At 49.2% G+C, this 121,896-nt stretch overlaps 1 protein-coding gene and 1 non-coding gene across 2 annotated transcripts; both read right to left on the bottom strand.

Annotated features, from left to right (window-relative positions):
- Window positions 1–7,475: 7,475 nt before the first annotated feature.
- NCAN (neurocan) lies at window positions 7,476–89,279 on the bottom strand. Its single transcript, XM_060233090.1, has 14 exons — window positions 89,204–89,279; window positions 72,854–73,255; window positions 71,781–71,955; window positions 65,579–65,706; window positions 55,730–56,023; window positions 52,903–53,892; window positions 36,793–38,199; window positions 27,939–28,055; window positions 24,066–24,179; window positions 19,755–19,913; window positions 17,945–18,027; window positions 14,130–14,274; window positions 9,164–9,346; window positions 7,476–7,634 (listed from the first exon to the last, which is right to left on the bottom strand). The coding sequence occupies exons 1-14, from the start codon at window positions 89,274–89,276 to the stop codon at window positions 7,489–7,491; spliced, it is 4,416 nt and encodes a 1,471-aa protein (XP_060089073.1). The 5' UTR covers window positions 89,277–89,279; the 3' UTR covers window positions 7,476–7,488.
- An 8,859-nt stretch (window positions 89,280–98,138) lies between these two features.
- TRNAI-GAU (transfer RNA isoleucine (anticodon GAU)) lies at window positions 98,139–98,209 on the bottom strand. The gene has a single exon. It is a non-coding gene; the product is annotated as a tRNA-Ile (tRNA).
- Between the last annotated feature and the right edge of the window lie 23,687 nt (window positions 98,210–121,896).

Genomic DNA, 121,896 nt, shown 5'->3' with positions numbered 1-121,896 from the left:
CTAACAAGCTTTATGGCAGTGGTGTCAAACATGCGGCCCAGGGCTGAATCCGGCCCCTGGAGGGTTCTTATCAGCCCCCCCCCCCCGAGCAACTGGCTGTCATCTGCTTCCTTCTCCCTCTCTCTTGCTTCCTTCTGCATCACAGCTTGCTTTGCAAGACTTGCTCAATCGCTCAGGAGCTACAGAGTAAAACCTCTATTTTCTCCATTTGCTGATGCGCCTCCCTTGGGGAGGAAGGGGGGGGGGGAGGCAGAGCTTGCTTTGCCAGGCTCTCTCAATCACACAGCAGAGCTACTGAGCCAAGCCTCTCTTCCTTCTATTGGCTGAGGCTCCTCCCCCTTCTGGTCCACTGGAGAAGGGAGGGAAAAGTCAGCGCTTCCTTTGCCCAATTCCCTGGATCCCAATGGAGAGATACAAAGAAAGCACCTTTAAGATCAAAGAGTGCTAATGTTTTAAGCATGTTTTATTATAAGCTTTAAAAATATTTAATTGTGCTTGTCTTTGTCCTTTATAAAGCTCATATCTCTGTTACTTAATCTTAAAGAGGCAGACACATGGCCCAGCCTGACAAGGTCTCATTTATGTCAGACCCGGCTCTCATAACAAATGAGTTCAATGCTCCTGGTTTATGGAGTATGAACTTTTAAGATTTGAGAGCCGACAAAGGAAGATTCGACTCTCAAATCAAGGTTTCCAGGGTGTACGCATTCAGGAGTCAAAACTAATGGTGGGAGCTTTAACCCTCAAACTCTTATATCAGGAGTGGCAAACTGCAGCCCGGGAGCCCCATGTGGCTCTTTCACACATATTGTGTGCCTCTCAAAGCCCCCACCATTCCTTTAGGAGAGCCAGCTTGGTGTGGAGAGCCAGTTTGGTGTAGTGGTTAAGTGTGCGGACTCTTATCTGGGAGAACCGGGTTTGATTCCCCACTCCTCCACTTGCACCTGCTGGAATGGCCTTGGGTCAGCCATAGGTATCACAGAGGTTGTCCTTGAAAGGGCAGCTGCTGTGAGGGCCCTCTCCAGCCCCACCCACCTCACAGGGTGTCTGTTATGGGGGAGGAAGGGAAAGGAGCTTGTGAGCCGCTCTGAGACTCTTCGGAGTGGAGGGCGGGATATAAATCCAATATCTTCTTCTTCTTCTTTAGCCGACTTGGAGAAGGCATTTCTCTTTTTAGTCACCCCATCAATGGCTTGGAGAATACATTTAAAGTTAAAGTTGCTTTCCTTCCTTCCTCCCTCCCTCCTCTCAAACATCTGACATTTATTCTGCATGGCTCTTACATTAAGCAAGCTTGGCCAGTCCTGACCCAGAGGGTAGCACTGCATCACAGCACAACCCCCCCTTTTTGTGGGCAGAAAGTGATGCCAGAGGGTGCGGAAAAGGGACTCTCCAGCTCCCTGATTCTCCAACCCCCGAGACCAAAGCAAGGGATGCAGGAGGTAGAGGAGGCGGCAGTGGAGGAAATGTGGGTGGCCAGATCCCTCCAAAACTGTTTGCTGAGCAAGCCTCAAAGGGAAGTGTGGGTCCGATCCAGCCCATTCATTTGCACATAGCAATTGGCTACAGGGCTTTTTTTTGTAGTGGGAACTCCTTTGCATATTAGGCCACATCCCCTGATGTAGCCAGTCCTCTTGGAGCTTACAGTAGGTCCTGTGCTAAGAGCCCTGTAAGCTCTTGGAGGACTGGCTACATCAGAGGTGGGTGGCCTAACATGCAAAGGAGTTCCTGCTACAGAAGAAGCCCCGGGCACAATGTCAGTTTGCACGCAGGATTCAGGCTGGGCAGCTTGACAGCTGAAAAATGACAGACAGTCTCTCTCTCTCTCTCCCCCCCCACCCCTTATTAAAAGGCTCATTTAAATGGAAATTCCCTGGGCGAAGGATTTTAATTGTATGTTGGGGAGACAGGTCTAGTCCAGGGTTTCAAATTAGCTGCGTGAAACAGACCATGGCGCAAAATCCCGCATCCTTCAGATGCCCCGCTGAGAAGCAGCAAAGAAAGAATAACAAGCGGGTGGTCTTAGGAACTGTTAAAAAAATTTTATTAAAATGTCCAGCAGTACAGAAACCGCAAAGGGTTTTTCTCCCTCCCTCCCACCCTCCCCCCTTTTTTGTTTTGGAGACACCACAAGGCTGGGGGGTGGGGGGGCAGGAGACACACAAGGAGGAATTCTGGACACTGCAGTTCTGGCGCAGAGGCATTAACTGTCACATTCCGCATGCGCTCACTCCTGCGCACACGGGTGAGCGCTCTCCCACAAACACACAGAAAAAACACCCAAGTTTCAAACACAATGTCTTGTCTTGTCAGCATAGAATAGCATTTTGTGTAGTAGGGAGAAGGGGCTGCATTTACATAGATGGGCATGGCACTTATGTCTGTTTCGCCAGTGGTGCAAATGTAAAGGTACCATTTGAAGCAGCTGATGCTCTTGTCCAGGGCTTTTTGGGTAGCGGAAATTCCTTTGCATATTAGGCCACGCCCCCCTGATGCAGCCAATCCCCCAAGAGCCTACAGGGCTCTTAGTACAGGGCCTCCTGTAAGCTCCAGAAAGATTGGCTACATCAGGGGGTGTGGCCTAATATGCAAAGGAGTTCCTGCTACAAAAAAAGCCCTAGTCTTGTCTCTCTGCCCATCAAGGGGGTCTTCAGGCTCTCAGAACAAGGGAGGATGTGGAGATCTCCAGTGGTTGCCAGCTCCAGGTTGGAAAATGCCTGGAGATGTGGGGGGAGGGGGAGCCTGTGGAGGGTGGGGTTTGGGGAGGGGAGGGATCTCTGTAGGGCATAATGCCGTACCATCCACCTTCCAAAGTAGGTGTTTTCTCCAGGGGAAATGATCTCTATTGTCTGGAGACTTCTTGCAGTTCCAGGAGCTCTCCAGCCACTACCTGGAGGTTGGCAATCCTCGGATGAATGCGTGGTGTGATGGAGACTCTGGATCCTGCTGGGTTTCTAAAAGCAGCTTCAGCTTCACGTGGCACTGATTTGGACAGTGTCCATGAGGGGGAGGGGAAGAGGATTTCATGAATGGTGGCAGGGGGGCAGTTACCAAAACAAGGCTTTTTTTGTAGCAGGAACTCCTTTGCATATTTGGTCACACACACCACAATGTAGCCAATCCTCCAAGAGCCTACAGGGCTTTTCGTACAGGGCCTACTGTAAACTCAAGGAGGACTGGCTACATCTGTGTGTGTGTGTGTGTGGCCAAATATGCAAAGGAGTTCCTGCTAAATAGTGTCTGAACAGATTGGTTCCACCCCCCCTCCCCCCAGGATCCAGTTTGGGGACATACAGGGCAGAAAATACTATTTAATGCTCACTAGGATGATCCAGTTCTGGATTTGTGAGCCTTTCATCTTGTCTGACTTGAAGTGTGTGTGTGAGGTTAATAGACAGGTCGGGGGTGGGGGGAATGTAGTTGCTCCCTTTCACTTTCTAGAACCAGAGGCCAGCAGCCCACATCTCGCAGCTTAAATTTTACTCCAGGCAAAGGCTTCTGAAGTCAACTTGGGGCTGTTTTAGGAGCCTCATGCCTGCTTTGAAAGCTGCTCTGGGCCCCAGACCTGCCCTCTCAGGAGCTGGCTGTAATATATTTATTGCATATATGTAGTAAATGGAACAGTCTCATCCCCCCTAATATCTGTGTGATCTAGTTTGGTCCTATTGGGTGGGACTCTTGTTTAGGCTTCCCAACCCTCCCGCCCTGGCGGGGGACCCCAGGATTTCCACCCTCTTCCCCTGCTCCCCAAAAAACACGGGGGAGGGGGGAACGGTGCCGGGGAGCATGGCAAGCCGCCCCATCCCGGAGCGGGCGAGGCCGCCGTGCCGCTGCTGCCCCCTCCCCGCCCACCGCAGCTGCTCCTCCGAGATGGGCCCAGGCTGAGCCCATCTCGGAGCAGCAGCCAAGAGGCGGCAGCAGCGCAGGCAAAACCAGGGGAGGGCGAAGGCAGGCCAGGAGCATGGCGAGCCGCGAATCTGGGCCCTTCTAGGACCTGGACTTGTGGCTCGCCATGCCCCCGGCCCGCCTCCACCCCCCCTCCGATTCCACCCCAGAGGCGGAACGGAGCGGGCGAGGCCGCCGCGCCGCTGCTGCCTCTTCTCCGCTCGTCGGGGCTGCTCCTCCGAGATGGGCTCAGGCTGAGCCCATCTCGGAGGAGCAGCCACGGCGAGCAGAGAAGAGGCGGCAGCGGCGCAGCGGTGTCGCCCGCTCCAAGACGGGGTGGTTGGCCATGCTCCCTGGCGCCGTTTCCCTCCTCTCCCCTAGCTCCACCCCAGTGTCTCCTGGCTCCACCCCCAAAGTCCCCAGATATTTCTGGGGTTGGACTTGGCAACCCTGCTCTTGTTTGTTTCCAGTTTTGTATGTTAGCTAAAGTCGTCGGAGTTGTCTTCTTGCAAATCACTGGCTGATTCTATGACCCAGCTTGTCTCTGCTGAATGGACCTGAAAATTGGTGCCTGAGTGAGTACTCCAATCTGGGAGCCCACAGCCAAAGGCGAGCATTACACTGAATTATGGCCTGGGCCCTTTCCTATTCCACCACTCCAAATGCTCCGTGTGGCACAGAGGATTAACCAACTCAAGGGCATTCGTTTGTCCTTCTGTGCGTCTGTATGGAAGGGGAGACGTATTTTCTGACTGTGATTCCTTTGCCAACCTTTGGGTGGTGCCTGTAGATCTCCTGGAACTTCAGCTATTCTCCAGACGGCAGTTCCCCTGGAGAAGAACCATTGCTTTGGAATGCAAAATCCATGGCATTCAACCCCAATGAAGTCCCTCCCCTCCCCAAACCCTGTCCGCTACAGGACCCCCCCCCCCAGTCTCCAGGAATTTCCCAACCCAGAGTTGGTAACCTTGTTCCCTGATGGATATTTTTGGGCCATTTCCAGGATGGACCAGCGGCCTCCAGCTCACCCAGCTTCTAAAAGGAGATAAGGGGAACTCACAGAGGAGGAAGACCATCCATGGATGGTGGGTTTCACCGTAAGGGTGCCAACACTGGATTTGGAAATTCCTGTAGATTTGAGAGTGAAACCACAATGTGTGTGATACTTATTCTAAGCACTGTACAAGAAATGCAATGCGCTTTCTAGCCAGCTGCAACATTTCAAAGGCATTCAACAGATATCTAGAAATTGCTACAGGCGATGTTCCTCTCGTCTACTGTAGAGTGGTGATTCTCCATTCTGAAATTTGGATCAATAGACCTTGAACTTTTGCAAGTATCCTCTTAATGTTATGGCTGATTGCAGTCTGCGGTGACACAGGCACGGATCATACACTGACTCGTTACAAGAACAGAAGACTGGTTTTGAAACAGGACGGGACACCAGGCACGTTTTCTACTTATCAAGTCAATCTTTTTGGACTGTATATGTTTCAGTGACGTTTGGCTAATCCCTTATTCCTGGATATGTCTGTATACCTTTGAAATTTTCCATAGAAAGTGCCTTCCTTTTCTTGTATAGTGCTTAGAACAATTATCACACACATGGATGTTTAAATATATCATTTTTATTCATTTGAAAAATCCTAATGGGTGACAGAATTGCCTTTAAGCTTCACGTTCTAGTTTTTCCCACATGGAGGTTGGCAACCTTAGCTTCAGGACTGTGTGTGGATTTGAACACAGGTCTAAGCGGTTCTAACCCAATACACTAACCCCTTACACCACACTGGTTCTGAGTCATGTTTCCCCTTTAAAGGATTAGGCTTGGAAGCCCTGAAATTCAGCCGCCCTACACAGCTCCCACTGGGTGCAAACTCCTTCCGAAGGTAGCTGTGATAAAGACCAGCCCTGCCACTATGCAATTTAGGCAATTGCCTAAGACGCTGGGCTCCCGGGGTACCAAACTGGTCACCGCCCATGAGACTGTGAACGCAGTCTTGAGGGCGGTGTGCTGCAGCAGTTCCTGGGACAGAGAGGCCAGATCTGGTCACTTTCCCCCTGCCTTTCCACCTGCTGCCAGAGAGGGCAATTTAGCAGCTGGCTCCCAATGATCTCCAGTGAGGGAAGTCAGCCCAGCCCAGCCCAGCCTCCCAGTTTCCTCCTCCATCGGAGCCACTTTCCACCCCCGCGTGAATTATGCAAAGCAAGCACTTTCCCTAATTTATTCCACATCGCTCTTGCACTGTTTTGCATAAAGAAATCTGGTTTTGCTGTCGGGGAGAGGGCAATGGAGATCACCTCTGGGAAGCTCCTTCGGTTATCTGAGGCTTTAGTACCGACTTCTAGACCAATATTAAAGGCCAGCGACTTGCTTTTGTCTGTCTGTAAAAGCTGAGATGTGGAGGGAGTGAAACTAGGGTTGCCAATTCAAGGTTGGTGAATTCCTGGATATTTGGGGGGGGAGCATGAGGAGGGGAGGGACTGCAACAGCGTATAATGCTGTGGAGTCCACCCTTCAAAGCAGTTCCTCCAAGGGAATAGTGGTTCCAGACCTCCAGGTTCCACCTGGAGGGTAAGAAGTACAATAAGAGAGGTCACTCCGGAAGACTAACAACATAAACCCGAAGGGTTCCTATGAGCCAAATTGCAATAATAATAAACATGCACTTATTAACTTATTACAAGAAAGACAGGCAAATACTACAATCCTCAATATATAGCCATTGAAACTCAGTCCCACGATAAAATACTCAGTTCATATGAATCATGTAGATTCTGGTAGTCAATGTATGCGGTCATGTTCCAATGTCATCCAACCCCATGAAAAAAACGTGTGTGCGACAGGGCAGCCGGTATTCCACTTCCTGTTTCATGAATTTCCTCAGGCATGGAATCAAAATTTTATTTCATAATATCAATGAAGACATAATTTCAATACATAATCTTATGAAGGACGAATTGTCTCCTGGCTGCCTTTCTTACAGGCAAATGCGCAGATGGCTTTTTCATGGGATTGAATGACACTGGAAGATGACGGTGTACATTGAATCTACTGGAATCTACATGATTCATAAGAACTGAGTATTTTATCACAGGACCGAGTTTCAACGGCTACATATTGAGGACTGAAGGATTTGCCTGTCTCTCTTGTAATAAATGTATGTTTGTTATTACAGTAATTTGGGCCCTTTGGGTTGATGTTGTTAGTCCACCTGGAGGGAGGTTGGCAGCCATAAGAACTGCACAGCCCATTTCTGGGAGATTGTGGGACATACATGCAGCCACGCTCCCTTAAGGACTGTCTTGTTGAAGGGAAGGTGCTCCTTACAGCAATGCCCTCCCCTCTTTTGCAAATCTGTACTTGTGCAGAAGAGCATTAAATTTTGCACATGTGCATTCCATTCCATACCTTACAGAGTCCTACGGCAGGGGCTAACAAAAAAAGAGAAGGAATGGGAGGGGGGGCAGGAAAGGCATCAACTATTCCATCCATCACACACGCAAGCCCCTTGCATCCTAGGTGGGCCCAAGGGAGGACGGGGGGAGTCAGGGAAAGGGGGGGGGGAGCAGGGATTTGTGCTTTCGTCTGGAGGGGCTGGTTTAAAAGTAGTTCCCGTCTTCCTCTGTCCAGTCCAACTTGGGGTGCTTCGAGTGTTTTCGCCGGTCCTTGCGGGATTTGTGGCGGTGGTGCTGATGATGCTGGTGGTGGTGGCGGTGGTGTCGCCGGGTTCTATGGGACCGTCTGGCTGTAGGGAGACAGAGCAGGAAGAGAGCTTTCGGGAACTGGGCAGCCGCTGTGGGACAAAGCCAACCCCGTCCTACCCCCCAAAGAGACTCCATGCAAAGGAAAGTTCAGGTGGGCAGTAGATTCAGGATGGACAAAAGGAAATAGAAGAGGAGGAGGAGATTAGATTTATACCCCACCCTTCACTCAGAGTCTCAGCGTGGTTTACAATCTCCTTTCCTACAGGGCCCTGGTATCTTCCAGCAAAGCATTCCACCAGGTCGGGGCCAGGACTGAAAAGATCCTGGTCCTCAATGAGCAGCTCATAATCTCCTTTATCTTCCTCCCCCACAACAGATACCCTGTGAGGTGGGTGGGGCTGAGAGGGCTCTCCCAGCAGCTGCCCTTTCAAGGACAACCCCTGCCAGAGCTCTGGCTGACCCAAGGCCATTCCAGCAGGTGCAAGTGGAGGAGTGGGGAATCAAACCCGGTTCTCCCAAATAAGAGTCCGCACACTTAACCACTACACCAAACTGGTTCTTTTTGCAGAAAAATCTCAGCAGGGACTCATTTGCATATTAGGTCACAGCCCTTGACACCAAGCCAGCTGGAACTGCATTCCTGCTAAAAAAAAAAAGCTTTTGTTAGAGGGATGTTGAGACTCACTTTTGAAAGTTGCCGGGTTTGAATCAAACCTGCTCCTCTTGGACTTTTTGTGTGTGTGTGTGGAGAGTATTTGCGTGTGTGTGCACATGTGAATGCCTAGAAGTCATAGCTGACTTCAGGAGACCCCTGGTGAGGCTGGGGCGGTTCAGAGAGGTGGCTTGCTATTGCCTGCCCCTGCCTCCCGACTGCTGGTAATCCTTGGAGGTCTTCATCCAAGTACTTGCCAGGGTCAGCCCTGCTTAGCTTCTGAGATCTGATGAGATTGGGCTTGCCTGGGCTATCCAGGTCAGGGCAACTTCATTTTTGAAGCAGTTTCTCTTCCCTTGTCCTGTTCCCCCCCCTCCAATTAAAACAAGTACATTTTCAATGCTATTTGTGCAACCATCACATGCAAATGGCGACGAAGAAACAAGCAAACAAGTTAGAGCAATAACAATAGCAGCGCAACTGAAATGAACCGAGACCAAACAAGAGGTGCTTTGCTGGATCAAGCCCAAGGGGGACCACTGTAGCGTCCTTTCCCCCAGTGGCTAGTCAGAGGCAGGGCTTTTTTTGTTGCAGGAGCTCCTTTGCATATTAAGCCACACCCCCTAATGTAGTCAATCCTCCTGGAGCTTACAGTAAGCCCTGTACTAAGCCCTGTAAGCTCTTGAAGGATTGGTTGCATCAGGGATACGTGGCCTAATATGCAAAGGAATTCCTGCCACAAAAAAAGCCCTGGTCAGATGCCTCAGGGAAACCCACAAACACAGCCCACTGGCAACAGAAACAGCCACTATTGGTCAGCCGTGGTTTGAAGGCTCGCTCAAGCTCTTCACACAGACCCTCTGGGACAGCCCAGACTTGACTGGGCATCAAAGTCACGTGGTTTCTTGGGACACTCACGTTTTGTGCAGAGGATTCTGGGCCGGTCCCACATCCCGTTGACGTGGCACTTAATGGTGGGCAGGTGCCTCTGGATGAATCCTTCCTTGCACTGGTAGCGTACTGTGGAATGGACACTGTACTTCTCCTTCTTCTTGCCTATGGGGTAGGCATTCTCGACTGAGGGAGGAGCCCCACACAGCACTGGAGAAGAGCACAAGAGAGGGAAGGGGCAGAAAAGACAACGTCTCAGATTATTATTATTACTATTAGTGCAAGTTGTGCCATCCAAATACAATCCCAGGCTGTGTTCTTTGTGTCCCTGGATCTTGTGCTAGTGTTGTGATATACAAATCATTTGTAGCTCTGTGGACAAAACAGTCCTGTTGCAAAGATTACGACAGTGTGTACAGACGCTGCCCGAGTGATTGCTGGAATGCTGAGGAGGGCAAAGGAGGGCCAAGGGGATCCAAAAGGCAGCCAGTGTTCTGCCTTGCCTACAGATGATCGACGAGGACATTCCTGAGTTCTTTTTCTATGCACTGGTAACTTTGCAAAGTGGGAAGGACCTCCACTTTGGCTTTCTCAGTTTCGAAGAAGAAGATTATATTGAATTTATATCCTGCTTTCCACTCCGAATCTCAGAGTGGCTCACAATGTCCTTTGCCTTCCTTCCCCACAACAGACACCCTATGAGGTGGGTGGGGCTGAGAGAGCTCTCTCAGAAGCTGCCCTTTCAAGGACAGAGTCTCAGAGCAGCCTACAATCTCCTTTACCTTCCTCTTCCACAACAGACACCCTGTGAGGTAGGTGGGGCTGAGAGAGCTTTCCCAGAAGCTGCCCTTACAAGGACAACTCTGCAAGAGCTATGGCTGACCCAAGGCCATTCCAGCAGCTGCAAGTGGAGGGGGGAGGGAAATCAAACCCGGTTCTCCCAGATAAGAGTCCACACACTTAACCACTACACCAAACTGGCTGTTTGCAAACTCTGCTGCTCTGCTATATGGCTTTTAGTTGGTACCTGCAGAATCATGGACGTTATTTCTTCCTATAATATTGTTTCAGAGTTAGATGGCCATTGCCAGCCTCTGTGTAGCACTGGCTTGTCAGTCCCCAGCAGAGGAACTCCTGGTTTGGCAGGCTTTTTCCCACCCCCAGTCAGATGGCCAGTGGGGGGAAGCCCCGCCCCAACAGCCTCCAGGTGCCTTCAAACCTTGGAAGACTTAAGAAGACTCTGGGAACAGCTTGCTTCTGGAAAGGTGTGTGTGCCTTTAAATCTTTCAGCCAGGCTGAATGGGGGCAGGGCGAGCCTGCAGAACAACGTGCCCGTTGAAAGGGAAAGAGCCCAGAACCTCAGATTGTTTTCCAGTTCCTTAAGAAGCCATTTGCTCACTTAAATAGTAACCTCTGGTTTCCCTGTGTTAGTCTGATGAACCGGGTTGAGTATAGAGCAGTCAACAACTCCCATGGCAAGTAAATTGCCCCAATGAGATCAGAAAGTGTGTGCTTCCAAACTGTGTTTATTTTGGCTGCTGTGTGCCTCTGTGTGTGTGTGTGAGAGAGAGAGAGAGAGAGAGAAAGAGAGTGGAAGTGGAAGTGCAGCCAGCTGCTTGGGGAACGAGGAAACAGACTGTATTCAGGGGAACTGCACTGCTGCGCTTTTATTTATTTATTTTATGGAATGGGAAAGTCTCCCGGCCCCACCCCCAAAGTTCCCAGGTATTTTCTGAGTTAGAAGAAGAAGAAGATATTGGATTTATATCCCGCCCTCCACTCCGAAGAGTCTCAGAGCGGCTAACAATCTCCTTTCCCTTCCCCCCCACAACAGACTCCCTGTGAGGTAGATGAAGATATTGGATTTATATCCCGCCCTCCACTCCGAAGAGTCTCAGAGCGGCTCACAATCTCCTCTCCCTTCCTCCCCCACAACAGACACCCTGTGAGGTGGGTGGGGCTGAGAGGACTCCCACAGCAGCTGCCCTTTCAAGGACAACCTCTGCCACGGCTATGGCTGACCCAAGGCCATTCCAGCAGGTGCAAGTGGAGGAGTGGGGAATCAAACCCGGTTCTCCCAGATAAGAGTCCGCACACTTCACCACTACACCAAACTGGCTCTCCTAGTGCAACCCTAGTGCAGCAGCCCCAGACTTCCTTGAGGGTCTCCCATCCAAATAATAACCAGGGCTGACCTCTAGCTTTTGAGATCTGATGAGATCAGGCTAGCCTGGGCTATCCAGGTCAGGGCATCCTGTACTATACTATGAAGATCTATCAGTGTAGCGATTATGTTGAAAGATGAGTACAATTTACGGGGGGAGCAGAAAAACGGCACGAAAATAGTGTTGCGGGTTTGACTTTGCACAAAGGTTCAAACCTAATATGAAGGGGTTCACGTTGAAAGAGCAGCTATTCAAGACATACTTTAATTGAGGCCTTGAGGATGCAGGTAGGAATATCCACACTTAAGGAGGCTTGATCCTCAGACATTAACAGAATCCTCTTCCATTAACTGAAGTGATGCCCCATTTGTAGAGTATACTGGTATGGAGAGTTATGGCTTTAGAAATCTAATCTGTTTGGAGTCGCCAGTTCTGGGCTACAGCGTTTTGGGAGGAGGGGGGGAGGAGGAAAGATTTGCATATTTAATTAACGGCTGTTATCAGAACCGATACATCATTAGGCCTTTACCAGCAGGGAATTGGAAGGCATATTTCTTTTTCGTTTGTCGTGAACAGCTGGAGGTTAATGTAACTTTCCAGATAAAGAAAGGACACTTAATAGTTTTTAATGGCCGCTTTTCCAAGCAAATTAAAGTGAAGGAATTGGAGCGGGGAGGAGGGGACCCAGAGTACGAGGTGGATATTTTGCCACTTACAGTGTCGGCATGCCCCGAGGCAGTGAAATTAAGATCCCAGAGTGGGCACAGGCGGGCTTAGCAAATGCTTGATTATGCAAAATCACAGCCTTAATTCATTACTTTCTCCCCCTTCCCCACACCCACACCAGCCACATTCTGGTTTCTGCAGTTACAGAGGAGAATCTCCAACATGGGAACAAGATTTTTTTTTCTCAAACCATCCTGTTTCATGCACCCCCTTTTCCCCCCAGGCACTGAAAACGATCTGGGGAACATCTGCAGGATGAAAGGAAAGTGGCAGCTTGCAAGGTGTGTGGCCAATCAATCTCATTTTCAAAGGCATAAGATGAGTCAATATGGTACACATGCAGAAACGAGCACACAGGCCGGTAATATTAGTCTCAAAGCAATCTCCCCCTACCCTCCCTAATCACCCTTTTTTTATTCTCAGAAGACCTCTCAGCAAATCTCCCAGTGAAACTCAAACTGCTCTGCTAAGCTCTCTGAGTCTCTTTCCTCACCATTACTACTGAGATTAGGACATCCAGTTTCGTGGCCTTCTGCTATGCTGTAATTCAAGTGTGGGCCAAGAAGAGTGTGGTACGGAACTCAAGAATTCTGTAATTTGACTGTGGTTCACGGGGCGGAGAAAGTGGATAGAGAATTTTCCTCCCTCTCCCAAAATACTAGGATTTGGGGGTATCCAATGAACTTGATAAGGAGATTCAGGAGGGACAAAAGAAAATACTTTTTTTTTTTTTTTGCCCAGTGAGAGACTAAAATGTAACATTTTCTGCCGGGGGGATGTAGTAATGACTTTAACAGGGGAATAGAGAGATTCATTGAGAAGAGATCTATCAGTAGGTACTAGCCAAATGACTAAAGGGAAGCTCCACATTCAGAGGCAGTCAGCCTCTGAATCCCTGAGCCAGGAGCAGGGCTTTTTTGGGCAGGAGCGCACAGAAGCAGACTTCCGCTTGCGCTGGCCAGGGCTCCAGCTGGCACACTGAGGAAGGCAACTTTAAATGCCTCCCTGATGGCTTCAGACTTCCCCAGCATGTCCACTGCGGCAGGCGTGCTGGGGAAGGCCCAGGAGGAGCTCCTGCTAGGCTTTTTGTACAAAAAAGGCCCTGGGCAGGAGGCAACATCAGGGGAAGGCCTTGTCCTCTATGACGTTGACGGCCATTCAGGGGAACAGGTTGGCCACAGTGTGAGACAGAATGCTGGACCAGATGGACCACTGGTCTGATCCAGCAGGGCTCTTCTTATGTTCTCATGAATTCTGAAGCTGAATGCAGTTATCCATCATACAGAAGAAGAAGACTGCAGATTTATACCCCACCCTTCTCCCTGAATCAGAGACTCAGAGCAGCTTACAGTCTCCTATATCTTCTCCCCCAACAACAGACACTCTGTGAGGTGGGTGGGGCTGAGACGGTTCTCCCAGCAGCTGCCCTTTCAAGGACAACCTCTGCCAGAGCTATGGCTGACCCAAGGCCATTCCAGCGGCTGCAAGTGGAGGAGCGGGGAATCAAACCCTGTTCTCCCAGATAAGAGTCCGCACGCTTAACCACTACACCAAACTGGCTGTCATTGTCAATGATGCTGGAGCAGCTATGTAGTGTTGCCAGTTTCCAGGCTGAGGATAGTGAAGAATTCCAGATTATGGAGATCAGTCCCACTGGAAGAAATGGCAACTTTGGAAAGGGGACTCTACGGCATCACATGTCTGCTGAGCTCCCTTCCCAAGATCTGCCCTTCCCAAGGTCTGCCTCCAAATCTCCAGAAATTTCCCAGGTCAGCACTGTCTACCTACCACATGGTTAAGAGTGACGTGTTTCTATCAGGGCCGGCAAAGTGCAGGGAGGGAAAGGCAGCTCTGGACGTGCATGCATTCAGACTGAGGGTCCAGCTGTTGTATACACCCCTTTGGAGCTGCTTTGATGAACCATCAGTTGCAATACCACTCTCTGGCCACCTGCTGTGGTGGCACTGTGGTGCAGAAGAGCAGCTTCTTCCTTCAACATAGTGGCACATAGCACAATCAAAACTTTGGTGGAATTGCATTAGGCATACCCTGCTTGGGCATTCTCCCCTTCACTCTGCTCAGAGTTTGTTAGCTTGGTTTACCTGTGTCCTTCTTGCAGACGTACGGGAGGTTGTAGTTGCACGGGACATCATTCCACTTGCCAGTCTCATGGGATACCAGCACCACACAGTCCTCGCCACCCGCAAAGAAGTTGTCTGGCTGGTTTTCTTGCCAGTTCTCATATTGCTGGAGGGAGCAGCAGAACACAGAAATGGAGTTAGGTGAAGGAGAAGAAGAGGAGGAAGAGAAGAAGAAGAGAAAGAGGAGAAGAGGAGAAGAGAAGAAGAGGAGGACATTTGGATTTATACCCTGCCCTTTACTTGGCCTCTCAGAGTGGCTTACAATCTCTTTTACCTTCTTCCCCCAGAACAGACATTCTGTAAGAGAGGTGGGACTGAGAGAGCTTTGAGAGAACTACTCTTCAGAGAACACCTCTATGACTAACCTAAGGTCACCCAGAAGCTGCATGTGGAGGATTGGGGAAACAAGCCCAGTTTTCCAGATTAGGGTCCACTGCTCTTAACCACTACACCAAACGGATTCTCCCTGAACCCTGGACATCTGTCTGTCCAGAGTTACCACCACTACTTGGCTATTCACTTGTTTGCCACAAGGTCAGGCCACAGCGATCCCCATTCTGATCATATCTAGGTTAGATTATTACTATAAATAAACTCTGTGTGGAGCTGCCTTGGAACACTGTTTGGCAGAAACTTCTGTTGGTTCGAAAGCAACTATGAAACGCCCGACTGGTAAAGATAAGTGGGAATGGATCTTATTTGTGTTGTGAGACTGTATCCTTGCACAAATCTAATATCGTTAAAGTTCTGAATAATATGGGACCGAGCAGGGCTTTTTTTTTGGTAGCAGGAACTACTTTGCAACCCCTGAGGTAGCCAATCCTCCAAGAGCTTACAGGGCTCTTAGTACAAGGCCTACTGTAAACTCCAGGAGGACTGGCTACATCTGGGGGTGTGGGCTAATATGCAAAGGAGCTTCTGCTACAAACAAAAGCCCTGGGACCAAGATATCTCACATGACTGCTTACTCCCCTATGAACCCTGCCAGGCAATTTCCAGAGGCCCACCTCTGTCTGCTGCATCCATCTTCTGAAATATGGTGGGCAGATACCTGAGAGAGGGCCTTTTTGGTTGTAGCTCCCTGCCTGTGGAACTCCCTCCCTGCACCTGCTCACTTCTGACCTTTCTGGTGCCAGATGAAGCTATTTTTTGCTTTTCTGGATCCATCAGCTGTGCGTCTTTGTTCCCTGCCTGTATATTTCTAAATCCTGGTTTAGGAAATAAATGGGGGTGGGGGGGACATTTGCTGGGGAGAACCAGTGGAGTGGAGGGAGGGGTATGTCAAACCTTTTCAATCATCCACCCCCCAAAAAACACTTCCATAACCAGGCCTTGAATTCAGCAGGAAGTCACAGGAGCACAGCTCCTGAACCTTTCTGATGCCCCCCTCCTCTCGACCTACCTACCTTGTCCATTGAATAGTAGGTGCAGCTGCATAACAATCTCTGGATTAGGAGAGTGGGCAGCCGGGCAGCCACCAGGAGCTTTGCCACACCCCCTGCAGCCCTCATTGATCCCTGGAGAACCCTTTCTCCACTTCTTATGTAATTTTGGGCAGCAGGTGGCTTGCTGGCCTTTTGACTGGGAGCGGGGGGGGGGGGAGAGCCAAGGAGAGCCCCAGGTGAGGAAGGCCTGCTTGGCCTAGCTGGATCTCTAGTCAGCCCAAGCAGGCCTCGCTCGCCTGGGGCTTTCCATTCTTTTGTCAGGTTGCTTTTGACTGGTGGAGGGGCGGGGGAGCATATGCTAATGAGTTATGCTAATGAGCTCCACCACCTATTTTTTTTACAAAATGACCCCAGCCCATAACTTTAATCCTTGGATTATCTATTGATACTTGACTGTTATCATTTTGTATATATTTTATTTGTGGTTTGGTTAGAATGGGAAGCCATTTAATGATTCTATTGGTAACAGATTTCATGAGACATCCTGAGAAGCAATACTCCCTCTAAGCTGTGGAGCCTTGTGAGCAAAAATTCTACTTCTTGAGCTGCTGGCATTACAGTTGTGAGCTACTGCATAAATTAGCTTGCGCTGGGGCCATTTTTCCTGAGCCAAGACAAAAATATGCGAGCCATAGTCTGAAAAACTGTTAGCTAGCTCGAACTAACTCAGTTTAGAGGGAACACTGCTGAGAACTAGGGTTGCCAAGTCCAATTCAAGAAATATCTGGGGACTTTGGGGGTGGAGCCAGGAGACATTGAGGTGGAGCCAGAAGACCTTAGGGGTGGAGCCAAGATCAAGGCTGTGACAAGCATAAATGAACTCCAAAGGGAGTTCTGGCCCTCACATTTAAAGGGACAACACACCTTTTCAATGCCTTCCTTCCATAGGAAATAATGGATAGGGGCACCTTCTTTTTGGGCTCATAGAATTGGACCCCCGGTCCAATCTTTTTGAAACTTGGGGGGTATTTTGGGGAGAGGCACTAGATGCTATACTGAAAATTTGGTGCCTCTACCCCAAAAAACAGCCCCCCGCAGAGCCCCAGATACCTGCAGATCAATTCTCCATGATTTTCTATGGGAATAAATCTCCATAGGGAATAATAGAGTTCCCAGCAGACATTTCCCTCCCCTCCCCCCGCTTTCTGACGACCCTGAAGCTGGGGGAGAGCCTCTAAACTGGGGGATCCCCTGCCCCCACCTGGGGATTGGCAACCCTACTGAGAACTAAGGGAGTATAGTTCAGACAGCTGGTTGTGCCATTCCTGAAAGGGGCCCAAATCAAGAATACACTGCTTTCAGGCACAACAACACAGCAATAAGAGTAATTTAGTGGTAGCCAGTCATACACAACACAACAAAACACTAATTCCAAATATACATTCCAAATATATGGATACACGAATTCCAGAAATGAGTTCTAAATATATATGGACAATGGTGGTCGATCCAAAGTGCACTGTTTCAAATCTTCATCAGGTCCAAAGATGAACGGATAAATATATAGTCTTCGTATCACTTTGAAATGGGACTTTAACCTGGACTCCAGAGAGCTTGCAATCTTAATAATTGTTATCACTTTGGGAGTGGGGCCAAAGCAGGTTCCAAAGAGCTTGTAAACTTACAAACAAGAACTTGTGGTTGTATGGGAATAACCGCAAACATTCACCCGTAGCCGAAGTCTACACTAATTACACGGAAAGATTCTCCCCCTGAAAAGGGAGCAGGTGAGATCAGAGGTGCTTTCTCCCATGGAAAGTGCCCAGAGAGGTGGTAGTAGACTCCCTTGGCAAATGGAAGATCCCCTGTTCAGTTACTGGCCTCTCGGATTTTGGGCATACTGGTCATGTGCTCTTAGGATGCCAATCCCCAGGTGGGAGCAGGGGATCCCCCGTTCCGGAGGACCTCCCCCCACTTCAGGTCATCAGAAAGCAGGGGGGGGAGGGTAGCATCCAGTGCCCTTCCTCAAAACACCCTCCAGATTTCAAAAAGATTGGACCAGGGGGTTCAATTCTATGAGCCCCCCCAAAAAAGGTGCCCCTATCCTTCATCATTTCCAATGGAGGGAAGACATTTAAAAGGTGTGCGGTTCTTTAAATGTGAGAGCCAGAACTCCCTTTGGAGTTCAATTATGCTTGTCACAACCTTGCTCCTGGCTCCACCCCCAAAGTCTCCTGGCTCCACCCCCAAAGTCTCCTGACTCCACCCCCAAAGTCTCCTGGCCCCACCCCCAAAGTCCTCAGATATTTCTTGAATTGGACTTGGCAACCCTATGTGCTCTGCTACAGAGCTCTGTTGCCACAGCCTAATTTCTCCTGTCTGAATGCCTACCAATCCCGTGTTATCTGTCCACTGAAAATCCTGTTCCACGATGCGGTCGTTGAGTCCAATCCATGTGTTCTCATGTCCGAAACCTGAATAGGAGGGAGGTAGATGCATCATTAGTTCCCATTTCCTGGAGAGTGTGTGCTTCTTGCTGCCCTGCCTATCCCACCCCAAAGTCATTTTACTGGTTCTCGATTACCCTGACACAAGAACTGGAACTTTTCTGTTGGAGTGGTAAAAAAAGGTAAAGATATTCCCCTGTGCAAGCACCAGTCACTCCCGACTCTGGGGTGACGTTGCTTTCACAACATTTTCACGGCAGACTTTTTATGGGGTGGTCTTCCATTGCCTTCCCCAGTCATCTACGCTTCCCCCCAGCAAGCTGGGTACTCCTTTTACCGACCTCAGAAGGATGGAAGGCTGAGTCAACCTGGAGCCGGCTACCTGAAACCAGCTTCTGCTGGGATCGAACTCAGGTCGTGAGCAGAATGTTCAGACTGCAGTACTGCAGCTTTACCATTCTGCGCCACGAGCAGATTCATGTCCGCTGGTAAATCTGGCCCAAGCAAAAATAGCTCTCTGCCAGAAAGTAGTTACTGAGCACTGTGTTAAGTTTTCAGTCTCAAGCAAGTTTCAAATCCTGGTTTTCCATAATGTTGTAATTTAGTTTTGAGACTTAACTGAATGTCATGTTTTGTTTTGTTTTTTTAGTATTTTTGTGTATTTTAATGTACATGTGTGTTTGCATCTGGAAGCCATGGCGACCTCTGGTGACTGATTCCTCCTGGAGGTTATTGAAAGAGATGGCTGAATGAAGCCTGCCCCGTCTCCCGACTGCTGATATTCCACGCAGGTCTCCCATCCAAGTACTTGCCAGAGTTGACCCTGCTTAGCTTCTGAGATCTGATGAGATTGGGCTTGTCTGGGCTATCCAGGTCAGGGCTCCAAATGTTATGTTTACATTGGGAAATTCCAGTATCTGCTATGGATCTTCCCCACTCAGGAAGCAAGGACAGCGGACTTTGTTCCCTGACCAGATGAATGTGATTTAAGGCAACTGGGGGGAGCCTGGGGAGTGGGAACTGTCACGTGAGCCATGATGTCAGTTCTGAGAAAACCTGGAAGTGACGTTGAGTAGATCTAGGAATCACTAGGAACTCTATGGTAAAACAACAGAGTTTCTGGTGATTACTAGGGCTACCCAAGGTTGCCAGCTACCTCCCAGCAACCAGTATTGCCAGGGAAACAGGCCTAGGCTTGCATTGCTGGCAACACGGCAACATCACTTGCAGCAATGCAGGGACACTCTGGTATTTGGGCAAAAACTCTATGGTAGAAGTCATTTTTACCACAGAGGTTTTGCCCAAATACCAGAGCGTCCCCACATTGCCATAAAAAGGATGATGTCACTGTGCCTGAATTGACGTCGCTGGCAACACAGGCTGAAAGTCACCAATTGGTCAGGTGATCAATGTTGGGGGAGGGCCAAAATTACCCAATGTCACTTCCGGGGTTTCCCTGGAAATGACATCACAGCACGTACAATGCCAACAGTTTTCTCCCACTGCTGCTTGGATCCTGGGGTGTCACTGGGTGGCACCCAAGCACCGCTTGGTAGGAATGTTCCTGTTGTTACGATCATCGGACTTTGAGTCAAAATGGTGTGAAAAAACACCAAAAAAGGTTGGTGGAACAAAAATGCTCACTGTGAAGACCAATGAAATGAAAAACAGAGAAACTTTCGGCCTCTCTCTTGGTTCTGAAATTTGGCATCATAACCCTCCCCACCCATCCCACTCCCAGGTCACCAGCCTACTGTTAATGAAGTTATGCTCCTCCCACGAGTGGATGCTGGTTAGGTGACCGGACCGACGACGACAGTCCCTTTCGGCGTCTTCCCAGGAGCGGCGGTGAGCGAAGTAGCGATAGCAGTGGCCCTGGAACTTGTGCCAGTTGTGGTCACAGCCCTCCGTGTCTGGGGAAGGGGGAGAAGAAGGGAAAGAAATTGCCTTTGAAGAAACAGGTCCTTGGTCTGAACTAAAGGGGCAATTCATGGCTAAACATGCTGGTGTCTGCTGATGAGGATGATCAGGGGCCTGGGCTGGCCCTGCCACTGGGCAAACTAAGTGATTACCTAGGGCACTAGCTTTCTGGGGGCACCAAATTGGGTGCCCTCATGTGACGCAGTTGTGTTATCAGTGCAAGGGGGAGGTGCCAGAAGTCAGCTTTGCCTAGGGTGTCAGATAGTCTAGGAATGGCCCTGCAGGGACTTGGAGACCAAGCCCTCTGAGGAAAGAAGAAGAAGAAGAAGATGTTATTGGATTTATATCCCGCCCTCCACTCCGAAGAGTCTCAGAGTGGCTCACAATCTCCTTTACCTTCCTCCCCCACAACAGACACCCTGTGAGGTGGGTGGGGCTGGAGAGGGCTCTCACAGCAGCTGCCCTTTCAAGGACAACCTCTGCCAGAGCTCTGGCTGACCCAAGGCCATTCCAGCAGGTGCAAGTGGAGGAGTGGGGAATCAAACCCGGCTCTCCCAGATAAGAGAGCTCTGGCTGACCCAAGGCCATTCCAGCAGGTGAAAGTGGAGGAGTGGGGAATCAAACCCGGTTCTCCCAGATAAGAGAGCTCTGGCTGACCCAAGGCCATTCCAGCAGGTGAAAGTGGAGGAGTGGGGAATCAAACCCGGTTCTCCCAGATAAGAGAGCTCTGGCTGACCCAAGGCCATTCCAGCAGGTGAAAGTGGAGGAGTGGGGAATCAAACCCGGTTCTCCCAGATAAGAGTCCGCACACTTAACGGCTGAAGAACTTGGGAATCTTGGGAAAGGCTGAGGAACTTGGGAATCTTCTGTCTGGAGAAGAGGAGGTTGAGGAGGGACATGATTGCTCTCTTGAAGTATCTGAAGGGCTGTCACTTGGAGGAGGGCGGGGAGCTGTTCCTGTTGGCAGCAGAGGAGAGGACTCAGAACAATGGGTTTAAATTAAGGGCAGGAAGGTACTAGCTGAATATTAGGAAAAACCTTTTGACAGTAAGATTTGTTCAACAGTGGAATCAACTACCAAGGGAGGTGGTGAGCTCCCCCTGGCTGGCAGTCTTTAAGCAGCAGCTGGACCAACACTTGTCAGGGATACTCTAGGCCAGCAGTCCCCAACCTTTTTGGCACCAGGGACTAGTTTTGTGGAAGACAATTTTTCCACGGACTGAAGGCAGGCGGAGGCATGGTTTTGGGATGATACAATTGTGCACTTTATTTTGGTGTGGTGGTTAAGTGTGCGGACTCTTATCTGGGAGAACTGGGTTTGATTTCCCACTCCTCCATTTGCAGCTGCTGGAATGGCCTTGAGTTAACCATAGCTCTCACAGAGTTGTCCTCGAAAGGGCAGCTTCTGGGAGAGCTCTCTCAGTCACATCCACCAACCGCACAGGGTGTCTGTCGTGGGGGAGAAACATAAAGGAGATCGTGAGCCGCTCTGAGATTTGGAGCGGAGGGCAAGATATAAATCCAATGTCGTCGTCTTCCTCCTCCTCCTCCTCCTACTACCAGTGTTCCCTCTAAGCTGAGTTAGCATGAGCTAGCTCACAGATTTTTAGCCTCCAGCTCACATATTTTTGTCTTAGCTCAGGAAGGATGACCCCAGAACACTCTAATTTATGCAACAGCTCACAACTTTAATGCCAGTAGCTCACAACTTTAATGCCAGTAGCTCACAAAGTACAATTTTTGTTCACGAGACTCTGCAGCTTAGAGGGAACATTGACGACTACTACTGCTGCATTGCAATGTATAATGAAATAATTATACAACTCACGGCCCAGTTGCTAACAGGCCACGGCCTGGGACCGGTCCACGGCCTGGGGGTTGGGGGACCCCTGCTCTAGGCTGAACCTGCACTGAGCAGGGGGTTGAACTAGATGGCCTTTGCGGCCCCTTCCAACTCTGTGATTCTATGAGCCGCACATTCCAGCACACGTGAAGGGCAAGTCTATGCAGCCCTATCCCTGTCATGGATGGGTCTGACCCACTCCGACAGCACCTGCCCTCCCCAGTTCCTCTCGAGCTTAATAAGCTGGTAGTGAGAGTGTAGAATTAATAAAGGATAACTGGACTTTTCTTTGAAGCCCAAAAGGGAGCCTCGGACTGCTTTGATCTCCAAGGAAGGCGGAGATTAAAAACGGTACCTTGGAAGGATAATTCCCTCCCCCTCCATATACACACACACCCCTGGTTATCTATTTCAGAGTGGGCGGAACATCAGCCAGAAATAAGAGAATCCTGTTTTGCGCTGCTTTGTTCTGCATAATGGGATGTGGGTGGAAAGAGCTCCTGTTTCTCCCCCGGCCAGGGAAGATTATCCTGCCCCAAAGTGGCGTCGAGTCCCTGGAAGGACCTTCGGACCTGTAGGAGCCGGATCAGACTAATGCGATTCGTTCTATCGCCCGCTTTTCTGCTTTTGGGAAGTCTCCCGCGCCAGCAGGGAACGAAGACAGCTGCCTATTGAACCCACCAGGGCTTGTCAAGGGGCGGGGGGAGCAGAGGAGGTGGCAGATACACTTTGGCAGGGCTTTTTTTGTAGCAGGAACTCCTTTGCATATTAGGCTATGCCCTCCCGATGTAGCCAATCCTCCAGGAGCTGACATTAGAACCTTCAAGAAGAGCCCTGAAAGCTCTTTGGAGGATTGGCTACATCAGGGGGGTGTAGCCTAATATGCAAAGGAGTTCCTGTTACAAAAAAAAAGCCCTGCTTTGGTGGAGTGGAAAGGGACGTCAAAGGAAGCCTTCAGGAGAGGGCCAGAGGATGGGATGACTACCTACTTGGAGTTTCCCCAGAAGCTTACTGGAAGCAATGTGAATCTAAGGCAATTTTTTCCTTCACACTTGGTAGTTCTGTCCAGCACTGCTGTTTTTTTGGAAACAGGTTGCAGCTCTCATCGGGGTGGGGGGGTGGGTGGAGCCTAATATGCAAAGGAGTTCCTGCTACAAAAAAAGCCCTGCACGTTGATGGAGGGGGGATTGTCGGGGGCTGCAGGTACAGATTGGTGGAGGGGGGCTGCATGTTTGTGCACGCCTCGAATCTTCTACCTAGCATCTTAAATTTGCTGGATAAATAAATAACATACGTTAGCAGGTGTGGGAAAGGTATGCAGTGCTGGTTGAAAAGAAGTTTCACCCCACTGCTTGAGAGAGCCAGTTTAGTATCATGGTTAAGAGCGGAGGACTCTAATCTGGAGAACCGGGTTTGGTTCCCCACTCCTCCTCCACATGAAGCCGGCTGAGTGACCCTGGGTCAGCCCCAGTTCTCTCAGAGCTGTTCTCTCAAGAGCAGTTCTCTCCGAGCTCTCTCAGCTTCAGCTGCCTCACAGGGGGAGGCAGGGGGGGAGAGGAAGGGAAGGAGATTGTAAGTTACTCTGAGACTTCGAGCGAAGGGCAGCGTGTAAATCCAATCTCCTCCTTCTCCTTCTCTAGCCCTATCCAAATGTGTGTTGAAAATCTCCAGGTAGAACTTGGAGTTCCCCTAGAATTACAACTGAGCTCCAGACTGCAGAGGTCAGTTCCCCGGGAGGAAATGACTGTTTGGGAGGGTGGACTCTAGGGCAGGGGTGGCCAAACCGCCACTTGGGAGCCACATTTGGCCCTTTCGCACATATTGTGTGGCTCTCGAAGCTGCCAATGCCCTGTTGGCTGGCTGGGAAAAGGCATTTGTCTCTTTAAGCCAAGCCAGCTGTCAGTTTGGAGTATACATTTAAAGTTAGTTGCTTTCTTTCCACTTCAGAGCCAGTTTGGTGTAGTGGTTAAGTGTGCGGACTCTTATTTAGGAGAACCGGGTTTAATTCCCCGCTCCTCCACTTGCAGCTGCTGGCAGGGCCTTGGGTCAGCCAGAGCTCTGGCAGAGGTTGTCCTTGAAAGGGCAGCTGCTGGGAGAGCCCTCTCCAGCCCCACCCACCTCACAGGGTGTCTGTTGTGGGCGAGGAAGATAAAGGAGATTGTGAGCCGCTCTGAGACTCTTGAGCGGAGGGCGGGATATAAATCCAACGTCGTTGTCGTCTTCTTCTCCATCTCCATCCCTCCCCCCTCCCGCCATCTATTTGCCTGTCCAGTTAGCTTTCTATGGCAGGGCTGGCCCTCACCTCGGTCGCACAAGTTCCCCCCGTAGCTGGGCAAGCAGAGGCAGACGAAGGAGTTGGTTTCGTCAATACAGGTGCCACCGTTCTGGCAGGGGCTAGACAGGCAGTCGTCAATATCTGTCAAAGAAAGAGATGTCAAATAAAACATTCAGGAGAGGGCCAGGGGATGGGATGCCGGGGAGAGCGACTGCTTACTGGGAATTTTCCCAGAAGCTTACTGGAGGCCACTGATTTACCTCTAAGCGGCAATGTCCCTGTTCTCAAAGGTCTTTCCTAGCTAGGGTTGCCAACCTCCAGGTGGATTAGCAACCACAAAGTAACACAGTATAGGGAGCCACATGTGGCTCTTGATGCACCACCCTGTTGGCTGACTTGGAAAAGGCATTTTTTCTCTTTAAATCACTTATCCGAGCCAAGCCAGGTGGCAGCGTGAAGAATGCATTTGAAATTAAAGTTGCTTTCTTTCCACCTCTCCCTCCCTCCTGCTATCTATTTGCCTGCCTGCCTTCCTGTCTTGTGGCTCTCAAACATCTGATGTTCACATCTTATGGCTCTCAAACATCTGATGTTCACATCTTATGGCTCTCAAACATCTGATGTTTATTCTATGTGGTTCTAACATTAAACAAGTTTGGCCACCGCTGTTATAGATTGAGCGACCACACACAATACCGTGCCAGCAATCAAGAGGAGAGAAAGAAACTGTTCCGGTGAATTGTGCAATGAGCAACAGTTCCAACACGAACGATGACCAGAGGAAGAGAGCATTGAGACATGCTGAGATAAGAAACCTAGGCTGCATGTCGTTGAGCCATTAACTCTGTACCGGGAGGAAGCTACTTCATGAGGAGAAGAGACTGAGCCTATATTGTGGACTGAAACTGAGCTGTTCTTTATGATGGTTATATTGCATATTGGTTAAAAAGGAGTAAATATTGCGAGAACTCTACCGATAGAATACTAGGGTTGCCAAGTATGACTCAAGAAATATCTGGGAATTTTGGGGGGTGCAGCCAGGATCAAGGGTGTGACAAGCTCAACTGAATTCCAAAAAGAGTTCTGGCAATTGGAAGAAGAAGAAGATATTGGATTTATATCCCGCCCTCCACTCCGAAGAGTCTCAGAGCGGCTCACAATCTCCTTTCCCTTCCTCCCCCACAACAGACACCCTGTGAGGTAGATGAAGATATTGGATTTATATCCCGCCCTCCACTCCAAAGAGTCTCAGAGCGGCTCACAATCTCCTTTATCTTCCTCCCCCACAACAGACACCCTGTGAGGTGGGTGGGGCTGGAGAGGGCTCTCACAGCAGCTGCCCTTTCAAGGACAACCTCTGCCAGAGCTATGGCTGACCCAAGGCCATGCTAGCAGGTGCAAGTGGAGGAGTGGGGAATCAAACCCGGTTCTCCCAGATAAGAGTCCGCACACTTAACCACTACACCAAACTAGCTCTCCACATTTAAAGGGACCATGCTCCTTTTAAATGCCTTCCTTCCAAAGGAAATAATGGAGGATAGGGGTATCTTCTTTGGGGGCTCATAGAACTGGACCCCTGGTCCAATCTTTTTGAAACTTGGGGGGTTGTTTTGAGGAGAGGCTATGCTGAAATGTTGGTGCCTCTGTCTCAAAAAAACATGCTGGTGCCTCTGTCTCTGGAACCCCAGATATCCACAGATCAATTCTCCATTATACTCTATGGGAATTGATCTCCACAGGGTATAATGAAGTGCCCAGCAGCAATCCCCCCCCCTTCTTTCTGATGACCCTGAAGTGGGAGGGAGGGCCTCCAAATCCTCTGCTCCCACCTGGGATTGACAAACCTATAGAATACTGTACTGTGCAATTATCAAAACTGTTCACACAGTATTGTGTGTAGTTGCTCTACCTCCAGGTGGAGCCCGGAAACCTCCTGGGGCTACACTGATCCCCACTGTACTGATCAGTTCCTCTGGGGAGAAAAATGCTTGCTTCGGAGGGTTACCCTGCCGGGGTCTTTCCGAAAACCTGCCCTCCCCAGGCTCCACCCACAAACCCTCCAGGAATTTCCCAATGCTGAGTTGGTAACCCTCTTTCCAGCCTCCCAACAACACTCTCCCCCCACCCCCAGTTCATTTGGCTGGAGAGGCCAAATAATTCCTGCAAGGCAGATCCGGATCTACCTATTTTATGAGTGGGGGCAAAACCAAAAAAATAGCACCTCCACTCAAACCATGGAGGAGAGCAGTGGGCCATCTGACCCCCCCCCCCCCAATTTAAACACCTCACAGAAGTGTTTAAATGGGGGAGGGGAGGCTCCAGGGCTGCTTTTGCCACCTCTCTGTCTTGCAGGGGATTCCCCCATTTAAACACCCTGCTGGCCAGCGAGGTCTTTAAATGGGGGTGGGGGGAGCCACGGGGCTGCTTTTGCAGCCTCTCCACAAGGCGAAGAGATGGCAAAAGTAGCCAAACTTTCTCCCCCCTCTCCCGCTGGTGGCACCCAGGGCCAGCACCCCTTCTGCTTCCCCTAGATCCGGCCCAGGGTGGTTGTGGGGACTTTCTTATTGCTGCCAGTCTCCAGGTGGGACCTTAAGATCTCCCAGAATGACAGCTCATCTCCAGACTACAGAGATCACTTCCCCTGGAGAAAATGGTTGCTTCGGAGGGTGGACTCTAGGGCACTGTACCCCACTGAGGTCCCTGTCCTCCTCAGCCTCCACTCCCAAATCTCCAGGAGTTTCCGAACCTGAATCTGGCCACCCTACCCTCCATCCCCTGCCAGTGGGCAGGTGAGACCTGGAAACCTTAGTACAATGCCACAGAGTCCATCCTCTAAAGTGGGGGTGACCAAACCGTTGCTCAGGGTTTCATACATACTGTGTGGCTCTCAAAGCTGCCACCTCCACATTGGCTAGCTTGAAGAAGACATTTGTCTCTTTAAATCACTTATCCAAGCCAAGGCACCCAGCGGCTTGGAGAATGCATTTAAATTAACAACAACAACAACAATTTTATTTATATCCCGCCCTCCCCGCCAAGGCAGGCTCAGGGCGGCTCACAGACATGGAAAGTACCATGATTACAACAATACATTATACAGTAAAATGCATTAAAATCCATTAAATAAATAAATAAATTAATTAATTAAAAACCATTACAGTTAAGGTGCTATAATACAAGACTTATCAGATGTATGTCAGATGGCTGGATGTCATTTCAAGATTCAGTCATTGAAGGCCATTTGAAAAAGGATGGTTTCGCAGGCCCTGCGGAACTGATTGTAGTCCTGCATGGCTCGGACCTCCGCTGGTAATTGGTTCCACCAGTGAGGAGCCGTTACTGAGAAGGCCTGCTCTCGGGTTGTTTTCAATTTGGCCTCCCTTGGTCCAGGGATTTTTAAAAGATTTTGGGAGCTAGATCTCAGTGCTCTAAAGTCTATTTGCCTGCCTGCCTGCCTTCCTCCCTCTCTCCCTCCCTTCCTTCTCTCAAACATCTGACATTCATGTCTTGTTGCTCTCAAACATCTGACATTTACTCTGTGTGGCTCATATGTTAAGCAAGTTTGGCCACTTCGACAACATATTGGGCACTTCTGCTATAAAGCATCCATTTCCTCCAGGGGAACTGAGCTCAAAAGTTTTTTTAAAAAAATTCTTTTTAAAGGGAACGGAGTTCTGTCATCTGTTGGAGGAGGTCTCCAGGCCCCACCCTGGACACTGCCAAACCAACACATTTACAATGACATTTTTCACATTTGCAAAATGTCCAGAAAACCTGGGATGGTTTTTTTTTTTTTACAAATCTTACCCCCTTCCCCACCGCCTCTCCCTTCAACCTCTCCACAAAGAGATCTGACTGCAGGTGCCTTTGTGATGAATGTCACCTTTCCTGCTTTCTCACCTATTTCGCAGTTTTCCCCGGTGAATCCCTGGGGGCAGGTGCAACTGGAGATGTTTCCATCCGACTGGCAGGTCCCACCATGCAAGCAGGGATCATGGTCACAAGGGTCGGCCTCAGCTGCAAGACACACACACACAAAACAGAGAAGTGTCAAGAAAACAGTGTGCCGTGCAGATTAGACAAAGGAAACATACGGACATACATTTGCAAAAGCCATTCCCAGCGTCTAGCCGTGGCAATCATGGGCAATCTATTTCAGCCATTCTTTCTGGCTCCTGAGCTTTTGGCCAGGACCTTATCCTAGCCATGAAAACTGGGCACTTGGATTTTAAAAAAAAACAAAACCCCAAATGCAAACGGAGATCAAGTGGGGTTGCAATGCTGAGGCCAACCCAGCAGTTCCCCCCACCAACGGCGAACATGCAGACCGGCACCATTTGTAGTTCATCGCTGGGTTTTAAATGGCGTGTTTTAATTAAATGGGTTTAATGAAAAGTCTCGGAAAAGAAATTTTAATTGCGTGTTTTAATAGAATGGCTTTAGGTTGATTTAATTGTTTCTTATTGTTAGGGTCAGCCTCCTTGCGGAGAGGGGGAGGGGCTGTGGCTCCAGAACACCTGCTTAGCATGCCAAAGGGTCGGTCTCCAGTGAAAGGGAGGGTTGGCAATTTTGAGGCTGGAGGCTGGCAAGGGTGGAGTCTGGAAAGCAGAGGGAGCTCAGTGAGGTATGATACCATAGAGTCCACCCTCCAGAGCAGCCATTTTTCTCCAGGGGAACTGATCTCTCTCATCTGGAGATCAGTTGTAGTTCTGCATATCTCCAGGCCCCATCTGGAAAGTGGCAAGTCTATTTAAACTGAATCTCCAGTCCAAACTCACTTGTGCTGGGAAGATCTTTCTTGGCTAGAGAGCTGCTGCCAGTCTGAGGAGACAATACATAGCCCAGTGAGCCAAGGGACTCTTTGTATAAGGCACAAGGCAGGGGTTGGCATACCCTGAGGTAGGTCAGCTCCAGGGCCCAAGGCTTCTACCAGGGCCTACTGCTGCAGAATCCCTAGGGTTGCCAATCCCTAGTTGGGAATAGGCAATCCCCCAGTTTGGAGGCCCTTCCCCCTGTGGAGAGCCAGTTTGGTGTGGAGAGCCAGTTTGGTGTAGTGGTTAAGTGTGCGGACTCTTATCTGGGAGAATCAGGTTTGATTCCCCACTCCTCCACTTGCACCTGCTAGCATGGCCTTGGGTCAGCCATAGCTCTGGCAGAGGTTGTCCTTGAAAGGGCAGCTGCTGTGGGAGCCCTCTCCAGCCCCACCCACCTCACAGGGTGTCTGTTGTGGGGGAGGAAGGTAAAGGAGATTGTGAGCCGCTCTGTGACTCTTCGGAGTGGAGGGCGGGATATAAATCCAATATCTTCATCTTCTTCTGCTTCAGGGTTAGCAGAAAGCAGGAGGGGGTGGGAGGAAATGTCTGCTGGGCACTCCATTATACCCTGATTCCCATAAGGTCCAATGCAGAATTGATCTGTGGATATCTGGGGCGGCTGGTTTTTTAGCTAGAGGCACCAAATTTTCAGCATAGCATCTGATGCCTCTCCTCAAAACACCCCCCCTCCAAGTTTCAAAAAGATTGACCAGGGGGTCCAATTCTATGAGCCCCTAAAATAAGGTGCCCCTATTCTTCATTATTCCAAATGGAGGGAAGGCATTTAAAAGGTGTGTGGTCCCTTTAAATGTGATGGCTAGAACTCCCTTTGGAGTTCGATCGTGCTTCTTACACCCTTGTTCCTGGCTCCACCCCCAAAGTCCCCGGATATTTCTTGAGTCGGACCTGGCAACCCTAAGAGTCCCCTAATCATTTGCCACCAGGGAAGGACCTGCAGGTGGCAGACAATGGTGGCACAGCGGTGGGGTTCCTATCTGCACCCAGCACCATTGGGGAAATGACATAAGATCAGTAGGAAGCCTCACAAATGGGGTGAGGAAGGAAGGACAAAGGCAGGGTGAAATATGGGCGGGCTGGAAGGAAGAAGGAGAAAGAAGAGGAGGAGATAGTTTTTGTCAGATGGTTTTATCTGGAAAAAGAGTTGCTGGAACTCTAAAGAGGGAAATGAAGGAGAAACCCACAGGTGTCCCCTCAGGAACTTTTAAACAGCTTTTTAAAATTTGTTTCCATAAAGAAGTCCCACTGTGTTCCCTTGGAAAAAAAGCCCTGGTTTTTATAACCCATCTTCACTCAGCGTCTTTGAGTGGCTTACAATCGCCTTCCCTTCCTCTTCCCACAACAGACAACCTGTGAAGCAGGTGGGGCTGAGTGAGCTCTGAGAGAACTGGGACTGACCCAAGGTCACCCAGCTGGCTGCATGAGGAGGAGTAGGGGGGAGCAAACCCCGTTCTCCAGATTAGAGGCCACCGCTCTTAACTACTACACCAAACTGGACAGCACAGGGTTGCCAGCTTTGAGAGACTGGGGGGTAGAGCTTGGGGAGGGTGAGATTTGGGGAGAGACCTCAGCAGGGCCTCATGTCCACCCTCCAAAGCAGCTATTTTCTCTAAGGGAACTGACCCCTGGGATGTGGAGATCTGTAGTCTGATCTTTGTCATCTGAACATCATTTGTGATTCCTGGAGATCTCCAGGTACTACCTGACAGTTGGGAACCCTAGGCGTGAGTGGGGGTGCTGGTGGCAGTCAGAGGAGGAGAAGGGGTATCAGGCAGTCTGCTCCCCAAAACCTGAAACCAGCCCTGATGAGGCTTCTTGCATAATTCAAGCATGAGAGATGATTACAGGCTTTCACAGACAGACAGACAGACAAATAGACAAAGAAGCCAGGAACCCTGGAGGAACATGTCTTGGCTGGCTGACATGCAGCGGAGACTGGTTTGGGACCACAGTGGGATTCTGTCCTCTTGTTAAGAGCCACTGCCTTCCTGTATAGCCTAGGGTTGCCAGGTCCAACTCAAGAAATATCTGGGGACTTTGGGAATGGAGCCAGGAGACATTGGAGGTGGAGCCGGGAGCAAGAGTTTGACAAGCACCATTGAACTCCAAAGGGAGTTCCGGCCATCACATTTAAAGGGACTGCACGCTTTTTAAATGCCTTCCTTCTGTTTGGAATAATGAAGGATAGGGGCACCTTCTTTTGGGGCTCATAGAATTGGACCCCCTGGTCCAATCATTTTGACACTTGGAGGGTGTTTTGAGGATGCTATGCTGAAAATTTGGTGCCTCTACCTCAAAAAGCAGCCCCCCCCCCCAGAGTCTCAGATACCCACAGATCAATTTTTCATTATACCCTATGGGAACTGGTCTCCATCAAGTATAATGCAGTGCCCAGCAGAGATTTCTCTCCCCCTCCCCACTTTCTGATGATCCTGAAGTGAGGGGAGGGCCTCCAAACTGGGGGATCCCCTGACCCCACCTGGGGATTGGCAGCTCTATGTATAGCCTTTGTAACTCCATCTTTGTTACAGGCTGGTGTTTGACCTTTAGTTGCCTTGAGTTTTGTGAGGGGACAGCAGTCAGGTTGCTCCCAAAAGAATATTCTTCTCCCTCACACCTGTCAGCAGCTCTTATCTTCAAAGTCCAATTTGTTTCATCTCCCCACTAGATACCAGGTGCGAGATGGCCTGGCTCATCTTAGAGTTTGGGATCACTTGATTAACAGTTTCTTGATTTGCAGACGGTAATTAGGATATAAAATGTTTAGTTTTAGCTATGTGTCTTGTCTGGCTAAGTTACACTGTGAACGTGTGCGTTCAAGACCCAGCAGAGAGGAGCTGAGCCTGCTATTTCTGTAAACTCGATCATTGCTTGTTAAAAATCTTGTAAGCAAACCTGGATCTTGCATAGTGTTTCCTTGGGATTTTGGCAAACCCTGGAACTCCCGGCCAGAACCCCCAATACCTCCTTTAAGTGGCGTTTGGAGAAACTGAAGCATCTAGGGTTCCAAGCCTCCAGGTGGGGACTGGAGATTTCCCACTTTTTTTTTACAACTGACCTCCAGCTGGCAGAAATCAGCTCCCCTGGAGAAAATGGTTGCTTTAAAGGGGGGACTCCAGGGCATTGTGCCATGCTGAGGCCCCTCCCTTCCCCAAACCCCACTCTCTCTTGTATCCACCCCCAAAGTCTCCAGACATTTTGCAACACCCCCCCAGCAACCCTAATACACTTTGACTATCAGTGACCTGGAAGAGGGAGGGACAGCTGTTTTAAGAAGGAGAAGAAGAAGATACTGGATTTACACCCCATCCTTTACTTTGAATCTCAGGGTCTCAAAGCAGCTTACAATCTCCTTTACCTTTCTCCCCCACAACAGACACCCTGTGAGGTGGGTGGGGCTGGAGAGGGCTCTCACAGCAGCTGCCCTTTCAAGGACAACCTTTGCCAGAGCTATGGCTGACCCATGGCCATTCCAGCAGGTGCAAGTGGAGGAGTGAGGAATCAAACCTGGTTCTCCCAGATAAGAGTCAGCACACTTAACCACTACACCAAACTGTCTCTCAACACCTCCAGCTCCAAAACACCTCCAGCCCCCAAACAACAGTTCCGAATCAGGCCACAAGACACAACAAATCGTCCAAAGTCACAAACAAGCTTAAAACGCTTCTTGAATTAGAATTGTCATAACAAAACCTTACTCCCATCAGACTTTGTACATTATCTTCTCCTGTGTGGCCAGTGATGTGACGAAGATTTCCATCCAGCTGCTATATATGTTTTGGTTATTTCCCCATTTTTTTGGTGGGGAAAATATTAGAAAATTTGTCCAATCTTAGAGTTCAGCGAAATTCTCACAGGAGGTTTGAGCAATAGAGCTCAGAAGCAAGCATTTTGGGGGAGGAGGGGTATAAGAAAGAAAGAGCACAATAAGTTTCTGGAGCTCTGCTCCTGTGAGCTCCAAAATGAGGCCTGCCAGAGAAAGGACAAGAGGCACCCACTGCCCAATCCCCTCCCTTCTAGGCAGGACAGCCTCTGCGTTTCCCTGTGCAGCTGTCTACCCCAATGCCAAGACTGTGGATTTGCATCCGCCGGAGGATGTCAGTGCTGCTGAATATTAATCAGATTGGTTTTCCTGCCTCTTTGAAAAGTCTACACACTTTGCCGATCCTTCCCCAGACACTTGAAAGGCTCCTGGAGTGAAAGCCTCCACGCCAGGCGCTCCCTGGCCTGCTATTATTAGCAGCCACAGCAAGTGATAAATATTGAACTGGCTGCCTTCCCCGGAGCCTGCGAAGGAAAACGGATACATCCAAGGCAGTGCGCATTCCGTCACACTGCAGTGTGAACAAGAGACACAACCTGCAGTGCAAAGGCTGCTGAGAGAGGGCGCTGACTTGGCATTGAGGGTTGGCACATTAGGGCATCTGCTGCCAACCGCAGCCTGGCAGAGGGTTCACTGTTGACCAGAGATGCTCGAACGGTCTCAGGTTGCCAACTCCAGGTTGGAGAATTCCTGGAGATTTGGGGATGGAACCTTGGGAAGGTGGAGTTTGGGGAAGGGAGAGTATAATGCCAAAGTTCACCCTCCAATTTCATAGGGTTGCCAACCTCCAGAGGGGGGGACCTGGACATCTCCTAGAATTATAACTGATCCAGGTGACAAAGATAGCTGCTTTGTAGAGCAGATTCTATGGCATTATACTCACCTGGGTTCCCTTCCCTGCCCAAACCCCAGGCCTCATTTTGGGCAGGAGCTCACAAGAGCAGGGCTCTGGAACCTCTAAATTTTATTGTGCTCCTTCTTTCTTAAAGAGCCCCATGGCGCAGAGTGGTAAAGCTGCAGTACTGCAGTCAGAGCCCTCTGCTCACGACCTGAGTTCGATTCCAGTGGAAGCTGGTTCAGGCAGCCGGCTCGAGGTTGACTCAGCCTTCCATCCTTCTAAGGTCAGTAAAATGAGTACTGGGGTGAAAGTGTAATGACCGGGGAAGACAATGGCAAACCACCCCGTAAAAAGGTCTGCCGTGAAAATGTTGTGAAAGCAGCGTCACCCCAGAGTTGGAAACAACTGGTGCTTGTACAAGGGACTTTTGCTTTCCTTCTTTCTTAAACACGCCCTCCCTCCCCCAAAAAATGCTTCTGGGCGCCGTTGTTCAAATTTTGCTGAACTCTGAGATTTGACAAATTTTGCTGAACTCTGAGATTTGACAAACTACGGTAATATTTCCCCCCACAAAAAAAGAGAAAATAACCAAAACATATAAAGCAGACAGAAGGAAACTTTCATCATGCCACTGTGGCCATATAGGAAAAAGTAATTTAAAAAGTATGACGGGAGCAGGCCTCAGATTCAGCAGGAGCTCACAGGAGCACGGCTGCTGAACCTTTCTGAGGGTTGCTCCTCTTCCTCCCCACCTACCTTGTCCATTGAATAGTAGGTGCAGCTGCATAACAATCCCTGGATTAGGAGAGCAGCCAGCCAGCCACCAGGGGCTTTGCCACACCCCTAGCAGCCCTCAATAACCCCTGGAGAAGCCCACACCACCCTTTCTCCACTTTTTTTTGTGATTTTGGGTGGCAGGTGGTTTGCTGGCCTTTTGACTGGGGGGGGGGTGTGTGGCCCAAGAGAGCCCCAGGCGAGCGAGGCTTGCTTGGGCTGGCTGGATCTCCAGCCAGCCCCAGCAGGCCTCACTCATCCAGGGCTCTCCTTTCTTGCATTGAGTTGCTTTTGGCTGGGGGTCGGCATATGCTAATGAGTTATGCTAATGAGCTCCACCACCTATTTTTTTACAAGATGAGCCTTGGATGGGAGTAAGATTTTATTCGGAAAATTATAATTCAAGAAGCGTTTTAAGGTAGATGTTGAGCAGCTATAATTTAGTACACCTTCTGGTGAGGTCAGGGGTGTGGCATATAGCAAATGAGTTGTGCTCATGAGCTCTGGCACCTCTTTTTCTACAAAATGACCCCTGCCAAACCCTACCATCCCCTACTCCACCTCCCCCAAATCTCCAGGAATTTCCTAACCTGGGGCTGGCAACCCTGGATCCAGAGCAGCCGTCTTCTCCAGGGAAACTGATCTTTGTTGCTCGGCAATCACTTGGAATTCTAGGAGATCACCTTAGGGTTGCCAAGTCCAATTCAAGAAATATCTGGGGACTTTGGGGGTGGAGCCAGGAGACATTAGGGGTGCAGCCAGGAGACATTAGGGGTGGAGCCAAGATCAAGGCTGTGAGAAGCATAATTGAACTCCAAAGGCAGTTCTGGCCATCACATTTAAAGGGGCGGCACACCTTTTCAATGCCTTCCTTCCATAGGAAATAATGTGAAGGATAGGGGCACCTTCTTTTGGGGCTCATAGAATTGGACCCCCTGGTCCAATCTTTTTGAAACTTGGGGAGAATTTTGGGGAGAGGCACTAGATGCTATACTGAAAATTTGGTGCCTCTACTCCAAAAAACAGCTCCCCAGAGCCCCAGATACCCACAGATCAATTCTCCATGATTTTCTATGGGAATAAATCTCCATAGGGAATAACAGAGTTCCCAGCAGACATTTCCCTCCCCTCCCCCCGCTTTCTGATGACCCTGAAGCGGGGGGAGGGCCTCCAAACTGGGGGATCCCCTCCCCCACCTGGGGATTGGCAACCCTAGATCACCTGGAGGTTGGCAACCCTATAATCTGTCCCCAAACAGGAATGGGGGATCATCCCTAAGGTCATGAGGCAGTCTCCCAGTTCATGCTAGGAGAGAAACTGGGAGGGATTGGAATGCAACTCTTTCAACCAAGCAAGTGCTGAAGGTTCAAAGCAGGGATGGCCAAACCTGTTTAAACGTAAAAGCCACACAGAATTTAAACATCAGATTTTGAGAGCCACAAGACAAGGGAGGGAGGGTGGGAGGAAGGAAGGAAGGAATAGCTTAGAGAAGTGATTTAAAGAGAGAACTACCTTTTCCAAGCAGGCTGATAGGGTGGTGGGGGCTTCAAGAGCCACACAAGTTGTGTGAAAGAACCACATGTGGCTCCCGAGCCACAGTTTGGCCACCCCTGCTTCACAGAAACATGAAAAATCATCTTCCGCTCCAGAAAGGGTGTGCACATCCAGAAGTGGGGTTTCCAACCTCCAGGTGCAGCCTGGAGATTGCCCAGAACCACAGCTAATTGCCAGATGACCAGAATTAGTTCCTCTGGAGAAAATGGCTGCTTTAGAGGGTGGACTCTGTGGCTTTAGAGGAAGAAGCGAGGGACTAGATTCTCAGTGGCTAGTCAGCCATCAATATGAAATTTAGTGCCTGCCCAGGTTAGGGGGCAGTGCAGAAGGGGGAAATGGGGGAGAAAGGGCATCAAGGGCTGCCTACAGATGGGCAGTATGGGGCAGTTGGGAGGCGTCCCAAATTGGGCCGGCTGATAAAGAGCCACCCTGAAGCCTCCACATGCTCCCCAGCAAAGCGCCTGCATCCCGTCTGCGAGGCAGCCAGGCCCAGCAAAGCGCCTGCATCCTGTCTGTGGAGGTGCCTCAGAAGCTGGACTGCTCTCCCCCCCACCCACCCCAACTACTTAACCAGTCAAGTGCTCATGTGCTTCCAACAGTTTTTAAGGGGAGGGGGGAAGCTGGAAGCGGCTTGGGGTGGCTTGGCAGTTTCACAAGCCAGGAGGCGACTGGTGTACAGCTTAAAAATTTGCTACCACTTCCAAAGTGGTAGCTTTTGGAGTCACTCTCTGGAGGCTGGAGGGCAGGGTGGGTAAGGGATGGGCCGCAGAGGCTGCCATTTGGAAGGGTTTTTGGGGTCAATTTCAGAGGTGTCTCTGAATTAGCCCAAAGTGCCAGTCTGTAATCCCCAAGGAATAGCATTAAGAGCCCTTTATTTGATTTCATTCTGAAACACCAAAGCTGTTGCCAGCTTGGGATGATAAGACATCTTACCCAGAGAACTGCCATTGGTTTCCTCGGTCCATGCTAGACTCTCGACTCCTTCCACTGCAAATGCCTCCGCTCTCTCCTCTCCGCTGCCAGCCTCCACTGGCATAAACCCTTGCAGTTCGCCTGGGGTGACAGGAAGGTAACCTGTGTGGTCCAGTCCGGTTCCCTCTGTGTTCTTGCTGGGCTGGACGAACGGCCTCAAGCTTGGGGGTAAATCTCCTAGTTGTTGAGGGCTCGAAGTCTCTGATATCCCCTGGAACACCAGTGAGACTCCTGTGTCCGGGGAAATCCATGATGTCTGGTCTTTGTCAGCATGCCGGGTTAGGGCCTCTACATCCTTGTCTAGAATGACCCAGGTAGAAGTGTAATGGTCAGGTTCACTGTGGATGGGAGACACAGCGGTAGCGCCATGTTGCTGGTGGACAAGGCCATGTTTGACCGTGCTGACAGCTTCTGGAAGCATCTCACTGACTTGGTGAGCGTAGTCTGTTGTGTGGTGTTCAAGATGGCTGCCTGCACTGTGACTGACTACATCCTGGGGGCCTTTTGGCTCGAGAAGGCTCAGGGTCTCTGTGGTCGCTGTGCCATCTGTCGGTGCCAGACTCACCGTCTCCTCAGGTTCTTTCAGTTTCACATCTGTTGTGGCCTCCTGGCCTGCTTGGTTGCCCCCAGCTGCCATCCACTCCTCAGGTTCCTTGGAGACAAGCCGAGCCACTTGTGGATAAACGTTGTCAGAGGTCAGCGAGGGAATGTCCTCGGGAGGAAGGGTGATGGCTCCATGGCCTCTCAGCTCAGCCAGATCTTCTGAAAGCTGGCCAGACTCTTTTGAGGAGGCTGCCTCACTGGCTGTGTCGAAGAGGCTGCTCTCCCATTGTTGTTCAGCTGAATTCAGGCCATCTTTCTCTGTCAATCCACGGGAAGGCCCTGGTGCGTGATGTCGAGCCTGAAAGTTAGGCCCCGGAACCTCTTCCACAAAGCTCACAGCCTTTTCCGAGGTTCCTTGGGAGTCATATTCGGGCTGAGCGCTCCCTTCATCGGGATGGACTTCGTGCCTCTGATGCTGAGCATTGGTCAGGATGGTTGGCGTCACATTCTCATTGCCTGAAAACCCGCCCTCGCTGTCCACCACCTGCGACAGGCCCTGAGGGTAATCTCCTCGGATGCTGGTGCCCAGGGGCGCATCTCCCTCCCCTGTTGCTGTGGCAACCTCTTGGGGATAAAACACCCCAGGGGCGTTAGCCGGCAATGATGTCTCAGGATTCTGCCGCTCTGTGGGAAAGGACTGGCTCTCTGGCAGATCAGGGATCGGGGTCAGGGGGATGGTTTCTTCAGCACCAACGTCTTGCACGGAGAAGGAAGCAGGAGAGAAAGTCATCTCAGGATGGCCCTGATCCTTGAATGCTGTTAATTCTGCAAGGAGAGGTAAGAAGGTTAGAAAACAGAGTTCTGGAAATCACAGATGGGAAGCCAGATTATTGGCACATTGGAGCTTGAAAAAAGAGTGTGGGAGGGATAAGGGGGAAAAGATCCCTATGCCATGTCACATGGCTGTTTGATGCTACAATGGTAGGGTTGCCACACTCCAGGTGGAGACTGGAGCTCTCCCAAATTGTAGTTTATCTCCAGATATCAGTTCCCCTGACAGAATTTGCAATCTTGGAGGGTGGATGCTATATAGGGTTCCCAAGTCCCTCCGCCGTTGTGGCAGGAGACTCTTCTTTTGTGCACATAAAGCATGCAGGGCACGATGACATCACTTGGAAGTGACATCACCGCACTGGGCATGGCACACTGGGGACACTCTAGGATCCACAGTAAAACTATGGTACCATAGAGCACCACGACGTGCCGGGTGATGTCATCATGCAGGGCATGTTGCACAATGATGGGGCTCTTTCGGGGCTGGGATCTTCCTGGTGGCCTGCTAGGGTTGCCAATCCCCAGGTGGGGGCAGGGGATCCCCTGGTTTGGAGGCCCTCCCCCCGCTTCAGGGTCATCAGAAAGCGGGGGGGGAGAGGAGGGAAATGTCTGCTGGGAACTCTATTATTCCCTATGGATATTTATTCCCATAGAAAATCATGGAGAATTGATCCACGGGTATCTGGGGCTCTGGGGGGGCTGTTTTTGGGGGTAGAGGCACCAAATTTTCAGTACAGCATCTAGTGCCTCTCCTCAAAATACCCCCCAAGTTTCAAAAAGATTGGACCAAAGGGTCCAATTCTATGAGCCCCAAAAGAAGGTGCCCCTATCCTTCATTATTTCCTATGGAAGGAAGGAATTGAAAAGGTGTGCCGTCCCTTTAAATGTGATGGCCAGAACTCCCTTTGGAGTTCAATTATGCTTGTCACAGCCTTGATCTTGGCTTCACGCCTAATTTCTCCTGGTTCCACCCCCAAAGTCTCCTGGCTCCACCCCCAAAGTCCCCAGATGTTTCTTGAATTGGACTTGGCAACACTATGGCCTGCTCTGTGCCAGCAGGTTGGGGGGCCCCAACCAGGGGGATCCCCGGCCCCTGGCAGGAGCTTGGCAGCCCTAACTCTGTGGTAATACTATGGAGTTTAGGAGAAGCAGAAGTGCTAGAATGTCATCACGTTCCCTCTCCCCCAAACTCTACTCTTCCCAGGCACTGCCCTCAAATCTCCAGGAACTTCCAAGCAGAAGTTGGTAACCTTTGCTGTGGAAGCATAAAAAAAGAAAGCAGTGGTGGCTCTCCTGAAGTATTGAGAATTCATTTTTACAAAACGGGATGGTTTTGAATTTCTCCTCACTGCTGCTTCTTCCTCTGTTTGAATCTAATCTGTCATCATTCGATTTTGCACCGTTTTCCTTATTTGTTCCACACAAAAAAAAGAGGTCCAGTTGTCCTCGATGAGGGCCAGGACTTTTTCAGTCCTGGCCCCCACTTGGTGGAACTCTCTGCCAGAGAACATCAGGACCCCGCCAGATCTTCTACAGTTCCGCAGGGCTTGTAAGACAGAGATGTTCCACCAGGCTTTCGATTAGGACAGTGACAGTCGCTGAGCCAGCAACTCCCTCCTCTGCCTCTTTGGGGATCCCCCCCCCAGCCGATGTAGCATCTAGAAATCTGGAACAGAAGGTTGTTATTAGGACACCATTGGGGTTTGTAACTTTCTTCGTTAATCGTTTTACTGGTTTTTTATATAACTGTATTTATTATCCATTGTAAACCACCCAGATCCCGGCTCTAGCTGGGATGGGGCGATTAAATAAATAAATATATAAATGTACATATTTTACCATGTTATTAAGTGCCTCCGTAAAACAAAATATCCATTTTTGTGCATAAAAACATACCAAATGCACACACAACATAATGGTGTCTCCAAAGCTGATTGCGAGAAGCTAGGGTTGCTAGGTCCGGGTTGGGAAATACCTGGAGATTTGGGGTGGTTGGCAAGGTTTGGAGAGGAATTCAGTGGGGCATTATGCCACACAGCCCCCCCTCCAAAGTGGCCATTTTCTCCATGTCATCAGCTCTGGGACTATCTTCAACATAAGCAGACTTCTCTCCTTTTAGAAAGAGCTAACTTTATTGATAGGTAACAGTAGCATAAGGATTTGTGTCATATCTGGCTCACCCGGGGCTGGCTAAATCTTTATACCCACCGAAAGTAATAGCTCAAAGCCCGCGAAAAGCAAAACAAAAACATTCCTCAACCAGGCCCCGGTTACTAGACAATGGTAGTTTAAGCAGTCTCTGCAAGGAGATAACACGGCCTTGAGAAATAGATGCCAGTGTACGCCTCAGGGAAGAACAGTTGCATATGATGTTACTGAAAGGGAAGTGAAGCAGGTTCAACCCCAAGATTGCCAGAGCAAATGCAAAACAGTGCCTAATAATAATAATAATAATAATAATAATAAATTTTTATTTATATTCCACCCTCCCTGCCGAAGCAGGCTCAGGGCAGCTTACAGGACATGGTATAAACCATGTTATAACAATAAAAACAAGATAATACAGTTAAAATACAATGCATAGGTTAATTATATTAAATAAATAGTCTAAAACCAAGCATATGCTACACAGTACAGAGAATTAAGAAATGGCAAGGAGGCTTGACACAGGTGAACTGATCTCCGTTGCCTGGAGATCAATTGTAATTTCAGGAGATCTCTAGCCATCACCTGGAGGTTGGAAACATTATGAGAAGCGGAGAAACAAAACTGTTGATGAAACTGGGCCGGTGGGGAGGTAGAGTAAGAACATAAATCGCAATAAGATATCAGTTTTTTCAAGAGAGAGAGAGAGAGAAAGAAAGAAAGAAAGAAAGAAAGAAAGAAAGAAAGAAAGAAAGAAAGAAAGGAAGGGAAGGAAGGAAGGAAGGAAGGAAGGAAGGAAGGAAGGAAGGAAGGAAGGAAGGAAGGAAGGAAGGAAGGAAGGGAGAGAGAAAGAGAGAGAGAGAAAGAGAGAAAGAAAGAAGGAAAGAAAGAAAGGAAGGAAGGGAGAGAGAGAGAGAAAGAGAGAGAGAGAAAGAAAGAAAGAAAGAAAGAAAGAAAGAAAGAAAGAAAGAAAGAAAGGGAGGAAGGGAGGAAGGGAGGAAGGAAGGAAGGAAGGAAGGAAGGAAGGAAGGAAGGAAGGAAGGAAGGAAGGAAGGAAGGAAGGAAGGAAGGAAGGAAGGAAGGAAGGAAGGAAGGAAGGAAAAGATTAATTTCCAGTCCCTATGGAGGATAACACTTTGGGCAAGGCCTGCAAAGCATAAGGCTGAATAAAATCTCTAGAAGTTGGTAAATGGAGCTGCTCCCTTCTTTGAAGAGTGGCTGAACAAGAAACAATTACACACATAAAAAAGATATGATAAAATAAATAAGAGATGTCAACTCTTTCAAAACATGGCTTCTCCCCACTGGGTTTGGCATCTAATGAGCTCGAAGAGGGACCCCCTTCCCACCTCAGTGAAACGGGATTTTCTGCCAAGCGATCTTATCATGGGGACTCACTCGATAATGGGCTGCAATGCCAGGGAGCATCCTGGGCCCGGTTGCTGTGGCAACTGCCTCCTCATTAGCGCCGGCTCCTTGCTGCTAAGGCCATTTGAGCTGGGGGGGGGGGGGCGGGAGGAGTTGGATATGAGAGAGTCAGTGCGGTAGGGCAGTTAAGAAACAAATTTGAAAGCGGAGGGAAAAGGGGGATGGGGATGAGGGGGGGCACGGGAGGCAGTTTCTATGGAGACGAGATGAATAGGTAGCCATGCTGGGCCACAGAAAGATCCTTAAGAGAAAGAATGGGAGAAGACCTTTTAATAGTCCTGAGGCTGTCACAGAAGTTATTACATGACTGGGTTTGGCGCAAGGCTTTTTTTGTAGCAGGAACTCCTTTGCATATTAGGCCACACACCCCTGATGTAGCCAATCCTCCAAGAGCTTACAGGGCTCTTAGTACATCAGGGTTGTAGGTTGGCTACATCAAGGGGTGTGTGGCCTAATATGCAGAGGAGTTCCTGCTACAAAAAAAAAAGTCCTGGGTTTGGGCAAGGTGTTGTTCTCTGATGGCTGTCAGAAGGGAGCAAAGCCAGGTGAGGAAGGGAGGAGGGAGAGAGGGAGGGGGGACATGAGTAAGTGAATCCTACAGGTACTATTTGTATGATTTACGTGAGCAACTGTTAGGGAATTTTTGGAGTATAGAAACTACTCCTGGAGGGATGCTTTTTGAGCTGGAGGAACCAAATTTGCAGCATAGCATCCAATCCTCAAAACACCCCCCAAGTTTCAAAAGGATTGGACCAGGGGGTCCAATTCTGTGAGCCCCAAAAGAAGGTGCCATCATCCTTCATTATTTCCAATGGAGGGAAGGCTTTTTAAAGATGTGCAGTCCCTTTATGCGTGAAGGCCAGAACTCCCTTTGGAGTTCAGTTATGCTTGTCACAACCTTGCTCCTGGCTCCACCCCCAATGTCTCCTGCCTCCACCTCAAAAATTCCCAGATATTTCTTGAAATGGACTTGGCAATCCTATCTGCAGAGGAAAGCCTGTCTTCTCCTCTCACTTAGTATAAAGTTATAAAATAGTGTTGTCAGCTCCAGGTAAGGAAGTACCTGGAGATCTTGGGGGTGGAGCCTGACGAAGGTGGGGTTTGGAGAGCAGAGGGACTTCAGTGGGGTATAATGACAAAGAGTTTGCCCTCCAAAGTGGCCGTTTTCTCCAGGACAACTGACCTCTGTCTGGAGAACAATTGTAGTCTCAGGAGATCTGCCTGGAGATCAGTCTGGAGATCAGTTGTAATCTCAGGAGATTAGCAACCATTATCTGCAGGCTGACAATGCTAGTTACAAAAGCATCTAGGCCTTGATGCTCTCTGCCTACCCAAGGGTGGCCAAACTTGCTTAACATAGGAGCCACATAGAATAAATGTCAGATGTTTGAGAGCCGCAAGACTTGAATGTCAGATGTTTGAGGGAAGGAAGGAAGGAAAATAGATGGGTTGGAGTGAGGAGGAGAGGTGGAAAGAAAGCAACTTTAAATGCATTCTTCAAGCCGCTAGCTGGCTTGGTTTGGAGAAGTGATTTAAAGAGAGAAATGCCTTCTCCAAGCCAGCTGAAAGGACAGTGGGGGCTTTGAGAGCCACACACTATGTGTGAAAGAGCCACAGTTTGGCTGTCCTTGGCCCACTCCATGACTGCTGACCCCTTCCCCCACCAGGCCCCAATCCTCCTGCCTCTCCCCTCCTCTACTCCACAGCCAGCCTATGGCCCCACATCCCAATCACCTCATTTCTTCCTCTTAATTTGAGCCTTGCTCACTGCCGGTGATTTGCAACCGCTCTCTGTACAGCCCTCTAAGTGCAGAAATTATGCACATTTGCAAAATAACTCTGTCTGCAGAGGCTGTGCGCATTCCTTTAATTGGCGTTAATGCTTTTCCAGCAGAAATTAGGCATAAGTGCATTACACTTGGCGGCAAACACCTGCTAATTGGTATCGACGGCCACTTTTGCGTGCCTAGGTTGGGGATATTTTGAAGGCTGGTGTGCGGGAGGGTGTGCTAGTGGATCTGAAGCAGGCAGGGCTTTTTTTGAGCAGGAACACAGTTCCTCCTGGCTTGGCATCAGGGGGTGTGGCCTAATAGGCAAATGAGTTCCTGTTGGGCTTTTCCCAGAAAAAGCCCTGTGTGAAACAATGGCAATGTCAGAGGGTGTGACCTGATATGCAAATGAGTTCCTGCTGGACTTTTTCTACAACCCCCCCCCCCCCATGGAATCAGAGTTTCTAGGCACAGGGACCCATGAAAGCATAGAGTTTTGGGGCAAGTGTTAGAGTATTGCCCCAGAGTGGTGCAATACTTCCGGGTCATGCCAGAAGTGATGTCAGTATGCAGCGACAACTATTGCCACCCTCTTCCTTTAGCCGCCTTGCTTCCTCCCACAGAGCAGCTGAGCAGCAGCGGGCAACAGCGGAAATTGCAGGGAGTTTGCCCGCCATTTGGGGGCAGAAAAATGGAAGGTTTAGAGTAGGAGGCTGTGACCATAGCAGGGGGCAGAGTGATGGTGCATGGTGGAAGAGTGCGGGGTTCAGTGGCTAGACTATCGCCGGAGTATTAGGGTTGCCAATCCCTGGGGCAGAGGATCCCCCAGTTTGGAGCCCCTCCCCCCACTTTGGGGTCATCAGAAAGCGGGGGGGGGGGAGGGAAATATCTGCTTGACACTCCATTATTCCCTATGGAGGCTGATTCCCATAGGGTATAATGGAGAATTGATCTTTGGGTAGCTGGGGCTCTACGGGGGCTGTTTTTCTGAGGTAGAGGCACCAAATTTGCAGCATAGCATCCAATGCCTCTCCTCAAAATACCCGCCAAGTTTCAAAAAGATTGGACCAGGGGGTCCAATTCTGTGAGCCCCAAAAGAGGGTGCCCCTATCCTTCATTATTTCCAATGGAGGGAAGGCATTTAAATATGATGGCCAGAACTCCCTTTGGAGTTCAGTCATGCTTGTCACAACCTTGCTCCTGGCTCCACCCCCAATGTCTCCTGCCTCCACCCCCCCAGTCCCCAGATATTTCTTGAACTGGACTTGGCAACCCTACAGAGGAGCCTGGGTTCCAATTCCCCACTGGCCATGAAGCTCACCAGATTACCTTCTTTGATCCAGCTGTTCTCTCTTTGACAAACCTCCCTTCTGAGGTTGTTGTGCGGATAATACTGAAAGCCAGAAAAGTCACCCTGAGCTCTCTGAGAAGAAGGAAAAATCCAACAGAGAGACTTTCAGCTGCCCTCAAGAAAGAACAGTGGGATCAAATGTCGCTGCTGTATGAGCTCGCAAGTGGGACACTGCTTTGAAGATGAAGATATTGGATTTATATCCCGCCCTCCACTCCGAAGAGTCTCAGAGCGGCTCACAATCTCCTTTCCCTTCCTCCCCCACAACAAACACCCTGTGAGGTGGGTGGGGCTGGAGAGGGCTTTCACAGCAGCTGCCCTTTCAAGGACAACCTCTGCCAGAGCTATGGCTGACCCAAGGCCATGCTAGCAGGTGCAAGTGGAGGAGTGGGGAATCAAACCCGGTTCTCCCAGATAAGAGTTCGCACACTTAACCACTACACCAAACCAAGAGTTTGCTGTTTGCACGTCAGGGAGACAGAAGGAGCTACTGCTGGGAAGGGCAAGGGGGATGGGGCTAGAGCTGTCGGATCCAGGTTAGGAACCTCATGGAGATTTGGGGATGGAGCCTGGAGAGGACAGAGAGCTCAGTAGGGTACAGTGCCCTAGAGTCCACCCCCCAAAGCAGCCATTTGCTCCAAAGTAGCCATTTGTTCTCTGTAGTCTGGAGATGAGCTATAATTCCTGGAGAATCCCAGCTCCCACCTGGAGGTTGGCATCCCTGATTTTGGAAACAGAGATCTGTTCTTGTCATCAGCTCACACGGGTGCAGTTTCATTATTAGACGGCCAGCCTCAAGGTGGGAGATAACAACCCACAGGGTACAGCGTGGTGTGAAGGTTGCAACGATATAGAAAAAAAAAGCCACCACCTATTTTAAAGACAATTCTTATGCACTACTATTCTAATAATAAAATAGTTATATTTGAAGAACAAGATGCGTGTTTTTATGCATTGTTTGTCTATTTTCACTTGGGTGCAATAAACTTCTTGAAATTTAAAAAAAAAAAAAAAAATAATTTGCAAAATATACGGCGCGCAATAACAACTTATTCAAAGGCCCCAAAGTGGCTTCGAAACTGCACAAAATGTAGAAGGCTATGTTCCTCCGTTACGTTGTTGAGTGGTAATTCTCCGTTTGAAATTTGGATCAGTAGACCTTGAAAAACTCTGCATGTATCCTCTAATTGTTATGGCTGACTGTAGTCTTTAGTGACGCAGGCGCTGGCACTGACAATACACCGACTTATGATGAGAACGGAAGGTTCTTTTCACCTACCGTGAAGTCTTCCTTCTCTGTGGTCCCGGAATGGTCCAGTCCTCACTCTTGGGATCATAGCTCCTCCTCTTCGAAGGCAGGGCTGAACAAACTTGACCCGGAGGAAAGGTGCTTGGCCCTTGTCTCCAGTTCGTCTGCAAGCCATCACACCTCCCTAAATATAACTCAAATGTAACGAGGAGAAGAAAAACACCAAACATTCCCTGCCAATTACAGTTCCAGGACCCCCGCCCGCTGCGGGGTGTAGACACTAGAATATAAAGGGAAATAAGGTCCTTCAGCACCAGAACCGGAGGAAGCTGAGACCCCCCTTCCTCAACACAACTGAGTGGGTAGGACTAGACCACTCCGGGACCACAGAGAAGGAAGACTTCACGGTAAGTGAAAAGAATCTTCCATTCTCCAGTGGTCCCAGGAATGGGCCTGTCCTAGGCTTCCCAATCCCCAGGTCCCAGAGGGGGATCCCCCCGTTTTACAGACTTCCCCCCTCCCCCAGCCAGCTGGCCGGCGGGGGAAGCCCCGCCCCCAGAGCCATCATGCATCTCTATGAACGATTCCCATAGGGAATTATGGGGAATTGATCCACAGGTTTTGGGGGCTCTGGGGGGGCTGTTTTTTGAAATAGAGGCACCAAATTTTCAGTATAGCATCTAGTGCCTCTCCCCAAAATACCTCCCAAGTTTCAAAAAGATTGGACCAGGGGGTCCAATTCTATGAGCCCCAAAAGAAGGTGCCCCTATCCTTCATTATTTTCTATGGAAGGACGGCATTTAAAAATTTGTGCAGTCCCTTTAAATGTGATGGCCAGAACTCTCTTGAAGTTCAATTATGCTTGTCACACCCTTGCTCTCGGCTCTGCCCCCAATGTCTCCTGGCTCCACCCCCAAAGACTCCTGGCTCCACCCCCAAAGTCCCCAGATATTTCTTACATTGGACTTGGCAATCCTAGCCTGTCCTCACTCTTGGGATGTAAAAAAGCTACGCCCCTCGATCATGAGCTGGAGGACCTTGCTGCCAAATGCAGCCGAGGCCGCTTTATCAATTCTGTAATGCTTGGTAAAGGAGTGGACCGATTTCCATGTGGCTGTCTTGCAAACTGCCTCCAAGGAGGGAAAGGATCTGTAGGCCGCCGAAGTGGCCACCCCTTGGAGGGAATGGGCCGTAACCCCCTGGGGAGGATCCAGGCCCTTCGCCTTATAGGCTTCGCTAATGCAACCCCTGATCCACCCGCTAATAGTGGTGGATGAAATGTTACGCCCTCTGTCTCAGTTCTGAAAGGAAATGAACAGAGAGTCGCAATGCCTAACCTCCATAGTCCTGTCCAGGTAAAAACTGAGGGCTCTACAAATGTCCAGGCAGTGCCACAGTTTCTCCTTCTCGTGTGTTGGAGTGGGGCAAAAGGAGGGAAGAACAATATCCTCTGACCTATGGAACCTCGAGTTCACCTTAGGGATGAAACCTGGATCTGTGTGTAGAACCACTTTGTCTTGGTGGAACACACACAGGTCCTTGTGAAGCTCAGATACCCTGCATGCCAAAGTAATGCTCACCAGGAAGAAGAAGAAGAAGAAGAAGAAGAAGAAGAAGAAGAAGAAGAAGAAGAAGAAGAAGAAGAAGAAGAAGATATTGGATTTATATCCCGCCCTCCACTCCGAAGAGTCTCAGAGCGGCTCACAATCTCCTTTACCTTCCTCCCCCACAACAGACACCCTGTGAGGTGGGTGGGGCTGGAGAGGGCTCTCACAGCAGCTGCCCTTTCAAGGACAACCCCTGCCAGAGCTATGGCTGACCCAAGGCCATTCCAGCAGGTGCAAGTAGAGGAGTGGGGAATCAAACCCCGTTCTCCCAGATAAGAGTCCGCACACTTAACCACTACACCAAACCAGCTACACCAAACCAGGAACACCGTCTTGAAGGGGAGCAGTTTAAGACTGCACGACACCATAGGCTCGAAGGGCTTGCGACAGAGAGTGTCTAGTACTGTGTTTAACTGCCAGGAGGGGAACCGATGCTCCTGAGGTGGATTAATCAGAGCCACCCCTTTCAAGAAACACCTGATGTGAGGGTGGGTTGTTAGGGGGACCTACTTTTCCCCGACCCCCTAACGGCTGCAATAGCTGCCACCTGCCTGTGAAGGGTGCTAGTACTAAGTCCTTTCTCCAACCCATCCTGCAGGAAGGCGAGAATATCCGGAACCCTGGCTTTCAAGGGATCCTCCCCCCTCTCCACACACCAGGTATGAAACACCTGCCATGTGAGATTATAGGCCCTAACAGTAGAAGGCTTTCTAGATGACAGCATAGTATCCACTACCGCTGTCAGGGAGCCTATACTAATCAATTGCTGCTCAATCTCCAGACAGTGAGCTTTAGGAGCTCCGGTCGCGGGGGATGCAAGCTGCCCTTTGAGAGTAGTTCTGGCCTCAGCGGAAGCCTCCAGGGGGGCCCCACTGCCAATTTGTGGAGTTTCTGAAACCAGGCCCTTCGGGGCCAAAAGGGAGCCACCATGATCGCTTCTGCCTTCCGTCCCTGGAATCTCTGCAAGAATTGTGGGAGGATCTGGAACGGGGAGAAGGCATAAGAAAGTGTCCGAGGCCAATCCGAGTTTAGGGCATCTATTGCCATGGCCCCTCTGCTCCTGGACCTGGAGAAATACTGGGCCACCTGGTGATTGCTGTCTGAGGTGAATAGGTCCACTGCCGGGAGTGCCGAACCTCTGACATATCTGACAAAAGGATTCGCGATGAAGGGCCCACTCAGCTTGGTCCAGCGCTTGGCGGCTCAGCCAGTCTATGACCATGTTGTCCTTCCCGGCCACGTGATGGACAAGAGATGTTCTTCCACACAACAAAACAGATTCTCTGCTTCTGACTGAAGCTTCCTGTGTCTTGTGCCCCCTTGCCTGTTTACGCAGGCCTTTGTGGTCATGTTATCTGTCTGGACGAGAACGTGCGCACCTTCCACGTGTTTCATCAACTCCTGTAGGGCTAGTCCTATGGCCCTCAGCTCCAGGAGATTTATGCTTTCTCTAGATTCCTGGGCGGACCACTGACCCCTAGATGAGTCAGGAACTGGGATGGTTGAAGAGAGCTCTTCCGGGTGTTTATGACAAAGCCGTGTGAAGCAAGGGTCCTCATGGTCGGCTCTAAGGCTTCCCTGGTCTGTTTCAGTGAGGGGGCCTTGACCAAGCTGTTGTCCAGGTATGGAAATAAGGCTACCCCCTGCAGCTGGAGGGCTGCCACTAGAGTGACCAGCACTTTGGTGAACACTCTGTGTGTGTGGGGGGGGACTTGAGACCAAAAGGTAATGCCCTGTATTGGTAGCGCCGCCCATCGAAGGAACCTGCAGTGCTTCTGTGCAATGGGAACGTGGAGGTAAGCCTCCGAGAGATCTATCGAGGCCATGAATTCCCCTCCTGGATCGTGGCTAGAATAGACTTCAAGGTCTCCATCCGGAACTTCTTCATGACGACCCTTTTGTTCACCCGTTTCAAGTCCAGTATTGCCCACACGTCTCCATTTTTCTTGGGCACCATGGAAAAGACCGAGGCTCCCTGAAATCTCTCCGCCTGAGGAACTGGTTCTATGGCCGCTATCTGCACAAGACGGTTGATGGCTAAGATTAGAGTCTGATGCTTCTTGGCAGACTGGGACCCGGGTATCTCTAGGAAACGGTCCCGGGGTAGTGTGTGAAACTCCAGGGAGTAGCCACTGAATACCGTGTCCAGTACCCATCTGTCTGTAACTGTCTGGTAACTTTCTCAAATCATCTTTCAAATGTGGCAGCCCAAGGCAGACCCTCCTTCTCAGGGAGACAAAGCCAAAACTCAAAGGGACCGAAGAAACCCAACTCAGCTTGACTGGGATGGGACATCGTTCAAGGAGGGGATAGGCGGTCAGCTCCAACAATTTTCTCAAATAGGTCCCCCTAACAACCGGATTTGAGAAAATTGTTGGAGCTGACCGCCTATTCCCCTCCTTGACCGACGTCCCATCCCAGTCAAGCTGAGTTGGGTTTCTTCCGTCCCTTTCAGTTTTGGCTTTGTTTCCCCGAGAAGGAGGGTCTGCCTTGGGCTGCCACATTTGAAAGATGATTGTCTGGAATCCCTCCCGTTGTCCCGAAAGGGCTGGAACCTCCGCTTTGACCTATTGCCTTTTCTCTTAGGGGGTAGAACTTTTTTCTTGTTCCTGTCCTCGATGAGGTATCTGTCCAAGGCTTCCCCGAAGAGAAAACCCTCTTTAAAAGGAACTACTGCCACTTTGGAGGGGTCCGCATCCCAATTGCAAAGCCAGCTGTTCCGTCCAGCAGTGACGCTGGAAGCCATAGCTCTGGCAGAGAGCTGCACTGCCTCCAACGTGGAGTCCACTGCAAAGGCGGTGGCCAAAGTAACCTTTTTTAGGGAGTCCTTGACATCCTTGGGAAGGTCATCCCTCTTGAAGAAGAAGAAGAAGAAGAAGATATTGGATTTATATCCCGCCCTCCACTCCGAATCTCAGAGTGGCTCACAATCTCCTTTATCTTCCTCCCCCACAACAGACACCTTGTGAGGTGGGTGGGGCTGGAGAGGGCTCTCACAGCAGCTGCCCTTTGAAGGACAACTCCTATGAGAGCTATGGCTAACACAAGGCCATTCCAGCAGGTGCAAGTGGAGGAGTGGGGAATCAAACCCGGTTCTCCCAGATAAGAGTCCGCACACTTAACCACTACACCAAACTGGCTCTTCTGACTGACCAGGTCTGACAGCCAAATGTAAGAAGCTCTGCAGAAAAGGGACACGGTAGCCGACACCTTCGACGAGTTGGAGGACGTTTCAAAATCCTGTCTGAAGGCCTGCTCAATACGTTTGTCTGTGGGATCCTTTGGCATTCCGTCTGCGTCCATTGGAAGGACAGAGTTGGAAGCCAGGCTGTTGACCGGGTCGTCTACCACTGGTAACTTTAGACACTTCGTGGCTTCAGGGACGAAGGAATAAAATTTTGCGAAGTTTGAGGAAGTGGCTTTTGGCTTTGCTGGATGCTCCCACTCTGACCTTATGATGGAGTAGAAGCCGGCTGGCAATGGAACCTGCAGTGGTTTGAAATCCGATTTTGGAATAATGTCTTCCATTCCCACTGGGAATTCAATGTCCTCCTCCTCTTTATTCTTGGGTGTGTATTGGATCCGCAGAGATCTAATCACCTTCGGAAGCAAGCGTGAGTAGATATCCGGGGGGGGAAACCTTGGAGTGGGTGGCAGCTACCACCTCTTCTTCCTCTGACAGTTCCCCCGTATCCTTAGGGAGAGATGTATCCAAAAGGTCAGAGTCCTCCTCCTCTTGATCTGAAAGAGAAGGGCTGTGGTCTACTCTGTTGCGCTTAGGGGGCCTGGGAGAGGAACTCTCTTCCTCTCTGTCTGGCTCCCTATGCTTCAGCTTTTCTGTTCTCTTGGCCGGGGGGGGGGGGGGGGTTGGGGTGGAGGCCGTGGAGGATGCAGCATGAACCTCTTTTTTAACCAGAAATTGGATCCAAGAGAAGAGGTTGTTCTTGGCATCATCTCCTGACAAGTCTATAGGATGGCTCTCCGCCTCTCCTCCTGGGCTGGTGAATCAGCCAGCTCCAGATCACAAGTGGCTTCATCCAATACTGCTCCCTTGGGGAAACCGGAGGGGGCGGCCATCTTAGCTTGGGAAGGCTGAAAATGAAAGTAAGCAACAAGATGGCCTCCATTCCTGCCTAAAAGCGATCCCTCATCCCCGCATCCTATGTGAACTACCCCCGTCCTCCATAACCTCTGCCCTTCAGACCAGTAGAAAAAGGGGGGGGGGGCTCGACTGGGCGCTGCCACTACCGTGGCTGAGGGGACTCAGGAACCCCGTTATCCCCTCCATCTGCCTGGCTATGGCTGTGGGCATGGGCTCTGCTGGGGCGGAGTTGGGACTGCCTCGGCCTCATCTATCTATCTATCATCTATCTATCTATCTATCTATCTATCTATCTATCTATCTATCTATCTATCTATCTATCTATCTATCTATCTATCTATCTATCTATCTATCTATCTAACCACCCATTCTCGCTCTCTCTCTCCTTTTATAATAAAAGCCACAAAGAGACACAGTGCTTTGGATCTTCATTGTATTTCTGTAGGAGAATGATGCTATTAATAGATTCTCCCCCTTTTCTGATGGAAAAGGGCTGGCAAGAAAGGTAATTGGATAGTTTCTATGCCTCCCTAGATCCTAGCTTGACTAGTTTCTCCAAAAGGGATGGATGTCTGTGACAAACTTACACTCTATATACTTCTTCTGAATATGGAGGTTCCATTTAAGAATGGAAGAAGACCCCTGCCAGATCAAGCCAAAGGTCTGTGTAGTTCAACTTGATGCCCCTAGGATGACAATGAAGAACCTGAGTGCCAATACAGGCCAGGTGTCCCCAGCCTTTGTGAGTCTGCAGGCTGTTTGAGAATTCTGCTATAACGTGGTGGGCGCAGCAACAAAATGGCTGTCCCGGGAGGCACAGCAGTGGTTAAGTGGAAGCCAGGAGAGAGGAATTCAAAGGCCAGCTTTAAAAAAAAAAATAGAACTATGCATAAAGTCTTAAAATGCTTCTTTGAAGACACAGCGTTGTGCGAATGATATAATTCTGCACATTAAATATTATTATCAAGAGAACAGGACATAAAAGTGATATAACGGGTTCAGTAAAACAAGATGAGGTAAAATGAATTTCTGGACTGACTTACGGTTCCCTTCCACTTCGTTGGAAACTGGGAAGCCGAGAGAGGAGGCAGGGCTTGGCTCAGCTCCAGCAGGGGGCGCAATAGAGTTATCCATCATCTTTTGTGCTTCCAGGGCCACGGCAGGAAAGACCGTAGGTGGCTCAGCGTTCCCTTCCGGGTCCCTCGCGATGCCCAGGTCTCCTTGGCCTTGCTGAAAATAGCGCCCATTCAGCCCAGTATAGATGCTTTTCTGAGTGGATTCAGGGAGGCCTGCAAAGGCTGAGGTCACTGATGTGGCGATTGGGTGCTCTTTGTGCGTTGTCACAGCTGGGGCAAGTGTGGGGGCCACGGGGTGTCCCTTAGGGATGTGGGTTCGGGAGGGCTGCTGCAGGTTCGGGGTCATAGTCCCAGGGGGGAGTGACCGATGGGTGGTTCCCTGCAGCCAGGTTGGATGTATTGGATGGGTAGCCCCCTCTGTCGGCAAGCCATCTTCCGCCAAAGATGGCGAGACTCCTAACATTTGGCTGATGTTGGCCGATCCTTCCATGGTGCTCGCTTGTCCCACATCATGCTGCTTTGACGTTGGGCTTGCAGCCTGGTCAACTCGGTTGAGCAGTCGGTCTTTGCCAGGAGCGTCAGGAGAAGAGACGTCGGGAGACGAGTCTTTGCCGTCTCCTCCCCAAAGGGGCACCTTTGTCGCGGTCACTCTCTCCTGCCCCATCCCTTTCCCTGCTGGCAGATCCGTCACCAGCTGCAGCTGCTCGTCTTCTTCTAATAACGGAATCGGCGCTTTGTGCAAGGGACTGTACGGATCCCTGCCGAGCTCCTTGGAATCTCCCGACATGATGGAATCGTCGTTGTCTTTGGGGAGAAGCTCGTTCTGGGACAGCAATGGCAGCTCTGCGTCGTGCTCCACTAAGACATTCTCAATCCCCGAACTGCGGCTGCCTTCTGGATCCTGGTTGACAGGCTCTTGGTCTCTGGGATCATCCTGTTTCTTGGCTTGTTGTCGTGCTGTGGAGAAACAAGGAGTGTTAATCTTCCTGGATGTGAAGGAGCCCTGTCAAAGTAACATCTCTCAAACTGCAAATGTTTCACCCTGACCTGGATGGCTGAGACTCGTCCAGGAGTGGGCAAACTATGGTTCGGGAGCCACATGTGGCTCTTTCATACATATTGCATGGCTCTCAAAATCCCCACTGGCCAGCTTGGAGAAGTCATTTGTCACTTTAAATCACTTATCCAAGCCAGCCTGTGGCTTGGAGAATGCATTTAAAGTTAAAGTTGCTTTCTTTCCACCTCTCCCCTCCCCATCTATATGCCTGCCTGCCTGCCTTCCTGACATTTATTCTGTGTGGCTTTTATGTTAAGCAAATTTGGCCACACCTGGGCTAGTCTGATCTTGGCAGATCTCAGTAGCTAAGCAAGGTCAGCCCTGGTTGGCAGGTGGATGGGAGACCACTAAGGGTTGTCACACAAAGGCAGGCAATGGTGAATAACTTATTGTTGTTATTATTGTTACTATTTGATGAATTGTCCTATCCCCGCTCACACCAGGCTCTGTACAAAGAGGCAAAATACCTGATACCCAGGGCTTATTTTGTAGCAGGAACACCTTTGCATATTAGGTCACCCCCCCACACAATGTAGCCAGTCCTCCTGGGGCTTATAGTAGGTCCTGTAAGGTCTTGGAGGATTGGCTACATCAAGGGGTGTGTGGCCTAATATGCAAAGAAGTTCCTGCTACCAAAAAAAGCCCTGTTTATTGCACTTGCTGAGCATCACTCCCTCCCGCAGTTACAGGCTCTTCCTTAGCCACAAGAGGCCCCCTCTAGGAGGTGGGCCTTGGTGTATTTTAAGGTGCAGTCGGTCCAGTCACTTTGAGCCACTGGTTGAACAGGAGCTGTGGAATTCAATTTGCCTCGCCTCAGCTGTAGCGGCTGGAACGTCACTCAGCAATGCTGGGTGATTTACGAGGCAGCTCTCAGGCGAGAGAGAGAAAACGACCGCATTTCCGACTTCCCTTCCTTTTAATAAAACAAAGTGCTGGTGTCACAGGGACCTCAGCTTGGGAGGGGGCCATAAATCCAGACTTTTCGATGTCCCAGAGTCCCTCCATGGCTGTTTTCTCAGCAAACAACCTGGACTGGGTGTCTGGAGAGGCTGGGAGCCCAAATTGGGACAGTCAATCCCCACCAATTTATTAAACAAGTGTTTTGGGGAAAGAGCACCTGTCTGCTTGGCTGGAACCACAACTGATTTTGGTGAGGAGGATCCAGGCCTCATTTTGGGCAGGAGCTCACAGGAGCAGAGCTCCAGAATCTCTAAACTGTATTATGTTCTTTCTTTCTTAACCCTCCCCCCCCCCCCCAAACACTTGCTTCTGGGCTCCATTGCTCAAACCCCCTGGGAGCATTTTGCTGAACTCTAAGATTTGACAAACTTTCTAATATTTTCTCCCACAAAAAATGGGAAGACAACCAAAACATCTAAAGCAGACAGATGGAGATCTTCCTCCTGCCACTGTGGCCACATAGGAGAAAGTAATTTAAAAAGTATGAGGGGAGTAAGGTTTTATTATGACAATTCTAATTCAAGAAGCATTTGAAGGTAGATGTTGAGCTGATCTAATCTAGTCCACCTCCTGGTGATGTCAGGGGCGTGTGGCAAATGCAAACGAGTTGTGCAAATGAGCTCTGGCACCTCTTTTTCTATGAAATGACCCCTGGGAGGGTCAGATTTAAAGCTTTCTCAGACTAGCCTACCTCACAGGATTGTTGTGGTAACCTCTTCCCTTTACCATCTTTCCAGGAAAGACTCCCAAAACGCAACATGTAAAACTGCTAGAAACCTTTGAAGCAGAAGGCGTCAAACTTCATCACCGGATCCGGGAAACCTGTCCGGTTCGGGAATTGGTAGACGGTCCTCACGCCGGGCTCCTCTCCACCGCACTTCTTCCGTGGGAAGCGAATCGGATAACGGATGCTTCCATCGGCAAGCCAACCTGGGTCACACTGGTCAAGCCCTTCCCTCCAAGCAAGGTACAGCTGCCCCGTGGTAGCCAACAGGGCCCCCCGGCTGACACAATACTTCCGGGCTGCCTGAAATGTCAGCCGTCCAGGGCTGGATGCGTAGAACACCTTTCCTGGGAGCAGAAAGAATAGGACACAGTTAGGCTGTGTTCACTTCAGTGCTTTACTATTTGTTGACCATTTGGAGGATTGCCAATATTTGGAGGACTGCACCTCTTTTTCCCATCCCTGCTGACAGTTTGGGGAACCATTGCTTGAAAACCCAGAGAGAGTCCAAGATATATAATTACCTGTGAATCTCACAATTATGTTATCTATCAAACTGATGAAAGCCAGTTTGGTGTAGTGGTTAAGTGCGTGGACTCTTCTCTGGAAGAACCGGGTTTGATTCCCCACCCCTCCACTTGCAGCTGCTGTAATGGCCTTGAGTCAACCGTAGCTTTCACAGAGTTGTCCTTGAAAGGGCAGCTTCTGGGAGAGTTCTCTCAGCCGCACCTACCTCACAGGGTGGCTGTTGTGGGGGAAGAAGGTAATGGAGATTGTGAGCCATTCTGAGACTCTGAGATTCAGAGTATCGGATGAGGTATAAATCCAATAACTTCTTATCTTCTATCTTCATCATGTTTTAATCTTTAGTCCCTATTATGCCATTAAAGGTTTGGTATGGTATGGTATGTTTTAATCCCAAAGGGTGATTAATACATTGACTTTACTGCTGCAGGAAGTGTTGGCAGCTACATGCATAGATGGCTTCAAGAGTGGATTGGATAAACATATGGAGCAGAGGTCCATCAGTGGCTATTAGCCACAAGGAACAGATGGCACTCTCTGTCTGGGGCAGTGATGTTCTGTATTAGTGGTGCTTGGGGGAGCAACAGTGTGAAGGCTTCTAGTGTCCTGGCCCCACTGGTGGGCCTCCTGATGTCACTTGGGTTTTTTGGCCACTGTGTGACACAGAGTGTTGGACTGGATGGGCCACTGGCCTGATCCAACATGGCTCCTCTTATGTTCTTATGTGACACAGAGTGTTGGACTGGATGGGCCATTGGCCTGATCCAACATGGCTTCTCTTCTGTTCTTATGTGACACATAGTGTTGGACTGGATGGGCCACTGGCCTGATCCAACAGGGCTTCTCTTATGTTCTTATGTGACACAGAGTGTTGGACTGGATGGGCCACTGGCCTGATCCAACATGGCTCCTCTTATGTTCTTAGTCCCACTTCTTCCTACAAGGAGACCAGACCCCCCCACATACATGGCTCTTTCTTCCTCAATATTGTCTTCATGATAATCATGCAAGGTTAGGCTTGCAGTGTTCCCCCCTCTGTTCCCCATCCCCCTTTTGGAATCACGAATCTCAAACGGTTTGTGGAACAACTGAAAATTGCCCTTTGTCCGTCTGTGAGTCAAAGGCAGAAGGAATTGTCCCAAACGAAAGCCAGTTCAGCTTTGTAGGGTGGGGTGTTGGTAGATTTGTGAGCTCTGAGTTAGGAAGTACCTGGAGATTTGGGGGTGGAGCCTGGGGAGGGTGGGGTTTGGGGAGGGGAGGGGAGGGTCCTCAGCAGGGTCCAAGGCCATAGAACCCACCCGCCAATGCAGACATTTCCTCCGGGGGATCTGATGTCTGTTGTCTGGAGACCAGTTGTGATAGCAGATCTCTAGTCCCCACCTGGAGGCTGGCAACTCTAGGTGTCAGGGACACAAGGCTGTCTTGGTGGTGGTGGTGGTGGGGGGGGCGGCATGATAGTGAATTTTGTGGCCACACTGTTTAGATCGGAAAACTCCAGCTGGGACAAAACTGCAGTTCTTTCCTTGCCAGGTCATAGGAAATCTGATTAAAATATTATTGTTAATACAGACACCAGTTTCCCATTGCATGAAGACAGCAGGCAGCTTCTCAATGTCGTAAAGGAACATCAGGAGCATCATCAGCAAAAATGGGCAAAACATAACGGCTCATTAGGCAAACAACAAGAAAAGGAAAGGGGGGGGCAGATTTGGGGCATTCTGCTCTTAGAGGACCAGAAGATCGGAGAGCAGAAATTAAAAACCACTCTTTCACTTTCAGATATTGAATTTCCTAGCTGGAAACTCTGCATCCCAAGATCCATACACTTTGAATAAGAAGTGAGAAATCCATATTTCTAAATCAGGTAAATTGCTGCTGGGAATTCTGGGAGTTTTAATGGGTTTAATTGGGAAGCCAATCAGCTCCGGCAGTATATAATTGGCAAGCATGAATTGTAAACAGCGTGGCTCTGTTTTGGTTATGGAGTATAAGGGAGGAGAGGGAGAAGGGGAAGGAGGAGATTGGATTTATACCCCACTCTTCACTCAGTCTCAGAGCAGCTTAGAATCTCCTTTCCTTTCCCTTCCTCACAACAGACTCCCTGTGAGGTAGGTGGGGCTGAGAGAGCTCTGAGAGAACTGCTTGCGAGAGAACACCTCTGAGAGAACTGTGACTGACCCAATGTCACACCAGCAGCTGTATATGGAAGAGCAGTTGGGACTCAAACCCTGTTCTCCCAGATCAGAGTCTGCGTAATTGGCTTGCACACCAAACTGGCTCAAACGGGTCAATATGCAAGAATGCCATGATTTCTAGCCATGAGCTTTGGGCGTCCCAGTGCTATCACTTGGCTAACTTTTGTAACATCCCAAAGGCATTTCTTTCGGGGCAATATCAATGTAATCATTTTGTGACCGGTGCAATTCAAAGCAAGGTTACACCCTTCTAAGTCTCTGAAGAAGTGAGCAGTGATTCATGAAAGATCATACCCTGCCACAAATTTTATTAGTCCTTAAGTTGCTCCTAGACTTTTACGCTTTTCTGTACTTATAGACAGACTAACAGGGCTACCCATCTTGATCCTTCTAAGTCTGTTACAGTCAGTGGGTTTTAATAGACTTATTAAAGTCTAATCAATGTCAGGAGCCTGGACCCAAACAGACCATATAAAACTCTGCTGTCTATAATACGTCAGCTGAGGACCACTGTGCAGCAGAGTAGAGACTCTTGCCTCCCCCCCCCCCTTACACCTAGGGTTGCCAATCCCCAGAGGGGACAGGGGATCCCCTGGTTTCAAGGCCCTCCCTCCCACTTCAGGGTCATCAGAAAGCAGGAGGGGGAGGAAAATGTCTGCTGGGCACTCCATTATTCCTTATGGAGACCGATTCCCAGAGAGTATAATGGAGAATTGATCCGCGGGTATATGGGGCTCTGGGGGGGGGCTGTTTTTTTGAGGTAGAGGCACCAAATTTGCAGCATAGTATCCAGTACCTCTCCTCAAAACACCCTCCAAGTTTCAAAAAGATTGGACTAGGAAGTCCAATTCTATGACCCCCCCAAAAAGGTGCCCCTTTTGTTCATTATTTCCAATGGAGGGAAGGCATTTAAAAGGTGTGTGGTCCCTTTAAATGTGATGGCCAGATCTCCTGTTGGAATTCAATTATGCTTGTCACACCCTTGCTCTGCCCCCAAAGTCTCCTGGCTCCACCCTCAAAGTTCCCGGATATTTCATGAATTGGACCTGGCAACCCTATCATCTTTAAGGTGCTCCTGGATTCTTACGTTTTTCTATACTTATAGACAGACTAACAGGGCTACCCATCTTGATCCTTTTAAGCCTGTTATAGACAGTGGGTTTTCATAGACTATTCAGTGTCAGGAGCCTGGATCCAAACCAGACCCAACATCCATATAAAACTCTGCAGTCTCCTACGTCAGCTGAAGACCACAGTGCAGCAGAGGAAAGATTCCTGCCTCCCCCCCCCCCACCATTTTCCAGAGCTGAAATGGCACCATGGAGGCAGCTTTCCAGAGGCCCAAATGTCTATAGTGAGGGCTGTTTCATCTGGGGAAGAGAGAATGGGATGGAAGGCAGGAGTCTCCAGCTGGAGAGGGAAACGACAGAGTTCTGATTGGTCTTTAGAGTTGCCACGTTCAATTCAAGAAATATCTGGGAACTTTGGTTGAGCGGAGACTTTGCGGGTGGAGCAAGGAGACATTGGGGGTGGAGCCAGAAGGATGGTTGTGACAAGCATAATTGAAGTCCCAAGGGAGTTCTGGCCATCACATTTAAAAGGACTGCACACCTTTTAAATGCCTTCTCTCCTTTGGAAATAATGAAGGATAGGGGCACCTTCTTTTGTGGCTCATAGAACTCGACCCCCTGGTCCAAACTTTTTGAAACTTGGAGAGTGTTTTGAGGAGAGTCCCAGATACCTGCAGATCAATTTGGGAACCAGTCTCCATAGAGAATAATGGAGTGCCCAGTAGACATTCCTCCCTCTTTCTGATGACCTTGAAGTGGGGGGAGGACCTCCAACTGGGGGATCCCCTGCCCCCAACTGGGGATTGGCAACCCTAGCGGACTTTCCCCTCAGCTGCAGAATGGCATGCTGGGATCAACAGGCTCCTCTTGGTAGCTACCCGTTTACTTCCATGGTCTGAAGGTACTCTAGAAGAGCTCAGTCCTAAATCAAAACAAAAAGAGAAGAAGGCTGCAGATTTCCACCTCGCCCTTCTCTCTGAATCAGAGACTCAGAGAGGCTTACAATCTTCTATATCTTCTCCCCCAACAACAGACACCCTGTGAGATGGGTGGGACTGAGAGAGCTCTCCCAGAAGCTGCCCTTTCAAGGACAACTCATGCAATATCTATGGCTAACCCAAGGCCATTCCAGTAGGTGCAAGTGGAGGAGTGGGGAATCAAATTCAGTTCTCCCATATAAGAGTCTGTACACTTCACCACTACACCAAACTGGCTCTCAGACACATCTTCCTGAGTTGAACACATCTTCTGTTTCTGTACCCAGTCTTTCCTGGATCTCATAGATTTTTTTTGGTCAATAAATAGCTTAAGCAACGAGGCACATACCATTGTGCTGTGCTCAAAACACAACCATTTCTCCACCTCCTCCTTGTGGAGGGAGAATGATTTGGGTGAGTCCTGAGCCTTCATTCCCTAAAGAAACTAAGCCAGTGCATAAATATTCATGCTTATTCTCCCCAAGGTTGAGGCACTTCTTTATTTCCTTTGTCAAAGTTTCAATTGCAGCTTCTTGGCTGAGTGACTGCAAAGCTTTACGTGTTAAACTGAGCACAAGAAATCAGTCTAGTGTTTTGATTTCACACTTCCTCCAATAAACAAAGAGTTTATTGCATGTAGTTTTCTCTTCCCCATTTGATCCACACAACAACCCTGTTAGGCTGAGAGAGGACAGCCAGTCCAGGTCACCTGGTAAGCATCATAGCAAAGGGTAGATCAGAACGAAGATCTCACCCTATCTGGCATATGGTTGTCGGGTCCAACTCAGGAAATATCTGGGGACTCTGGGGGTGGAGGTAGGACCTGGGGGGTAGGGGGTGGAGCAGGGAGCAAGGTTGTGACAAGCACAATTGAACTCCAAAGGGAGTTCTCGCCATCCCACTTAAAGGGACTGCTCTCCTTTAAAATGCCTTCCCTTCACTGGAAATAATGGAGGTTAGGGGCACCTTCTCTTAGGGCTCCCAGAATTGGACCCCCTGGTTCAATCTTGTTGAATCTTGGGATATTTTTAAGGAGAGGCACTAGATGCTATACTGAAAATTTGGTGCCTCCACCTCAAAAAACAGCCCCCCCAAACTCCAGTTTCCCAAGGATCAATTCTTCATTGTACCCTATGGGGCCCAGTCTCCATAGAGTATAATGGAGTGCCCAGCAGACATTCAGCACCTCCCCCCCGCTTTCTGATAACCTTGAAGGGGGGGGAGGGCTTCCAAACCAGGGGACCCCCTGACTCTCGCAACTAGGGATTGTGAGCAAAAGAAAATAACCGTGAATAAAATTACTAAGAAATGCTTATGTCTCTTATATGAAGTTTTATTTTCAAAGAATACAAATTCTCAGAAAAAAAAATGGGAGTCTGCATTTACACCCATCAGTGTTCATCACAGTTTATAAGAATGTTTGTTCCCAAACTAATTCAATATTGAAGTCAAGTGCTTGTGCAAAGGTGAAGTGCATTCTCACATTTTCAGGATTCCTTGAAATAACGCCCCCCCCCCCACACACACATACACTTTCTGCTAATCCTGAAGCAGTGGGAGCACCTCCAAACCAGGGGATCCCTGTCCCCACCTGGGGATTGGCAACAGTTTGGCAACCTTAGAGCAGTTTGAGAGCCAGTTTGATGTAGTGGTTAAGTGCGCGGACTCTTATCTGGGAGAACCTGGTTTGATTCTCCACTCCTCCACTTGCAGCTGCTGGAATGGCCTTGGGTCAGCCTTAGCTCTTGCAGAGCTGTCCTTGAAAGGGCAGCTTCTGGGAGAGCTCTCTCAACCCCACCCACCTCACAGGGTGTCTGTTGTGTGTGTGTAGGGGGGAAAGTAAAGGAGATTGTGACTGCTCTGAGACTCTGAGATTCAGAGTATAGGGCGGGATATAAACCCAATATCATCATCTTCTTCATCATCTTCATCTTCTTGTCTTTTACTTGTGCTGATCGCGTGAGTGGTTTTATCTGTTTATTAAACTTCCTTCTAATATGTGGGTTCAAATCCTGCTTGCTCTGCCTGTACCACGCATGAATCACTTACGCTTTTTAAAAATAATAATACTTTTATTAGACAAAATATTAGAAATGATCAGATTGTGGAATAAAACGCAAACGACAGAGAATTAACCCCCATAGCTGCTGCAAAAACAAATGTCAATCAAAATCATGTTAGAATATAGGAAGTTTAAAGCAAGCCAGATTTCAGATTGCGATCTTAAACTGCTTTGAGGCTTTTTTTCCTATAATTTTTAATGTATCTGATGGAGGAAATGTTGACTCTTGAAAACGTATACTCTGACAATCTTGGTGACCTCTAAGGTGCCACTGAGCTCAAATCAATGCAAGTCGCGCAAACAAACGGAAATCTCACCTAATATTATTACCAATAACTTCAATTTCTATAATTTATCACTCACGCTTTTCAACAGATTGGTAAAGAACAAGTACACAAACCCCTAAAGTGTGAAGTTGTGGAAGTGTGATAGATCATCCCCGTGTGAGCCAGTACGAGCAAAACGGGAGAGATGAGAAACAGATGGAGCCTTTAAACAGCCCTCTCGGGAGTAAGGGAAGGAAGAAAAGCAGGATGGCTGCAGAACTCTCCAAGCCTCCAGAACCCAAGGGGATGGGGCTTGGGAGTCTATTTCCTCGCATAAGCAGGCTTCATTTTGGGCAGAAGCTCACAGGCTCTGGAACCTCTAAATTGTATTGTGCTCTTTTTTTCTTGCCCCCCACCCCCAAAGCCACCGGTGGGAATTTTGCTGAAATCTTAAGATCCGACAAACTTTCTAATATTTTCCCCCACAAAAAAGGGAAAATAATCAAAACTTATAAAGCAGACAGATGGAAATGCCACTGTGGCCACAGAGGAGAAAGTAATTTAAAAAGTATGATGGGAGCAAGGTCTTATTATGACAATTATAATTCAAGAAGCATTTTAAGGTAGATGCTGAGCTGATATAATTTAGTACACCTTCTGGTGATGTCAGGGGTGTGTGGCAAATGCAAGCGAATTATGCAAATGAATTGTGCTAATGAGCTCCATTACCTCTTTTTCTACAAAAAGACCCCTGTACATATATGATAACAGAAATCCTTTTCAGACTCCCAGCTATGTTGGCTATGGAGAGCCAGTTTAGTGTAGTGGTTAAGTGTGCAGACTCTTATCTGGGAGAATCGGGTTTGATTCCCCACTCCACCGTCTGCTGGGATGGCTTTGGGTCAGCCATAGCTTTGGCAGAGGTTGTCCTTGAAAGGGCAGCTGCTTTGGGAGCTCTCTCAGCCCCACCCACCTCACAGGGTGTCTGTTGTGGGGGAGGAAGATAAAGGAGATTGTGAGCCACTCTGAGACTTGGGGTGGAGGGCAGGATATAAATCCAATATCTTCTTCTTGAACAACGAGTGACAAAACTCACCCTGGCCTAGGCTGGGATTGTGTGACTAATAATAATAATAATCTTTTTGCAGAAGTTCTCTGTGTGTTTTCCAATGAAAATATCTAAATTCTCTGAAACATCCAGGCCTGGGTGCAAAAAGCAGAATCCCTTCCCAAAAGCATTTTAAAAAAATTAGAACATCTCAGCCAACTCCCGTTGTGTACCAGATTTGATCTGCGCCAACAAAAACATTAACAATTCATTCGCTGCTTTCTCGCACTGTAAATGGCTCATCAGGGAACAATTTTGCCGGGTTCTCACACGTTCGATCAGCAATGCTAGAAGCGAGCTACCAAAGAACTGCCAGCTGCTCCAATCGATACGAGGAATTCAGAAATTCACCCCTCCATGCCACTATTTCGGGACTTTGTTACCCCTGTAGTACAGCCAGGTCACAGAGCTCAATAGTAGAAGCCACAATTCAGCGAGTCGCCCTTACTGTGCTTCACTTGAAAGCAAAACAGCGCTGTTGGGATCAGGAGGAAAACAAGTTTGTAACAGCCAGCTGAGACACAGTTGCTTATCAACTCCCTTCTTCGTTTCCCATCCTCCACTGGATCTATCCTTCAAGCCAGCTTTTCTTCCACCTAACCCTTTGTGCAATTTTCTCACTCTTTATCCACTGCCTGCTCCATACCTTAGTCCCCTGGGCCTTTTCAGAAGCTTTAATCCCAGCCAAACTAACAATTTCCCCTCCTTTCACTGGAGCTGGACAACAAATGTTCAGCGAGGCTTTGCTACCAGTACGGAATGTTAGGGGACATTCTGTTACAGCTCAGCCAGTCAATCCATTTTCAGTCCACCTTTCCTCCAAAATGGCATACACAGTGTTCCCCCTACTCCAAAATAATGAAATAAAAAAAACAATAGTTCTGAAACAACAGTCCAAGTAACCTTTGCTTCTTTTTAAGCCTATGAAATGGCCTATTGCATAGGCACCATTTTAGGAGAGATATTGCAGCCAGTGTTCTCTCTAAGCTGAGTTAGTGTGAGCTCGCTCACAGGTTTTTTAGCCTCCCGCTCACACATTTTTGCCTTAGCTCAGGAAAAATGGCCCCAGAGCAAATCTATACACACAACTCACAACTTTAATGTCAGTAGCTTACAAAGTCGATTTTTTGCTCACAAGACTCCATACTTTAGAAGATATTGGATTTATATCTCGCCCTCCACTCCAAAGAGTCTCAGAGCGGCTCACAATCTCCTTTACCTTCCTCTCCCACAATAGACAGCCTGTGAGGTGGGTGGGGCTGGAGAGGGCTCTCACAGCAGCTGCCCTTTCAAGGACAACCTCTGCCAGAGCTATGGCTGACCCAAGGCCATGCCAGCAGGTGCAAGTGGAGGAGTGGGGAATCAAACCCGGTTCTCCCAGATAAGAGTCCGCACACTTAACCACTACACCAAACTGGCTTTAGAATGAGTATGGCTTGTGTCCCGTGGGAGGGATGTGGAAAAGCAACACAAATATCTCAATAAATAAACAAATAATCAGTTGCCCAATTAATCGGTGCACCGAATGATCAATTAGAATACCGATAAATTGAAGTGATAGACTGATTAGCTACTGCATCCTGGTTTTAATTGTAGCCATGGATAACACACCGGATTCCCCCCCCCCCAAAAAAACCCCCACATTCTGTTCAGCTCCAAAAATTATTTGCCAGATCCTTGGACTCCGATGGTGACCTACCTTGCAGCTCTTTGGAGAAGCAATAAACATCATATTCTTCCTGGACATCCCTCTCACCATAGCTCCGGACCCCAGGGAGGCTATTACGATCTCCGTAGCAACCAGGCCTGGAAAGGGTGATGGGGTACCTGCAGGGATTGGGGGGGGGGCGGAGAAAGGAGAGATGCTCAAGGATTCTCCCAGAAGCCTTTGCTTCGCCAAGGGATGCAGCTGGCCTCACCTCTGACACTGAAATGTCTTTGGAGAAGAAAAGGGCAAGAGAACAAAGACACAAAGAGACGAGAGATAGGCAGATGAGGCAAGAGAGGACCATCTTGGAGCGAGCAGGAATTGTAAGGAGTCAGCATGGCTACCCTTTACTGGTTCTTTCAGAAGCCCTGCCTTGTGTTAAAAATGAAAAACAGCCTCAGCAGGCCACAATTCTGACAGGAAAGTGAGATAAAGCACTCCCCCCCCCCCTCAAAAATCCACCCTACCTAGCTTTTCTGATCAAGTTGACAACACCAGTTCTCCCAAAATATCACTTCACAATAGTTCAGGTTATTGATAGCACAAATGTGTGTGTGTGTGTTTTAGGAAAGGATGCCTTGCTCTATTTATTGGGAAGGGGTCTGTAATGAAATACACAAAGCCCACTGACTGTCTTATTTTAGTTCCTCCTAGTGGGGTTTTTAAACCGCTTTTGGCTCGGTTCTTTCTGTGTTGCATAAATTGTGTATACAGAAAAGTAGAGAAACAATAGCTTTAAAATAAGTACATATACAAGCAGGGGATCCACAAAGACTTGCGGGAGGGGAGGGCATTTCATTTTCTCTCCCCCACCATTTCCTCTTCTGAAATCCTCCATAGCATGTCCCCTTTCCCTGCTTCCTTTTCTCATTCCCACCCAACCTAATCTGCCCCACTCCTGTCTTCAGCTTTTCACACTTTCTCCCCTTGGAAGCCTGTCCCTGGGGAAACTCTGGGCAGTGTTAGCCACTGGACTGGGCCCAGTTGCACAGTGGGCAACTGTCCTAACGTCTTGTCCTACCCCCAGAAACCCCCATATCTTCCCCATTTGCTGCTTTCCTTCTCTCCTTCCCATCCACACACTGAATTACATTTTATCTGGCCCTCTCTTTTCGACTATAGCTATTAATTAATTGCTTCATTTATATGTTGTTGAAGGCTTTCATAGCTGGAGTCCATTGGTTATTGTAGATTTTCTGGGCTGTGTGGCCATGGTCTTGGCATTGTGACTGGCATCCTAGAGGTGTAACCAAGAAAACTGGAGTTCTCTCTGGGTCAAATTGAGAAGAAGTTGGTAGACAGGTAATTTATATCTACTCAGGCAAGTGGGGTAGGGCTGAGTCATTTTCTTTTGGGAGCTTCCTGGGCTGTGACATGCTAATGGAGGAGCTTACCTGAGGGGATTCTTTGTATATGGATTGGCTATTGAAATTCTAATCTTATCTGTAGTGCTGCTGTACGCTGTAGGGCATTTTGTGTTTTTCAGGACTGGAAGCCATGCCCTATTCATTTTTAAACTTCCTTCCTTCTGGTTGAAATTGTGTTTATGTTTATGGATTTCAATGGCTTCTCTGTGTAATCTAACATGGTAATTGGATGTGTTGTCCAGCATTACAGTGTCTTGGAATAAGATACTGTGTCCCATTTGAATTAGGCTATGTTCAGCCACTGCTAATTTTTCAGGTTGGCCAAGTCTGCAGTGTCTTTCATGTTCTTTTATTCTTGTCTGGATGCTACATTGTGAGATCCCGATGTAAACTTGTCCACAACTGCAGGGTATGCGGTATACTCCTGCAGAAGTGAAGGGGTCTCTTCTGTCTTTTGCTAATCGTAGCTTCTGATGAATTTTTCTGGTGGGTCTGAACACTGTTTGTAGGTTATGTTTCTTCATAAGTTTTCCCATCCTTCATTTATACTTCACCATTGCCCCTTCAGGGCTTTTTTTGTAGAAAAGCCCCAGCAAGAGCTCATTTGCATATTAGGCCACATCTCCTGACACCAAGCCAGCCGGAACTGTGTTCTGTCTCCAAAACAGTCCTGCCCCCCCCCCCCCATGTGGGGAAGCTTACACTGTTCTCCTGTTCACCATTTTATCCTCACGACTATTTCGTGAGGCATGAACATATGAAGCTGCCTTATACTGAATCAGACCTCTAGTCCAAAGTCAGTATTGTCTACTCAGACTGGCAGCGGCTCTCCAGGGTCTCATACTGAGGTTTTTCACACCTATTTGCCTGGACCGTTTTTTGGAGATGCCAGGGATTGAACCTGGGACCTTCTGCTTCCCAAGCAGATGCTCTACCACTGAGCCACCGTCCCTCACCTGACTGGAGTGGCTCTCCAGGGTCTCGAGCTGAGGTTTTTTACACCTATTTGCCTGGACCGTTTTTTGGAGATGCCAGGGATTGAACCTGGGACCTTCTGCTTACCAAGCAGATGCTCTACCACTGAGCCACCGTCCCTCCCCTCAGATTAGTTAGAGACTGCGTGACCTCTCTCTCACTCCTCTTTCTCCATGTATTTTTTTTTTCCAATTATGACTCTTGTTTCCTGACCTTGGGCTTCCTCTCAGTGTTTGTGGCCCGACCTCCAGGGCTGGATTAATAATTAAATGGCCTATGGGCCCTCATGTCTTTAGGGGCCCCAGTCCAGGTCCCCCCCCCCCCATTTCCCCCTGCTTTCAGCCTTCCCAGCCTTCATGCGCAGCCGGCAACTGAGCCACTCTTTGCCCGACTTGCTTGGCGTGGCTGCTGCTGGCGTCGTCGCCAGGTCTGCTTCTCTCTGCCTCTCCCCCACTAGGGTTGCCAATCCCCAGGTGGGGGCAGGGGATCCCCCGGTTTGGAGGCCCTCCCCCCGCTTCAGGGGCATCAGAAAGCGGGGGGGGGGGCGGGAAGTGTCTGCTGGGTACTCATGATTCCCTATGGAGACTTATTCCCATAGGAAATAATGGAGAATTTATCCACGGGTATCTGGGGCTCTGGGGGCCCTGTGTTTTGAGGTAGAGGCACCACATTTTCAGTATAGTATCCAGTGGCTCTCTCCAAAATACTCTCTAAGTTTCAAAAAGATTGGGCTAGGGGGTACAATTCTATGAGCCTCCAAAGAAGGTGCCCCTATCCTTCATTATTTCCTATGGAAGGAAGGAATTGAAAAGGTGTGCCGTCCCTTTAAATGTGATGGCCAGAACTCCCTTTGGAGTTCCATTATGCTTGTCACAGCCTTGATCTTGGTTCCACCCCTAATGTCTCCTGGCTCCACCCCCAAAGTCTCCTGGCTCCACCCCCAAAGTCCCCAGATATTTCTTGAATTGGACTTGGCAACCCTATCCCCCACAGCTTTGTCAAAGGGGGTTTTGAGAAGGTTCCTGCAGGCTGCAGCAGGGGCTGCAGGCGGTAGGGCGGGCAACTCAGATAATTTGCGAGGGGCCCCCAAGATTTTGACGGCCTAGGGGCCTCAACAGAGTTTAATCTGACCCTGCCCACCTCCCATTTTGGGGTTGCGCCCACCACCTAGTGTCAGAATTCCAAAGGTGTGTATAGGTTCAAAGAGGTTGGAGACCCCTGATCTATGGTATACCATGGAGTTTGCCCTCAGCAGCTACAATTTCCTCTGGGGGTACTGATCTCTGTATAGGGTTGCCAAGTCCAATTCAAGATATATCTGGGGACTTTGGGAGTGGAGCCAGGAGACATCGGGGCGGAGCCAAAAACAAGGGTGTGACAAGCATAATTGAACTCCAAGGGAGTTCTGGAAATCACATTTAAAGGGACTGCACACCTTTTTAAATGTCTTCCTTCCATAGGAAATAATGAAGGATAGGGGCACCTTCTTTTGGGGCTCATAGAATTGGACCCCATGGTCCAATCGTTTTGAAACTTGGGGGATACTTTGGGGGGAGTCTCTAGATACTATACTGAAAATTTGGTGCCTCTACCTCAAAAAACAGCTCCCCCAGAGCCCCTGAAACCTCCAGATCAATTCCCCATTATACCCTATGAGAATCAATCTCCACATAGAGAATAATGAAGTGCTCAGCAGATTCCCCCCCCCCCCATTTCTGGCGACTCTGAAGGGGGATTGGCCTCTCTACTCATGAGTTGCTGCCAACTTCTTCAAAGTAACACAGACACACCATCCCAAGAGGAAGCCTTTCAATCAGCAACTGAAGCCTCCGGAGGTAGAAACGCACATAGTCCTCTGGGGGCAGAGCTCTCCCCCCCCCCGCCAGTCTCCCCGAGGGGACGCCACCCGGCAATCGGAAAGGACGCAAGAACTATGAGTCCCAGCATGCACCTCGCGAAGGGAGGCCGGACTGGAGCGAATAGCAGGCTGGCGGTGAGCGGGTCTTTGTGACCCGGAGGAAGGGAGGAGCCTGAAGCCTGCGAGGGAGGCAGGCAGGGAAAGAGTCACAGCACCGTTCCCCCCCCCCCCGCTTCTGGAGTTTTGGAGAGCGGGGGAGGAGGCTGCTAATTCGGGGGTCCCCTGGCAGGGCGGGGGGGTTGGGAAGCCTATCTCTGTAGCCTGGAGATCGGGAGAAATTCCAGAAGAAAGCCAGGCCCCAGCTTGATGTCAGCAGCCCTCAGAGGGCAGCAGAGATACGGTATGTGGTCAGACAACAGAAGCTGGTGCAGTCTGGCTGTGCTTCTAATTTATCCAGTACTATTTGTTCAGGAGAGTTTCATCCAAACGTGCCCCCCCTTATACTGCCTCATTGTCCACTCATCCTGTGGTCCGTGATACTGCTCTGGTAACCCCAGAGTGGGAGCTCAGGCAGCATCTTTTTAAAAAGCTTTCCTTTGCACATGCACAGAATTGCTTATGAGCCATCAAGCAGCAATTTGCAACCAAGGTGCAAATATGCCCTTCTGTGCACATTGCAAACTGAGTAAAGAAAATGGCAGCCATGGAGCAAAGGTTTCAGACTTCCCAAACAGCTTGAGCACGGAACAGAGAGATCAGACATCTGGATATGCATGGTGAACCCAGGACGTTCAGTAAATATTTGACTTTTTCCAGAGTTGGGAAAGTCAGGGCTGACGACTGCAGAACAGAATACAGATGTTGCCAGCTGATCGTGCAATTCAAATCTGTTCAGGAAGAGCAATGGAAATGGGTCAAACGGTTCGTCTGATCACAGTCTACCAGTTCCAAAACAGGTAGATATCAGTGTTTCCCCAACTGTCATAAAATAGAGACTTGCTCTCCTCTAGGGTGTGATATAATTATTATCTGTCTGTCTGTCCGTATCTATGTACGTATGTATGTGTGTAGGGCTTTTTTTTGTAGCAGGAACTCCTTTGCATATTAGGCCATACACACTCTGATGTAGCCAATCTTCCGTGAGCTTACAGGACTCTTAGTACATGGCCTATTGTAAGATCCAGGAGGATTGGCTGCATCAGGCATGTGTGGCTTAATATGTAAAATTGTTTCTGCTACAAAAAAGTCCTTTATGTATGTATGTGTGTATGCATGCTCCTTCCCTAATAAAGGAACATAAGAACATAAGAGAAGCCATGTTAGATCAGGCCAATGACCCATCCAGTCCAACATTCTGTGTCACACAGCGGCCAAATATATATATATATATATATATATATATATATATATATATATATATATATATATATATATATATATATATATATATATATATATATATATATATATATATACACACACACACATTGTGGCTAATAGCCACTGATGGACCTCTGCTCCATATTTTTATCTAACCCCCTCTTGAAGGTGGCTATGCTTGTGGCCGCCACCACCTCCTGTGGCAGTGAATTCCACATGTTAATCACCCTTTGGGTGAAGAAGTACTTCCTTTTATCCGTTTTAACCTGTCTCCTCAGCAATTTCATCGAATGCCCATGAGTTCTTGCATTGTGAGAAAGGGAGAAAAGGACTCCTTTCTCTACTTTCTCCATCCCATGCATTATCTTGTAAACCTCTATCATATCTGTGTGATTTAGTTTGGTCCTATTTGGGTGGAGCTTTTCTTCCAGTTTCCAGTTTTGTATGTTAGCTGAAGTTGTTGGTTGCTCTCCTTGCAAATAAATGGTTGATGTTCTGAGCCAGCTTGTCTCTGCTGAATGGACCTGAGAACGGGTGCCTGAGCGAGTACTCTAACCTGGGAACCCACAGCCAAAGGGGGACATTACAAAGGTGTGTCCTTCTTCCCTCATACCTGACTGTGCGGTCAGCCAGCCAGCCGGCATCACAGTTGTCGTAGCCATCCTCAAACGCAGCTTGAAGTTGGGCTGGAGACGCGATGACGGCAGAGTTCTCCTGACAGGCTCGTTGCGCCTCTGAAAACGTCAGTGCATAGCGGTTGCTGGCAGCTCGGTAATGGAACACCACACCTGGGCGTGAAGGGGAGGAGTTGAAAGAGAGGGGGGCAGGTGAGTGAGGAAAAAGAGAAACACAGGAATTGGCGATGGGGTGTGTTCAAAGCCACAGCCAACGTTGTGGGATTGAGAGAGGAAGTGGCAAAATGTTCCATTTTCTCACAGGATTTTTTTGGGGGGGCGGGAAGGGATCACTAGCACAAAGAGATATTTATTTACTTCATTTCTACCCCACCTTTCGCAGCAATGGGGACCCAAATGGGCTTATATCATTCTCTTCTCCTCTGTTTTATCCTCACAACTCTGTGAGGTAGGTTAGGCTGAGAGAGTGTGACTGACCCAAGGTCACACAGAGAGCTTCCATGGCAGGAGTAGGGATTTGAACCTGGGCCCCCCCAGACACTAGCCCAGGGGTGGCCAAACTTGCTTAATGTAAGAGCCACATAGAATAAATGCCAGATGTTTGAGAGCCACAATACATGAATGTCAGATGTTTGAGAGCAACAGGACAGGAAGGAAGGAAGGCAAATAGATGGGAGGAGAGGTGGAAAGGAAGCAACTTTAAATGTATTCTCCAAGCCACTGGCTGGCTTGGCGAAGTGATTTAGAGAGACAAATGCCTCCTCCAAGCTGGCTGATGGGGTGATGGGGGCTTTGAGAGCCACGCAATATGTGGGAAAGAGCCACATGCGGCTTTTGCGCCACAGTTTGGCCACTCCTGTACTAGTCCAACACTCTTAACCACTGCACCACACTGATCATCTATGCAAGGCTGGAGAACAGCAACCCTTGACTGTGTTCGGGTGCATGTTTGGAAAGAGGGAGGAAACAGTGTCTCACTCTCGGCTTTCACCACACTATGCGCACTTCTGACTCCGGAAACTCTCAGCCCGAGAGAATAACAGCCTCTCACCTGTCACTTCCAGGGGTACCAGATCTTGCTCATCATGAATCCCGGCCACTATTTCGCAGCGGTAGAGGCCGGAATCACTGGCCCGGGCAGTCCAAAGCAGCAGCGTGGCATTGTAGCGGCGGTGGGGGTAGCCAGGCAGTGAGACCCTCCCTTCGTACCCCTTGGAGATCTTCACCACGTTATCCTTCGCCACCAGCACTGAGAGGTCCTCCGGCTGACCGGTGGCTGACTGCACCTTGCTCCACTTGATGCGGGGCGGGTCTGACGGCTCATTGGAGCCCTGGGAAGTGGAGGGCTGCAGCAGGAAGAGGCAGGGGAGAGCCACCGGCTCAGCCAAGCCCACCCGGAGGGGCTGATGGTGGACCTTGTTGATTTGGATCACCTTCCCGATCTCCTGGGAACCTGTGGACGAGAGATGAAGATGAAGGAGGGGGACAGGACCACACAAGCCTTCATATGCCTTGTCTGTTTCTCCTGCACAAAGGGTTGCCAACTCCAGGTTGGCAAATTCCTGGAGATTTGGGGTGGGGAGCCTAGGAAGGGCAAGTTTTGGGGAGGAGAAGTACCTCAGCGGGGGGTACAATACCATGGTGTGAAGAAGAGCTCGCCCTTCACTCGGAGTCTCAGAGCAGCTTACAATCTCCTTCCCTCCCTCTCCCCACAACAGACACCCTGTGAGGCAGGTGGGGCTGAGAGAGCTCTGAGAGAACTGCCCTTGAGAGAGCAGCTTTGAGAGAAAAGGGACTGAGCCAAGGTCATCCAGCTGGCTGCATGCGGAGGAGGAGTGGGGAATCAAACTCAGTTCTCCAGATTAGAGTCTACCACTTTTAACCACTTCACCAAAATGGCTCTCAAGGCAGCCATTTTCTCCCAGCTGTTTTCTAATGTCGTCGAGAAGGGAGAAATTGTTTTCATTGTGGTTGTTCATAACTGAAGAATGTCAGACATTTGAATGTCACGACTGGCTTAAAATTACATGTAGAACAAAACCAGAGTCCAGTGGCATCTAAGTCCAACAAAGTTTTATTCAAGGAATGAGCTTTCGTGTGTGTGCACACTTCCCCAGATACATTGCAATGAAAGTTAACCATTCATATATAGGGACAAATGCTTCTACACAGGGGGACAGCAAATTAGCTTTGTGCAGGGCTTTTCTTTGTAGAAAAAAGCCCAGCAGGAGCTCAATTGCATATTAGGCCACACTCCCTGACATCACCATAGTTTCACACCGGGCATTTTTGTAGAAAAAGCCCAGCAGGAACTCATTTGCATATTAGGCCACCCCCACCCACCCCATAAAGCCAGCTGTAATTGTGTTCTTGTGTGTTCCTGCTCAAAAAAGCCCTGGCGTTAAAGGTGCTAGTGGACTCTAATTTTATTCTGTTGCTTCGGACCAATACGGATGCCCACCTGGATTAATATTACATGTGTTTACTCAGAAGCAAAACTGTGGTGTTCAATGGGTCATATGCTCAAGAAAGCATTTGAACGAAATAATATAACAGAAAACAGAAGGCAATTTCTAAAAATAAAAACAGCTTTCCTTCATGGCTGCTGCAGTCCTCCGAGAGCCAGCAATGATACTCGGAAACATTTCTGCGGCAAGAACTGTGGGCATTTGACAGTTCCTCATACATTATCTTACATTCCACACAAGAGCCCTGCAAAGGAAGCCAGTCCTGTCATCCGCATATTGCAGAGGCAGAACAAAAGCTGAGAGGGAGGGCTTTTTTTTGTAGCAGGAATTCCTTTGCGTATTAGGCCACACACCCCTGATGTAGCCAATCCTCCAAGAGTTTACAGGGATCTTCATACAGCGTCTACTGTAAGTAGGCTTCCCAACCCTCCCGCCCTGGCAGGGGACCCCCGAATTTTCAGCTTCCTCCCCCGCTCTTAAAAAATCTGGGGGCGGGGGGAGAGAGAACATACCTGTAGGCATCATGCTGTTTTACAGCTTGGGATCCGTTTTTAAAATGTGTCCCTTTAAGGCTGCACAGGAAACAGGAACGGCCCCTCCCTTTCTTTTTCCTGTGCAGCCTTACTTTCATTTTCACAGCGAGCAAATTCTGCTGGAAGAAGACCAAGTACGGCAAGTATTTGTGTGTGTGTGAAAGAGAGGGAGGGGGCAGGGAGGGGGGATTCCCTGCTATGGAGGCCCTCCCCCCCTTTAGAAAGCGTGTGGGGGGGAGGGAAATGTCTACTAGGCACTCTGTTATTCCCTATGGAGAACGATTCCCATAGAGAATAATAGGGAATTGATCCATGGGTATTGGGGGCTCTGGGGGGGCTATTTTTTGAGGTAGAGGCACCAGATTTTTAGTATAGCAGCTAGTGCCTCTCCCCAAAATACCCCCCCCCCAAGTTTCAAAAATATTGGACCAGAGGGTCCAATTCTGTGAGCCCCAAAAGATGGTGCCCCTATCCTTAATTATTTCCTATGGGAGAAAGGCATTTAAAAAGGCGTGCTGTCCCTTTAAATGTGATGGCCAGAACTCCCTTGGAGTTCAATTATGCTTGTCACATCCTTGTTCCTGGCTCCACCCCCAATGTCTCCTGGCTCCACCCCCAAAGTCTCCTGGCTCTGCCCTCAAAGTTCCCAGAGTTTTCTTTAATTGGACTTGGCAACCCTAACTGTAAGCTCCAGGAGGATTGGCTACATCAGGGGTGCGTGGCCTAATATGCAAAGGAATTCCTGCTACAAAAAAAGCCCTAACTAAGGTCACAATGAGGGTTCACAGCAGAGACAGCATTCAAGCTGCCAAAAGGGGAGGGAGGCAGCAACAGGGTACAAAGATAACATCTTTCCCAAGGCCTCTGGGTTTTCTTTTTTCTTTTGCCCAGAGTGACATTTGAACCCAGAACTTGTCAAAACATGGCAATCAGCATCTGCACGCAGCTCAGCACGCTTGGGAAGCTGCTGGGTTCACCCCGAACCTGCAGCTGCAGAAGTTGTGCATCGGATCTCCCAGCCAAGATTTCCGTCGTAAAAGAAACCGCCTTCGCTGGCTTGTGCTACGGGGGCATTAATCACTGACGCGCTCACGCTGGGCTCCCAGCTCATTTTCCAGATTGATTTTTCGCCACAGCCAGCTGGACCCAATTAGAGGATGGGGCAGGGAGAGAAAACAAAGGGAAGCAGAGCCGATAGCCCCAGTATCCGTGTGACAAGGTGTGGGCATCGGCAGGACTCTGCTGTTCTTTTAAAGGTGACCCTCAGACCCTGGTGCCTCTGTGGCAAACTCCAGGCGGTGACTGCCTCTGCAGCCCACACATGATGCTCATATTCTGTGGGAGGAAGTTCCGTGAGGTTTCTCGGCACCTAAAAAACCAGCTGTGGAGGGTTCAAATGTTGCCTCTGTAGGTCTGTCCTGTAGGTACCAATGCCCTCATACACCCACACACATGATACTGGAAAAGCTGGCCATTTGTGATAGGGAAAGTACTCTTTAGACCAGGAGATACAATGCCCTCATACTCCCACACGCATGATCATAGAATCATAGAGTTGGATGGACCTCTACAGTCATCTAGCCCAACCCCCTGCACAATGCAGGGAACTCACAAACACCTCCTAAATTCACAGGATCTTCATTGCTGTCAGATGGCCAGCTAGCCTCTGTTTAAAAAAGGAGAGCCCACCACCTCCCGAGGAAGCCTGTTCCACTGAGGAACAGCTCTAAAGGTCAGAAAGTTCTTCCTAATGCAGAGCCAGAAACTCTCTTGATTTAATTTCAACCCATTGGTTCTGGTTCTACCTTCCGGGGCCACAGAAAACAATTTCACACCATCCTCTAGATGTAGGGTTGCCAAGTCCAACTCAGGAAATATCTGGGGACTTTGGGGGTGGAGCCAGGAGACTTTGGGGGTGGAGCCAGGAGACTTTTGTGATGCCATTTCCTGTGGCGTCATTTCCAGGTCAAAGGTCAAGTGATATCACTTCCACCCATTCCAATGATGTCACTTCCAGCACCAAAACCCCGCCTCCTCATGTGATGTTACTTTCTGGGCACTCTCCCAAACCTGCCTGTTCCTGTGAAGCAATGTCCATTTTTACAAAATTCAAACACTGTTATATATCACTTCCCACCCCCACCTTTCCCCCATTTTACATTACTTTTAGGCATGTAGGCCTCCTTCCAGTGCAAAAATAACCAGAAGCTTTAAGAAATATAAAGTGCTTTAATTTAAACATTTAACCATTACAAAAAAACCCCCCCACACACACACCAAGCAACCAGCATATGTCAAACAAGTGAATAAAACCAGAGAAACACATAATTTAAGAAACATAAAGTGCTTTAAACATTTAACAATTACAGCAACAAAAAACAATCAAACAGCACACATCAAACAAGAGAACCTTAAACACGTGAAGCCATTCCCAATCTGGTTAAGACTCAGTCACTGCTTTCTTCTCAGGTCACACACAATTGCAAGCTTAAGTAGCTCTTAGACAGACAGACACCAGTACTGACTAGCTTCTTTCAAAAACTTGAGAGTCAGCTTGGTGTAGTGGTGAAGTGTGCGGACTCTTATCTGGGAGAACCGGGTTTGATTCCCCGCTCCTCCACTTGCACCTGCTGGAATGGCCTTGGGTCAGCCATAGCTCTGGCAGAGGTTGTCCTCGAAAGGGCAGCTGCTGTGAGAGCCCTCGCCAGCCCCACCCACCTCACAGGGTGTCTGTTGTGGTGGGGGGAGGGCAGAAGAGAAAGGAGATTGTAAACCATTCTGAGACTCTCAGTGAAGGGCAGGATGTAAATCCAATCTTCTCCTCCATGGGTCTCTTCTCCATTTAATTTTTATACCAACCCTGTGGGGCAGATTAGGATGAGTGTGTGTGACTATCCAAGGTCACCCAAGCAAGCTTCCATGGCAGAGTGGAGATTTGAACCTGGATCCCACAGAACCTAGCTGGACAATCTAAGCATGACACAACACTGGTTTTAAATGTTTTGATGTTTCAGGGAGGAACACTAAAGATGCAAATAAAATCTAAATTGCTTGAGGAGTATTTAATTCTGAAATATAAGGCGATGGTTATCCAGATGGTTTGACCTGACCTGGCCTGTCTCTCTACTTTAGAATGCATGTGGATTGATGGTGACCACTCCCTGGAATGGGAAAGGCACACCCAATCTGTCTTTATTAAGACTAACCCTGGGAATCTCTAATATCTGGTTCTGAGACTGCATCCTGGTTTGTGACAAGATGCAAAAACTGGATGGCAGACCTGGCCTGCACCTCTCGGGCAGCAATCCTGTGCATGTGCAAACTAATTGGTATTGTATTTTTAAATGACACTTGAATGATGCATTTCTGTTAAAAAGACACACAGTGATGTATGTTGATAAAAAGTAGGAACAGGATCCATGCTCTGTTAAGCACATGTATTGCAAGACTCAAGGCAGATGGCAAATATTAAAACTACTGATCAGACAGCATAAGACATCTGACAATGCAATAGGACTGGGATTACAAAATTAGAAAATAATGCAAACAGAGACCTGTGTAAGACATGACACACTATAAACAGTGCAACAATGTAGGAGTCTAATAGCACCTTTAAGACCAACCAAGTTTTATTCAGAATGTAAGCTTTCATATGCAGGCATACTTCATCAGACAATGGAATGGGGTACAGTCTGATGAAGTGTGCCTGCATATGAAAGCTTACATTCTGAATAAAACTTGGTTGGTCTTAGAGGTACTACTAGACTCCTACGTTGTTCTATTGCTTCAGACCAACACGGCTGCCCATTTGAATCTATAAACAATGCAGAAAGAGAATCACTAAGGTAAAGTGGCGAAGTGTTACTACTTTGCCTTTGTAATCCACTTTCTGCATTGTTTAGACTAGAGGACAGTTCGAAGCTAGAGGACACGTATAAGGGTAAAAAGAGTTTTAGGTATTTAGCTGTGTTGGTCAGTCTGCAGTAGAAGAGCAAGATTTGAATCCAGAAAGACCTTAAAGACCAGCAAGATTTCCAAAGTGTAAATCAAAGCTCCCTTCGTCAGATACCTTTGCCAGATATGATGAATGCTGCACCAGACTACAATCTTCCCTGAGAACAATCTTCCCTGCGCGTTGCAAAAGAATTGGCAGAGAGAAATGAGAGGGCGTCAACAAAATCACGGCTGCGCAGCCACGCGCAACTAGATTGGGAGGGCTGTGGGTTAATTCCAGTCAGTCATCGGGTCATCGGTTGAGCGGACAGCTGCTCTCACATGTGCGCTCGTCCCATTCTGTGGCTCCCTTTTCCCCCTGCCTCCACCCTCCCGTTCTCTCATTTTACCTCAGAGGCGGAGCGGAGTGGGCGACGCTGCTGCGCTGCCGCCTCTTCTCCGCTTCACCATAGCTGCTCCTCCGAGATGGGCCACAGGAGGTGGTGGCAGCCACAAGCATAGCCACCTTCATATATATGTATATATATACCGTATGTATATATACACACACACACACACATATATAAATTTTTTGCCACTGTGTGACACAGAGTGTTGGACTGGATGGGCCATTGGCCTGATCTAACATGGCTTCTCTTATGTTCTTATGTGGTATCTAGGGCATTCTACCCCATTGAAGCCCCTCCCCAATCCATGCCCTCCTAGAGTTGCCAAGTCTCTCTGCTGCTGCAGCGGGGGACTTGTTCTCTGCTTGCGCTTCGCAAGGGGGGCACAATAACATCACCTGAAAGTGGCATCATGCCGGGAACAAGAAACCTGAAAGGTTAATACGTAATTAAAGGGCCAAACATTAAAAACAAACTGTAAAATAAATCATAAACCAACATGCATGTATTTATTGTAGAAAGCTTTAAGAGCCCCGTGGCGCAGAATGGTAAAGCTGCAGTACTGCAGTTGGAGCCCTCTGCTCACGACCTGAGTTCAATCCCAGCGGAAGCTGGCTCAGGTAGCCGGCTCCTGGTTGACTCAGCCTTCCATCCTTCCGAGGTCGGTAAAATGAGTCCCCAGCTTGCTGTGGGGGGGAAGCGTAGATGACTGGGGAAGGGAATGGCAAACCACCCGTAAAAAGTCTGCCGTGAAAACGTTGTGAAAGCAACGTCACCCCAGAGTCGAAAACGACTGGTACTTGCACAGGGGACTACCTTTATCTTTTTAAAACCATTTAAGGGTCCATCATAAGCCTCTATCCTATGTACAATCAAAAAACCACAATGGGAACCCACTCAACTTGACCTGATGTGTTTTGACCTAGACTGGTCTTCTTCAGAGGTCAGAAGGGTAAGTGCACATATCGGCTCATACTACAGAATAGAATAAAACAATAGACCAATGCTGGGCCACAAGGAAATTTAATGAAGTGACAAAGGCTTAAAGATATTCTTGAGGCCTCTTATTCTACAGCCTTATGGCTTAATCAAGGGCATACATATTGCATCCAGTGTCTTATTGTATGCCACATGGTCCAGAATTGATCAAGATAGGTATAAGGTCAGAGCCTATGTGCCAAGAGTTAAGTGTCTGAGAACATCATGCCAGGGATGCTCTAGGATTCACACTAAAACTCTATGGTACCATAGACATTTACCATGATTCCTAGAGGGTCACACTGGAAATGCTCTAGGATTTGCAGTAAAATGCTATGGTACCATAGAGTTTTTAATGAGAGTCCAAGAGCGTCCCCATTGTGATGACATCACTTCTGGGTGACATCATTGCCCTGGGATTGTGCGTGCCAATGGGGCTCTTTGGGGACAGGGATCCCCCCAGCAGCCTGTTCCCTGCCAGCGGGTTGGGGCCTTCCAGGGCGGTGGATTTCCGGCAGGAGCTTGGGAGCCCTATGCCCTTCTCAGGCTCCACCTCCCAAATATACATGTATTTCTAGGGTTGCCAGGTCTGTGTTGGACAATACCTGGAGACTTTGGGGGTGGATCTGGGAGAGGGTGGGATTTGGGGAGATAAGGGGAGGGGCCTCAGCACGGTACAAGGCCATAGAGTCTCCCCTTCCGAGCAGCCATTTTCTCTAGAGGAGCTGATCTCTACCAGCTGGCGATCAGGTGTAAAAGCAGGAGATCTCCAGGCCCTACCTGGAGGCTGGCAACCCTAGCCAGCCCTGAGTTGCTAACCCTAAAGAGAGTTTACTTTAGGGGCCAGACCTCAGTGGCGGAGGAGGCCCTGTTTGGCATGCTGCAGAGCTTGGGTTCAGTCTTCAGCATTTCCAATTCCAGCGTTTTGGGCTGCAGGGGTCGAGGAAGATCGTCTTCTGCTGGAGACCTCAAGGAAGGTCCACCAGTCTGAGCTGGCAATACTGGTTAGGAGAGACCTCTGACTAGGGTTGCCAAGTTCAATTCAATAGATATCTGGGGACTTTGGGGGTGGAGCCAGGAGACATTAGGGGTGGAGCCAGGAACAAGGGTGTGACAAGCAGAATTCAACTCCAAGGGAGTTCTGGCCATCACATTTAAAGGGACAGCACACCTTTTTCAATGCCTTCCTTCCGTAGGTAATAATGAAGGATAAGGGCACCTTCTTTTGGGGCTCATAGAATTGGACCCCCTGGTCCAATCGTTTTGAAATTTGGAGGGTATTTTGGGGAGAGGCACTAGATGGTCGACTGAAAATTTGGTGCCTCTACCTAAAAAAACAGCCCCCCCAGAGCCCCAGATACCCGCAGATGAATTCCCCATTATTTTCTATGGGAATAAATCTCCATAGGGAATAACAGAGTTCCCAGTAGACATTTCCCTTCCTTCCCCCCACTTTCTGACGACCCTGAAGCGGGCGGAGGGCCTCCAAACCGGGGGATCCCCTGCCCCCACCTGGGGATTGGCAACCCTATTTGGGAGTGAAGCCAGGAGACTTTGGGGTGGAGTCAGAAGACATTGGGGGTGGAGCCAGGAGCAAGGTTGTGACAAGCATACTTGAATTTCAAGGGGAGTTCTGGCTATCACATTTAAAGGGACCGCACATCTTTTAAATGCTTTCCCTCCATTGGAAATAATGAAGGAGAGGGGCACCTTCTTTGGGGGCTCATTGAATTGGACCCCCTGGTCAATCCTTTTGAAACTTGGAGGGTGTTTTGAGGAGAGGCTTCGGATGCCGTACTGCAAATTTGGTGCCTATACCTCAAAACACAGCCCCCTCAGATATCTAGCCACAGATTAATTTTCCATTATCCCCTATGGAAATCGGTCTCCATAGGGAACAATGGAGTGGCCTGCAAACATTTCCCTCCCCACCTCCACTTTCTGATGACCCTGAAGTGGGGGGGGGGAGGACCTCCAAACTGGGGAATCCCCTGCCCCCACCTGGGGATTGGCAATCCTACCTCTGACTAGGGTTACAACGTGCAGCACTCCCTTCAGTCATCATCTAGGGGTCTCTTGCAGGAGCCTGGCTCCAGGATGGCTTTGTTAACTGTCCCCAGGAGAAGGGCCTTCTCAGTCGTAGCCCCTCCCCTGTCATATGTACTCTCAGATGACACCTGTGCCCTGCTGGTTTAGTTTCTGCCGGGCATGCAAAGCTGATTTAAGTTGGCCTTTAGAAGGTTTCAGTTGCTTCAATAGCGGTTTGGCGATAGCCACATATTTTCATCTCTTAAAATACAGGTTTTCAAGAGAGCCGGTTTGGTGTAGCGGGTAAGTGCGCGGACTCTTATCTGGGAGAACTGGGTTTGATTCCCCATTTCACCACATGCAACGTCTGGAGTGACCTTGGATCAGCTGCAAGTTCTCTCAGAGCTGTTCTCTCAAGAGCATTTCTCTCAGAGCTCTCCCAGCCCCACCTATCTCACAAGGTGTCTGTTGTGCTGAGAGGAAGGGAAGGAGACCGTAAGCCGCTCTGAGATTCCAAGTGAAGGGTGGGATATAAATCCAACTCTCCTCCTCCATTTGTTATTTGTATGTTGTTTTATCTAATTGGTTTTTATGTCGACCCTTCGTGTGAGAAGCAAGTTTTTAAAAAATCTAATAAATAAGTAAAACAGGGTTGCCAGTGGGGGTGGGGGTGGGGGTATGGAGTTGCCACTTCCAGGTTGGGAAACTCCTGGAAATTTGGGGGTGGAGCAAGGGGAGAGCAGGGACCTCAGTGGGGCGTCAAGCCATCAAACCCTCCCTTCAAAACAGCCTATTGGGGGTGGGGGGTGGGATCTGATCTCCGTCATCTGGAGATCACTTTTGATCCCAGGAGATCTCCAGTCCTTTCCTGGAGGCTGGCAACCCTATTTACTGGGTGGATTTTGCACAGATAAAAATTTCAGCCGAGGAAAAGGATTGCATTTTAAGAAGGAGAAAATAATCCTTTTTGCACATTTTTAAAAAATAAAAAATGCCTTTTCTGACTACCGAAGGAAGAGAAACATCGATACAACTAATTATGCAAAGCCGTAAAGAGCAGTTATTCTGGCCATAAACAGCTCAGCGGCGCACGGAGCTGCTTCGGGGCTGCAGGCCTGGTGGGGAGGGAGAGAAGGAGGGAGAGAGCACAGCGGGTCTGATCAGGAAAGGGAGTTATGAGAGAGATAAAAGGATCATGGAGAGAAACAGGCGCTGAGGCTTATACGGGCCGGAGGGAGCTGTAAATAACGGCTTTCCCCCCCTTTTTTACCGAGATGCTAAGAACACTTGAGAAGGTGGAATGGCTTCCTTAGAGGCAAGAAGGAGGAAAACAACCATTACTTTAAAAAAAAAAAAACACCCACAAGAACATCAGAAGAGCCCAGCAGGATCAAATCAAAGGTCATCTTCCCCAGCATTATCATGGTGACAGAAAGTGGCGAGGAATCACAGCCAACTTATTGCTATGGTTTTTCAAGGCAAGAGACTGACAGAGGCAGTTTGCCATTTCCTGCCTCTGCGTCATGACCCTGGGCTTCCTTGGTGGTCTCCCGCCCAAGTACCAACCAAGGCCAACCCTGCTTCGCTTCTGAGATCTGAGGAGATCAGACGCATTCACAGACCTTTCATGACATCATATGAGATCAGGCTACCCAGGCCAAGAAGTTATGAGTGGTTTATAACAAGAGTGGCCAACCTTGCTTAATGTAAGGGTCACATAGAATAAACGTCAGATGTTTGAGAACCACAAGACAGAAGGAAGGAAGGAGGGCAGGCAGGCAGGCAGGCAGGCAGGAAGGAAGGCAGGCAGGAAGGAAGGAAGGAAGGAAGGAAGGAAGGAAGGAAGGAAGGAAGGAAGGAAGGAAGGGAGGGCGAGAGGGAGGGAGGGAGGGAGAGGTGGCAAGAAAGCTAACTTAAAATGCATTCTCCGAGTTGCTGGCTAGCTTGGCTTGGCAATTTAAAGAAACAAATGCCTTCTCCAAACTGGCTAAGAGGGTGGTGGGGGCTTTGAGAGCTACACAAACAATATGTGTGAACAGGGCTTTTTTTTGTAGCAGGAACTTCTTTGCCACACCCCTGAAGTGGCCAATCCTCCAAGAGCTTCCAGTAGGCCCTGTTCTAAGAGCCCTGTGACATTCATACTGCTTTCTCTTCCCCGGTGCTGAATTTCCCTCCATTCAATCCATGCTCTCGGTAAAGGCCAGTTTTGCACCAGTTATGAATAAATGGTGGTGTGGATAATAAACGAAAGCTCAGGGACACCAACCTCAAAAGGTTCTCAGTGGCAACAGTCAAGAGGAGGAAAGGTGCAAGTCTAAGAGGGCACCAATGCACAGAAATGATTCTAGAGCAGGAGCAACAAGAAGAAGAATTGGGTTTATCCCCAGCTCTTCACTACCTGAAGGAATCTCGGAACAGCTTCCAATCTCCTTCCCTTCCTCTCCCCACAACAGACACCCTGTGAGGTAGGCGGGACTGAGAGAGCTCTGAGAGAACTGTGGCTTGCCCCAGGTCACCCCAGCTGGCTGCATGTGGAGAAGTTGGGAAGCAAACCCGGTTTGCCAGCTTAGAGTCTGCTGCTCCTTATGAAGACACCAAACCACAGCACCAAACAAGAGAGCGGCAGGCATACAGGAGTTCTAAGCATCCAACCCCTTTGCGAGGATATCTGCAGAATCTCAGCATGATCTGTCCCTGCCTCGTCCTAGCTGGCTTTTCTGCTGTCGAGCAGTAGCTGGCTCACCAACACGCTCCACCCTTGGGGGAAGTTCCCCGCCGTGTCTCTGGATGAGTCACTTCAGACAGCAGCGGGTGTACAAATGCACCCCAGGTTTACCCCTGCGACGCTCTTTAAATAAAACGGAGAAGGGGAAAGGATTGGAGAATAAAGTTCGCTTCCAGTGTTCATTCCTATAAAAATGAAAAATATGTGGCACGCAGTAGCTGTTTTGGGGTAATGCTGTTCTAAAGAAATGGATTGAACCTAGCAACCATGGCTATTATTATCTTCATCACTACATAGCCCTAGGAATGGCGCTTTCCAGAACATAAGAGTGGTTTCAGCATTCCGTGGTTTCTGGGCTAGGAAGCTCCCTTTCAGGAGACTATTGCACGTCAGACATAGCTGCACAAAAGATCATTAAACTGGACACCACTGCCTTAGAAGCCTCTCGGTTGTTTTAAATAGCTACCCCTTCTTATTTTTCTCTTTCTCCCTGCCTCGGTTGCCACATTGCCTGATTTTCTTTCCTCCCTTCCTCTACCCACTCAACTTGTAGCACTGTGTTGGGGTTCAGATAAATATGGTTGCCAACCTCCCGTTGGACCCGGAGCTCTCCCACTATTATGATTGAACTCCAGACCAACAGTTCCCCTGGAGCATATGGTTACTTTAGAGCAGGGGTCCTCAAACTTTTTAAATAGGGGGGCAGTTCACTGTCCCTCAGACTGTTGGAGGGCCGGACTGCCGTTACTGTACAAGGCCGCAGGCCGTCAGTTTTCCGTCTTCTGCATCTCTCTCCCTTTCCCACACCACACACCCCCGCCTGGGAACTCACCTCACCTCGGTATCACCTCACACTCTGTCCCCGCCGCCTCAGCCCAGTGCCGGAAGTGTGCGTTGCTAACGCGAGTTTAGGTCGAACGTCACTTCCGCTCTGATTTTGCCATAACCCGGCGGGCCGCATAAACGTCCTCAGCGGGCCGCATCTGGCCCGCGGGCCATAGTTTGAGGACCCCTGCTTTAGAGGGTGGGCTCTATGCATTATACCCTGCTGAGGTCTCTCCCCTCCCCAAAAACCCCCCTCCCCACCCCCCCATCTCTCCAGGTATTTCCCAACCTAGAACTGGCAACCCTAGATCAATACTTGAAACATCTTCCCCTACCTCCTCCTTCTGTGTTTTTTGGGGGGGCAGAATCATGGAATCATAGAGTTGGAAGGCACCTCCAGGGTCATCTAGTCCAACCCTTTGCACAATGCAGGAAACTCACAAATACCTCCCCCTAAATTCACAGGGTCTTCATTGCTGTCAGATGGCCATCTAGCCTCTGTTTAAAAAACCCCAAGGAAGGAGAGCCCACCACCTCCTGAGGAAGCCTGTTCCACTGAGGAACCGCTCTAACGGTCAGGAAGTTCTTCCTAATGTTGAGCCGGAAACTCTTTTGATTTAATTTCAACCCACTGGTTCTGGTCTAACCTTCCGGGGCCACAGAAAACAATTCCACACCATCCTCCATATGACAGCCCTTCAAGTACTTGAAGATGGTGATCACATCACCTCTCAGCTGCCTCCTCTCCAGGCTAAACATCCCCAGCTCCTTCAACCTTTCCTCATAGGACTTGGTCTCCAGACCCCTCACCATCTTTGTCAGCCTCCTCTGGACCCGTTCCAGCTTGTCTGTATTCTTCTTAAAATGTAGTGCCCCAAACTGAACATTTTTGTATTTTTTTTATGTACAAGTGTGTGCCTGTGCATGTGAGTGTGCATGTGCGCACCTGGAAGTCATGGGGACTTCTGGTGACTGACCCCTACTGAGGGCATGGAGGATATTTAGGGAGGTGGCTGAATAAAGCCTGCCCCTGCCTTCCAGCTCTGGTATTCCAAGGAGGCCTCCCATCCAGGTACTTGCCAAAGTTGACCCTGTTTAGCTTCTGAGATCTGATGAGAACGGGCTTGCCCGGGCCATCCAGGTCAAGGCCCCCTTGTATGCTTTTTAATGTCCAGCCGAAGGAAGAATTCTGGAGAGCTCGACAGCTCACACTCAGTCTTTGCATTGCTGTGATCAGTACTTGGCTGTCGCCAGGGCTCGTTTTGTAGAAAAACAGCCTAACACATTAGCATTTGCCACCCCCCACCCCCAGCCAAAAGCTACCTGGTGCAAGAAAGGAGAGCCTTGGGCAAGCGAGGCCTGTTTGGGCTGGCAGGAAATCCAGCCATCCCAAGCAGGCCTCGCTTGCCTGGGGCTCTCCTGGGCCACCCCCCCTCCCAGCCAAAAGGCCAGCAAGCCACCCACCACCTAAAATCACATAAGAAATGGAGAAAGGGTGGTGTAGGCTTCTCCAGGGGTTAATGTGGGCTACTGGGGGTGTGGCAAAGCTCCTGGTGGCTGGCTGGCTGCCCGCTCTCCTAATCCAGAGATTGCTATGCAGCTGCACCTACTATTCAATGGACAAGGTAGGTAGGTGGGGAGAAGGAGGTGGGGGCTGTCAGAACGGTTCAGGAACTGTGCTCCTGCGAGCTCCTGCTGAATTCAAGGCTTGGCTGTCGGTATCAGCTTTGGAGCCCTGCGGCTACCTGCAACCTTAGACCCAAAAAGGAGGGAAGGAAATAGCTTGGTCCTTGACAATGGCATTCTCTGGGCATCGGATGTCTGAAGGGAAAAAGGGCACAAAGTGATGTGTGGCCAGACAGATGATCCCAGGCAGGTGCCCCCTCCCACCTTGGCTTCATCCTTTATTCATGCCCGGGTTCCTGTTACCATTCATAGTTAATGCGCCACCCACGGCTGGCAGCGTGAGGCCCACAGATCGCACGTGGCTCCCTCGTTTACAGCGCCAGTGGGGGGCAATTTTCCCCAGTTTCTTTCCAGGGATGGGTCTGCCCCAGCAATGAAACCAACCACAGGAAGCGAGGCACAAAGACAGGCGTTTTTCTATCACTGTGTGGATTTGCACTCGAGTTAAGCAAAAGAAAAAAGTGGAGGGGGGATGCAGAGAATCGCTCCGTCTCCCTTCGCATATTCCAGGCGTCCTTTTTTTTGGATCAACATAAAGGGCAGGTCTAGAAGTACGACAAGGGTGTTTGATACATCCATGAGGGCTAGAAAATTTCACAAAATCACGGTGGCTGCTCAGTTTTCTGAGATGCCAGATTCTGAGTCAGGTGTTATGAGCTGCAGCTCATAGCATAAGGTTGTCAGCTCTGAACTGGGAAATTCTGAAAATTTGGGGTTGGGGGTTGGGGAAAGGAGGGGCCTCAGCAGGCTATAATACCGTAGACTCCACCCTACAAAACAGCCATTTTCTCCAGGGGAAAACTGATCTCTGTAGTCTGAAGGCCAGTTATAATTCCAGGAGATCTCCAGGCAGCACCTGGAGGTTGGTAACTGTGCTCACAGGGCAGCTGAGGCTTCTGCAGGAAGATAAACCCTGCAGAGTTTTATCCCGTTTTGCAGTTTGCAGAGGCACAACTCCATTGAAAGATGGGTTTCGGGTCTGATATTCACAGGTTCACTGCCTCTGAGTGCGGAGGTTCCACTTAGCCATCATCGCTAGCCATGGTTGCCACCTCTGGGCTGGGAAACCTGGAGATTTTGAAGGTGGAGCCTAAGAAGTTTGGGGAAGGGCTTCAAATGGGTGTCATGCCAGAGAGAGCCACCTTCCAAAGTGGCCATTTTCTCCAGCTGAACTCACTTCTATTGATGCCTGGAGATCAGTTGAAGGCTCAAGAGATCTCCAGCCAGCATCTGGAAGTGAGCTTGGCACAGAGACATTTCGAATCTGACAAAGGGTAACCCCTAATGGAAGACTGTTGATCTCAGAAGCTCCAACTGAAACTATCTGCACAGCAATTGTGAAAGCTGGAGAGTGTCCTTAACATAGACTTGATGGAAATTCCGGGTATTCAATTATTGAATCAAAGGCTTTACCTAGTGTACTGCAGCCTGAAGAAGGCAAATGAAATGAATCATTACCTAGGCAATCCATTGCTGCCATTGCTGTATATCAACCTTCTATTGTAATTCTGCCAATTGTTGTTAAATTCTGGTATCAAATGTTTTTTTTGTTAATAATACTGAGATGAAATTGTTTGTTTCAAAATATAAAAAGACTTGTATTAACGATTGTTACTTCTATGCAGCTGTTTCTTTTGTTACAATACCCCTTTTCTGTATAGCCATATTGTTTTTTGTATAAAGCACCCGGAGGTTGGCAACCCTATTGATAGGACTCTTCTCCTTGAATTGGTCTAACTTTTTTAAACTAGCAGCCGGCGCACACCTAGTAGCAATGAGTTCCGTAAGATAAGTTCTCGGTATTGCCTCATCACTTACCCAGAACGGAGATGGGCAGGAGGAGACATCCGAGCAGGATCCAGCAGCCGACATCCCCCATTACATGGACCATCCTTGATCTAGAATTTCAAAAAAAAGGAAAGAAAAGAATCGTTTTTGATGGTAGAAATTACTCGCTTGCTCTATTGCTGCTGGTATTCTACTCACAGGAAGAGCCCAAATCTGCAGCCCGACTGCTATTCAGCTCTGAATAAGGTTGGAGATTTCAGATGTTCCAGTTGCTGGCGAAAGAATCAAAGCACCTGCTAATTTTCTAGCTTTTATGACCCCTGCTGGACCAAGCCAAAGGCTCCATCTGTCTCAAGGGCTCGGCACAGGTGCCAATGAAGGATTGTAGGCCTCCCCACCCCTCCATGTTATTGCTTCAAATTCATTTCTTGGGAACACTGATGCCTCTCCCCTAAGGTGCCAATTCCAGCTAGGGAAATTCCTGGAGATTTGGGGGTAAAGCCTGAGGAGGGTGGGATTTGAGGAGAGGAAGGAAGCCAGCAGGACACAATGCCCTAGGGAAGAGGTGGCTTGCTTAACATAAGAGCCACACAATAAACATCAAATGTTTGAGATCCACAAGACATGAATGTTTGAGAGCTGGAAGGAAGGAAGGTGGAGAGAGGGAGGAGAGTAGGAGAGATGGAAAGAAAGCAACTTATACTTTAAATGCATTCTCCAAGCCAATGGCTACCTTGGCTTGGTGAAGTGATTTAAAGAGAGAAATGCTTTCTCCAAGCTGACTGACAGCCCTATATGGCCGAGGACCAGCCTACCTGAAGGACCGTCTCTCCCCGTTCGAGCCCCAGAGAGCGTTGAGGTCAGTAGGAAAAAACAGATTGACTACCCCTGGGCCAAAAGAAATCAAACTCCAAAACACCCGCACACGGGCCTTTTCTTCCGCGGCCCCATATCTTTGGAACCAGCTCCCAGAGGAGGTGTGGGCCCTGCGGAACCTCGATCAATTCCGCAGGGCCTGCAAGACCACCCTTTTTAAACTGGCGTTATCAAATAGCTGAATTACAAGTGCACAACAAAGAAATATTCGCAATCGATACCAACTGACAATAATACAATTAGATTCAACTAATGTAACTTAATTTAATGCAATTAGATTAATAATGGTTTTAATTAATGTATTAACTGGTTTTTAAGGCTGATCTAATGTTTATTAATGCAATGGTTTGTTAATGTATTGTTGTTGTTTTTTCCTGTTGTTAGCTGCCCTGAGCCTGCTTGGCGGGGGAGGGCGGGATACAAATAAAATTTTACTTTACTTTACTTACTTACAGGGTGGTGGAGGCTCCGAGAGCCACACAATATGTGGGAAAGAGCCACATATGGCTCCCGGGCCACAGTTTGGCCACCCCTGGCCTAGAGTCCACCCTCCAAAGCAGCTGTGTCCTCCAGGGGAGCTGATCTCTGCCATCCAGAGATCAGTTGTCACTCTGGAAGATCTCCATGCCCCTCCTGGAGCAAGGTGGCAACCCTACCTTTCTCCTAACACTCTGGACCTCAAGTGGGCAATAATAAAGCTAAAAGGTAGTCCCCGTGCAAGCACCAGACAAGCACCAAATTGCATAAAACGTAACGAACACAGATTAAGTGCCCCATTCAAAATGGAAACCCAAAGTCCCTGAACCAGACATGAGTATCATTCTGCATTTGGCATCGGATTTTTTTTTTCTCCTTCTTCTCGGGAGAGGATTTTTTTTTACTTTTTAGCTAAAACTCAAAAAGCCTTTCATGTGAATCGGAAGTTCTCTCTCCCAATGTAGATTTTCCCCATCAAAGGCCTGGCGGCATCTCTTCCAATCAGGCGGTGCCGTCACCTGCTGGCAACCGGCAAGTTCAAAGCCTGGCCTGCCTGGCATTCCACACCCCCAAGCTCTGGAGAGGGCCCAGCAGGTGGGCACCCCGGAAGCCACCAGATCTCTGTGGGAGGGCCGCGGTCCCCCACCCTTCCCTGACTCCAGAGTGGCAAGAGGCCTCCTGGTCCAAGGGAGCTGTCTTCCTTTAGATGACATCTGATTTAGGCTCAATGGCTTTGTTGAGAAGGTAAGAACTATTTTTGTTGGATGCCGGGGCTTTTTTTTTTTTGTAGCAGGAACTCCTTTGCATATTAGGCCACACACCCCTGATGTAGCCAATCCTCCTGGAGCTTAGAGGGCTCTCAGTACAGGGCTTACTGCAAGCTCCAGGAGGATTGGCTATATCAGAGGGGTGTGGTCTAATATGCAAAGGAGTTCCTGATACAAAAAAGCCCTGGGATCTGATGGATTTGGGCAAGTCCAAATCAAATCTGGTGGTCTTTGCTGTCTCAGGCCAATCTCCAGAGAGCCAGTTTGGTGTAGTGGTTAAGTGTGCAGACTATTATCTGGGAGAACCAGGTTTGATTCCCTCCTCCTCCACTTGCAGCTGCTGGAATGACCTTGGGTCAGTCACAGCTCTTGCAGAGCTGTCCATGAAAGGAGCTCTTTTGGCAGAGAGTTCCACCAGGCCGCTGCCAGGGCTGAGAAAGTCCTGGCACCAGTTGAGGCCACTTTTGTGGCCCGGGATCACCAGGAAGAAGAAGAAGGTATCGGATTTATATCCCACCCTATACTCTGAATCTCAGAGTCTCAGAGCGGTCACAATCTCCTTTACCTTCCCTCCCTCCACACACAACAGACACCCTGTGAGGTAGGTGGGGCCAAGAGAGCTCTTACAGCAGCTGCCCTTTCAAGGACAGCTCCTAGGAGAGCTATGGCTGACCCAAGGCCATTCCAGCAGCTGCAAGTGGAGGAGTGGGGAATCAAACCTGGTTCTCCCAGATCAGAGTCCACCCACTAAACCACTACACCAAACTGGATGAGCCTTTGATCTCGGAGAGCCACTGTCAGTCTGAGTAGACCAGGGGTGGCCAGGCTTGCTTAACTTAAGAGCCACATAGAATACATGTCAGATGTTTGAGAGCTGCAAGACATGAACGGGAGGGAGGGAGGAAGGAAGGAAAATAGATGGGAAGGGGGAGGTGGAAAGAAAGCAACTTTAGCTTTAAATGTATTCTCCAAGCCATTAGCTGGCTTGGCTTGGAGAAGTGATTTAAAGATCCAAATGCCTTCTCCAAGCCAGCTGATGGGGCAGTGAGAGCTTTGAGAGCCACACAATACGTGTGAAAGAGCCACAGTTTGGCCACTTCTGGAGGAGACAATACCGACTTTGATGGAGTGAGGGTTGAAGTCAGTGAAAGACAGCTTCGTGTGCCCACATGTTCAATATCCTGGACCACCTCCTTTAGCTTTAATGGCCTGGCTCCTAAGTATCAGAGGATCACCTCCACCCATGTTGGCCCACCAGTGCTCTTGGAATTCTGTTTCAGATATGCACTTTGTCACCAAAGTGCTTCGTTTGGGGGACCCAAGCAAAGGCCGTTGGAACTCCTTCCCACTGGAACACCCTCTAGCTCAGGAGTGTCAAACTCATGAGGGCTTGATTTGAAATAAATGAGACCTTCTCGGGCCAGGCCATGCGTCATAAAATGCCATGCCAGGTAGCGGAGATATAACCTTTATAAAGGACTAGGCTTGCCAATCCTCAGGTCGCAGCGGGGGTTCTCCCGCCTTCCCAGGCTCCTTCCCGCTCCCAGTCAGCTGGCCGACGGGGGGAAGCCCCACCCCCACAGCCCCCATGTGTCGTTCCACCTCCGGAGGCTTCAGACTCTGCTTGGAAAGGCTTCCTCTTGGGATGGTGTGTCTGTGTCTTTAAGGCTGAAGGGGGGCGGGAGGAGGAGGCAGAAGAACATGGCTGCTCCCAGTGGCTGTGAAACCAGCCTAGACTTTCCATTGGTTGCACAACCTTTTCAGAGGTCTTTTTCATAGGAAAGGTAAACTTGAACCTTTGGTTGCTCTGTGTGACTTTGAAGAAGTTGGAAGTTCAGCAACTCGTGAGTAGAGATGCCAATCCCCCACTTCAGAGTTGTCAGAAATGGGGGCGGGGGAGGGAAATCTCTGCTGGGCACTTCATTATTCCCTATGGAGATCTATTCTCATAGGGTATAATGGAGAATTGATCTGGAGGTATCTAGGGCTCTGGAGGGGCTCTCCAAGTTTCAAAAAGATTGGACCAGGGGATTCAATTCTATGAGCCTCGAAAGAAGGTGCCCCTGTCCTTCACTATTTCTAATGTAGGGAAGGCATTTAAAAGGTGTACGGTTCCTTTAAATGTGATGACCAGAACTCCCTTTGGAGTTCAGTTGTGCTTGTCATAACTTTGCTTATAGCTCCACCCCCAAAGTCTCCTGGCTTCACCCTCAAAGTCCCAGATATTTCTTGAATTGGACTTGGCAACCCTATAAAGAACACAAAGACAAACTCAATAAAAGATGAGCACTCTTGTAATATTTTATTTATTCCACAGTTTCTGACAACTGACACCTCTTGCTCTGAATTATTGCATCGAGACAATGTCTGTGCTGTAGCAATCTTGAGTATGTTGTTCAGATATGTATTTGTAAGTTGCAAACCTACTTTTGATTTATTGACATGCATTGCAGAAATCTCATGGTCAATGCTGTGAGCCTAAGGCCCAGGGGAAAACATGAAATGGCTGGGCATTGCAAGCTTTTGTACATAAGGTGATTCATGTGCTGGTCAGCCAATGGAGAAAATAGAGGCTTTGCTCTGTAGCTCCTGTGCGCTTGAGCAAGCCTGGCAGAGCAAGCTCTGACGCAGAAAGAAGCAAAAGAAAGAGAAAGAAGCAGATGACAGTGAGTTGCTTGCGGGCCTGACAGGAGCCCTCTGGGGGTTTGATTCGGCCCTCAGGCTGCATGTTTGACATCCCTGCTCTAGCTCCTTTAGTACAAGGCCTTCTGCCATCCACTGAAAACTGATTTGAAAGGAAAGAAAGGTTTTTCCCTACACGTGCCATTGGGGAAAAGAGGAGGCTGTCTTTTAATTCGCATACACGTTATAGTTATGCAATTTTTTTAAAAAACCCTTTTGTGAATAATCATTTTGTCAGGGGATTATCTTACATTCAGTGTTCTTTTCCTTTTGGGTAAATATAAAATTTATTCCGGAATGCCTCTGAGCCGAAAATGTTGTCCCTGGGATTTAAGTGTTCATTGTTTGATAGTTGACTTGTCAGCATCTTTGTTTTATTTCTTGGAAGCTTTCTCGGGCTGTTTTTTTTCCCCCTTGGAAAACAACTTCAGTCACTAAACTAGACTTCTACAAGGCTGGTGGTCAGCCACCTCACCAGTAGGGTCACCAGGTTTGTGTTGGAAAATGCTTGGAGACTTTCTCCAGGGGAGCTGATTTCTGCCAGCTGGAGGTCAGCTGTAAAAGTGGGAAATCTCCAGGCCCCACCTGGCAACCCTACACCCCAGATACTCCTGAGCAGGGATCATTTTGTAGAAAAAGAGGTGCCAGAGCTCATTAGCACAAGAAGAAGAAGATGACTGCAGATTTATACCCCATCCTTCTCTCTGATTCAGAGACTCAGAGCGCCTTACAATCTCCTATATCTCCTTCCCCCACAACAGACACCCTGTGAGGTGGGTGGGGCTGAGAGGACTCTCACAGCAGCTGCCTTTTCAAGGACAACTCCTGCGATAGCTATGGATGACCCAAGGCCATTCCAGCAGCTGCAAGTGGAGGAGTGGGGAATCAAACCTGGTTCTCCCAGATGAGAGAGCTATGGATGACCCAAGGCCATTCCAGCAGCTGCAAGTGGAGGAGTGGGGAGTCAAACCTGGTTCTCCCAGATAAGAGAGCTATGCCTGACCCAAGGCCATTCCAGCAGGTGCAAGTGGAGGAGTGGGGAACCAAACCCGGTTCTCCCAGAGACGAGAGCTCTGGCTGACCCAAGGCCATTCCAGCAGCTGCAAGTGGAGGAGTGGGGAGTCAAACCTGGTTCTCCCAGATAAGAGTCCCCACAGTTAACCACTACACCAAACAACTCATTTGCATAACTCATTTGCATATGCCACACGTCCCTGACATCACTGGAAGGTGTACTAAATTATATCAGCTCAGCATCTACCTTAAAATGCTTCTTGAATTATCATTGTCATAATAAAACCTTACTGCCATCATATTCTTAAAATGACTTTCTTCTATGCGGCCACAGTGGCGTGATGAAGATTTCCATCTGTCTGCTTTAGATGTTTTAGTTATTTTCCCATCTTTTGTGGGGAAATATTAGAAAGGTTGTCAAATCTTGGAGTTCAGCAAAATTCTCACAGAGGGTTTGAACAATGGAGCCCAGAAGCAAGTATTTTTTTTTGGGGGGGGGAGGTAAGAAATAAAGAGAAGAAGACCCCCGTGGCACAGAGTGGTCAGCTGCAGTCCTGCAATCCAAGCTTTGCTCACAACTTGAGTTCGATCCCGGCGGAAGCTGGGTTCAGGTAGCTGGCTCAAGGTTGACTCCGCCTTCCATCCTTCCGAGGTCGGTCAAAGGAGTCCCCAGCTTGCTGGGAGTAAAGTGTAAATGACTGGGGAAGGCAATGGCAAACCACCCCGTAAAAAGTCTGCCGTGGAAACGTTGCGAAAGCAACGTCACTTCAGAGTTGGAAACAACTGGTGCTTACACAGGGGATTACCTTTACCTTTAAGAAATAAAGAGCACAATAAAATTTAGAGGTTCTGGAGCTCCACTCCTGCCCAAAGTGAGGCCTGCTCTTGAGTAAGCTTAACAGCCATGAGATAAGAAAACAGGGCTTCTTATGGATTAGAAATTTGTTAAATGTCAGGAAGCAAAGAGTAGGAATTAATGGACAGTTCTCACAATGAAGGGAACTTTGCAGTTGGGTCCCACAAGATCAATATTGGGGCCAGTGCTATTTAATTTGTTCATAAATGTCCTGGGACTAGGGGTTTGCCAGTGTAGTGCCCGAGTTTGAGGATGCTAGCTAAAGAGGAAGGTGAAAGACAGTGCGGGTTGTGAAGATCTTCAGGAAGATCGCTGTGGATTGGATGAGTGGGCAACAACATGGGAAACGAAGCTCAGCGTGGGTAGGTGTAAGGTGATGCATATTGGAACAAAAAAAAATAAATCCTGATTTTATATATACGCTGATGGAGTCTGAACTGGCTGGGACTGAGAGGGAAAGATATCTTGGCAGGGCTTTTTTGGGTAGCAGGGATTTCTTTGCATATTAGGCCACACCCCCTGGTGTAGCCAATCCTCCAAGATCTTACAGGGCTCTTCGTACAGGGCTTACTGTATGCTCCAGGAGGATTGGCTACATATGTAAAGGTGTTCCTGCTACAAAAAAAAGCCCTGTATCTCAGGGTTGTAGCGGATGACTTGATAAAAACATCAATACTGTGGTGAAAAAAAGCAAACTCCATGCTGGAAATTATTAGGAAAGGGATTAAAAACAGAGCAGCCGATATTGTAATCCTTTTGTACAGAATTATGGTGCAGACTCCTTTGGAGTCCTGTGCGCCATTCTGGTCTCTGCATCTCTGAAAGGATATTGCTGCTCTGGGAAAAATACTGAAGAGGGCAACAAAGGTGATTAAGGGACAAGAGCATCTTTCCTACAAGGAAAGACTGGAGAATCTGGGACTTTTCCGTCAAGAAAAAAATAGGGCTGAAGGGGCGACATAAGGTTTATGAAATTATGCATTGGGTGGAGAAAAAGGATGGGGGTTTTCTTCCTTCTCCCAAAATAACAGAACTCGGATGCGCCCATTGAAATCGTTGGGATATAGATTCAAGACAGACAAAAGGAAAGATTTCTTTACTCGGTGAGTAATTAAGTATACTGCCGATGGAGAAAGTGATGGCCATAAATGTTGAAATTGTTTAAAATTCAGAGGTAATATGCAGATACAGCCTGGGCTGCGCGAGCTGCACTGGCTGCCAGTTACATACCGGATTCGTTACAAAGTGCTGGTCATCACCTTTAAAGCCCTATATGGTCGAGGACCTGTCTACCTTAGGGACCGTCTCTCCCCATACGAACCCCAGAGAGCACTGAGGTCAGCTGGAAAAAACTTGTTGACCACCCCCGGACCGAAAGAGGTGAAGCTGCAATGCACCCGTAACCGGGCCTTCTCCTCTGTAGCCCCGAACCTATGGAACCAACTTCCAGAGGAAATGCGGGCCCTGCGGGACCTTGAACAATTCCGCAGGGCCTGCAAAACCTTCCTCTTCCGACTGGCTTTCGCTGACGAAGAAAGAAATTGCTAATGATTACCGCCATTATAAAAGCACAATTAGCATTAGCACTTTTATCAATTTAATTAAGTGATTTTAAACTTATCAGAATTTTTAATGTTTAATGTTAATGTAACCTTGTCTTTTGTATAAGGGAAATTGAATGATGTTGTTAGCCGCCCTGAGCCTGCTCCGGCGGGGAGGGCGGGATATAAATAAAATTATCTATCTAAATTATCTATCTATCTAGATGGAATGGAGGCAAAACACATGCTTAAAGAGCGAAGGCTGCCAAGCTCTCAGGTGGAGCGGGCTTTTTCTCGCTTTGGGGGCCCCCAAGATACTGGCCCACAGTTGGCCGGCGGGGGATCCCCTCCCGACGTTGCCAGTGCAATGACATCGCTCATAAGTTACATCATTGCACCGGCGATGTTGTGAAACACCCACTCTAGGAGCCTGTGGGAAAACTCTATGCTTTCACCGGAATTTTGGAGCAATTTCGGAGGAAAACTCTATGGAGGCCACAGGGGACTTGGCAACCCTATTAAAGAGAAATACAGTTTACTTAAAAAAAAATTTGGGAAGGGTACTTGGGATGAAAGAAAATAAAACAGTGCACTCTACTTTGCTAACTACATTGAACATATGAACATCTGAAGCTGCCTTATACTGAATCAGACACTTGGTCCATCAAAGTCAGTATTGTCTTCTCAGACTGGCAGCGGCTCTCCAGGGTCTCAAGCTGAGGTTTTTCACGCCTACTTGCCTGGACCCTTTTTGAAGATGCCAGGGATTGAACCTGGGACCTTCTGCTTATCAAGCAGATGCTCTACCACTGAGCCACTGTCCCTCCCCTAATTTTAATAGTTACATGGCTATTTTCGTAATGGTGGTCCTTAGGGCTTTTTTTGTAGCAGGAACTCCTTTGCATATTAGGTCACACACACACACACACACACTCATTGTAGCCAATCCCCCAAGAGCTTACAATAGGCCCTGTAAGAAGAGCCCTGTAAGCTCTTGGAGGATTGGCTACATCTGGGAGATGTGGCCTAATATGCAAAGGGTTCCCCCCCCCCTTTACTCCCATTCAGCTTTGTGCTATATCTCATTATAATTACCATTGTTTATTTCAGGATGCTAATTCTGAAGGCAATAAAGAGGTTTTAGAAAGCATTTTGCCAGCCAAATCCAGAAAGCTTAGGCATCTGTTTAGAGAAGAAGTTAAGGACTGGCTTGCTCCCGATACACACACTGAATTGTACAAGAGGCTGATAAATCTGAAATGCATAGGAATACTCTTGAGGAAGACTTTAACGAAATGACTATTAGGAAGGGAATTGATAACAAATCAGCCAGTATCATTATGCCCCCGTATAAATCGATGGTGCGGTCTCATTTGGAGTACCTCACCTCAAAAAGGATATTATAGCATTGGAGAAAGAGCAGAAAAGGGCAACTAGAATGATTAAAGGGTTGGAACACTTTCCCTATGAAGAAAGGTTGAAACGCTTGGGGCGCTTTAGCTTGGAGAAATGTCGCCTGCGGAGTGACATGATAGAGGTTTACAAGATAATGCATGGGATGGAGAAAGCAGAGAAAGAAGTACTTTTCTCCCTTTCTCACAATACAAGAACTCGTGGGCATTCGATGAAATTGCTGAGCAGTCAGGTTAAGACGGATAAAAGGAAGTACTTCTTCACCCAAAGAGTGATTAACATGTAGAATTCACTGCCACAGGAGGTAGTGGTGGCTACAAGCATAGCCAGCTTCAAGAGGGGATTGGATAAAAATATGGAGCAGAGGTCCATCAGTGGCTATTAGTCACAGTGTGTGTGTGTATTTATATATTTTTATTTTTTTTGCCACTGTGTGACACAGAGTGTTGGACTGGATGGGCCATTGGCCTGATCCAACATGGCTTCTCTTATGTTCTTATGAGCCTATATCCAGGTGCTCATTGGGATGGACTTTCTTTGTAATATTGTACTTCTTTATAAAATGACAAGAGATTTGTAAGATTCTTGATAAAAGTTTTACTAAATGTGTTAGCCAGCATATCACTCTGTTTGTTTGCTTGTATCTCCTCTACTAGTATGAACTGATCCCACGTCTGTTGTTTCCCCCCACCCTAGCTATTAGCCATGAGGGCTAGCTGAAAACCTCCAAGTCCAGAGGCAGTCTATCTTAGAGCTACCTAATGGTGGAGACAATTACCAAGGGAAGGCTGTGGTTCTGATGCCTTGCTTGAGAGATTCTGGAAGGGTCCCTGGCTCCTGACTGCTGGTTTGATCCAGCTGAGCTCTTCTTATGTTTTTGCAGAGCAACATGTATCTGAAAACTGAAACTCTCCCTTATTTGGGCCAACAGGCTAAACGAAGTGAGAGGCAGCCTGCTCCTTTATCTACTAGCTTGTTTCTGTCTTTATTTATTTTTAAATTAAGGGCACTTTGGATTGTTCTTGTCTGTCATCGAATTTTTTAGGGGAGGCGGGTGTGTGTGTTCTCTTTTGCTTAAAGGGGTTTGCGAGGAAGGGAAGCCTGGTCGAAATGTTTTTTTAAAGATAAACTTTCTCCTCACTCCCCAAGGGAGAAATAAGAATGGCTGACATTATCCTGTGTTTGAGTGGCTGGAGCATCCTTCATTGAGATGCAAATTTTGACTTTCTCCCTGGCTGGTGTAGAGAGATAGCTGACTTTTCCTAATCACAATTGGCCCTTGATGTAGTAGGAAAGATGGATTGCTTGGGATCCCCAGAGGACTAATTCTCCTTCTCTGGGAGAGACTTTGACTTTAGACATAGGCCTGTTCTGCCCCCACCCCAGTTGCCAGTCTCCAAGTCAGGGCTGTTTTTGTAGCAGAAACTCCTTTGCATATTAGGCCACACACCCCTGATGTAGCCAATCCTCCTGGAGCTTACAGGGCTCTTAGTACAGGGCCTACTGTAAGCTCTTGGAGGATTGGCTACATCACGGGGGTGTGGCCTAATATGCAAAGGAGTTCCTGCTACAAAAAAGCACTGCTCCAGGTGACGTAAATCAGAAACAAACCATGAACAAATTACTAATGCAAGAATAATAAAAAATGCATTGAATTTAATTCACATTCAATTCAGAATCAATGACAATTGTAAGCAGAATTTTTTTCCGATCCTTCAGCACGATGCAATACAATCATTACAATAAAGCGCTTGCGTCAAGAGTATCGTGTTAAGTCCATTGATCATCAAAGTGCCAAATGTGGAACCAACAAAAGGACATCTCAGAAGCACCTCGACGGAGCTTGCTAGCTTTTGGGTTTGTTTCAAAAGACCGTCTTCGTGGAGGGGTTGAATATTGTCCACAATCTCTTAAGTTCTTATATGAATTCTTGCTTTCCGTATTTTAGGTCCCAAATGGTATGCAAATACGTATTACATCGACGGTGGTTGCCTCTGCCACCGTTGTATCTTCACAACAACCCTGCCAAGTGTGTTAGGCAGAGAGAGAAAGGGAGGGCACAATGGGCCCCCAGCCACCAAATAAGGTTCATGGCCAAATGGGGATTTGAACCCAAGTCTTCCCCATGTAACCATTACAGTCAAAGCTGATGCCAATATGAAATCATCCATTGAACCTGGATGTTGGGGGGGGGGGGTGAGAAATATCAGCTTGACCCTTGTTGGGTTCTGGGAGCACACTGGCGCCCGGGGGTGGGGGGACGTGCTGCCCGCCAGGCCAAACCAACCAGCACTCCCATTCCTGTTCTCTCCTGGTCTCGAAAGAACCACACAAGCCGCTTCCAAGGAAAAGCCTGCCAGCCAGGGGCCGTTCCTATTTACTCAGAGACAAGCCGAAGTGCGGAGAGAGGTGCCAAGATGGGTGAGTAAACACCCCATATTTTATTTAAACACCAAACATTAGGATCCGCTCTTCAGCTACTTAAAAGCAAGGCTCTTGAAGTGGATTAGGGGTCAAATCAATTTAAACATTCTGCTTGGCTTACAAATTGGAGTGCGTGAGAGGTTCTCTTTCTTTTTTTCTTTCTTTCTTTTGCAATATCATTTCTCAGCTCTCCACTTCTTGGATGGCTTGCGTGCCTCATCTCCCCCGCTCCCGACTTCAGCATACTTAACCATCTGACAACCTCAGAAATTGTTGGGTGGTTCCTCTCTCCACCCCACCCAACCCCAGTTTAATGGGAAAGAGAGAAGTCATCACTGCAGGGAGAAGAAGATGACTGCAGATTTATACCCTGCCCTTCTCTCTGAATCAGAGTCTCAGAGTGGCTTACAATCTTTTTTACCTTCTTTCCCCACAACAGACACCCTGTGAGGTGGGTGGGGTTGAGAGGCCTCTCCCAGAAGTTGCCCTTTCAAGGACAGAGTCTCAGAGCGGCCTACAATCTCCTTTCCCTTCCTCCCCCACAACAGACACCCTGTGAGATAGGTGGGGCCATGCGAGCTCTCCCAGAAGCTGCCCTTTCAAGGACAGCTCTGCGAGAGCTATGGCTGACCCAAGGCCATGCCAGCAGGTGCAAGTGGAGGAGTGGGGAATCAAACCCGGTTCTCCCAGATAAGAGTCTGCACATTTAACCACTACACCAGACTGGCAACCCTAGCCACACACATGGTCTGGAGGTTGAGACAAGCAGGAGATACTTGAACCCCTTCAGACGTACAGAAAAATACTTAAGTGCTGGGGGAGAATGCAGTCCCCACCTTTTCTAAGATAAGCAGAGCTCTGCTGGTTCAAACCAATGCTAAGGTTACTAGCAGGGCTTTTTTGCAGTAGGAACTCCTTTGCATATTAGGCCACCCCCACCCCGATGTAGCCAATCCTCCAAGAGCTTACAGGGGTCTTAGTACAGGGCCTACTAAAAGCTCCAAGAGGACTGGCTACCTCAGGGGTGTGTGTGGTCTAATATGGAAAGGCATTCCTGCTACAAAAAAAGCCCTGGCTACCTACAATATCTCCTGAGAGTGCCAAGAAGGGCTTCTGAGCAGGGCAAGGGGGTCAAAACCTGCCCCTTGTAGATGTCCCCCAGCAACTGGGATTCAGAGGTACACTACCTCTGAACATGGAGGGTCCATTTATCCCTTGTGGCTTTTGACAGACCCTCTTCTTCCCTGTGCCCTTGCTGAGGCCTCTTTTGAAAGCTAGCACCCTTGCTACATCCAGTGTCAGGGAGTCCCAAAAACAGAATATATATGGCATATAGCATTCCTTCTTTCGGTCTGTCCAGGAATCAACTGCCTGTCAGCCTTCCCCCCTCCCCATTTTAGAATGTTAGGCGAGACGAGAAAAGTTCTCTCTGTCCACTTCTTGCACCTTGCTCATCATTTTAAAAATGATCCAGAGGGGAGTTGGTCTTCCATAGAATAGTTGCAGGGGTGAACACCTTGCAGGGGTGTCAAGCATGAGGCCTGAGGGCCAAATCAGGCCCCTGGAGAGCTCCTATCAGGCCTGTGAGCAACTCACTGTCATCTGCTTCCTTCTGCATCACTGCTTGCTTTGCCAGGTTTGCTCAATTGCACAGGAGGTTCAGAGCAAAGCCTCCATTGGATGATCAGCACATGAAGCAGCTTATGTACAAAAGCTCACAATGCCCAGCCATTTCATATTTTCCCCTGGGTCTTAGGCTCAAAGCATTGATCATGAGATTTCTGTCATGAATGTCAATAAATCAAAAGTAGGTTTGCAATTTACAGGCACACACCTGAACAGCATACTCAAGAGTGCTACAGCACAGACATTGTCTCCAGATTTTGATGCAATAATTCAGAGCAAGAGGTGTCAGTTATCAGAAACTGTTAAATAAACACAATATTGCAAGAATGCTAATCTTTTAAGCATAGTTTAAGTTTATATTACTTTATAATATATAATATATTAAGTTTATATTAAGTGAAAGATTACACCTAAAGTTGCACTATGTGCCGCCCGCCCCTGCTATTTAATGTCGTTGTAATGCTATTGTTTTAAACTGCATTGATTGGTTTTATTGGTTTTATTGTTTGTGATTGGTTTTTTATCTGAATGTGATCCGCCCTGAGCCCGTCTGGGAAAGGGCGGAATACAAGTCAACCAAATAAATAAATATTTCTGCAACCTGGCATGACATTTTATGACGCGCATGGCTCGGCCTGACAAGGCCTCATTAATGTTGGATCCGGCCCTCAGAACAAATGAGTTCGACACCCCTGCCTTAGAGACTTGCCTAGAAAAAGAGCAAGAGTCCAGGAGCCCTTTAAAGACTAACAAAACTCATGGTAAGGCACTGTTAAAAGTGAGCAGTGACTCATAAAAGCTCCTTCCCTGTTACAAATTTTGTAGGCTGCTCCTGGACTCCTGCTCTTTTCTGCTACTGCAGACAGACTAGCACAGCTCCCCATCTTGCTTTATCTTAGGGAATCTACTACAACAACAACCACCTGTATTGGCACAACAGCACAGATGTGCACCATCAGCAAGGGAGGAAACATATATTACCTCAACATTTGAAACATTCCTCTCCTCTTAGAAGCACAGCACAGATATTTAGCTACAGTCTCAATAATCTCAGGGTTATGAATGGACAATAGAAAGAGAGTCTTACCACCATCAGATTGTCCCTCATGATTTTGAAGAAGAGGATCTAAATCAGGGGTGGAATTCTAGCAGGAGCTCCTCTGCATATTAGGCCACACACCCCTGATTCCTCCAAGAGCTTACAAGGCTCTTTTTGTAAGCTCTTGGAGGATTGGCAACATCAGGGGTGTATGGCCTAATATGCAGAGGAGCTCCTGCTAGAATTCCACCCCTGATCTAAGTAAATGGCATGAATATCACAGTAAAATGTACAATGCAGGAGAACATGTTCAGTACTTTCTATATCCCTTGAACCACAAACACAAAACCTGTTGGGATATGGAATTTTCTTAAACCCTCCCATACAACACAGCAGAAGGAAGGACATTAAAGCAAGGTAACATGAAGACTCTACAAAGGTTAGGGGTTTAGAGAATCTAACCATTTTAAAATGGCTCATGTGTCATCTCCATCCTTTTCTTTAAACTGGGAAAACCCTCATCTCTTCCAACTTCCTTTGTTAGGAAGTTGCTCCAGCGCCCCTGGCCTTTGGGTGGTTGTTTTCTGCACTTTTCCCTGGCTCTTTTTGGAGATGAGGGACCAACCAGAACTGCGTGCCACATTCCAAAGGCAGCCCCGCTGTCCTTCGATGCAAGGGCATCACCACTCTGGCTGTTTAACAAAGTAGGAGTCCGGGATCACCTTTAAGACCGACAAAGTTCTATTCAGAATGTGAGCTTTCGTATACATGCAGACTTCGTCAGACAATGGAATGGGGTACAGTGAGCAGAGCTACGTGTAGCTGGTGGGCAGTGGCTAATAATGAAAGTGATACAAAGATTTCAGGTTTTCACGGCTGGTAACATCATTAGGGTTTGTAGAATCTTTTGGGCTCAAGTGCCGTGTTCTACTGGAGAAAGTTTTCCTTCCAGACGTTTCGTTCTCAGCTGCGGAGAACATCCTCAGTGGCGTTGCAGCCGGAGCAGGCGCTCAGACCTTCTTGGCTGCTGTGCATTGAGTGGGGCCAGGGCTGCTGGAGAGCTGCTATTTCTAGGCTGGAGGGGGTGTGATGAAAGGGCCATCTTCCTTATCTTCAAACCCCTTCCAACCCTCCCAGTAATTAACACGGAACAATGGTCACATTCAACAGCCAGTTTCCTTATCACTACCCCTCCAGGAAGCCCCACCAAACAATGGGCACATCCACAAACCAATTGCCCTTCCATCACACCCCCTCCAGCCTAGAAATAGCAGCTCTCCAGCAGCCCTGGCCCCACTCAATGCACAGCAGCCAAGAAGGTCTGAGTGCCTGCTCCGGCTGCAAAGCCACTGAGGATGTTCTCCGCAGCTGAGAACGAAATGTCTGGAAGGAAAACTTTCTCCAGTAGAACGCGGCACTTGATCCCGAAAGATTCTACAAACCCTAAAGTGATACAAAGTTAGAATTCTTTGCATTCTTAACCACTGCCCACCAGCTATATGTAGCTCTGCTCGCTGTACCCCATTGCCTGATGAAGTCTGCACGCATACGAAAGCTCACATTCTGAATAAAACCGTTGGTCTTAAAGGTGCTGCTGGACTCCTCCTTTGTTCTCTTGCTTCAGACCAACATGGCTACCCACTGGATCTATCTACTTTGGCTGTTTGTTGGCGATCCTTTTCTGAAGAATTCCCCGGCACAAGACTAACCTGCTTTGTCACAGCATCTTGTATCTATTTCAACGTACATTCAAATGTGGGCAGCATAATCCTTTGAAGAAGGACCATAGCTCTTCAGCGCCACACAGAAGACCTCTCATGGCCAACCTCACATGAACACGTGCATGTGAATCTGCCTTCGACTGAATCAGACCACTGGTCCATCAAGGTCATGATTGTCTACACACACTGGCAGTTCTCAAACAAAGAAACAAATGAAGCTTCAAAGGGAAATTATAATGTGAGATATTGAACCTGAGTTAGTTTAAAAGTTCAGAACAACGGGCCCTACGAGGCTAAAGGGTTCTTATCTTACTACAACTGCTAACCTTCTGCCCCAAGAAGAAGATATTGGATTTATACGCCACCCTTCACTCTGAATCTGAGTCTCAGAGCAGCTCACAATCTCCTTTACCTTCCTCCCTCACAACAGATACCCTCTGAGGTGGGTGGGACTGAGAGAGCTTTCCCAGAAGCTGCCCTTTCAAGGACAGCTCTGCAATAGTTATGGCTGACCCAAGGCCTTTCCAGCAGCTGTAAGTGGAGGAGCGGGGGAATCAAAACCAGTTCTCCCCAATCAGAGTCTGTGCATTTAACCACTACACCAAGCTGGCTGTCAAGCATTTTCCCTCTGCTCCAATCAAGCTGATTGTAACATGTGTGGGAGTCTCTGCATGCTTCACAAGTCTTCTTGACAACACTCCTCCCACCTCCTGACTGGGATAACAAGACAGATCTCCATTCCAACTCATGTCTGACAAAGGAAACACTGGCTCTTGAAAGCTTAGACTGTGAAACTCTTCTTGGTCTCTAAGACAGAAGAAGATATTGGATTTATATCCCATCCTATATACTCTGAATCTCAGAGTGGTCACAATCTCCTTTACTTTCCCCCACACACAACAGACACCCTGAAAGGTAGGTGGGGCTCTCACTAGAAGCTACCCTTTCAAGGACAGAGTCTCACAATTTCTTTTACCTTCCTCCCCCACAACAGTCACTTCACTACTGTGAAGTAGGTGGGGCTGAGAGAGCTCTCCTGGTAGCTGCCCTTTCAAGGACAGCTCTGCAAGAGCTATGGTTGACCCAAAGTCATTCCAGCAGCTGTAAGTGGAGGAGTGGAGAATCAAACCTGGTTCTTCCAGATAAGAGTCAGCACACTTAACCACTACCCCAAACTGACTACACCAAACTAAGACTTGAATATAACTGTGCTACTGCAGACTAACATGTTTATCCTCTGAAAACTATCAGAGGAGGAGGAGATAGGATTTATACCCCACCCTTCACTTTCAGAACAGCGTACAATCTCCTTCCCTTCCTCTCCCCACAACAGACACCCTATGAGGCAGGTGGGGCTGAGAGAGCTCTGAGAAAACTGCTCTTGAGAGAACAGTTCAGAGAGAACTTGTGACTGACCCAAGGTCACACCAGTAGCTGCATGTGGAGGAGGAGGAGGAGGGAATCATACCTTGTTCTCCCAGATTAGAGTCTGTGCTCTTAACCACTGCACCAAAATGGCTCTTAGACTGGCAGTGGCTCTCTTGGACCTCAGACAGAGGTCTCTCACATCATCTCCTAACTGGTCTTTTTAATGGAGATGCCAGGGATTGAACCAGGGAACCTCTGCAGGCCAGGCAGATGCTCTACCACTGAATCGCAGCACTTCCCCTAATCTCGGGTATTGCCAGTGATTAGAAAAGGATCTAGGGGTGCTGAGGCCTGTGATCAGCCTGTACCTGAGATCTTGTATATAAACTAACGGCCTGAACCCAGCAGTTTAAGAATTAACCAGCTCATATACTGTTCATTCAATCTGCCTCTTAAGGTAGAAATAGTGTGGGGTGTCTCTGTCCATGGTGCTGAATGCATTTATTGCCGGCACAAGGGAAAGGCTCTGCATTATAGCCTCCCCTAGCCCCTGCTGAGGCAGCATTTGGCCAGGGCTTTTTTATAGCTCCTTTGCACATTAGAGCTCCTTTGCACATTAGAAGCTCCTTTGCACATTAGAGCTTGCAGTAGGCCCTGTACGAAGAGCCCTGTAAGCTCTTGGAGGATTGGCTACATCAGGGGTGTGTGGTCTAATATGCAAAGGATCTCCTGCTACAAAAAACGGCCTGTATTTGGCCATAGACATACACTTCTGATGCTGGCATGATAGGGAAGGTACACTCAGCAGAATTCAGGGCCATGTGGATGCAGGAAGTCACGGGAGACAAGTCACAGCAAGGAGGCCAAAATCAGCTCTGCGGTGTAACGGAAATGCCTGCTCAGCCACGGAGTTGAGTAGATAACCTTTGTCTATCAGCCTAACCAACCTCACAGTGGCGCTGGGAAGATAAAATGGAGGAAGGTAGAATGATCGATGCCATTTGTAGCCTCCTAGAGGATGGATGTGGTAAAGCTGCAGTACTGCAGTCCAAACTCTCAGCTCATGACCTGAGTTCGATCCTGGTGGAATATGGGTTCAGGTAGCCGGCTCAAGGTTGACTCAGCCTCCCATCCTTCTGAGGTCAGTAAAATGAGTACCCAGCTTGCTGGGGGGAAAGTGTAGATGACTGGGGGAGGCAATGGCAAACCACCCTGTACAAAGTCTGCCAAGAAAATGTCCTGATGTGACATCACCCCATGGGTCAGTATCAACCCAGTGCTTGCACAGGGTGTCAGACGTGTAACTTAGGTATAGTACTGTAACTGATAGAGTGTAACTGCTTGACATTACTAACCCCATATTGTATTTTGCTATGCTATACTTCCTGTTTTGACTAACCGTGAGAACAGCAACATGTATCTTTCCCCAAGGCAATTCCTGACCACAAGGAGAAGAATTTCACACTTGGGCTAAAAGCCATCTGGGCCTTTGAAGTTAGCATATTCAAGGTAACCAGTGGGTAGCTTCCTGGGAGCAAGATAAGGAGGTATGGGAAGTGCCGACTGTCTCCAAGGGTGTGAGAAGGCTGTATTGTTTCCCCTCTTTGAAATGTACAAAAAGGCAAGGCTCAGCCCTGCCCGTTATCAAACTCAACTTGCTACTTTGCTAGACTGTACGTTCTCAAATAAATGGATTGATTCTGCAACAATATGATCCGTCTCTGTTTGAAGTTCCACGTCTTGACACAGGGGACTACCTTTATCTTTATCTTCCAAGAGAGCAGGGTAGAGAGCCAGGTTAGCCTGATCTCATTGGAGCAAGGAAGTTAATCAGGGCTGGACATGGTGACTACTTTGATGTGACACTATCAAGGAAGTCCACGGTTGCTATGCAGAGGGAGGGAATGGCAAACCGACTGTGTCCATGAAAACCTTACCAGGTCACCATGAGTCAGGTATGACTCCATGGCACTTACGGATGTATCCTGGACTAAGCAGCCTGAACAGCCCTCGCTAGCTCAATCTCATCAGAGTTTGGAAGTTAAGCTGGGTCTGCCCTGGTTAGTACTGGGAAGGGAGGCTACCAAGGAAGTCCAGCATCGCTACACAGAGGAAGCCAGTTTGGTGTAGTGGTTAAGTGCACTGGCTCTTATCTGGGAGAACTGGGTTTGATTCCCCACTCCTCCATTTGCAGCTGCTGGAATGACCTTGGGTCAACCATAGCTCTCACAGAGCTGTTCTTGAAAGGGCAGCTTCTGGGAGAGCTCTCTCAGCCCCACCTACCTCATAGGGTGTCTGCAGTGCGGAAGGAAGGGAAAGGAGATTGTGAGCCATTCTGAGACTCTGAGATTCAGAGGGGAGGGTGGGATATAAATCCAATTTCGTCTTCTTCTTATATCTGTTCATCTCTTACATTGAAAATCCCATGGCAGGGTTGCCATAATTCAATTGTGAAGTGATAACACTCTTTACTTATTTACTTATTGCACAGCAGTTAAAGCTTTGGGATGAAACTAAGACCAAAGAGACTTGAGTTCAAATTCTGACTGGGTCACTTTGGGCGAGTCCATTCCTCTCCAGCAAACCTAACCAACAGGTCAAGATGGGTGGCTGTGTTGGTCTGAAGCAACAGAACAAAGTTAGAGTCCAGTGGCCCCTTAGAGACCAATAAAAGTTAGTCTTAACAACCAACAGGGTTGTTTCTAGGATGAAACAGGGGCGATTGAAGCCCAATACATGTTCATCTGGGCTCCTGGAAGGAAGACCAAGATATACTTTGACCAGGACAGAAAGAGTACTCTGCACATGCTCAAAAGTTCTTTTTCAAACACATTGATTACTTGTTTCTTTAAGAAAGAGGTGTGACCAAAGATGGGAGGAGCAGGGCCAAATTAATACGGGCAGAAGAGAGTTTGATTTCCAGCATTAAACCTAAGAAGTATGTTTAAAGTATGCAACTCTGCTATATTTTTGCTGCTGTTTTTAGAAGATTTTTTTTCCAAAAAAAAAATCTCTGCCATCAGAATCCACATCATTTAAAAGGGGTGGATGGTGGGGGGAGAACAAACATGAGTTCTATGGAATGGTACAGGCTCATCTGCTAAATATAGACACCTACATAATGGAGACGGTTAGAAACCATTGCATGCTGATGATGTTCAATGATGTTTTTAAAAAGGTAATGACCCCAAAATGCAGACTACAGGAATCCAGTTGCTCATAAGCCACAGGTGCGCATACACACCACTGTAGCTCACACCTCCTAATGATTCTGCACAAATAACCTCTCCCAAAACATTCTTCCCAGATGCAGTCGATCCCTTTAATCATAGCCCTTCCAACACTGACCCCTCCCCCAGCTTTGGTTAGCTGCCTAGGAAAAGTTAAAGCCCTCAAATCTCTGCCCTTGAGGAAACCATCAACACACAAGGCCTCTAAACAGAGCAAAACCAAGAACAAGACCATGCAACTTACAAATGACACACAAGTATATCATTATACAGAACAGGGGTGGCCAAACTTGCTTAATGTAAGAGCCACATAGAATAAAAACCAGAAGTTTGAGAACCACAAGACATGAACATGCTTGAGAGCTGCAACACGGAAGGAAGGAAGGAAGGAAGGAAGGAAGGAAGGAAGGAAGGAAGGAAGGAAGGAAGGAAGGAAGGAAGGAAGGAAGGAAGGAAGGAAGGAAGGAAGGAGGGAGGGAGGGAGGGAGACAGACAGACGTGGGAAGAAAGCAACTTTAACTTTAAATATATTCTCCAAGCTGCTGGCTGGCTGGCTTGGCTCAGATAAGTGATTTAAAGAGACAAATGCCTTCTCCAAGCTGACTGACAGGGTGGCGGTGGCTTTGAGAGCCACACAATATGTATGAAAGAGCCACATGTGGCTCCCAAGCCACAGTTTGGCCACCCCAATATAGAACTCCAAGAAGAAATAACAATATAGTCACACTCCATGAATGATGAAATATAATTCCAGTCCAATGTGATGTTCTATATATGCAGTCCCAGGACCATACCAACTGAAATAGAGAGTCCTTTCCTTTCTTCTACAGGTGCCGATGGGACCTTCTAGAGAGCAAGAAACAAGGCTCTGTATAAGAGAAAAGGAACCTTGAGCCCCACTTGCTATTCGGATATAAGCAGTTTTGTGTCTTCTCCAAAAGCGCCATCCTTTCTCATTAGTGTCCCAAACAAATTTTCTTCTTTGACCCAGAGAGAACTTCAGTTTTCTGGGTTATACCTCTGAGGATGCCAGTCACAGTTGCTGGCGAAATGTCAGGTCTCACAATGCCAAGACCACAGCCACACAGCCTAGAAAATCTACAACCACCAAATTTTCTTCTGATGGAATGTAGTAGCCTTCAACAATAACACAGAGCATAAACTACACAGAGTATGTCCTTTTTATGCTTAGGCTAATTGATGCTGGTGAGCAATGTTCCCTCTAAGCTGCAGAGTCTTGTGAGCAAAAATTCTACTTTATGAGCTACTGACATTAAAGTTGTGAGCTACGGCATAAATTATTGTGCTCTGGAGCCATCCTTCCTGAGCTAAGATGAAAATGTGTGAGCTGGAGGTTAAAAATCTGTGAGCTAGCTCATGCTAACTCAGCTTAGAGGGAACATTGCTAGTGAAGCTTATGCTCTGTGTCAGGCCTCGAATTCAGTGGGAGCTCACAGAGTTCCACCTCGTCCTTTCCACTTTGTCCACTGAATAGCAGGTGCAGCTGCATAACAATCCCTGGATGAGCTCCACCACCTATTTTTCTACAAAACAACCCCTGTATATCTTCTTGTAGTTCTATAACTATATGTCATTTGTAAGTTGCATGGCCTTATTGTTGTTTTTGCTCTCTTGAGGAATCCATGGCTAATCCTTCCATCTCTTATGAGCCAAGGAAGGGAAGGATCAAGCTGAGGAATGGAACTCTGGTTCAGTGGGAGAACATCAGCTTGGCATGCGGGAGGTGCCGGGTTCATCTGCCAGCCACACACAGGGATCCTTGGTCCATCACTATCAGTGGTGTCTACTCAGATTGGCAGCAGCTCTCCAAGGTTGCAGACAGAGGGCATTCCCATCACCGACTGCCTGGTCCTTTTTAGCTGGAGATGCTGGGGGCTGAACCTGGGACCTTCTGGATTCCAAGCAGAGGCATGGCAAAAGACGATTTTCTGCCTGCAGCCCTGGAGACCAGCTGCTGGTCGCTGAACTTGGTAGTCCAGGGGACTCACTGAGAGCCAATTTGGTGTAGTGATTAAGTGCACGGACTCTTATCTGAGAGAACCGGGTTTGATTCCCCACTACTCCACTTGCAGCTGCTGGAATGGTCTTGGGTCAGCCATAGCTCTCTCAGAGCTGTCCTTGAAAGGGCAACTTCTGGGAGAACTCTCTCAGCCCCACTTACCTCACAAGGTGTCTGTTGTGGGGGAGGAAGGTAAAAGGCAGATTTTTTGTGTGTGTGGCAGAAACTCCTTTGCATATTAGGCCAAACACCCCTGATGGAGCCAATCTTCTAAGGGCTTCCAGGCCTCTTAATACAGGGCTTACTGTAAGCTTCAGGAGGATTGGCTACATCAGGGGAGTTTGGCCTAATATGCAAAGGAGTTCCTGCTACAAAAAAAGCCCTGGTAAAAGGAGATTGTGAGCCACTCTGAGATTCGGAGTGAAGGGCGGGGTATAAATCCAATATCTTCTTTTTCTTCACTGGTGCTGCTAGAAAGTGGGGATTCTAAAGATCACAGCTGAAACCTTCTGCCAGGGGGTGCCAGGGGGGCCTTGTGCATGGAAGTGGTGCAGTAACAGCTTCCAAAGTCAAAAGAGGAGCACAGAGCAGAAGAAGTCAAGTTCAACCCCTGGCATCTCCAGCTCTGGGAAAGCCTGCCCCGCCAGAAGCTTGGAGAGTAGGGTGGCCAGACCGTCCCGGGAGCCCGGGAATGTCCCGGTTCTGGCCCCCTATTCCCGCCTCCCGGGCTGGCTATACCGGGACCATTTAGAGGTCCCGGTTTAGCCAGCCCCGGAGGCGGTGGGCCGCGGGCGCCAGCGGGGAAGGCGGCGAGTGAGGGAGGGAGCGTCCCTGCGCCTGCGCAGGGCCCCTGCGCATGCGCAGGGACGCTCCCTCCCTCACTCGCCGCTTTCCCCGCCCGCGCGCGGGGCCGGCAGCGGTGGCGGAGGCCTCTCCGCGGCCTCCGCTGGTCGCTGGAAGCCCTCCAGAGTCTCTGGAGGGCCTCCAGGGACCAGCGGAGGCCGCGGAGCAGCCGGCGCTGGTCCCGGAAGGCCTTCCAGAGCCTCTGGAAGGCCTTCCGGGACCACCGCCGACCAGCGAAGGCCTCTCCGCGGCCTCCGCTGGTCCCTGGAGGCCCTCCAGAGTCTCTGGAGGGCCTCCAGGGACCAGCGGAGGCCGCGGAGAGGCCGCGGAGCAGCCGGCGCTGGTCCCTGAATGCCCTCCAGAGTCTCTGGAGGGCCTCCAGGGACCAGCGGAGGCCGCGGAGAGGCCGCGGAGCAGCTGGCGCTGGTCCCGGAAGGCGTTCCAGAGACTCTGGAGGGCCTTCCGGGACCAGCGCCGACCAGCGAAGGCCTCTCCGCGGCCTCCGCTGGTCGCTGGGGGCCTTCCAGAGTCTCTGGAGGGCCCCCAGCGACCAGCGGAGGCCGCGGAGCAGCCGGCGCTGGTCCCGGAAGGCCTTCCAGAGCCTCTGGAGGGCCTTCCGGGACCAGCGCCGACCAGCGAAGGCCTCTCCGCGGCCTCCGCTGGTCGCTGGGGGCCTTCCAGAGTCTCTGGAGGGCCCCCAGCGACAAGCGGAGGCCGCGGAGCAGCCGGCGCTGGTCCCGGAAGGCCTTCCAGAGCCTCTGGAAGGCCTTCCGGGACCAGCGCCGACCAGCGAATGCCTCTCCGCGGCCTCCGCTGGTCCCTGGAGGCCCTCCAGAGTCTCTGGAGGGCCTCCAGGGACCAGCGGAGGCCGCGGAGAGGCCGCAGAGCAGCCGGCGCTGGTCCCGGTAGGCCTTCCAGAGCCTCTGGAAGGCCTTCCGGGACCAGCGCCGACCAGCGAAGGCCTCTCCGCGGCCTCCGCTGGTCCCTGGAGGCCCTCCAGAGTCTCTGGAGGGCCTCCAGGGACCAGCGGAGGCCGCGGAGAGGCCGCGGAGCAGCCGGCGCTGGTCCCGGAAGGCCTTCCAGAGCCTCTGGAAGGCCTTCCGGGACCAGTGCCGACCAGCGAAGGCCTCTCCGCGTCCTCCGCTGGTCGCTGGGGGCCTTCCAGAGTCTCTGGAGGGCCCCCAGCGACCAGCGGAGGCCGCGGAGAGGCCGCGGAGCAGCCGGCGCTGGTCCCTGGAGGCCTCCAGAGGCCAGCGCCGGCAGCTCCCTCCCTCCCTCGCCGCCTTCCCCGCCCGCGCGCGGGCCCGGCGGAGGCCAGGGAAGCGTAGGAGAGGCCGCCGCCGCAGGACTCGCCGCCGCTGGACTCTCCGCCGCCCTGGAAGCAGGTAAGGGGGCCGAAAGCGGGGGGGGGCGGCCTTCCTTTCTTTCCTCCCTCCCTCCCTCCTCCCTTCCTTCCTTTCTTCCTTCCTTCCTTCCCTCACTCCCTTCCCTTCCTTCCTTCCCTCCCTCCTCCCTTCCTTCCTTTCTTCCTTCCTTCCCTCACTCCCTTCCCTTCCTTCCTTCCCTCCCTCCTCCCTTCCTTCCTTTCTTCCTTCCTTCCTCCCTTCCCTCACTCCCTTCCCTTCCTTCCTTCCCTCCCTCCTCCCTTCCTTTCTTCCTTCCTTCCTTCCCTCCCTCCCTTCCCTTCCTTCCTTCCCTCCCTCCTCCCTTCCTTCCTTCCTTCCTTCCTTCCTTCCTTCCTTCCTTCCTTCCTTCCTTCCTCCCTCCCTTCCCTTCCCTCCCTCCTCCCTTCCTCCCCTCCTTATGTTCTTATGTGACACAGAGTGTTGGACTGGAGGGGCCACTGGCCTGATCCAACAGGGCTTCTCTTATGTTCTTATGTGACACAGAGTGTTGGACTGGAGGGGCCACTGGCCTGATCTAACAGGGCTTCTCTTATGTTCTTATGTGACCAGAGTGGTGGACTGGATGAGCCATTGGTCTGATGCAACAGGGCTTCTCTTATGTTCTTATGTGACACAGAGTGTTGGACTGGAGGGGCCACTGGCCTGATCTAACAGGGCTTCTCTTATGTTCTTATGTGACGCAGAGTGTTGGACTGGATGGGCCACTGGCCTGATCCAACAGGGCTTCTCTTATGTTCTTATGTGACAATACTGACTTTGGTGGACCCAAGCACTGATTCAGTGTAAGGGAGCTTTGTGTTTGTGACTGGAGTAGATAATACTGACTTTGGTGGACCCAAGCACTGATTCAGTGTAAGGGAGCTTTGTGTTTGTGACTGGAGTAGATAATACTGACTTTGGTGGACCCAAGCACTGATTCAGTGTAAGGGAGCTTTGTGTTTGTGTCTTCTGGTACGCTGAAGCAGCCTGTCGGTCACTTCCGGGTTCCTGTCCTGCATCTCGACCTGTGTTATTAGTGACAGGCTGCTTCGGTGTGCCGCTGCGCCGGCCCCCTGGGTCCCACAACGATGGGACCGATGCCACAGGGACGGGCTCGAAACACTCTATAACCCCTCAAAAGAACAGCAGTCTAGCTCGCTTCCCCCGAGCCCTGCCGCCATAAGCCTCAAGGGGGCTCATTTTGCGGCATCTCCCGGCGGGAGGGTGGCACCCGCACGGGACACATATCAAATGAAAGAGGGGGCGCAGGGCTATCAGAAAAAGCCGGCGGAGGGAGTCGGGAGACCACCCCACTGGGGGATCCACACCCCGAAAGTGATGAAGGTGGCGCAGATAGAGCCAACAGAGCCAACAGGACAAAATAAATAGGCTGCATTATGCAGCACAGTTGAGAAAGTGCCTTATCCCATATACTGATGAAGTATATACAGGATTTCAGAACAAAATTGTTTCTGGCGGTGATATTTGGGGGATTTTTGGGGATGTCACAGGAAGTGCTGTGAAGTCACTTCCTGTTTCCGGCAGTGGCATTTGGGGGAAATGATGTCATTTGGGGAAAATGATGTCACAGGAAGTGATGTCACTTCCCATTTCCGGCAGGTGACGCGGGGAAATGATGTCACAGGAAGTGATGTCACTTCCTGTTTCCTGTGATGGCATGACGTCACTTCCTGTTTCCGGCGGCGCGCACCCCTACCTCCCCCCCCCAACGTGTCCCTGGCTGGCCTTCAGACATTATGGTCACCCTATTGGAGAGACATACTTGGATTGGGGCAGGGGTGGTCAGAATCAGTAGGAGGCATCTTTTCATCCTTCACACACCCTCATCAGCACCTGGAAGAGTCAGGAGGGGAAGACTTTATAGAGATCCTCACTTGAAAAGGCAGGGGACTCTCAGAAGCCACAAAATGGAGGCGGAATGTGGTCCCTTCAAGCCAGAGTACAACTTCTTCCAATGCCCAAAAACCATGGCTTTTTTTGTAGAAAAAGCCCATCAGGAACTCATTTGCATATTAGGCCACACACCCCTAATGCCAAGCCTGCTGGAACTGTGTTTCTGTGCATTCCTGCTTTAAAAAAAAAGCCCTATTGAAAGCTTTCCTTGGAAAGGACTTTTGGGACCTTGAATGGATACTTGAAGGTTCTGAAGGAGGAGGAAGAGAAGGAGAAACAGGGAGGAGGAGGAGGAGAAAGGAGGAGGAGGAAGAGGAGAAGGAGATAGAAGGAGGAGGAGGAGAAAAAAGGAGGAGGAGGAGGAGAAAGGAGAAAGAAGGAGGAGGAGGAGAAAGAAGGAGGAGGAGAAAGACGGAGGAGGAGGAAGAAGGAGGAGGAGGAAGAGGAAGGGGGAGGAGGAAGGGAAGAAAGATGAAGAAGAGGTGGAAGAGGAAGAAGAGGAGGAGAAGACTGGAGTTATACCCCCACTCTTCACTCAGAGTGGCTTACAATCTCCTTCCCTTCCACTCCCCAGAACAGACACCCTGTGAGGTAAGTGAATACCCAGTTCTGAGAGAGAGAACTGTGACTGACCCAAGGTCTCCCAGCTGGCTGGGACTTGGGAATGTTCAGTCTGGAGAAAATGAGGTTGAGGGGGGATGGGATTGTTCTCTTTCAGTATCTGAAGGGCTGTCACTTAGTGGAGGGGAGGGAGCTGTACCTGTTGGCAGCAGAGGAGAGGACTCACAAGAATGGGTCTATATTAACTGCAGGAAGAAACTGGCTGGATATGAGGGAAAACATTTTGACTGTAAGAGTTGTTGTTTTGACTGTAAGAGCTGTAGGAATCCGCTACCTATGGAGGTGGTGAGCTCCCCCTCACTGGCAGTCTTCAAGCAGCGGCTGGATGAACACTTGTTGGGGATGCTCAGTCTAGGTTGACTAGACGGGGGGGGGGTTGGACTAGACAGCCTGTACGGCTCCTTCCAACTCTATGATTCTATATGAAGTGCAGAACCAAACCTGGTTCTCCTAGATAAGAGTCCACACTCTTAACCACTACACCAAACTGGGCCTCACTTCATTATGGAAATTCCTGGAGATTTGGGGGTGGAGCCTAGGGAGAGGGAGTTTAGATGGGGAGGGGCCTCAGCAGAGTACAATGCCATGGAGTCCAGCCCCCAAAGCAGCCATTTTCTCCAAGGTGACTGCCTCCATAGCCATTTTGGTGCAGTGGTTAAGTGCGCAGACTCTTATCTGGGAGAACCGGGATTGATTCCCCACTCCTCCACATGCACCTGTAGATGTGACCTTGGGTCAGCCACAAGTTCTCTCAGGGCTGTTCTGTCAAGAGCAGTTCTGGCAGAGCTCTCTCAGCCCCACTTACATCTAAGGGCATCTGCTGTGAGGAGGGGAAGAGAAAGGAGATTGTAAACCACTCTGAGACTCCTTTGGCTAGTAAAGGGCAGGCTATAAATCCAATCTCTTCCTCCTCTTCTATTTCTTCTAAAGACCAGTTATAATGGTAGGAGATCCTCAGGCCCTACCTGGAGGACGGCAGCCTTATATCTTCAAGGATTGAGGTCTGCCTTTGTTGGGAAGTAACCGACACCTACTAGTCCATGGGAGAAAGTGATGAGCCAAAGGTCACTCCAGTAAGCTTTGTGGCTCAGGAAGGATTTGAACTCGGCCCTCCTGAATTCTAGTTTTATGCTCTCACCACTATGCATCTCTGCCTCTGCAACAGCTATGCTGCATGAAACACCCCCGTCACCATCCCATAAAGAGCAAGGAAGCCTTTCAATGCAGCAATCCTTTCAACATTGCTCTGGTTTTCAACAGCCTGCCCCCTTCGAGAACTTGCTGGCTCCTTCCAGTCCTTGGATATTGCCACTGAGAGCTGGGGAATTTTGTGCCAACCAGCTGCATAATAATATGAGTCATAAAAAAGGAAAAATCCTGACTCCTGTTCTCTCCAGCCTCATTCTCGGGGGAGGGGGGGGGAGGCTAGAAAGAAATGAGACAGAGGAGGAGGGGAGAAGGGAGAGGAGACATCACTTCAAGCTGCGGAGATCAATTTTACAAAAGCATGTTTTGTTTCCGTTTTCACCTTTCGGCACCAGAAGCATTTCTCGTTTCACACTTTTTTTCATTGTGTATCTCTCGCTGGCTCTCGTGCCGCTTAACGGCCTCAAAATAATGATACAAATTATATCATGTGTGGACAGCGCAGCCCGAGGAAATTCATTTGGACTTTTTCAAATGAGCCAATCCGTACCCTCCTGTCAGATCTATTTGCATGTCCAGCACCCAGGGCTTTTTTTGCAGAGGAACTCCTTTGCCTATTACGCCACACACCCCTGATGTGCCTATTACGCCACACACCCCTGACGCCACACTCCAAGAGCTTACAGGCAGGGCCGGGCCGGGCCTCCCACTAGGCAAATTAGACATTTGCTTTGGGTGCCGGGCTGGGGAGGGTACCAAACGGGGCCCTCTCAGCCCACTGCCATAGGCATATGGCCAAATTTTGCCCTGCAAGGGTTCCTGCCCAGCGCGCAGCCTCTGTATCACTCCCTGAGCATCCTCCATGGGGGGTGGGCGGGCTGGGGGGCAGGGCCAGAGCACGAGAGGGGAGGGGGGTAGCCTGGGGGCAGTACCACGGAGGGGGCAGCGGGTGGCTGGTCTGCTGGGGGCGCCGCACACCCTAGGGCCGGCCTTGCTTCCAGGGCTCTTCTTCCAGGGCCTACTGTAAGCTGCAGGAAGATTGGCTACATCAGGGGTGTGTGGCCCAATATGCAAAGGGATTCCTGCTACAAAAAAAGCCCCGTCAGCAACCAACAAGCTACCCAGTCAGGAAAGAGGCAAAGGCCACCTCATCTGAAAATAAAGGGATGGGAATGAACTTCTGAGGGAGGTAATCAAAGCTGGAATTTAGCCTGAACTCAAGAGCTGGAGGGAGGCTGGGTCTCCCCTAGAATGCTCACGGTCAGATCCACACTTGGCCCAGCCAATCCAGAGGTATCCTACTGCTTTCCAATCATAGAGCTCCTTGTTGCATACTTCTGTTTTGCTCACAGACAGCAGCTGATGTCTAGACTGTACCATTTTAGACAGTAAGTGGGGGGCTTCAATCTTACCATCCTGCACACAGAAACCTAGCACGTCACCCTCACCTGGATAGCCCAGGCAAGCCCAATTTCATCAGATCTTGGAAGCTAAGCAGGATCGATTGTGGTTAGTATTTGTATGGGAGACAGACCTTGAAATACCCAGTCAGGAGGCAGGGGCAGGATTATTCAGCCACCTCCCTGAATATCCTCCAGGCCCCCAGCAGGGGTCAGTCACCAGAAGTCAACATGACTTCCAGGTGCAGACACACACACACACACACAAATACAAAAATACCAACAACAACAACAAAAAAGAAATCTGGCATGCCAGGGCAAATGTTCTAGGCTAGCTGGTTTCCAAAAATGCAAGCTTAACGCTCATGGGGGTTTAGAGGAGCATTCCATTATGGGACCCCTCCCTCACAAATGGGTCATTTGTCTCTCCTTTAATATTAAATATATATTAAGCTGCCTCATACTGAACTGGAACTTTGGTCCACCAAGAGCAGTGTTATCTCCTACTCAGACTGGCAGCAGCTCGCCAGGGTCCTTGGCAGAGGTCTTTCAAATCACTTCCTGCCAGATCGTTTCATTGGAGATACTGGGAACAGAACCTGGGACTTCCTGCACGACAAGCAGACGCCGGAGGTCTCTTCCAGCTCTATGATTCTAAGCAGATGGTCTACCACCGAGTCACTGCCTCCCCCCAACAGAAGAAATCGGAGGCACCCAATGAATAGCAGTAGATCCAGGAAGACAAAAAAAAGTACTTCTGTCAGAGTGCAGACCTTTATTATAGCAGAAACTCATTTGCATATTAGGCCACACCTCTCTTATGTAGCCAATCCTCCAAGAGCTTACAGGGCTCTTCGTACAGGGCCTACTCCAGGAGGATTGGCTACATCAGGGGTGTGTGGCCTAAAATGCAAAGGAGTTTCTGCTACCAACCCCCCCCCCAACTATAGTTAACCTGTGGAACTCACTGCCACAAGATACGGAGATGGCCACTGGTTCCATTGCCTTTAAAAGGGGATTCAAGACATTCCTATGAGAAAGCTTATATCTTGGTTATTAGCCAGGATAAATAGAACTTCTAGCTGCCCCTCCGAATGCATTTCCAGAGGGCTGGCAGCTCTGAGCTGGGAAATAACTGCAGATTCTGGGAGGCGGAGCCTGGGGAGGGCGGGGTTTGGGGAGGGGAGGGAGCCCAGTGGGGCACAATGCCCTAGAGTCCACCCTTCCGAGCAGCCATTCCCTCCAGAGGAACTGATCTCTGTAGCCTGGAGATCAATTGTAACGGTGGGAGATCTCCAGGTGCCACGTGGAGGTTGGCAGCCCTTAGGGCACCCACCTAGGAAGACACTAGCCTCCCTGCTTTGTTTGTATGGCATCCTGTGATGACATCCCCCAGTGAGAACGAACCAGGATGCTGGATGAGAAGAACCTTGGATCCGACCCAATGATGTCTTCTCCAGATTCTCCTCTGTTGCAAGAACTACAAGCGAGTCTGGCCACGAGGTTTTTCAGGCCTGGTGCTTAGAAGGAACCACCTGGTTTTTGCCCCCAATGCTCCATCCTCTCTCCATCAGACCTACAAAGGGACACACTGTCTGAAGAAGAAGAAGAAGAAGAAGAAGAAGAAGAAGAAGAAGAAGAAGAAGAAAAAAGAAGAAGAAGAAGAAGAAGAAGAAGGAGGAGGAGGAGGAGGAGGAGGAGGAGGAGGAGGAGGAGGAGGAGGAGGAAGGAAGGAAGGAAGGAAGGAAGGAAGGAAGGAAGGAAGGAAGGAAGGAAGGAAGGAAGGAAGGAAGGAAGGAAGGAAGGAAGGAAGGAAGGAATTGGATTTATACCCACCCTTCTCTCAGAGTCTCAGAGCAGTTCAAAATCTCCTTTCCCTTCCTCCCCCACAACAGACACCGTGTGAGATAGGTAAGGCTGAGAGAGCTCTTCCTGAAGCTGCCCTTTCCAGGACAGAGTCTCAGATTGGCCTACAATCTCCATTACCTTCCTCCCCCACAACAAACACCCTGTGATGTGGGTGGGGCTGAGAGAGCTCACCCAGAAGCTGCCCTTTCAAGGACAACTCTGCCAGAGCTATGGCTAACCCAAGGCCATTCCAGCAGCTGCAAGTGGAGGAGTGGGGAATCAAACCCAGTTCTCCCAGATAAGAGTCCACACACTTAACCACTACACCAAACTGGCTCTCTTTGGGGATCCCTCTAGCTGGCAGCAGCTGCCCTTTGGCTCAGAGGAAATTCAAGCTCATGTCCCCTCCTGGCGCTGCGCTCGGCAGGAGGTGGATAATCTCTCCCTGGGAGGATTTTTTTTTCAGCAATTGCAGGAGTGGAAAGGGTTGCTGGTACCTTATTAATCACCCG

The sequence above is a fragment of the Heteronotia binoei genome, chromosome 2, assembly GCF_032191835.1.
Source record: "Heteronotia binoei isolate CCM8104 ecotype False Entrance Well chromosome 2, APGP_CSIRO_Hbin_v1, whole genome shotgun sequence".
Taxonomy (NCBI): Eukaryota; Metazoa; Chordata; class Lepidosauria; order Squamata; family Gekkonidae; genus Heteronotia; species Heteronotia binoei.
The sequence above is the reverse complement of the archived record's forward strand: the minus strand, read 5'-3'. Positions and strand labels throughout refer to the sequence as shown.

What these genes read in the sequence shown, in the direction of transcription:
- NCAN (XM_060233090.1), bottom strand. Translation starts at nt 89,276, where the DNA reads ATGGTCCATGTAATGGGGGATGTCGGCTGCTGGATCCTGCTCGGATGT. An exon ending in CAACGAAGTGGAAGGGAACC is followed by an intron (nt 38,200 to 52,902) that starts GTAAGTCAGTCC and finishes CTCTCCTTGCAG; the next exon opens with AATTAACAGCATTCAAGGAT. An exon ending in CGGGGAAAACTGCGAAATAG is followed by an intron (nt 24,180 to 27,938) that starts GTGAGAAAGCAG and finishes TTTCTTTGACAG; the next exon opens with ATATTGACGACTGCCTGTCT.